The sequence below is a fragment of the Anolis sagrei genome, chromosome 2 (genome assembly GCF_037176765.1).
Source record: "Anolis sagrei isolate rAnoSag1 chromosome 2, rAnoSag1.mat, whole genome shotgun sequence".
In the NCBI taxonomy this organism is placed as follows: Eukaryota; Metazoa; Chordata; class Lepidosauria; order Squamata; family Dactyloidae; genus Anolis; species Anolis sagrei.
The window spans coordinates 132,112,442-132,219,851 of NC_090022.1; the positions used below are offsets into that span (position 1 = coordinate 132,112,442).

The window sequence follows — 107,410 nt, forward strand, 5'->3', positions numbered from 1 at the left end:
ATTAGGATTTGCCACTCATTTTCCCAGCCCTGGTCTTATTTTTTTTATATCTGCACAAGTAAGGCAATTCCCACAGTGGGCTTCTGAGTGGAAAGGGGAAGTTTCCCCTACTAAATATCTTAGTATCTGAGTGCTGGAAAAAAATAGGAGCTGGCAGGAATTAGTCGGGATACATTTGGATGCTTCAGGCCACTTCCAGTACACTGCCCTTGGATCTATCTTTGTAAATCCTGTTCAGCTATGGAAACCTGCAACCTTTTCACACAGCCCACTCAGTCACTGGTGAAAGGGAAGGCAAGTGGAGTGCCTTGTGGTGCCCCACACACCCTCCTTTCCTTCCTGCAGCACGTGTTGGCAGCCTGTCCCCATCAGATGGGAGAACGGTCAGCAACATGCAGCAATGTGTATTGCCTCGCCATTCCCTTTTCGCCATCATATGAGTTACTTTAAAGTTGCCACAAGTCCAAAATTACTTCAAGGCCCAAAACAAGAAACAACAAATTTGTTCCATCTCTGGGAATACCTCTTGTACTATGTTAGCTACATCTTGCTCACATATTCAAAGGCAATATGTATCTAAATACCAGGTCTGGGTACAAATGTCCAAAGAATGCTGTTGGTATCAGTGGATTAATGTGTGGGCCTCCAGCTGTTGATTTGCAGTTCCCAACATTCCTCACCACTAGGGTTGATGAAAGCCGCAATCCTCCAAAGGCATCTGGGATCAGGTTTATGTTTACTCCAGGAATATAAAGAGAGCCGGTGTAGCAATTTTAATATTGAACTATAACTCAGAAGGCAAAGCCTTGAATCTGCCCTCACCCATTGACAAGTCACATTCTCTCAGCCTCAGACAAAAGCAGAGCCCAAACCCCTCTGAGCAAATCACTCCATGAAAACACCATGCTAAACCCCAGGATGACAATATATTAAAAGGACTTGAAGACAAACAACTGCAACAAGTGCAGAAACTTCTGGGGGGATTCTAGCTGACCATAGTAAGAAAAGGGAGAAGTTCTAAAAGATACTGTTTAGAAGAAAAGCTGAAAAACTACAAAATAAGTAGGAAGTGGGTCTGATCTGGCATCTTTGTAGCATTGATCAAGGCTTTTTATACAATTCCTCCAACAATGTATTTGGGTTTGCAATAGACTTGAGTTTCCACTCCCTAAATGGCACCATGCCTGCTGGAAACTTTCTACTTTGGGACAGAATTGGCAAATTCTCCCAGTCCTCAAATAATTGCAAAATGCCTTCCTGCTTTCCCTGCTATTTTTTGGCATCTACAAGAAAAATGCAATTAAAAAGAAAGAAAGAAAAGTATGAAGTTACCTGCCCAGAAATTATTTCAATTGACCCCCTAAGGACTTTAGGCATGCGTTTGCATAACTACCTTGTTCTGCAAACTGTTCTGTGTTTGGTCCTAAACATTACAATGGCTCTTGGAGCTGCTGGAAATATTTAACCAGCTGGGCCATTGTTTGGCCAAACTCCACTTAATCACTATTTTCTAGCAGGTTGATGGCTTTGTTGCTTGAACAGTTGGAGCCTGAGGCAAAATGAAGGGGACTGGCCATCTTGAACAAACTGTACATATTTACTTTTTCTCCTATGTCTTCTTTTTTCTGAGCTGTTTCTACTCTAACAATTGCTCTCCTGTCCTGCATTTAGAATGTATATGCTATCATTCTTTGGGGGAATGAGATATGGGCTGCTATACATTAGATCGCCTATTTGCAGTATAGTTAATCTTAAACCTATATCTATTTTGTATGCAAAAATACACTTATATACATAGGAGATAGACTGGAACACAAAGGGTGTATTTACACTGCAGCAGTAGTGTGATTTGACACCATTTTAACTACCATAGCCCAATGCTGTGGATTCTTGGGATTTGTAGTTTGGTGAGATACTAGCACTCTGGCAGAGAAAGCTAAAGATCTTGTGAAACTTCAACTCCCAGATCTATGGTAGTTTAAAGTGAAGGTAAAGGTTTTCCCCTGACATTAAGTCTAGCCGTGTCCAACTCTGGGAGGTGGTGCTCATCTCCATTTCTAAGCGGAAGAGCCGGCATTGTCTGTACACACCTCCAAGGTAATGTGGCCAGCATGGAGCACCATTACCTTCCTGCCGGAGTGGTACCTATTGATCTACTCACATTTGCATGTTTTCAAACTGCTAGGTTGGCAGAAGCTGAGCCTAACAGCAGGAGCTCACCCTACTCCCTAGATTTGAATGTCCAACCATTTGGTCAGCAGCTCAGCGGTTTAACCTGCTGTGCCACCAGGGGTCCGTATGGTAGTTTAAGGTGTCAAACTGCATTAATTTTACAGTGTAGATGCTGCCAGCATCGTATTCTCTGGCTAGATCTACTATAATGCAGTTTCAGAATGCAGATTAACTTCATTGAACTGGATTATATTGGTCTACTATTGGCTCCAGCCTCTTTGACTCTGCAATGTACTCATAATAAAGACAAGCAAGGGAGGTTTTATATCTTATGTATGCAACTCAGAGATAATCACAAATTTCTTGAGCTCATAGACAAAAGGAAGTGGATTGGACTAGACTAGTCTCTCCACTTGAATCTCATCTTGAATAGAATAGAAAAGAATAACTTTATTGTCATTGTATATTGTACAGTGAAATTCAATGCTTTCCCCAGCACACATCACAAAAACAACACACTCATCCCTCCATACTCCAACCACCACCGCACAATCCCCAATGCCACATCAATGCAAAACCATGAAGTTCAATATAGTTATAGCTCAAGGATAAAAACTGTCTCTCATCTCTTTGTCCTTGTAAGTTAATTATAGGGAGGAGGTCTTGTAGACTCTTCCGCAAACTACCATTTTCAGACTGGAACATTAATTCAGTGGTGGTTTGCTGCTACCGGCCACTGTCATGCTGGGCCTACGTTATTCTGGATATAAGTCTTTTTCCTTCTGCTCCTCATCATTAACCTATTCCTCTGACCAGACCATTGCACATCCTTTAGCTGTTCACCTCTTTGAGATGGTTTCCCCTCATTTGCAGTGCTACTTTTGGAAGCACCTGCTCCTCCTCCTCCATTCACCCAGGTTGGGAACTGGGAGCACTGGCAGCCATTTTAAAATTTTTAAACTTCCCTTCTCTCTGGTATGTGATAGGGCACAGGAGGACCCCAATAGGACCATCAACATGAAAGACTGAAACCATGACATCACTAAGGTTGGTGCAACCCAGTGCGGGAACTCGTAGTGTCAACTTCTTGGACTTCCTTCCATACCAAACCATAACACAGTATTGTAGCTACAAAACTTGACAAAATCAACAACTGTAAAAATAAACCCTAAACAACTAGCAAGAATGTGTGCTTGTAGCATGTGCAGACAAAGCTATGCGATTTGAAACACTGTAATTGGGTAATTATGACAGCTCTGACCAGAGTGCATTTGCATTAGACAGTTCAGCAAGTAAATTAGAAAAGAGTTTTGCTCTTGTAGGTATATAGTAGATATATACTGAACATTGTGGTTATATCTAACAATAGGGATATTTTTATTTAATTTTTTGTGTGTGGAAACAATGCACAAACAGTCATTTTAATGTCACCCCCTCTGATGGGATCGACTGATATGGTCCAAATCCTCTATATCTCTCTACTTCTACCACTGGACTACAATATTTGGCTATACTCTTATGGGGTTGTATGCTCATTCATACAAATAATATAAAGGTTTCCCCTTGACATTAAGTCTAATTGTGTCCAACTCTGTGGGGTGGTGCTCATCTCCATTTCTAAACCGAAGAGCTGGAGTTGTCTGCAGTCGCCTCCAAGGTCAAGTGGCTAGAGTGGTACCTATTGATCTACTCACATTTGCATGTTTTCAAACTACTAGGTTGGCAGAAGCTGGGGCTAACAGCTGGAAGCTCACCCCGCTCCCCAGATTGGAACCGCCAAACTTTCGGTCAGCAAGTTCAGCAGCTTAGCAGTTTAAACTGCTGCACCACCGTGGGTTCCTACAAATAATATACTGTTCCTTATTCCATGGCAATCTCTTTGTCCATCTACTGCAGTATTATCTACTTTGCCTGGCTGTAGCTTTCTGAGATGTTTGGCAAAACCTTGACTTTCTCCATTATCTGCCTTGTTTGAATCTAAGATCCCAAGATATACTCTGCAATGCTCTCTGCCAATGCGCTATTGCTCTTCTCCATGCTGAGAACACATACAGACATAGCTGTACAAAATGCCTGTCCGGGTCCATTTGCCATTTGGTAACTCTCTCTATTATACTGTTTAGCTATGGAGTCCTTCTCGGTTCTGAGGTCTAACCTTGACAAGCGAACAGCACCAAGCTTGTAATACCCAGTGTAGATTTAATAAATAAATCCAGAGCTTAGAAATATTATTTCAGACTACTGGCTAGAGGGATTCTCAGAGTTGCAGTCCAAGAAAAGCACTCCTTCCAACCACTGGACAGACTCAAAATGCCAACTTATACAGACTAATTAACAGCAACTGCTGAACTGTTTTCTGTGTCTTGCAAATGTGCAGCAGTGGAAAGCATCCAAACACTAATATTGAGACAAGGAAGACCACAGTCCTTGCTTTGCACTGTCAACTGCTCCATTAAAAGAGAGCATGTCTTTCTGTTCTGCAATTGAAGAGTACTTCTTGTTGAACTGTCCTTGGAGGAGACATGTTCTGGATTGCACCCAATAGCCCCCAAAGGGAGACCTACTAACAGTCAGATTAACCTGTCAATCTGGTTGTTTTACTCAGTGGAACGGGGTGTCCTTTTCTATAGGCAGCCAAATGTCAATGAAAGTGGATTAACTGCAATGAGGCCATCTCATTTTTGTTGTTTATCGCCGTGCAAATTGTTGGGCTGCTGCTCAATGTGTGTTTCCTTGAACAAGTTCTTATCCTTTACACTCCTTTTTAGTTGAGGACCAAAGTTGCCAAACTATCTGGGAAGGAACAGTGTGCGAGCGATAGAAGAACAGTAACATTCCCTGCTAGCTAATCTACCTGGCCGACCAACAGGTAAACAAACAAAATGGTAGCAGAATCAAAGGTTGCCATGTCTTGAAAGAAAAACTTCTGTTATCCAGAAGGAGCCCAGAAGGAGCCTGCTGGTGGAGTCTTGTGATCTTGAATGGGTCCCCAGTCCCAGAGTGAAAACTGGAGAGGGCTTCTTCACCTTTATGGTTGTGAGGAAGAGAGAGGTTGCGTAAGAGTTGATTATTATCTGGTTGTGTGAAAGGCAGAGCCTTCTGAGTTTTTTGGGTGGGTGGGGGCACTTTAGATACCCCCCCCCAAAGCCAACAAAAAGCCTCATTTATATAGGGTGTGAGGTCTTGCCCTTTTCTTTTCTGCAAGTCAGTTTTAAAAGGCTGGAGAATGAGAATGGAATAGTCAGAGCACCACCTTTCAAAAGAAATCCTGACTGGTGGCAATCCTATCTCTTAGTGACAGATGGATTGTGGCAGGCTTGCTATTTGTCCTGTTTGACACTGGATTCTGGCAACGGAGGTGGCAGTCACGTGCCATTAACGGGAGAGGGTGTGAATGTTGCCCTTCATTTAGTGTTTGGCAAGGAGAGAATGTCACTCGTTCTCTGAGCTGAGAGGAATTCCTGCCCTGAGCTTATCACCTGGAGCAATCTACACCAGGTTGATGGGACCCAGGAAAGATGGAGAGCAATAGTACTGAGGGCAGGGGGGGAAAGAGAGGTTTTACAGGGAAAAATAAATTATACGGGGAGGGATATGGTATTCTTGCATTTACAAATAGCAAAGGAAGGAATTGAGAACTCTGCTGCATGATGAAAGGCCAAAGATCTTCTGCTTTCAATGGAGGATCACTCATATAGTGATCATATACATGTGTGTGTGTACAGCCCTGTGATCCTTGGTCAGAATACCAGAAGCAAAGTCAGCTGGCTAGTTTGACCAGTGAATGTTCCATAGCTGAACCTTGGAGGAAACCAATTGTATATAATCTTCTTTAATGGAGATGAGGGTAATGCATTATCTCTGTGTTCCTTAGACTACAGAGATCAGGGTGGTGTGGTGGAGGAAAGTTCCTTTCAAAAAAATGCAGCCTATTTTTGTCAGAATAAACAGAAAGGTGGACAAGAGATGACAGAATTTGCGGGGAGGGAGTGGGAATTCTGCCTACTTATTCTGCATAATACCAGTTCTTCAGGTGTTTATTTACATTTCTGCTATAAAGGTACTGGAGTATGGTTTTTGCCTCTGCTGTAAAGATAAGATCAGATGCATTGGTGGAGTATTACAACCCCCTTATCCACAGGTTCTGCCAGCCAGTTTGATGCCCACGCTCCAAAAAATATTCCCCACCATGGAAGTGTTAGTGGGCTTCTCTTGGTCCTCCATTGTGTTTCTATGGTATGCTTCCAGCCCAAATACAGTCAAAATATAGGGTTCACTATTCTCTGTGGTTTTGGGCATCCATAGTGGGTCTTGGAAGGGATCATACTGTAATATACAATATTAAACTAAAACTGCTTCCTCCCCCCTCTCTGCCTTTTATACTAGAACAGATGGACAACTCTCCTTTTGGGGCAAAAGGCAATGTCAGATGGTGGTGGGACTATGAGAAAATTCTTTATCTTTGTGGTCCAGGAAATGCCTGTGGTCCATTGTAGGAATGGGGAAGCTCTCTCCTATGGAGGAAATAAGGTTCACAAGTGTACTTCTTTCTGACTTGCAAACTTCTTCTTCTAATATCTTTAATTTTTTTCATGTCAGGAGCAACTTGAGAAACTACAAGTCACTTCTGGTGTGAGAGAATTGGCCGTCTGCAAGGACATTGTCCAGGGGATGCCCAGATGTTTTACCATTCTATGGGAGGGTTCTCTCATGTCCCTGCATGAGAAGCTGGAGCTGATAGATGGGAGCTCACTCCACTCCCTGGATTCGAACCTTTCGTGAGGCAGTCCTGCTGGCACAAGGTTTTAATCCATTGTGCCACCTGGAGCTCCATATCTCTAATTGATAACTGGGGGTAAAAGACAATAGATTAGCTGAGGCTGAGAAAGTGTTATATGGCATTGCAAGAACTTCTTCTTTATGAAAATAACATGGGAATATGCTCATAAGAAGACTTGGGGTGCATTACACTATAGAATTAATGCAATCTGACACCACTTTAACCATTCCATAGTGTTATGGAATCATAAGAGTTTTGGTTGTGGTTTGTTTTAGAAGGTCTTTAGTCTTCTCTGTCAAAGGGTGCTGGTGCCTTCCAGAGCATTAAGATATAGCAGCGAAATTGCATTCATTCTACCGTGTAGATGCACCTTTGGAATAATGTTCTCTTCTGACCAGCCCTTGTGTCACTCATTTTTCTCATAACAATAAAGGCCTAATAGAGCTGTGGTATAACCCCGTGTGAGTTTACACAGCAGCCAGCTTTATGATATGCAGTAAGGCATTCTTTCCAGTAATTATTTTAAGGATTACAGCCTGAAATAATTGAACTTGTCCCATTCCTGGATGCTATTCCTTTTGCCTGCTCCTAGCTATCCTTGTGGGTTTACTTAGAAATAACAGTGAGAGTCTGTTTCAGTGCTTGAAGAGGGAGGGGAGCAAAAGGAAGTGGTGTGGTTTCATCTCAGATTTGGCCAGATTTAATTTAGCCTGAGATATATTCACTTTGGTACTCAAGGTGAGAGAGGGAAGACCGGAGGAAAGGCAGTTTCCAGCTTAGCTGAAAGGACATGAATTGTGGTGTTCTCTGTCATTCCATCTTGTATCACTTTGACAGAGGTGTGTGTACACAACTCAAGGTCCAGTTTGGGCCTCTATGGGCCCTTGGCTATGCTCCTCATGATATGCCATGAGCATGGAATTTCAGGCGCTCTCTCACAACTCCCTTCTCCCATTAAATTTGCTCTTAGTGGCAACAGGAGAGGGGAGGGCTTAGTCCAGGGGTCCCCAAACTAAGGCTGATGGGCTGGTTGCTTCTCTCCAATGTTACTTAAGCAACTCCCATCCTAAACTTTAGACTTACGGCTGCCTTAAAGGCTTTGAAGGTTTGAGGACCCCTTGCTTACTGTCATTACCAAGAAAAACAAACAAACAAACTCAGAAGTGGTAGCCTGCCAATGAAAGAAAAAGGGTTCTAGTCCCCACCCCCGGACTTTCCCTGAAGGGGTGGCTACAGGCAAGAAGCTGATCACTAGCATAGTTTGCTGGTCTGGGTGCTCAGCTACAGCTCTGGAGAACAGGGCTCAGTTCCCTGCTCAGCCATGAAAACCCACTGGGTGACCATGAACAAATCACAACCTCTGAGCCCCAGGAACCTTGTGATGGGTTCACCTTGGGGCTTGGGCGGTGGAGTGGATGCCATCCCACTCTTCTGGGCATTTCAAGGCTTGAAGAAGGGGGATGGCTGTGGGGACTGATACCCAGGACTGCAGAAGCAGTACATGTAGTCCCCACAGGCCCAGAACCTCAACAAACTCGGGCCTTCATGTAGAGTAAACTGGGAAAGCATCTCCAGTAAAAGGGGGAAATTTGGGACTTTGAGGCAGCTTCATGCTAACCCGGTAGCATGCAGCTACCCCCTCAGGGAAAGCCCAGGATTTGGGTTGGGAGCGGAGAATAGAACCCATGCAGAAGTGGGTTATTTTAACCCCTTTCCACATGGGCTTTAGGTATGTCTGGAAGAGCCCTGAGCTGTGAGAATTTAAAACACAATTAAAGATCCATCTCTTCTGTAGGCCTGCCCAGTCAATTTTAAACTATGGATTTAATTAACGTTCTATTAGTTTTGTATTTTATGTATTTCGATATATGTATCTTATGATAATGAGTCTTAGTATATGTAGTTTATTGTATGTGTTTTCTGGTAGTATGTTTTAACTTTGTTTTACCTTACCTCAAGCCTTGGGGAGAAAGTGAGCAACAATTAAAAATTATTATTATTATTATTATTATTATTATTATTATTATTATCACTGAAGACAGGCAGAATCATAAATTGACAAGGTCTGTGTAGTACATAAGAACTACCAACTCCTATAGAGAAACCACTGTTGATAAAAGCTGTAAACAAAGAGCCAGTCCCTCCCTTTTTGCTCAGTAAAGTATCTAACTGGGCATTTCATTTGTGTGTGTGTTGGGAAGGTGGGGAGAGAAGAGATGAAACCCTCTTCACCATCACTGCCCTCAATCCCAGCAAGAGATTGCCTTAGGACACATCAACACACTAATAGGGAATCATTTGTTCAAGCAGGATAGATTAAGTCAAACTGACGCTTTGAGTGCAGGGAACAAGATCAGTGCCTTTGTTCAAGGCCTGCCCAGTGCATTCAATCAGCCACTAATGAACCATAGGCTCAAGGGAGGACTGAGAAGGGGGTGAGCTCTTAGGGACAACCATTAAAGCTGAGGTCCTTGAAAAAAACCTTACAGGGTGACCTTGTCTTCTGTCCTTCTCCCCTTCCGAAAATAAAGGAAGTGCCCCTGAAAACATTAAACCTAATGGTAGCAGCCACCAATGGGGGTGAAGACTGGGCTAGCCTCCCAAGTCTGGTCCAAGACACTTTGCTATCTGAGGCAGAACAGCAAATGGCACTTGCATCCTTCCACCAGGTATCTAAGTCAAGCTACCTGATATTCAAACAGAGGAGTGCTATCTTGGCCGAAGAGGTAGACAAATATCTGAAGTGCCTCTCGTGATTCCTGATTATAAAATTACAACAGCAACAAACTAAATCACACATAATTTGCTATCCTGTCATGACACAACTATTATCTCCTGCCTGATGGTCCCCCCTCTATCTGCCCAGTTGCAAGGCAGGCCTGGCAACCAATGTGTAGTGGAAAGAGCCGTAATTTGGTGGCAGAGGACATGCTTTGTGTGGGAATGTTTTCAGCCTTATCCTTGATGGGAAGAGAATATCAGTTGGAAAGCTATTCTGGCTAGTCAGTAGTTGATAGACCAGTGGTATGTTTCCTGGCCTGATTGAGGGATGGCAGCTGTTCCTTCAAGGAAGGTCAACGAAATTCCTCACAGTGGGGTCAAGATGGACACAGACTTTTCACAGGGTGTTTGTTGTGCTGCTTCCAACCCTACCGCATTCCTCTGCTCTCCTGACAAAGTTGCCCAGTTAAGGAAAGGAGCAGCAGTCAATCTCTGGAACAATGCCTGGAATTTCACAAATGCAGCTACATTTGGCAAGTAGGTATTGGGCACACACATACACACACTCATCTGAAACCTGCCAAAGATAAGAACAGTAGCCAGAAGAGATGAAACATGGATTTTGGGTGGAATGCAGTTTCCAAAAACAAAAAAAACAAACAAAAAAAAAAAACAAGAGTGGTGATGCCATTAAAGTAGTTATTGCAAAAGGTTGTGTTAAGCTATTGCTTGACTGAGTAATGGTAAATTTGACAGAATATCCACAAATCTGGACCAGCTGACTGTTATCTTATGTTACATGGGAATTTCCAAAAGCCTATGTTTGGTGTGCTTCTGTTAGAAATGGGAGAGAGAATGCCTGATGGCAGCTAACAACAACAACAACTTTCTTTCATGCCTGACTGCTACCGATAGATGCAAAAACTACCATAAATCACATTTTGAATTCAAATAAACACTTTCAGCGTGCAATACGTCTGCGTGCATTTTGATCAAAGCTTAGAAATTTTGCATTTTTGGATTACAATCCCGGCCAACATACCCAGAGGATTCTCGGAGTTGTAGTCGAATCCATCCCCCAACTTCGTTCAAGAAAAACACATCACTGCCCTTCAATCACCTAAAAGAGCTTGGCTCAGGAAATGACCTTTGGGCCTAGGTGTGACAGTGACTGTATGCTCCCATCAGTAAGTTTTTCTAAGTTGTGGAATCTGTTCAGTCCTTTCCATCCTGCACTACAAGTGGGCTGGACTACTGCTTTCATCCTTTTCAAGCGTTTTTGCCACCTTGTCAGAAGAGCACAAAGTTGTGGATAATAGCTCTGTGCCCTCCTGATATTTTAATTTTAATAGCTTTGCTTGTGTGTGCCTTTCCCCAGAAGGCTATAATGGTATTTCCTGTCATGGGACACATAGGTAATATAAATAAAGTGCGCCTTCAACAACACAATAAAGTGAGCATTTTCTGTTGTAGGTTTTTGCTTTGCAAAGCTAAAAGAAAAGTAATTTACTCTCCCTATGGAGGATTTCTGAAGAATTGCTCTTTAGGATTTGTACGGAGCGGCACACAAACTCAGAAATGGATAAAACAAGATCAGGTGACTCTTCTCATTGCTCACTGGTTTAGACTGCAAACTGCTGGGGCCTTGGAAAAAAGTATTTGGTTTATTCCCAGCAACGTCACAGAAAGGAGCCAATAGCTGATCCGCAGCCACACAATTTGCAAATACCATTGGCTTGTAGCCAGCAAGGCAGCAGCTTAGCCTCCATTTACCCTAGCCATTTAATATGGTTCAAAGCTAGTTTCAAATGCTGATGGTCAGGTAACAAACTCCCATGAAAATGTGCAACAGAAAGCCTTGATGTGCATCATACTCTGTGGTTTTGGGTCATCATCATCTGGGTTTCAAACTGATTCCAGGATTTCCGATGTAATCACCTACACAGCAAAACCATTTTTTCAATATTGCTTTGAATCTGCATTAAATGGTCAGTGTAGTTGTGCCCTCAATTCTATGTTTTAAACAGGCTTCAAAGAAGTTAGCCAGGGTGCTGAATTATATTCTTTACATAGCTTCAGCACTTTGGACAACTCCTTTAAACCAGAAGTGGATTCACCTTCTCACTTCCAGGGGAGCAACCAGAAGCTAGTGGCTGCAAATAGAGCACTGAAAACTACAAAACCTTTAGGATACAGCAGGGACAGGCAAGCACAGCAGGAAACATATCCAAGCAGACAGTTTTGGTAGCTGCTAAGCCATGGAAGAACACACATCTTATCCAATTCCTCTAACCTGCCATGCTGCAGGTGTGGTGAAGACAAAATGTAGAACATTAAAATTTAAAATTAACTTGAAAATGACTTGTGCAACTTTAGATAACATTTATTTAGCCTATATAATCTGTCCTTTTCTGGCCCTATCTTTTCTGCCCTCTTGAGGTGGCAGAGAAAATTTACACTGAAGACGATTTATTTCAAAGCAGGACTCAAAAAAATGCCTGACTTTAAACCTCACTTAGAGACAAATTTACTTGCTTTGAAGATATCCATCTCACCTCCAGACATGGACTATTTGGGTGTGAAGCTGTAATGCCTGACCCTGGGACAACAAAACTTTGATACCCAGTACTGCCCACTTTATGTCACTTTATGAAGGTTGTCAATCTGGCATCTGCAAGGGTGGTGATTGGAGGCACTTTGTCTGAGATCCTTTCAAAGAAGGTCCCAGGTACAATCCTTGGCATCTCCACTTGAAACATTAAGATACCAGATGGCAAGAAGAAACCCAGCATGAGATCCTGGAGAACCATTACCAGTGGCAGTAGAGATAGCACTGAGCTCTTGCAGTCTTTTGCAGTATGTAGAAAAGTGTGGCCCTTCTGTTGCTTTTGTATTTCTGTTTCCATAATCCCTAGCCAAAATAGCCAGCTATGATGATGACAGTTACTGTCCTTTAACATCTGGAGAGCCATATCTTCCTCATTCCCATGGGATGATTTGACAGTTTCCTAGAATGTCTAGGTGAGCTCCTACCTGCAGTATGACGTGTACTTCTACAGCACAAACTTAGATATCTCAGGTCAGTGAAGCTATACAGTCTGAGATATAAGGAGGGTTCTACTTCTCTTTAGTTGGCACATCAAGTAGGAATCTTCAGCTTTTGCTTTGTATGGTTATAGATGAATGCATAGGTACATATGCACATTGATACATGCTCCTGACATGGCTTTGTCTATAGAATCCTGTAAGGATGCCTATGTACATGTATACACCTATATGCTTGTATATGCTTATGTGCATATATGTGGACTTTGTCCCCCCCTCGACGGACTGTCACCTTGCCGTGGTGAGGGGGCTTGCGTGTTCCGATGAACCTGTAGGCACAGCAACTGGAGTCGTGCACTCCCAGGAGTGGCTGCGGGGGAGGTCCCAGACCAAGAACAGTCCGAAGACCCAAAGACCTCAACGGCGGAGCAGGCGGAGGATAACATGGCCCATGTTACAACGGCTGCGAAGGCGGAAGAAGGCTGCAACAGACTGAGAAGCCACGGTCATTGTGTTAAACTACATCACCAGTGGAACCTCACTCTGTGAAGACTGTGTGTTGATCAGTTGTGCACTGACCTCCACACATTAAAAAAACCCACGCACAGGCGTCCTCCAAAGAAAATAAAAACCAACCAACCAAAGTCCCATGGCGATTAGCGAGTGGCGACGGGGGCAGGACTGTGAAATCTGGAAGCCCCTAGTCACAGACTGGCACATGGGCGGTGGGTATGGACTCAGTCGTTCTACCTCAAGGACCGAGGCAGTTGAGTAGTTCGGCAGCTGTATCCGCGACTGAGCAGCCCTTTTGAGGATCCACTCTGCTCACCCCACATGGGGAGGGGGCTAGAAAAGGTGCCCTAAACATAGTCTGCCTCTCTCATCCCTGACTGGACTGCCGCGTCCAGTGGGGTCACCACCCTGCGGCCAAAAAAGAAAAATGAACTTTGGTACGTGGAACGTACGGACTCTGATGGACAACAGTGGCAGTGAACGCCCCGAACGCAGAACTGCCATCATTGCAAGGGAGCTGGGACGCTTCAACATCGACATAGCAGCCCTTCAGGAGACCCGGAGAGCAGGGGAGGGACAGCTGAAGGAAGAAAAAGGAGGCTACACCTTCTTCTGGAAGGGACTGCCTGAAGAAGACCAAAGAATGCACGGAGTCGGCTTTGCCATCAGAAATGATCTGGTGAAACATCTGTCCGAAGCACCCACTGGCATCAACGAACGTCTCTCAACCCTCCGAATCAATCTTGCCAAAAACCAACGGGCAACCATCATAAGTGCCTATGCACCAACACTAGATGCTGACGAAGACATCAAGGAGAAATTCTACTGTCAGCTGGACACCGTCCTATCGGGGATACCTAAGGAGGACAAAATCATCCTCCTGGGGGACTTCAATGCAAGAGTCGGGCGAGACTTCGACCTGTGGCCAGGAACCATAGGAAAAGACGGGGTTGGAAACAGCAACCCGAATGGCATCCTGCTTCTCACCAAATGTGCGGAACACAACCTTGTCATCACCAACACGCTCTTCCGCCAGAAAAACAAGTTCAAGACATCATGGAAGCACCCCCGGTCAAAGCATTGGCACCTCTTAGACTATGTAATCACACGTGCCAGAGACCGCCGTGACGTGCTCCTCACAAGAGCCATGACAGGTGCTGACGACTGCTGGACTGACCACAGGCTAATCCGATCCTCGATGGCCATCAAGATCGCTCCCAAGCGCAGACTCCAAGGCAGAAAGACAAGGCGCAAAATGAACACCCAAGCCCTTCAGGAGCCCTCCAGACGAGCCCATCTCCAAACAGCACTCAAGAACCATCTACCCACAGAACACCCCGAAAATGTTGAGGAACATTGGAACAAACTGAAGACCTCCATCATCCAAGCCTGCGAAGAAACTATTGGATACCAAGCCAAGAAACATCAAGACTGGTTTGATGAAAATGACATCGAGATCCAACAGCTAATTGACAAGAAAAGGAAAGCCTTCCAAACATGGCAGAGAAACATCAACTGTGCTGCTAAGAAAAAGATCTACGCTAGTGCAAAAGCCGAGGTCCAAAGAAGGACAAGAGAACTCAAGAACATCTGGTGGACAAAGAAGGCTGAAGAAATCCAACACCTGGCAGATACCCATAATGCTCAAGGATTTTTCAAAGCCACAAAGGTCATCTACGGACCAAGAAACCATGGCATACAGCCTCTACGCTCATCAGATGGAACCAAACTCCTGAAGGACCAAAACTCAATTGCACTACGTTGGAAAGAACACTACCAAAGCCTCCTGAACCGCAGCTCCAATGTGGCCGAAGAGGTCCTCTCACAAATCCCGCAACAACAAACCAGGGATGAGCTTGCAGCACCGCCTAGTTTGGAAGAAGTCAGCAATGCCATCAGCCAGCAGAAGAATAACAAAGCCAGCGGACCGGATGGGATCCCTGCTGAAATCTTCAAAGAGGGAGGACCTGAGCTGACACACCAACTCCACCAGCTCATAGAAAAAGTGTGGGTGACCGAGAAAATCCCAGCAGACTTCAAGGATGCCACCATCATCACCCTCTTCAAAAAAGGGGAAAGAACAGACTGCGGAAACTATCGAGGTATCTCCCTTCTAACCTCCGCTGGGAAAATCCTCGCAAGAATCCTTGCAAACCGCCTCCTGCCCCTCTCAGAAGACACCCTCCCAGAATCCCAGAACGGCTTCCGCCCCTCCAGAGGAACCGTGGACATGATCTTCACTGCACGACAGCTCCAAGAAAAATGCAGGGAACAAAACCAACCTCTGTACATGGCATTCATCGACCTTGCAAAGGCATTCGACATAGTGAATCGCAGCGCTCTCTGGACCATCCTCCACAAAATCGGATGCCCTAACAAATTTGTGAACATCCTGCGGCTCCTCCACGATGACATGATGGCAACAGTCTTGGACAGCAATGGCTCCCAAAGTGACCCATTTAAGGTGGAATCGGGTGTCAAACAGGGATGTGTTATTGCCCCAACTCTATTCTCCATCTTCATCGCAATGATACTTCACCTTGTTGATGGGAAGCTTCCCACCGGAGTGGAAATCATCTATCGGACAGATGGCAAGCTGTTTAACCTCAGCAGACTGAAAGCCAAAACCAAAGTTACAACAACATTGTTATAGAACTCCAGTATGCTGATGACAATGTCGTCTGTGCGCATACAGAAGAAGATCTACAAGCCACTCTAAACACCTTCGCAGAAGCATACACGAAGCTTGGCCTGTCACTGAACATTGAGAAAACCAAAGTGCTCTTCCAGCAGTCACCAGCCAACTCCTCCCCAATGCCAGAGATACAGCTTAATGGTGTAACATTAGAAAATGTTGACCATTTCCGCTACCTTGGCAGCCACCTCTCCACCAAAGTCAACATCGACGCTGAAATACAACACCGCCTGAGCTCCGCAAGTGCAGCATTTTCCCGAATGAAGCAGAGAGTGTTTGAGGACCGGGACATCCGTAGGGAGACCAAGGTGCTTGTCTATAAAGCTATTGTCCTCCCAACCCTGCTATACGCCTGTGAGACGTGGACTGTCTACAGACGTCACATGCAACTCCTGGAACGATTCCATCAGCGCTGCCTCCGGAAAATCCTGCAAATCTCCTGGGAAGACAAGCGGACAAACGTCAGTGTGCTGGAAGAAGCAAAGACCACCAGCATTGAAGCGATGGTCCTCCAACATCAACTCCGCTGGGCTGGCCACGTTGTCCGGATGCCTGACCACCGTCTCCCAAAGCAGTTGCTCTATTCCGAACTTATCAACGGAAAACGGAATGTCGGTGGACAGGAAAAGAGATTTAAAGATGGGCTCAAAGCCAACCTTAAAAACTCTGGCATAGACACTGAGAACTGGGAAGCCCTGGCCCTTGAGCGCTCCAGCTGGAGGTCGGCTGTGACCAGCAGTGCTGCAGAATTCGAGGAGGCACGAGTGGAGGGTGAAAGAGAGAAACGTGCTAGGAGGAAGGCGCGTCAAGCCAACCCCGACCGGGACCGCCTTCCACCTGGAAACCAATGCCCTCACTGCGGAAGAAGGTGCAGAGCAAGAATAGGGCTCCACAGCCACTTACGGACCCACAAGAACATTGGAGGACCATCATACTCGGAAAACGAGGGATCGCCTAAGTAAGTAAGGACTTTGTCCAAAATCCCCCCCTTCCCAAAAAAGAGTTTTAGGTGGCAGCACATTGTTAGCTAGGAGTAGAATATTATGTGCAGATAGTTTTTTTCGATTCCTGTAAAAAAAAATTAGTTTGGTACCTTTTAGAAACAAATACATACAGAAATACATGCGCACACACATGTATCCAAAGAGATCCAAAGAGATTACTCTATACATGTATGTTCCTGAGAATATACCGATGATCCTTAAGCGAGTAGAGCAAATTGGTGAGGATAGAGCAAACCTTTCTCCTAAGCTATGGTGCTTGGAGCTGCTGCTTCAGATGGAGCCAGATTAGACAGGCCCTCTGAATGGGTGTGAAAGGAGCTTTTCAGCGAGACTGAGAAAGAAACCCAGAGAAACCCACCCAAAGGCAAATATTATGGGAGTAAAAGCAAGGGGTGGGGTGTGATGAGGAAAAGAGTGCTTGTAGTCTCAAAAGTCTGGAACGGATCGTTCTGTCTCGGGGATTTATTGAACAAACTCATGCCTTGGTGCACTTGAATCTGTGTTGTCAGGTCGTCTGTATCCCCCAGCAGTCCTCTTCAGTGCTACTACTTGGTCTGCTTGTGCTCTACTGATACCCTTTAGCAGTTCAGCTCCCTGCCTTCTCCTCCCTCCTGGGCAGATGCTGAGCACACCACACATTCCTGAAGTTCATCATCCAAATACATAACAGGGTATTTTGATTCCTTCCCATTCTGATTTCCAATGTCATCTCCTATATACTTGTGTTTTTATTTAAGGAGAACTTGCAGAATGTGGGAAGGCTCTGGCTAGTTTGCAAACCTCTTGTGTTAAATGATATAAATGACCTTGCACAGTGAAATAATTTCTTTGTAGTGGATCTATTTCTGAGTTCTGGGTAGAGTCTAATTTTGTGACGATCACAATATTCTTGGTTTCTTGTTATTTTTAAAAGAATCATATTTAGAGAAGTGGGAAACTGTGGCACTGTAGATGTTTTTGATCTAAATCTCCAGCAGCCCTCGCTGTTAGTGAGGAATGATGGGAGCTGCAACCCAAAAACATCGCACCCCACCCCGGTCCTGAGGTGCTTTTCAAGACTCCTCATAGGGTATGTTTTCCATGAATGATAACAGCAGCAATACGTACCGTGGATAGCTTTTTAAAAGTTCAGAGTGGATTCATTGCACTACCAACATGGGAAACAGCCCTTATCGCCTCTTTTCTGAGTATTTCACTTCTTCAAGATTTCCTAGTACCTTCACTTTCAGTGATATAGAAACTATGCTTCTGTTCATCAGGAACACAACTGTGGGGCATTCTGTTTAATCTCTACAGCCCCCCCCCCCCCCATCCCATGCCAATAGGCTGCCCTGTTCATTTCAGAAACATACACCCAAGGATATTTGATCACAAACTCATAGTTTATTTGTGAAGTTTTGCTTTTGTACCACATACCAAAGAGTGCCATGTGTGATCAGTGCAAAGAACACCAGCACCTCCCGTTGTTAGGGCTTGGTTGCTCTTGATGGAGGGCGCAGGGTGAGTCTGACAGGGCCTCTGAAGGATGGCTCAACTCAATCATGTCCGCTATGATATTTTCAAGATTCAAAGCAAGAGGGGGATGACCCACTCCTCCTCAAAAGAGACAGAAGGATGAGCATTTGGGTGTTTTCCAGGATGAAGATACATTCTTATTTAATTTACATGGTATCTATTATTTATTTTCTGTCATCCAAAGAGCTCCGGACAACAAGGATCTTACTTAATGCACTTCATGCCATATATATCAGCCCTTTGAGGTAGGTTAAACCAGAAGTTTGGCCAGAGGTAATCTGGGGTGGGAATATGAACCCAGGTTCATGATTGACAGCTTATTTGCACAAATGGGCTCACAGGGTGGCCACTTGAAAGATTCCCATGTGAGATCACTGATTCAGTGAAGAAGCAATCATTTGTAGACTCCTGTCACATTGGCAGAGTGAATGTTACCTTTCTTGCCTCCTCCCTTGGACTCTGGTTGTGGGAGGATGTTGGCTAGTAGTGGCAGTGGCCAGCATTTTCTTTTCCATTGCAGATACAAGCACTTTGTGGACTACTTCCACTTTGCAAATAGTAACCTATTCAATAGTAACCCTAAGTTAATTTTTCTCTCTCTCATACACTTCCTACACATAAGAGACTGAAAATAAAGTGGGAAATGGAATTGTGTTTTCAAAATCCTACAACTTGATTTTCTAGGAGATTCTGGGAGCTGTGGTCAAAAATAACTTTCCCAATCTTTGCCATGTACATGCATACAGATACACACATAAACAAACACACACAGATAACTATCCATGATTACACACAGACAAAACCATGAAATTATCCAGTGCTGCTGCATCATGCAGCTGACTATGATGCCAAGCCAATCTTTTCCAGAAAGTCAATAACTTATTGGTCAGTGAGATCTTCTCATAAAGTTGAATACAGTTGCAGAAGATTGACAAGTCTCCCTAGACTGAAGTTCTACCCAACAGTCCCAATGGCTTCAAGGATGGATCCAAGAAACTATTCTTCCTTGGTGATAGGGTGCATTGTAGCCTATAGGATAGCAGCACCTCTCGAACAGTGCGCCTGAAGGTTTTGCTAACAAAACAGTACAGAAAGAAGTTGAGGGAGGTGTTGAGCATGGCCACCATATTGGCCACATCTAGGGCCAGATGTACTCTCCAATCTTGATTGACTGAGGTGATGTAGAGGTGGTAGATAATGACAAATGTTCTTGGAGCCCAGAGGACAATGAAGACAGTGGTGATGGCCAAAAGAATTGCTGTGGTTTTGCTGAGACGTCGATTGGGCCTCCCTGAGTGCTTGAGCCTGCAAATGATCACTGAATTGGTAACCAGGAAGACACTACAAGGAATGAAGTAGATGATAAAGCAGTGGAGCCACTTCAGGACTTTGTTCATGGTGGTTGGTGGGTGGACATCATGCCAGACATCTAGCCACCAGTAGAAGGGAATTCCAGTAGCCAAAGACACTGCAAACGTGGCACCAATGATCTTCCGAGTGCGCTCTGGGTAGGAGACAGCTCTGTACTGCAGAGGGTGACAGAGGGCCACATAACGGTCCACGGTCAGCAATACAGTCACCCAGATGGAGGCATGGTTGGCTGTGAATTGCAGCACGTTGGCAGCATGGGTGAAGGTACCAGAGACCGCACGGCCCAAGACAGCTGCTTGGATGATGAAACCCGCAAAGACAACAAAGACTTGTGTCAGGATATCGGATGCTGTGAGGGCCAGGAGGTACCAGTAGGAGGATTTGTGAGTGCGAGCAGCAAGGCGCGAGAGTGCAATGGCAGCCAAAATGTTAACTAGAGCAAGGAAGAGAGGAGCACATAGTCATTAAAATATACAAATATGTTATTTGAATCTGAGGCAGAGAAAATTGTAAGTAAGTCATAATTAATATTTTGCATTTGCAAAGTTGGGTTTAGTTCCAGGTAGCTTTCCAGGGCAACTAGGTTGAGCCCCTACTTGCTCTCCCACTAATAGACAGATACATTTTATTCAGACCTTTGACACTACTGCTGGGTTGCATAAAAATACATTTCATTTAAGTATCTGCAGCTTTTCTTTCCAACGCCTCGAGAATAGATTTAACATTTAGGATGTTTTAGCCTGTTTTGTAGTGTTTGCTTTTTACCTTTCCAGTCACCTTGGGTCCAGTTTTCTGAAAGTAATGAGGGATGAACTCACATAAAATCAATCCAACAAATAATAAATAAAATCTCATTTATGATCAAGACCCCTACACTCTTGGCTGTTGCCAGATTATGTACCCTCACCCCAGCTCTTCTTTCTGAAGCTGATCTGCTCCTCTTTTGCACTTTTTCTCAGAGCCATTTACCAAATTTCACACCTGTCCTTCCTCATAGGTGCATAGAGTTGCACCTGCCAAACTGTCCAGCCAGAGGCACAGAGTTCTTCATATCTTCATGAGTCCATGGCTCCCTCTAGTGCCCAGCACTGTAATTAATGCCTTAGATGCTATTGTGCCAGTCACAATCCTTCTTGGTATAATGAACCCTGGGTGAAATCTACAGTTCTGTTGTAGGAACCTTCTGTGCAAACCTTAATATAATAGGGACTTTCCCTTCAAATCAGGACAATGTATCACCTTTTTTGTTCCTGGGTTCCATAGGATGGAACTATGGCAGTTTATTATAGTGCTATAATTGTGTTGTGTAAAAAGACCCTGGATTTTTGTATCCATGGTCTTATTTTAAAGCAGAAGCATAAAAAACCCCCATCTGCTTCCATACTGCATATGGGATTGGAGGTGCAACTCCCATGAATGGAGTGTGGCATTGGTTCCTGGACTCCTGGACCTTCTCTGATTTAAGGAGAGACTACATTGCCAATTGTCAGGGATAATGTGGCTGCATTCTGCCTTTCAGATCCTGCCATCCCAGAAGCATCCGTGTTAAAATAACACGGATGTTTCTGAGCCAGCCAAGGCTTCAAATGGAATGCGTGCTTTCTGGGGTGGGTTGTCCAGACGTTTCCTTGGGATCAGTCCGAGAGAACATCCAGAGGCCGTACTCCCCTCCCCCCAAGTCCCCAGACCCTTTAGAAAAGTAAAAAAAACTTACCAGGCCTGCAGTATACCCTCAGAGTGCCTCTCCCAGCACATACAAATGACCTGCCAGGAGGTTGGGGGGGGGGGGAGAGATTTTCCTCTCCCCCCCCCCCCCCACCCGGCTCTCCTGGTGCGTCATTTGCAGTATACTCTCGGAGAGCTGTTCTGAGGATATACTGCAGGCTTAGTAAGTTTTTTTTATTTTTCAAAAGGGTCTGGGGGCTTGGGGGGAGGGGTAGGTATTCCCACAGTTTACCAGGATTATTTAGACCGATAAACTGTGGTGTATGGACTGTAGTCTGGGCTATAGCCCAGACACCGGAAATAGTGCATTTGTCCCACACCTTCCAAGAAGGTGTGGTTTGTAGGGAATTAATTCGGGACTATCCAGAATGTTGTATGGACAGGCCCTGTCTGGATGGGCCCGGAGTTGCAATGCAATATATCTGGAAAGCAGCTCAATTTCTACCTCTAGGGGCCCGTAAATTGTGGGAATACTCACCCCTCCCCTCAAGCCACCAGACCCCTTAGAAAACTAATAAAATCACTCATTCCCCACCCACCCCCCACCCCGCTCTCCTGGCACATCATTTTTACACGCTGGGAGAGCCAGCCAAGGCTTCAAATGGAGAGCACATACATTTTTATTAGTTTTGTAAGGAGTCTGGAGGCATTGGGAGGAGGGAGATAGGGCCTCCACACGTTCTCTCAGGCTGCTCACGAGAGAACGTGTGGACACCCACCCCAGAAAGCGTGCATTTTCTGGGGTGGGTGTGGACAGGCTCCCAGAATCATCCGCTTCTGGGATAAAGGCCTGTTTGGATCCAGCCTAGGTAAAATATAATAAACAGCGACTGGATGGTCTTCTGCTTTGAATGGATGTTTCTGCCTGGCAGGGGTTGGACTGAATGGCCCTTGTGGTCTCTTCCAACTCTATGATTCTATAAAAATGACCCTGTCATGAGGTTTTGATCTTCCTTTCTGCTGTGTCCCACTCAGAGATTTCTTGTGACACAACAAAGGAGACAGTGCTTACTTCTCTGCATTTCCTTACCTGGCAGACCAACAGCAAACAAGATACAATAATAGACGGGAGCCGCCATGTCAACGATGCAAATTGATCCTTCCTCCCCATCTGGGTCTTTGGCATTGTTTTTCCAGACTGGGTCACTCACATTCATCTTCTCCCAGTACCTTCCAGCTATGGGGATGGTTGCAAAGGAAAAGGAGAATCAGGAATTCAATATAATTACTTCCTATAATACTGTCAACACTGGACCCCTTGCATTAAATTTTCCCCTTCACTGAGCAAGAGCAGGATCAATATGGCAATTTCTGCAGCAGCTTCAGGCAATGGTTGATTACATTTTAGCCTCCCCCTCCACTCTAGCCTGTGTCACTCCGCTCTCCCTAGACAGCTCCTGCTCGCTTTCATCAATGGGTAAACACAATGTTTAGACAAAACGGAGTGCCATTTCTTTGCCAGAAGACTGTATTTTTCAAGGTGAAATTCCTGGTGGAAAAGCAGATTTCTATTTCTTGTTGCCCCCATGAGTCCTTACTAATGCCTGTTCCCATTTCCATCACGATACACAGTTATACTCTATAAGAACGATCTGTCAGCATATGTTGCCCATTCTCAGAAAAGAACAGAGATCTCCACACACCATCTATGGGGGCCACCATTAGGCGGCATCATCAGTGAGTCAATGGGACAACAAGCCAGTGGTGGCTGATGACCTTCATGTTAGTTAAGTGACAAAGGCATTCTGGGGTCTAGCCCAACTTTACAGACACCCTCCATTCTAATGGATCTATTTAGCCTCTTTAAATTTGGATCCACCATCCTGCTGGTATGGAAGAAGTCAACAATTACCACTGCTAAAGTTCCCAGTCAGGGCACAGGTACTAGCAAGTGATCACAGAATAAATACCAGTTGGAAATTTAGGGTGCATTTACACTCTAATACAGTTTGACACCACTTTAACTGTCCTGGCTCAATACTACCATAATCCCAGGATTTGTAATTTTGTGAGGCACCAGCTCTCTTTGGCAGAGAAGGCCAAAGAACTTGTAAAATACATCTTCCATTGAGCCAAAGTGTCAAAGTGAAGTTATTCTACAGTGTAGATGCACCCTTAACCAAGCCAGCGGGAAAGGTACCACCTAGATGGCACATATGGTTGAGAGATTGGGTATAATCTAATCTGGTGGTCTATGTCTCTTTCTGTCATACTGAGATGCCACCTACCTATTAGTAATGTTATATCCATAGAGCCTGTATCCATGGATTCAACCATCCTCTACTTGAAATTATTTTTAAAAATCTAAAAAAACAAACCTCAAATTTGCCATTTTACTACACCACTGTACATAATCAGATTTGAGCATCCACAGATTTTAGTATCCACGTGGATCCTGGAAACATCCCATGCACCTTCCAGCTCTATGATCTGAAATCATTACAAACATCAAATGAGTACTGCAGTTCCACATTGCAATTACACATATAGGATTGCCCTTATAAAAGATCTTGAAGTCCTATTGTTTATACAATGTCAAAGTAAAAAGGGAACCCCTTATATAAAAGGACAAAATCAAGATTTGGGTTTTAGAAAAAAATCTTTTCAAGCCATGTATGGTTGAATCTATAAATATGGAGGGCAGATGATACATGTAAGAATGCAACATTCAGATTGTCCAGCCTGCCAGCCTTGAACAGTTCTAGGTGCCCTGTTCACATTGTCAGACAGATTCTTACCAGTCTCCCAGTAGGCGAGTCTTGGTGGATTCTTACCTTGATGACTCTCACAGAAAAACCTGTTCTGTATTCCCAGATGTAATCTTTATTGATTCTCCTGGATCAGTTTGTGAAGGAGTGCATGTCTTCCTTCTCTGTGCACCAACTCTGCAAAGCCGGACTTGACAGCTGGAGGTGAGTGAGAATGGAAAAGAGGAGGCAGTAGTGTGAAGTGGGCTGTCTGAGCTGCTGAGCAGAGACCTGGAATGAGAGAGGAGGGGCGACAGGTATTGCGATACAGATATTGAGATATCTGAGATAAGGCAAGAAGTGTGAGTTGGCTGGCTCAGCACTGATGGAGAAACAGGCCATGGGGGGACTCTTGCCACTTATAAACCCACACTTCTGTTTGCATGACCCACATTGAAGAAAGGCAAAATGTTATTTAATTGGGAAACTGGCCTACAAAGAAGGGGCAAATGTAAATTGTGTTCCCTTCTCTAGTGTGTGAGAGGGCCAAGGGCTGTTATTATACTAGTTGCAAAGTTTCTGAAGGGAAATCCTTTCCATGCTATGCATAAAAACTAGCTACTATTTCTGATTTTGTTTATGTTCAGACAAATAATCTGTTAGTGTCAATATTTTGATTCCTATTTTTGGCTGTTGGAGCCACTAAACAGCAAAGTTGGGTGAACTCATTTCCATTTGAACAATCAGCGAATGGTGACAGAGCCTGGCAAAATCCTTTTTTGGACCATGACACCTAGAATTCCGCAACCAGTACAGCCAGTAATGTAGCCAACTCAAGAGTGATGATGATGGTGGAAGATGTAGTTTCTTCCCAAAGGTGACTGTTTCAATCTCTATTCAGGGATGGACTATGACTGTTTGTCCTATGGCAACATCATCTTCGTTTAGGAGAAAACCTTTGCAACTGGTACTATTATAAAAAAATTGACCCCATACCTGATTAAACATAAACAACCAGAGATGACTTAAATATTAATTTATGTTATTTTTTCCTTTTCTCCAATTGCAATTCCAAAATGCTGCTCCATCTTAACTGCAGAAAAGTCTGGCCAACTGTATCTCCTCCAGCCAGTGATGTCAGGAAGATTCCCCAGACACCAGGAGCCCAGATCGAAACCAGGCCGGAGAGGGTGAGGGTATTTTGAATGGCTGTCAAAGTGGATAAAATGCTCTGTACTTGTCCCATGTCTGCACTTGGGAGGACGGGATTACACTTCTCTCCTACTAGTAGTTTTCCAGCCCTCACTATCTAAATATCAGAACATCTTGTTTGCTTTGACATGGGGTGAGTGCACAGCTGCCATATCAGCTCATCAAATCAGCACTGAGCACCTAGTGCTATTTATTTTGGCCAAAAATCTCTTAGCAAGATCCAGCTCATAGAGCTACTATAGAGGGCAGATGTGTCTAGATTACTGGCTCTCAACCTGTGGGTCCCCAGGTGTTTTGGCCTACAACTCCCAGAAATCCTGTTTTTTTGGGCTCCAAGAACCTGAAGGAGCGGGATGAGTTCCTCACCCCCCCCCCCCTTTGCCTCTCTGGAAGAAGCTCCTAGTGTGTGAAAATGATGTGTCAGGAGGTGAAGGGGGAGGGATTTCATTATTTCGATGTGACAGGGTAAATGGGTGGCCGGGGGCTGGCTCCATGGCTGGGGGTTGGCATTGAGCCTCCCTCCCCCCAGAAAGCACAGGGGTTGGGGTAGGTGTGGGACTGAGGCCATGTAGGTGGGCTCTTAGGCTGGACATACACTACCCTATATCCCAGGATCTGATCCCAGATTATCTGCTTATCCCAGATTATCTGGCGGTGCAGACTTCTACAATCCAATTCAAAGCAGATAATCTGGGGTCAGAACCTGGGATATAGCACAGTGTAGAGCCAGCCTTATTATCCTGTCTTGAGCCTCTTCCACCCGAAAAGGCTATGGCTGACTAGGTGAGAAGAGTATAGATGGAAATGGGAAAACAGATGGACTTTTGACTGGGAGGACTGAACCATTTGCAAAATCCTAAAACTAGATTTTGAAGTGCAGCTCTTGGTCTTCTGAGCTCTGCCCTTGATGCAGTACTTTGGCTTAGCAGAAAACACTTAACTATTCAACATCTCCTTGGGCTTGTTTTCCAATGTGTGTGTGTGTGTGTGTGTGTGTGTGTGTATGTTGTCAGTTTATATCTAGAGTTAAAGCAACAACAGTAACAAAAATGAAAGGCAGTGAAGGAAAAACCATTGCCTGTTATGCAATGTTCATTTAAAATAAACTGTCTGTATTCACTTTACAGTCTTCACACTTATACTGTATTAGCTTTTAACAATTTGACATTTACCAGAAAACACTCTGGCATGGTCTGGAATAACTGACACGTTATTAAAATCATACTCACTGAGCTCTTTCTTTCTTTGGATGGGCTGTACTTCCTGTTCCAAACATTTTATTTTCACACATACTTGGAAGAGTAATATGTATACTAAATTCCATACTTCGTTGTTGCCCTTAGCTTACTCAAACCTGGACTCAACATGCATTTGCGTTCCATTTCTTAACATTTTTTGCATGCATTTATACCCATCTTAACTGTACCTAACCTGTTGAATGGTAGAGTCCTTTCTCACTACAGAATTATAGTGATATTATTCAACTTTACCTGCCATGATTCCACCCTATGGAATTCTGGGACCGATGGTTGACGTAGGGAAGGCTTAGAGTTTTCAGCCAGAGAGGTCTAGTGCCTCTCCAAATTACATTGAGCTCCTGGTGGCGCAATGGTTTAAACCCTTGTGTTGGCAGGACTGCTGATAGAAAGGTTGGCAGTTCAAATCCGGGGAATGGGGTGAGCTCCCATCTGTCAGCTCCAGCTTCTCATACAGGGACATGAGAAAAACCTCCCACAGGATGGTAAAACATCCGGGTGTCCCCTGGGCAACGTCCTTGCAGACGGATAGTTCTCTCACACCAGCAGTGACTTGCAGTTTCGCAAGTTGCTCCTGACATGGAAAAAAAAATCCAAATCACAAAGCTCAAGACTCCATAGGATGCAGCCATAGCAGAGAAGTGGAACTATAGATGTGTCATGTGAATGGAGTTTGAAGAATGATTCAACATTTGCTCACATAATTATGTGCCACTGGGGGCAACAGAGGTAGGGATTACTAAATTAGGGTATTCTGCAATATTCCCTGTTTAGGTGATCTGCTGTATGGCTTCCTTTCTTCTAGATTAATATTTTCAACCTTGGTGTCTTTTACACCTGTTCCTTCCTCCCTCTTTTTCTGGTCTGTAACCAGAAGTGGTGTTCTGTCAGTTTTTTCTCCCGCTTTCCCAAATATGTATCTCTGGCCCCTTCTACATTGCCCTATATCCCAGGATCTAATCCCAGAGTCATATAATCCAGTTCAAAGCAGATAGCCTGGGACCAGATCCTGGGATATAAGAACAGTACAGAAGGGGCCTCTCTTCAGTTCAATTGTCTTTTCCTTTGAAGACATTCATTAGAGAAAATTCCAACTTTCATTTCGGATAATAGAAACCACAGTTAAAGACTCCTGTTTCAGAGCAGGGGCAGGAATCACGCAGTCCTCGAGATATTCTTTGACTGCATTGCCAGTGGTGGCAAATGTTAACACTGCAGGAACATCCATGTTTTAGATGGCACCCCGTTTTCACAATGCACATCTGCTCCTAGTCTTCAGGAATGGCCTAGGCCCAGGGTGCTTTTCCCCATCCACTGCCACCTCCCGTTCCTACTTTTCCCTATATGGGTTGAGTAAACTGTTGTTTTTCAAGCCAGCCAGCAGCTAAATGAGCCCTCGACAGATGGAACGTCTAGCAATTAACCTCCAAATGGCAGGCAATGCTGAGCGCTGTTGCCACTAGTAATACAAGAATCCATATTTACCCAATTTGGCACTCTCACTGAGCAGCAGATAGTGGAGTGTGCAAGATGACACCAAAGTCCTATTTTACATCTGAAAAAGGCCAAGGGCTAACTTTGCTCATGGTCGTTGTGTAAATTCCCCAACCAGAGAACTGCAGCTTCCATTTGAAGCACCCTGTATATTTCAAGACTTATTTTTACTCGTTGAAAAACTTGACGAGTTTCTGGGTTGTTGTAGGTTTTTCAGGCTGTATGGCCATGTTCTAGAAGCATTTTCTCCTGACTTTTCACCTGCATCTATGGCAGGCATCCTCAGAGGTTGTGATCACAACCTACAGCTTCTGGTAACTGCTGTCCAGCCAGGAATGTATCCCCTGTTGATACAGAGGTTTTACTGTATGTGAAGAAAGAAAGACAGAAAGACAGATGTATAATATTTGCTTCTGTATTGATATTGTCAAGTCAATAAATATGGACAAATCAAATGATTAATTGAATAGCCCTATTTTGTTCATCCAATGGATTACAAATCTGACTTCTATACTTACTGTATGTATACATTTTAAGCTGTGACTTATATTGCAAAAACTCTTTAGAACCCATAACATTTATTTAACCACAGTCGGAGAACATTAGTTAAATGCTGATCCGGTTACTCTCCTCATACATCTCTGGAATACATAATCTTGATATGATCATTGGTCCCTCTTATGGGGAGGAATTAGCTGAACTCATTTGTATTGGAGCAGTCTTTGAATTTTGTTAGGCCTCTTCCACACAGCTGTATAAAATCCACATTGAACTGAATTATATGGCTGTGTGGACTCAGAAAATCTGTCTTGATACTCCGAGTTATATGGTTGTGTGGAAGAGCCCCCAATGTCTTGGAAAGCAAATTTTACCAAGTGAAAAGGGATTCTCTGTGCCCTTTTAGGGCCCTTCCACATGGCTATATAATCCAGAATAACAAAGCAGAAAATCCCACAATATCTGCTTTGCACTGGGTTATCTGAGTCCACACTGCCATATATTCCAGTTCAAAACAGATAATGTGGGATTTTATTCAGCTGTGTAGAAGGGGGCCTTAGGCCCCTTCAATGCTGCCACATAATCCAGATTATCAAAACAGCTATATAATCCAGTTCAATGCAGATAATCTGGATTTTACATGCCAGTGTAGAAGGGACCTTAGGCTCTTTCCACACAGCTGAATAAAATCCCACATTTTTGCTTTGAACTGGATTATATGGCAGTGTGGACTCAAATAACCCAGTTCAAATATTCTGTGTTATATGACTGTGTGGAAGGGCCCCTCACTGGCCAAAAATCTTATATTGTAACAAATGAAAAGGTATATTGTAGGCATCACATAGATGTGTGATTCAACACTAACCTGTGGTCTTATCTAGCACAGCTTCCCTTGTGTTCCTATGAGTTCAATAAACCAGATTAAAATCAATAATCTAATTTTGAATGATAATGTAAGAGTGAAGAGCACCTTAAACAACAATCTGGTGTTTGTTGTTATACCATATGTGTGCATTTCTTCCATCACAGAAACAATATCTGCCTAGGAAAATTTTAGTTGTTTAAATATTTTTGACAGTCAATGCACAAGGAGATAGCTGGTTCTTCCTAAATTATTTCATTTGACATACTTTATTTGTGAAATGAATACAGTTCATAATGTGATTGTGCATTGTTAACATGAGCCTTTTGTGACAGAAGGAACTTGTTTATGTTCACAGGTGTTTCACTTGCTGATTGAATTTTAATGGACTGAAATACAAAATGAATAAAATCTATGATTAGCAAACTAATGAAATTTAGCTGTTCGCTCTATTACAAATCAAGACAAATTGAGCATGGAAATTTGCAGTCAAACAGATTTGGTAAAACTGAGTCTAAGGATACAGTAAGTGGCTGGAAATACATTTTTGAACTTATTCAGTGAACCAGAAAAAGCCCAGCTGGTGTTTGCCATACTTAAGACCACTTAATGCAGCTTGGCTACCCTTTTATGCTTTTTAAACACCCAGCCACATTAACAATGAGGCTAGGACAGAAGTAGATGTGTTCTTTTATGCATGCTTGCTGATGAAATCGGAATACTAATTCCCAATAATAGCTAGCTGTAGCTAATGGTGTGTGGGGGAGTTTTTTGGGTGTTCACTGCCGTCAACTGTAACCCTATGAATGAAAAACCTACCTTCAACAGCTCTGCTGAGGTCTTGCAGAATTAGGGGCATAGCTTCCTTTACTGGATCCACTGATGGGGAGTGTCTTATTTTCCTCCTGCCTTCTGCCTTACCAAGCATCATTGACTTTTCTTGTGGTTCATCTCTTCTCATGATAGAACCAAACTGGGATAGCTTCAGTTTAGTTACCTTGGCTTCTAGGAAGAGTTCAGGACTGATTTACTCTAGGACCCATTTATTTATCTTTTTAGGGGTCCATGGCATCTGCAGAACTCTCCTCCAGCATCATATTTCTATTTTCTTTTTATCAGCTTTCATTATGCACAAGCATACACAGAATGGGAAATACAATGGCATGGGCAACCCTAGCCTTAATATTCAATTATATATTTTGATACGTCAGGATCTTGTCTAGTTCCCTTATAGCTGCCCTTCCAAGTGTTAGTCTTCTTCTGACTTCTTGACTGCTATCTAGGCTTGTGCATTTTGGCTGAGACCTTGATCTGTTACTGCTGGCCAAATTTCAGGAGACTCCTGAATCCATTTTTATGCACCTACTGAAAATGGGTGGGTAGTCGAATAGCCATTTTCAGTCCACAGCCAAAAAATATGGCTAGATCCAGCCCATTGGCAGCAGTTTTTGGGGGGGGGGTTCCCAGGCTCCCCTTCCCATCGATTTTAGGGCTATCAGGATGAAAATGGCCACACTTGGGGGATACATCAACCACTGTTAGCTCACCAACTTTCATAATGTTTGGGCAATCCCCTGATTTTTAGGAATTTCTTTCTTTTTTAGAGCACAGAGAGAATTTATTTGCAAAGGAATAAAATTATAGATAGGTAGGTAACTAGTAATAGTATTCTGAGAATGAGGCTTTTCTGTTTGTTTACAGGGATTATTATTATTATTATTATTATTAATTGTCTTTTAAAAATATTTTTGAAGGAGAGGAGGAGAAAAAGAAGCTAAAGGGTGACTCAAGATTCTCAGAGCCACCCAAATATTTTTAAAGAAAAGCACACCAGGTGCAAAGAGAGGCTCTTTCTTTTTCCCAAGTCTCCAAACGCAGTCATGCCTTCCATCCACCCATCCCGTACTTTCCCAACTCTCAGTCCCACTAAATAAAAAGAATCAATAAAATTAAGGAATATAAAGGAAAATCAAAAAGATTCAATGCTAGCGAGAGGCCAAGCCAAAAAATAAAGCTGAGAGTGAGCAGCAAGGCAATCGGGCTGAAGCACCTCTCCAGAGCAAGGATGCAACTGAGAGCAATGGAGGCACTTGCCCCATCAAATAGACAGAGCCATTCTTCTATTCTGATTGGCTCAACAGGCATGGCTCACAGAGAAACTCCATGCACAGCAGCCTCCTTGCATGCCACGTGATGCCGAATAGAAGAGGAGGAGCTGTGATCAGTTGCCACGTGGCCTGTTTTGGTCGAAAAAAACCAAGGTGGCTGAGCCCTTACCGTTAGGTCTAGCCAAACAAACCAGATTGCCCAAAAGGAACCGACCAAACTGAATCCATGCACAAGCCTACTGCTATCTCCATTCTGATACATTAGCATGCACACTGATCCAGCTCTAATCATGGTTCCAAAAAGTACTTACACATGACCCATTGTACTGGAATGAAGACAGAAATTTGGGGAGCTGTCTTAGACTAATTATTGGACCATTTAGCTCAGTATTGTCAATTCGGATTTACAGGTCTAATGGGAACTGGAATCTAATGGAATTGAAAGGATCATGGGTTCTGCAGCTTTGCTTTAAATGCAATGCACTGGGATGTGTGTCGTGATGCATATTTCCCAGCACACCCAATTCATTTACCAGAAGTTCTTGATCCAACAGGTTAAGCAATTGCATGGAGTAACAGACTCTCAGGGTGATATTGGGCAAATAAAGGCATTTAAAAAAAACATGTTGCCAGTCCAAAACTGTTAATATCTTGCTTCCATGTACAGCCATTTAGGTGGATGTTGCCAAGATGGGATATATCCTTGTACTGAGAAAGTGTGCTTTATTATATCACCACACAATTTGATTGTTAACCACCCAGGCGAAGGATGATGTAGAAAGATGCACAACTAAGTGGCACCGATTTCTGTTTGCACTGTCTTGGATATTAGGATTTTGTGGAATACTTTTTTAAAAAGAGAACTACACAGAAAAAAATTGTTTGGACATACCCCATACCAGCTTTTGTAATGGTTATATCTCATGTACAAAGTGCACCAGAAGAAGGTATTTCGCCAATTTATCTGTGTACTCATGACAAAATAAACTGCCATTGCATTTCACACATGATACCAACCACACCTGGAAATAAAGGGATCACAGAGAATATCCCTTTATTTAAAAATTGCCACTTATGAACCACCAGGTAAAGTAGGGTAGGGAGAGCTTCCTGAGAGACTTTAATTCCACTCTCTGGGAATTGCTTTCTCACCAATGGCTGCCCTGCTCCTATCAGCACATTAATTTGCCATTTAACCATGCATCTGCTCTCACTCCTTTATCACCAGTATTTAGATCCCATTAGTGTGTTCCAGAACACAATCTGATCTGTGCTTCTCCTCACACTAGGGAGAAATAATAGACCTGAATCAATCAGCCAGTGATGCTAATGTTAAGCAAATATAAATTTTATGGGAAATGGTGCTCAGTGAAGGCACCAGCACTCCCCCTGAAGGTTGCAACAGGTTTAGGATTCTACTCAGCAGTTGTCAAATTAGTCATGTCATTCGTTGTTCAACTGCCATAGGATTTTCTATTGTTGTTTTATTATAGTACAAATCAGTGGTGAAGTACAGTCTACTTTATCAGATGCATGGTACATTGTCCAGAATTTCAAGTACATACCTGATTGGTGGGATTGCAAAAAGTGAACTCAGGCAGAAAGACGATGATGATTTCTTACCCGACTCTCCTTATGGATCAAGGCAGGGAACAACAGCATATTAAAATACAACATATATAATCTGTTTAAAAGCATAAACTGTTAAAACATATGTTTAACAAAGATATACACTTAATACATATTCAAACCGCTACAAACCCAGAGGCTAACTCTGTCCTCAATCCATTATGGCAGCAACATTGTAGCAATAATAAGGTCACCCACAACCTCAGAGGTGCTTTTACTTTCTCACCCTCCAATGTGGTGCATACCAAACTCTGTCAGCAATCCCTGGACAAACAGGACAGTCTTTGCCAAGTCCATACACAGAATTTTTTTTCAGGTTTAAAAAAAACTGGTTTACTCATTATTTTTAACTGATTAACCAAATCCCCATGTTTTGTCTATGAGAAGAAACATTTCTCCAGAACTGCAAGCACTATCTCAAGCAAATTTTGATAATTTAGTCACATCGTCATTACTGACATTTCTGCCTACTTACACTGCAATAGCTGACATAGTGGAAGTGACCAAGTTTTGATATCATGGATGTTTAATCAACATTTTTGACATGAAGACAACTTAATCCACTGAAACTGATATCAGAATCAGACCCTTCAGCTTAAACTTCATAAGAAAAATGTAAGTTTAAGTATAACTTACAATGTGTCTAGGTATATAACGACTATAATAATGTGTGCTTTTAAAAAATGTTTATACTATGAAGTATGTCTTGAATAACCAGGTACCATATTAAAGTTATTTTTATGTAGTTTCTAAATATGTAATAATATGTGTGGGTCAGAGATCTTGATTTTTTGATTTCCAATTTAAAGTGAAATTATATGTCTAAGAGATTTTTCAAAATGCAGTGGCTCTGATTCTAATCAACATTTTTTTCATGAAATTTGAACACAATTATAAATTTTATTATGTAGTTTCATTTGTTTTTTACCCCATTTAATTATCTTTATTGGTTTTTGAAATATTATTTTAAAAACCACCTGGAAGTAGTAGATGTTGGGGGTAAAGGTGGTCATCAGAAGCTTGGTGCATTGGTTGCTAAACCATTTACATGATGGAAAGATGCAATACAAGTCCTCAATGGACACCAAAAAACAGAGTACCATACCATCAGAACAACTTGTGCTTGGCTGAAAACTTCTTGCTAATTCACAGTGGAAAATATCTTGATGTGACCCATCATCATAATAAAGGAAATAAGAAGAAAGCGGAAAAACCCCAGAAAGAAACTCCTGCCGATTGTGGAAATCATTGTCCTTTGTAACTGGCAAGAACTGGCTTGAGGGAGCAATGATTCATGAATTATTACCTGTGAAGAACCTTTGCATAAAGATGGTAATTTCAGTGTCTTGTTGAGACCTCATGCTAGATCAGGCAACAATGATCTGAAAAGTTGAAATTGCAGCCGTGGATGCCCAGTATAGTAGCCCTTAAATACAGAATGAACTAACAGACATTTGTGATTATAAGATAGTTAAAATGTGTTGAATGATGCAATGCATTATAGTGTTTCTCTTTTGGTAGATGAAGCTTTGAATGTGAGTATCTCAAAATAGTTATTGCTTTTGGTAAGGTATGTTGATGTTGAAGCTGCAGAAATAAGAGAAGATTTTATAGGCTTTGTGAAGATAAGAGCTATGACAGGTGGAGGACTTGCTGGCATTACTTTGAAAACACTGAAAAAATTCGGCTGAACTTGCAATACTTGTGTGGACAGAGTTATGATGGATCTGCTAATATGAGTGGTCATATTAGTGGTGCACAAGCAATTATATTGCAGAACTATCCAGTGGCTGTGTACATCCACTGCAGTGCTCACTCACTAAGTCTAGCCTTAGCAAAGATTTGCAGAATTCCACCTGTTAGAAACTGCCAAGGAACAATATCATCTGTGTGCAAATTCTTCAGAGCATCATCCATCAGACTGAAACTGTTGAAGAAAAATAACAAACAACCGCTTTGTTGCCACTTTGTGAAACTTGCTGGGTTGAGCAACATGATTCAGCTTTAAATTTTCTTGAACTATACAGTGTGGTGGTGAAAACACTTGAAGAACTAAAAGAGAGTCCTCTGTACAACAGTGAGACTTCTTCCCAAGCTGGACATCTCCTTTTAACTGTTCTGAATGTTGAATTTGTAGTAACCATACACTTTCTGGCTATGGACCTGTCTCTACACAAGAGGATACAAAGACACAAATCTGACATTAGCAAAGGGAATATAAAAAATGGCACCAGAGCATTTTAGTATTCTTGGACATTCAATTTCTAATTTACAAACAACTGTTCTGGAATAAAACAAAACAAAAATTCAAAGGAAAATTGGGAAGTGAAACAGTTGAATTGAAATATAGTTGCAAATTCTGATTCGCTAGAAGAGATACGAAATAATGGCGCACTCCAATATTAATATACAACTTTATATTGCTTGTTAAATGTAATGAGTGAATTCACTTCTGAACATTGTCCTACTTCAGGGAAACAGATTTTCAAGTAAGCAGATCTTATTGATTTTATAACCCAGGGCAACACTAACCTCTTGACAAACCTGTCTCCTTTTATACAACTCTGAAGATTTACAGTCATGAACACATTCTGCGTCTTTCTATACTGTGGGCCCTCAGTATCTCCTGAGATTTGGTTCCAAGATACTAAAATCCATGGATGCTGAAGTCCCATTATATACAATGGTTGAATCTGTACTGCAGAATCCTCGGATATGGAGGGCTAACTCTATCCTATTACATCATATCCCACCCCCACAATTATGTAACTGTGCCAAAACACTTTTAATTTTAATAGTACTTGAAGAAATGGACTGAAACCCACAAAAGCTCATGCTGAAATGAACCTCTCCCAAAGGTCCAGCTAGAATGCTTCCCTTCCCTTTTCCTTTTTATGGTGTATCAGCTTTTTCTTTGAATCCTAGAGCATGTTTACTCTTTTGGAGAATCATTGATCTTGCTGATTCAAGACTATTATTCTTTACTGAGTAAAGAAGAGAAGGGCAGAATGGGGCACTTGTATCCATGGCACTGAGGTAAGGCAGATTTTCCTCCTAACAGGAACAGACACAATGCATATGTTATAACACCCAGCATTCTGGAGAATGTATGTGTGCTTCTGGAAATCTGCCCTAATAGCATTTTGTCTTTATCATTTCTGATATGAACAAGAATAGATATTAGCTATCAGTGAAGGAGGCATGTTTTTGCACATATTTTGACATGTGCCCTCTTTATTGTCACTTCTCATGTTCATGGGTTATGGACGTAAGCGAGAATGATGCAACCTAATCTAGATGTTGTTAGACAGCAATTCCTGGCATCCCTGGCCACTGGCTATAATGGGTAAAACTGCTTCACCCTACAGTCCAATATGATCTGGAAGATGGTATGGACTAAACCACAATGTCCTTAGTTCTTTGAGAATTCAGCCTCGGTGAACTTCTTCTCAAATTAAAGTCCTACATTGAAAATTGCCATATTTATAAGAAAAGAAAGTAGTGATTTTGACAAATGCAGGTATGAAATTTAGACTGGTGACATGAAGAAAACTGGAGATCTCTTTCTTCAGTACTACAGAAACATAGGCAGCTTCGGGCATTGACTGTCACTTTTAAGATACATATTTGCTCCTGCCATATGGAAAGGATTGAAGAGGAATCAACAGCTATGATGAATGTGTCAGTAAATAAACATCCGGAGGCATCGTTTCTAAATCCATGCTCAAAATAGCAGTCCACACCCCAAAAGGGATTTAAACCTACATGTGAAAATTTTCTGCACTATTTATAGTGTTGCTCATTTTGTCCCAGAAGAGACATACTTGATAACTCCCCCCGTCCTCTGCCTTAGGTCCCATAATGCAGAGTTGTTTGACAACAGCAATGTTATTAAATGGATGTCCTGGGAACATGACTTGAGTCCAAAGCCTCTGGTGAGATACCAGGACACACATCCTAAAACAGGGTTTGCTCTGGCAACTAGTTCACATTTTAAATAGGGCTTTTCGGAGATTGGGGCTAGGGCAATCTGGGAACTGTTGTCCAAATGGTTATGTTTTTGACATCTGATTTTAACTGACTGAGGGAACTCGTGTTTTCAGGAGAATTGCCTCAACTAGGCTACCTCATTGTAGGACCACCTCATCAAACTGTTTTCAGCTTTCATTGTAATTCCTCAGCTCTTTGACATGTGGCAATATAGGGGACACATCATTTATTTATTTACTACACTTGTACCCCACCCTTCTCACCCCAAAGGGTACTCAGGGTGGGCTCCCAAAGGAAAAAATCAATGCTGTATACGTATCGGTAAATAAACAACTGCATTAAAACCAACCCAATTAAAAACATAAACAATAAAATATTAAAGCATCAGTTAAAATCACAAAATCCAAATCATCTCCCAGGGCCAATCTGAGTCATCATTCCGTTATTTGTAGTCTCTTACTGTGCTGCTTACTGATCAAAAGCTTGTTCCCACAGCCATGGCTTTATCATTGCCATACCTGCAAAGTGTGTAGTCAGTTGGCTTGGAGATGACTGAGAAAGAGCTCTTGTCCTTGAGATAAAGTAAAGGAAGGTCTCTCCATCATTTAACTAAGGCAAACGTCTTTGTGGATTCACTACTTCCAGACTCTCATAAAGTACTTTGGCCACAAAATGAGAAGACAGGAAAGCTTGGAGAAGACAACAATGCTGGGGAAAATTGAAGGAAAAAGGAAGAAGGGCAGACCAAGGGCAAGGTGGATGGATGGTATCCTTGAAGTGACTGGCTTGACTTTGAAGGAGCTAAGGTCACGAAGGGTCGGAAACAACTGATCGAATAAACAACAACAGTCCCATTAAAACCTGAACTTGGGCCCTATTATCCTTTGGCACATTGTTTCATCCTTTGGATGTTTAGGACCTAAGATTGTACAATGCACTAGCTGTAGGTCAAAACTGCAAGGTATTTACATGTCAAAAAGATGGTCTATACATATATTGTTTTTCTAGCCATTGAGCAATATTAAATCTAGTTTTTCTGGCTACGCCAATGGCATTGAAGATTTGGAGAGGGAAATGTAATGATGCTTGAAAAAGGGAGAGGTGGCAAATGACCTTGACAGCATTGTATGTGGAACAATGGGCATGAGAGAGAGATTGTTGATTTTCTGTGAAGGCTGCAGAGCTTGGGGCAAATAGCTGTGCTACTGAGTGTGCAGTCATGTAATGATGGGAAGGCTGAGCAGAGGGCACTGGTGAACTGTGACTTTGTTGAATGGGCCTGGAAAAAGTCATAGCCTCTCTCGTTTCCTTTCAAGGTGCCCTCTCGGCAGCAGGAGTCACATTGAGGCTTTTGCTCCACATGCGTGTTCATTGGCTCATTCTTCCCGCCCAGTGGCACCTCTGCCCCAGGGCCAGGCTCCAGCAGGCTCTTCATCCATGCTGGGTGACCTTCATCCCAGCTGCAATCTCCTGTTTGGTCACAGCTGGGGAAATATTAGCCTGTTCCCATTTATTGAGTAGCTGTCTGGATTGATGGGATTTGTGCTGGCATCTGCTTTTGTATTAAGCGGGCAAGTGAAGTGTAAACTCCCCCCATCCGCTTCTCTAGAAGCCTTTCACGTATGGCTTTGAAGCTTGATTTCCACCTCCTCTCCAAAGTTTTTGTTGTGGCCTTTCCTCCAAGGTCTGTTAACCAAACTATTTTCATAAAACAACAGACCGACCCTCTTGTGGCTGCTTTTCTGTTGCATACTATGTGATAGAGTTGAGATTATATTCATTTCTACAGGCCACAAGTATGTTTAAATACACTTGTATTGAAAAAATGAACATAAAACGCACAGGTATAAAGTTGTATTTTACTTATCCAGTGTGAAAGTAAATGGCAATCCTAATTGGAGAAGACCCCTGGAAGCAATTGAAGCAAGCCAAAAGGGGAAAGTGGGAGGAGATAAAAACTGGGACATTTAAAAGCAGTTGAAGAGCTGGGGCAGCAGAGAATAAACTGGGACAATCCCTGCCTAATTGGGACACTTGGAGGGTATACAATTTTCATGCCTCTTGTATTATATGCACCCAGGGGTGGCCCTGGAGACTGCCAATGTCACAACACCAGTGGGGTAGCCTCTGTAGCCACCTTACCCATAATTCCTACCCTAGGATTCAATTGCACTAGATAAGAAAAGTGGCATTGCAGCTGGACCATCATAGTTTGCATCTTGCTGCCAGGCGTCCTCCTTCCTGTGAATCTTCCCTTCTTAGATACTGACGAGTAAAATCCATAAATATCTCCCAATCTCACACAATTCCCATCAATTACCTTGGTACAATGGGTCCCTTCTGTTTCTGTGCCAGCTTGTCAGCAGTAAAGGGACTTCTGGGCATGGGGTTTTTCCTTCTCACCCCCCCCCCCTCCCAACTATTCCAAAGTTGTCTATTTTCAGGGCTAAAATGGTATGTGAAGGGACCATAATGGGACCATGAATTCTCATGTCAGCACAATTGCATGAAAGAAGAGAGGTATTATACTGAAGGTGTTGAACCTAATATGTATCCACTAATAATATTAGCACAAGTGTAGTGGAATAGTGAGTTTATATGATAAAGTTCTTAGAGAGAAACAAAGAGTGGATGGGGAGGTGGAGGTGTGTGGAAAAGAGAGGTGGCATGTGTTGTCCTTCTTCAGGCGTTGGAACAGTCTGTATTGACTTTGGTCCTACAGCCAGAAACAAAGAAGAGATTCGTCTCAGCACATTCTGACTCATTTTCACTATCTGAACTGAACTGAGCTGAACTCACAGTCCTTTCACACAAACATCCATGCTTGCAATCAATTAAGATACTTTATCCTACTACTAATTTAGATATTTCACCATACCAGAAATCAGTCAGAGATCTACAAGCTGATTTCAGTCTACTTCCAGACTGCCCAGGAATATTCAATAATAGTTACTCGAACTGATGATTTGACTTAAAGCAGCTAATATAAGGTGGTTTAATATACACTAGTTTGTCCAACAACAACAATTTCAGTGGATGTCCCTTGATGATATTTCTCTTGGCCAATTTATAAACTAAATAAAATGCACAGAGGCAACCTAGGTTGGTATTTGCCTCACCATAATCTTGGTGGGAGCACTTGCAAAATTTATTCTTTAGTCCTAAGCACATACACCCAGATTGCACACAATTACGCTTATTTCCAAGTAAACACATAAATAACTGGATCATCAAGTATTTAAATGCTCTGGTTGCATAACGACTGTATTGCCAGTTCAAAAAATATTTTTAAAAACTGACTTTTAAAAAGAAATCTTTAGGATACGTAACCATGCATTGGACAAACCTTTCTAATATAAAATTATACTACAATACCTGAATGCTCAAGTCCTATCATGTACAATAGCATAGTAAGAATGTGTCCCTTACATAAAATGGCAAAATCAGGGTTGGATACAGAATCTGTATTATGATCTGGGTTATAAAAACTGGACTGACACCAATCAGTGGTCTGATCTCTTTACCTGTGATTTTTGTTCTTAGTTGTGTTCACACAATGCCTTTATGGAAGCAGGGGCAATCGTTTGCATCTTCCTAATGATATTAGCTCCCTGCCAGGAGTTGCTGATGGAATGGAGAAGATTCATGCAACCAGATCTGCCCCTGTTTTCATATTGCATAGTACACTGAAGTGGAAGGGAAAAGCATATTAGCAAATTCTGCTGAAAGTCTTAAATCCATTGGTGATACTTTTATTAGGCTGGCTCCACATGCTTTTGGAGGTCTGCATCTTTGGTTTTGGGTGTTAGAGGAAGTGTTGTCCTGCAGGCTCCATCTACTGTGCCATATAATGCAGTTCAATGCAGTTAATGGCAGTGTAGATGAGGCCCCAGTCTTAAAAGAGAGAACCTGAAAACTTTGTTAATGCTGTGAAAGAAAAACTGTACTCAAAAGACCTTTTAGATCACCTTTCAGAAGACAGAGAAAATGAACATGCTCCTGCATCCTACACAATAGCAATCGTTCAAGAATGTTGAGGGAATTTTAATGAATAATTAGAACTGAAATTGGATAATTATGTGGATTGATCAACTAAGGCTTGCAACTCTAATGTTTAGTTATCTCTGTGAGCAACATTCTAAAGCATGGCTTTTCTGTGTTGCAGGATTTCAGCTTGTTCGCAGTCCATACAGCAGTGTCCACTGCCATTCCTGGTTATTAGTCTACTGTCAGACAGTGGTTAAAGGAAGAAAGAAGACACCCCCATGCAGGCCCGTAGCCAGGATTTCGTCTGAGTGAAAGAGGGTCTAGCCTAGCAAACCTTTTGTATCATTACCCCAATACCCCCATGCATATGGGATATATTGAGTATGGTGATCAGATCATGATATGAATAAACATCACAGTTTAAATAATGCACCAGTAAGGCCCTTTTCGCGAACCACCATGAGAATTTCGGGGGGAGGGGGCTGAAGCCCCTCAAGCCCCCCCCCCCCGGCTACATGCCTGCCCCCATGGGCTTAATAGTGGCAATGCCATAGGTGGAGATACAACCTAGGTTTGGTACAGGTGTGGTGAGATTGAGCTTACAGTGCCCTCTTCTGACATGGATATAACCTCCTGTCTGCGATATCAAACATTCCAGTCCATTTTAAAACTTTTCTCAAAGCTTTGATGATAACTAATAACTTTATCACACAACCTGTTGTTTTGTGGCGATAATGGTTTTTTTGTATGTTTTTTTAGCAAACAGAAACATACTATTATTAGAATGCTCACTTTTACACTTTACTGTACTTGTGTTATGTTGGCACTTTTTGATTGCAATTTTTTTTCAATCAGTCTTCTGTATATCTTTGCTTCTTACCCATGTTGGTCCCAATCGGTGCATGAGTGCTATGGGCCCCCCGTCCTATTTTTATCCCTCCCCGTCCTCATTTTGTTGCAACTGAGCAGAGTAACAGCTACATTGAATTCATTGATAGGTTTCTCCTGTCAATGAAAAAGACAATCCAACCACGAGTACAATGCAACAACAGGAAACACAATGCCATGTGGTAAGCTATATACAAAGGCACTTTAATCTGCACTTTATCAGCCTCATGTGATAAAATCCCGAGTCTCATATCTCTTGAAGTACAGAAATCAAAGTGGCAGTGACATGATGTGCTCTCTTGGTGCTGTTTATTGAGCTATGGCTGGCCTAAAGTGGTGACCTCTGCTCTCTCCTAAAGGCAACTCTTGGAAAGGGGACAGGCTTAAGTGGGTCAATCTAGACTTCTTACTTGAAAGATATTCCATTTTATGTGATCTGACAACATTTGCTCCTGCCTCCAGTAGTCAACTGGACCTTCGTTAATAAGCAGGTGAGCTTTGGAGACGTTGGTGCATCTACACTGTAGACTTAATGCAGTTTAACATCATTTTAATTACCATGGCGCAAAGTTATGGGATCCTGGGATTTGTACATCGGTGAGGCACCAGCATACTTTGGCAGAAAAGGATAAAGGCATGGAATGACAACTCCCATGAATCCATAGCATTGATTAATGACACTTTTTTGGAAAGCCTGGAATCACACCTGCTTTCAGCATGGAAAGCCTTCCCTCGTGGACTCTAGATTTTTTGATGGATTCTGGCTGCTAAGAGGCTTGAAGACCCAACATGTACTGTTTCTTCAGATCAAATGTTACAGCACAGAGTGCCCTGTACTAGAACAAATGAAGTAGACCAGATGTATCCAGCCAGTTTGTCCTCCTGCCCTAACTCTAACTGTAACTCTAACCGTAACTCTAACTCTAACCCTAACCTTACTGCATCTTAATAAACACCAAATTTTGAGCATATACTACAAAATGAGGATAATGGAGCATTCAAACAGAGGGAAAGGTGCATTATTCTGCCAGTCACCCTGGTTGGAAGTACAAACTGAGCATCCCTTATGTGGAATTCCAAAATCCAAAAATGCCCAAATGGGTGCCTGAGATAGGACCTCATCAGATGCAAGTTCTCCTCAGTTTCCACACACTTCTAAGACATTTCAGGGACAAAGTGCCACGGAGCCTTTCACATGACATAAGACTACTTTCTGTTATAATCTGTTGCACTTTGTCCTTGAAATGTAGTAGAAGTGTAGAGAAAGGGGGATGGACAGGAGATGGGAAAAAACTATCTTCAGAGCTCCCGATGTGTCTGGAAACAAGATAAAGTAATTAAAAACACACGGAATAGGATGTGTCAGATTTGCCCATGTTGAATAGTTTCAGTTACATGGAGGAATGGGCGTTCCTATGGGTGGTCTCCTATGCTCCACTTTTAAAACAAAATCCTTCAGCAGGAGTATTTTTTAAAATGAATGTAATCCTAAGGAATAGCACTATGGTAAGGTATCACCACTTATGTGTTGTCAAAGGCTTTTGTGGCCAGAATCACTGGGTTATTGTGAGTTTTCCAGGCTGTCTGACCATGTTCCAGAAGCATTCTCTCCTGACGTTTCACCCACATTTATGGCAGGCATCCTCGGAGGTAGTGAAGTCAGTTGGAAACCAGGCAAGTGGGGTTGATATATCTGTGGAATGTCCAGGGTGGGAGAAAGAACTCTTATCACCACTTAGCTTTCACTGCATTCTTCCTTCATAGTAATCTAGGCTTTCAAAATTGTGCTATTGCTAGCTTTTTAACTTTTTTGTTTCCTTTTCTAAAGCCGCTATAGGAAGTTCTAGTGCCTGTGAAAGTTCAGGAACAATTTATAGTAAGTAACCTTATAATTTTCTCCTAAATTTGAACATACCTTTATTAGTACTCATATTGCATTGATGTAGAATGTTAAAAGGCATGAGAAGAAGGGATCATGGTAAAGGGGTTTACAACAACATTGGTATAATGGAGGGAAGGGAGGCATGGAAGGAAGGGATCGTAGCAGAGTGGTTTACAGGGCCGTAGCCAGAAAAAAAATTCGGTGGGTGGGGGGGTTGAAACTTTTTTTAGCAAATCATGAAGAGTAGTTCGATAACACAACAACAACATTTTTAATACAGTCCAAAGACCCTTATTGCTCCATAAAAGGTATAAGATACAAGGTATGCAAGGTTAATAAGGCCAAAAATAGCCAAGAAATAGTTATTTTTTAACCTGAAAAATTTCGAGGAGGAGGGCGGTTTGAACCCTTAACACCCCCCCCCCCCCCCCGGCTACAGGCCTGGTGGTTTATAATAACACTGGTATGAGGGAGGGCAGGAAGGCATGGGAAAGACAGATCATTTAAAAAAACAATGTGGAGCGAGCAGGGAGTGCACTCACTTTTGTGATGGTTCAGAACATGGGGCAGAATGGGAGAAGGCCAGGGAGCATAAAGCACCTGATGGGATTTGTAAAATGAAACAATGTCTTTAAAAATGGAAGTGGATGATACCCTTTGCTAAGAAGATAACACCCGCCGCCCCCCCACCCCCGGGCCTGGCTTTTTGCAATACGTCTGATGAAGTCCATAGTGATGACTTTCCAGTAATTAAGTGTACAGATACTGTTTCATGCAAAAAAAAAAAAGTGTATATAAGTACTTTTGGGCCCCCTGGTGGTGCAGCAGGCTAAACCACTGAGCTGCTGAACTTGCTGACCGGAAGGTTGACGGTTCGAATCCGGGGAGCGGGGTGAGCTTCCACTGTTAACCCCAGCTTCTGCCAACCTAGTCGTTTGAAAAGATGCAAGTTTGAGTAGATCAATAGGTACCGCTTTGGCCGGAAGATAACAGCGTTCCATGCAGTAATGCTAGCCACATGACCTTGGAGGTGGTTCATGCCGGCTCTTTGGCTTAGAAATGGAGATGGGCACCACCCTCCAGAGTCAGACTTGACTAGACTTAATGTCAGGGAAAGCCTTTACCTTTTTTATAATTACTTTCAGGCTATATGAATAAGCTGTATATGAAACATAAATGAATTTCATGTTTAAACTTGAGTCCAATCTCCAAATATGTCATTTTGTACATAGATGCAAAGACAGACATCCCAAAATCCTCCCCAAAATCTGAAATCCAAAGCACTTTTGGTTCCAAGCATTTCAGACAGGGCATACACCATCTATATTTCCAAAAAACCTGCTGCCTGCAGCACATGTAAATTGCAAATTATTTCTGCAGAAGTTTGGAAGTTTAGAAACTCCAAGTGCAGAGATGGGACTTCCTCCTTGTTTCCTTGTACAGCTTCCTGCTGGCTGAGGGCTCAAGGTAGCCGCATTGTCCCAAAGGAGGCTCAGCTTGCGGCCCAGGGACTCCGCACTGCCCAACAGGCATCAATTCCCCATCTTAAGTGGTTTCCTTGGTAACAGCTGTTACCAGTTTTCCACCAATCAATGGCAAGCGGGGCTGGGAGAGTCAGTGTCCTACATAAAGAGTCAGGCACATTAGCAGGCTCAGTTGAGGGCTGATTCCCTCTGCTGCGCACACGCTGCCCAAAGGAGAAGCCATGGCGAAAGGGATAGGGGTCCGGCCGGCCACCCCCAGGCGATGGACTTACTCCTTTGCGGCCGTCTCACTGCTATGCCTGGCTGTCCAAGCAGGTAAGGGGAAGGAGGGCTGGCAGGAAGGAGCCTGGCCAGGTGAGTGGGCAGGGCAGGAACTCAGGTATGGCAGAGCCACAAATGTCACTAAGGAATGGAACTTGGTCTTGCAGAACTTAGGAAGTGTAAAGAATCCCTTGAAACACACTTTAGAGCCAAGGACAATGCAATTTTGAAGGAACCACTGAGAATGGCAAAGGAAGCTAGTGATTAAGTCCAGTAGCAGCTCCAACAATCATGTAATTGGGTCCCTGGCTTCAGCATCCCAGTGCCATAGGGACTGGTGCTGTGTTTTGTTCCTAAGAAAAATATTCAACCTAGAAGGGTGAAGGATTTCCCAAAGATTATACAAAGAGTCTGCCTGAGAAACGGAAGCTAGCTTTCAGGCGTGTTTCTTAATTCCTAGACTTTTTTGTGTGACACAAGTGACTTGAGAAACTGCAAGTTCCTTCTAGTGTGAGAGAATTGGTCATCTGCAAGGACGTTGCCCAGGGGACGCCCAGATTTTTTTTGATGTTTTACCATCCTTGTGGGAGACCTCTCTCATGTCCTCGCATGGGGAGCTGGAGCTAACAGAGGGAGCTTATCTACGTACTCCCCGGATTTGAACCTGTGACCTGTCAGTCTTCAGTCCTGCTGGCACAAGGGCTTAACCCACTGCACCACCGGGGGCTCAAATTACTAGACTATTCTGCTAGAAGAATACAATAGCTTCAAAAGTCATGTTATTTATTTATTTATTTATTGTGTCAGGAGTGAACCAAAACAGTTGTATTGCATGTATTGTATTGCAAAGTTATGTTAATATGTGTGTATACTCAAAAGGCAGCATTATCAACACCTTGACCTTGAAGGTCTGCCTGTTGTGTTCTTTGCCCCTTGACTGAAAAACCCAATAACAGGAATTGACTATGCCTTACAAAGAGTTTACAGACAACCATTCTGCCAGAAGTAGTTTGAGTATCACTATAATAGAAACTTAGATCATAAATAGATTATAGAATAATTTACTTTTAGGGTGGAAACTAAGTACCAAAGTTCACGTTGCCCTTCTGAATAGGCAAACTGCTTCTCCCATTTCCAATCTCCAATTCAGATTGGTTTAACTGTGCTACATATGTGAGAAAGCTTATCCCTTTGATAGAAAAAGGATTTCAATGATGTAATATAAGGTCCAGATTCACTGTGGGCAATGTGGATGCAAATGAACCCAAAGGTAAAACTGGGGCTGGATATTTTCCAACTCAATGAATGGGACTATTGATAAGGACACATTCTTCACCAGAGAATATGAGTGAGTTGTATCTTCCCACTGACACACTGTGTTCCTATCTTCGCCTTTTTGTTTTGGTAGTGGGGTTACTGAAAACTAGATCTCATAACTGTGCTCAGGTAAATGTTGGAAATCTGAACCTTATTTAAGAGGGCCAAACTTTAATGCTTCTAATGGAGTTTTTGTGAGCTTGTAAAAGGAATTGATATTTTGAAGGATCTATTACAACTTTACTTGGGCAGAGGCAAAGGAGAGGGTGATTTCATTCACTTTCCAGGCACGCCAATTGTCTTCTGTCATCTGCTGGGAATTATGGGTCGACTGCTCATGCAAAAAGCAGATCAAACTGGAACAAAGGTAGGCAGGGAGCCATGGAAAAAGGAAGACGGAGAAACGGACAATTTGAAGGTGAAAGAGAACATTTTGCAATTGCGAATTCCCTTCAACCCTATTCCCTGGAGCCAAGAGTCACAAATGCTTTCCCTTTTGTGGAAAGCAGCTTCAACAAAAGTGATGTTTTCATGAAAACAGCCGCACTTGGTGCCCGTCCCCTTGAAGTTGCTCTTTCCCACCCCACTGTGCCTCTTTGTCCTTATTAGAAGGGCTAGGATTTGTTTGCCTTTGGATTTTAACCTTTTATCCCCGCTCAAGTTGGATCGGGCAGGAGAAGGAAGCCAAGAAACGGGGAGAGTATGAACAGGCCAAGCTTTCTTTCCCAAGGGAGAATGAGAAGTGTAATTTGGCACAGGGCAAGCATTTATTTCATCCGGTGGCAGTGATTTCATTGAGTTAATGATGGCTGTGAAACTGCTGGCTCAGATCCAGCTCCCAAGAACAGTATAGAAAAGGTTGTGATACCCACAAGCGCTAGCCAGGCTTAGATAGAGCATGGGTTTGTGTGTGTGTTTGGGAAGATAGGCTGGTTTTAATTGCCACCTTCAATGTCAGACACTCAGATGGGGCCACCAGGCAGTACTAGCTTGAATGATTTCATTGCAACTCTTACAGCTAGGAGGCTCAGAAATGGAGGCATACTGAAATCTTGAAAATGTCAATGTATTAAAAAGTTGGGTTGTTGTAGGTTTTTTCAGGCTATATGGCCATGTTCTAGAGGCATTCTCTCCTGACGTTTTGCCTGCATCTATGGCAAGCATCCTCAGAGGTAGTGAGATACTTCTGAGGATGCTTCCCATAGATGCAGGTGAAACGTCAGGAGAGAATGCCTCTAGAACATGGCCATATAGCCTGAAAAAAACCTACAACAACCCAGTGATTCCGGCCATGAAAGCCTTCGACGATATATTAAAAAGTTATCAGTTTTAAATAGTTTGAAGTTCATCAGAGAGCAAAAACATAGGCCACATGAATAAGCATAAATAAGAGCATGTCCCATTGGTTTCCATGAGGGAGTTGAGTACAAGCTTTGGTTGGAGCATGTTCATCTGCTTCCCCAACTGGCCTGCATTATATTCTTCCCTATGTCCCTTGCAATGGGAGAAATGGCAAGAGGCAGTTTCTTCTGTGTGAAAGATCACTTGAGACTTCATTGTTAATGGGGTGTAAGGGGCACAATCAACCAGCATGCCTATGAGGATTCACTCAAACCTCATCAGATCCCCAAAGATTTTGCACACACACATCCCTCCAAGGGCCCTTCTACGCAGACCATATAACTGAAGCCAGCTCAAGGGTGTCGTGTCGACAAAACTCACATCCCCAATGCACGTTGCAGTACACATCAAGCCAGGAGCAGGACAATTAAAAAACTCACCAGAAAGTCTAGAATAAGATAAATAATGCACTGCAGCCCATCAGAGCATATCCCATGCAGGGCCTGAAACTGGGACCAAAATATGATCAATGCTTTTTAGGGCACCCCTAGTGCTGGAGCACTTTGAAAAACATGGAAAAACACCTGGCTGGAAGGTAAACCATTATTCTGCTGGAGATGAAACGACATCATTCCCATGAGAACTCTCTCTTTCTACGCTTTTGTTCTTATTTCCTGTGCCCTGCTACAGTCCAGCACTGGTCCTGAATGGAAATGGATAGGTTCAGCAGTGCTTCTCAGTGGACTTGTTAAATCCGCCCCCCCCCCCCCAAATTTTCCCAGTGGCTGTCCTGCCATCGATATTGTGGGTTCAGTTCTGATCTGCATTTAGCGGATAGTGTAGCCACTGTCCCAGGACTGAATTGGTTCCTGGGTGATTGTGTAGGCATTGTGTAGCCAAATCAAATAGTTTTTATCTACTTCCAACTGGATTATAGTGTCTGTGTAGAAGCTTCCCCAGTATCTTATACATCTCCTCTCTCCCCCTCTCACTCCCAATCTCTCTCCCTTCTTCCCTCCCTCTCCCGAACAGTAAACTGCATGTGTTTATGGTTTCACTCACATACACCCACATCATGATGGATGGGCCTCTGACATCAGTGTGATGACAAATCTACTCTGTTTTAGTCCTAATTCTAAAATATACATCAAAGCAATGAACCTATTTGGAGGAAGGCTTTAGTACTTTGGCTAGTTCCTTCACACTAGCTCCTGGCCATGCTTGACTGAAGAATACTGGGAGCTGTGCTCCACAAATATAACTTTCCAAGGCCTAAAATTGCCACAATAATGGAAATCCCCTTAAATTTACTTGTGTGGGTTTATTTTCATTTAGCCTTCCACTGAAATCACCGATAGCTGTCCCTTAAGGTGCATTGTACTCTACCCCTATCCTCTGCTCACAAGCTCACTTGTTTCTTCTGTGTCCTGTTCCCTGCAGTCCAGAAGGCCGACCTCACTGGGGACTCTACGGTGGCGACCATCAACCACTCCCTGTCATTGCTGCAGCGGCTACAGGAGCTCCTACACAATGGGAATGCCAGTGACACCACCTTGCGAGTGCGCACTTCTGGTTCCGATGAAATCAAAGTCTTTCACACCCACCAGTTGATGCTCAGCTTGCAAAGTGAGATCTTTGAGAGCCTCTTGCACAACCAAACAATTCTCACCTTGCATGAGCCTCCGGACAGTGCGGCCCTTTTTGAAAAGTTCATCAGGTAAGAGTTTGGTTGCATGCTCTCTGCACTCAGAATCAGCAAGAACTAACAGATATATTAAACTTAGGTCTGAAGGAGAATGGGGTGATTTTGTTTGATGCTTCTCCACCGTCAGCCTCTAAATGTTATTTAAGCAGCCTGGTGGTGGGGTACTTTTCTCCCTTTATTGCAATCCTTCCATTTATCCCATGTTATTGCTGTATCTTGTTGAAACTATAACAATGTGGTTATGTGCTGGTTAGCTTTGACCTGTAGTGACCGTCTGAATAAGAGATCTCCAAGAGCCTTTGTCATTAACGATGCATGTCTTGCGCACTCAGGGATGTGGCTTCCTTGGTTGAATCAACCCACCTTCCTCTTTTCCTACTTCTTCAGCATCTTTTCTAATAAGACATGATTTTTTTTATCATGTCAGAGCCAACTTCAAAAATTGCAAGTTGCTTCTGGTGTGAGAGAATTGGTCGTCTACAGAGACGTTGCCCAGGGGACACCCGGATGTGTTACCATCCTGTGGGAGGCTTCTCTCATGTCACTGCATGGGTAGCTGGGGCTGACAGTTGGGAGCTCATACCATCTCGTGGATTCGAACCCCTGACCTTCCGGTCAGAAGTTCAGCAGTCACAAAGGTTTAACCCATTGCTCCATTGTGGTTCCCAATAATAAGACATTTTACTTCATCACACTAGAGAAAAAATCAACTTAAAATCCGGTTTCTGCCGCCTGCAGAATTCTGGGGTTTGTAGTTTAGTGAGGCTGTTAAAGGCTCCTCCCTAAACAACAAACCACAGAATTCTGCAGGGGGCAAAACTAGATTTTAAGTGGATTTTCTCTCTCTAGTGTGATGATGTTGATGATGTTTAATAATGTGTTCAAACTATGATAACCACAATATAGTCATTCCATTTTCTTTTGAGATTTTAGGCTTAGTTTTCCCTAGGACACAATTATTTGTTATTTTGGCAAATCAAATATCTGTAGTACTTACTTCCAGCACTACATTTCAATGAGTTGAATTCTTCCCACTCCACTGTGGGCTTTCCTTGCTGCCCAGTGTGTTGAGATACTAACCTAAAACGCTATTAGCATCACAGCATGAGCAGAAACATTGAATCAGTTGTTGAATGGTGAATAAAAAATCCCCAGAAACTCAATGGGTTTGAAACTCTAGGTGGGACTGCCAATAAGATCTGATCACTGCATTTGCAACTGGCAGCGTTGGAAGCACTGCTTGATGCCAGATATAGTATGAAAAGATAGGAAATGGAGGAGGAATTCCTTGGCATAGAGATACGTATTACTCATTGTACACGTTTTTGTTTTCGTGATCTGTGCTACTCAAAGGGGTGGTCTTTGGACTGCTGCTGGCCGTTGAACTATTGGCTGCCATTCCCTGCTGTCTTTCCAGGAAAGAAAGAAACGATTGTAGTCAATAGGCACAAATGAGGTGATGGTCCCTGGCACGTTGGAGAGAGAGAGAGAGAGAGAGAGAGAGAGAGAGAGAGAAATGCTGGCCCCACATTTAGAAACATTATTCTAAATGAAACTTGGAGTTTAGTCTCTCCCTCACTCTGCTCAGCCAGGAATGGCCAGAATGGGGTTGTTTTGGCTGAGAATAAAGGAAGCTTAGCTGAGCATCAAAAGGTTACATTGGCAATACACTGGCAATCCATGACTGGATCTTCCATCTTTTGTTTTCATTTTTAAACAATGTTTTGATCCAAAATATCTGGTTTTGAAAAAAAAATTGTTGTGTCAGGAGTGACTTGAGAAACTCCAAGTCGCTTCTGGTGTGAGAGAATCAGCTGTCTGCAAGGATGTTGCCCAGAGGATGCCCAGTTGTTTTGATGCTTTATCATCCTTGTGGGAGGCTTCTCTCATGTCCCCGCATGAGGAGCTGAAACTGATAGAGGGAGCCCATCCGCGGTCTCCCCGGATTCAAACCTGTGACCTATCGGTCTTCAGTCCTGCCAGCACAGGGGTTTAACCCACTGCACCATTGGCGGCTCCATAAATGTGAAAATGAGATCATGAGAGTGAGATGAGGTAGATGCACCCACTGATGTCCCTGATTTTTTTTAAACCTGGTGTTGGATGGAGGGAATAAGAGAAGCTCATTGCATCCAACATTGGAATAGAGTCTGCCCACCCCCTGGGTATTTAACTGCTGACTACTCCTTCTAAACTGCAGGATCTCCTCCAAATCAATCTTGCCAGGCTGAGATTTACTAACAGATTTCAGTGTTATCTGTCATAGCAAGTGTTTCTGATTCTGTATGAACATGAAATAGCTAAAGAAATTTAGTTCATCAGAACTGGCACATTAAGAAAAATATGCCAAATTAATCCGACACTTTTCAGAATGCAATATAGAACAGCTGTACATTACTATTAATGAATTAAAACAACACACACACCACCAAGCATTCCTAAAAATGCCCTTAACATAATGGCCAAAAAGTTTAACAAACTCAGGGATAACAGATTATTTGTAAAAAAATATTTCCAAGTTTTGTACCCCAGTTTAGGATTCCTAAACCAGGCTTTTAAAAATTCAAGAGGTGAGAAAAGGAGAAGACTTTTATGCGATGCTCAAAAGACTGTAATGCGATGCTCAATTCTGGGTTAAGGTTTTTTATTCTCACAAATTTTAAGTATACATTTGCTCCAAGCCATTCCCACACCACTAGTTTTCACTTGGCTTTGGCTATACTGTGATATTCCTGTTAAAAAGCCAGCAACATAGTAAATTCTAGAAGCCTAAAATCTGCTCACCTATGTCCTAGATCGACTGATCTACATACCTAAACCTTCTAAGCTGTTTTTGTAACTTTATGGCAACACATTTGGAACACTGACCTCCTGCTAAAACATTTTTGAGTACTAGGAAAAAGTTGACCCCCTCTTGAATTACATGAAGCCCCTATTTAAAATACCAACTATTTTTTTGTGAATTTAAAATTGACCCAAAAATACCCAAATTCTTCTGTGGCTCACCTGGGATTGAAACTTCGATCTCCAGTAATCCCTAAACCAGGGGTGTCCAAACTTTTAAAGCCGAGGGCCTGTTCATGGTCCTTCAACCTATTGGTTGGCCAGACTATAGTTTGAAAAAAATCTGAACACATTCCTATGTACTCTGCATATGTCTTATTTGCTGTGCAAAAAGAAAATGAAAGAACAATTCAGTTTATAAAATGAAGAACAATGTTAACCTGTCTTTCAGTGGGAAGTGTGGGCCCGCTTTTGGCTGATGAGAGTGAAGTAAATTAGGATTGTTGTTGTGTGCCTTCAAGTCATTTCAGACAGTGGCATATGCTGTCTCAGAGTCTGGTGGACTCTCCTTCTCTGAAGGTTTTTCCAGCAGAGACGGCATGGCCACCAGTCGGGAGGGCTTTGATTGTAACAGAAGGGAGTTATAGTTGCTCTCCCCTTTTTTTCCCAATGGAGGAGATGCAGTGAACGGCAGCCTTTTTGGAAAATGCAAAGTAGCAATGTAGGACGTAGGCAAGGTGGAGAAGGAAGGGAGGGAGAGAAGGAGGGAAGCCAGGCAGGTGCTCGGCCTCGGACATGCAGCAGCAGCAGCAGGAAGTGCTTGGGGCAAGTAGGGCAATTGGGGAGCCTTCTTTGCAAAGCAATAAAGAAAAAAGTTGTGGAGGAAGAGGGAGACTGAGACCTGAGCCATCCAAGGAGAAGGCGATGCTCAATCAGGGTGAAGCGATGCAAGAGGCTGCCATCTCTCTTTCCCTCCTCCCAAGGAGCCTGCCTTTTCCAGAGCCCTGATCCCAAGAAGGACAAATGAACAAGAAGAGGAAGGAAGTCAAGGAAGGTAGGGAAGAAGGGAAGAAACAAAGGAAGGCAGCCTGGCAAGAGAGAGCCGGTGGAAACTTGAACAGGGCTGCAATGTTCTAAGCCAACACTTAAAGTACTACACCACAATGGTTCCCTTTTTCCCCCTTTCCTTTTTTCTTTTTGTGTTGCAGCACACTGTCTTTGAAAACATTGAGGATGATACTTACTGAACAAAGTGTGATACTCAATATGAACGTTTCCTCCACTCCACCCCCCTTTTCTAGGTATCTATACTGCGGTGAGATCTCCATACTCCTCCATCAAGCCATTCCGCTTCATCGACTAGCCAGCAAATACCGTGTCTCCAGCTTGCAGCGAGGAGTGGCCGAGTACATGAAAAGCCGCCTGGCCAGTGACTCCAACCAAGGCCATGTGGTGGGCTGGTACCACTATGCAGTGAGGATTGGTGATGAAGCTCTGCAGGAAAGCTGCCTCCAGTTCCTGGCCTGGAATCTCTCAGCTGTGATGGGCAGTGCAGAGTGGTCCTCCGTCAGCATAGATTTGCTGCTCCTCTTGCTAGAACGGTCCGACTTGGTTCTGCAGAGTGAGCTGGAGCTCTACACAGCTGTGGAGGAGTGGGTTGCTACCCACAAGCCTGAGGACCCTGTAGTAGAGAAGATGCTGAGATCCCTGCGTTATCCCATGATCTCCCCTAGCCACCTCTTCCACTTGCAGAAGCAGTCTCTAGTGATGGTGAAGCACTACAATGCCGTCCAAGACCTCCTCTTCCAAGCCTTCCAGTTCCACTCTGCTTCCCCAATCCACTTTGCCAAATACTTTGATGTCAACTGCAGCATGTTCCTGCCCCGCAACTACCTCTCCACTGCCTGGGGCTCCCCTTGGGTCATCAACAACCCGGCCCGAGATGACCGAAGTACCAGTTTCCAGACCCAGTTGGGACCCAGCAACCATGACTCTGCCAAGCGGGTGACTTGGAATGTCCTATTTTCTCCACGCTGGCTCCCTGTCAGCCTGCGTCCTGTTTACTCAGACTCCGTCTCTGGGGCCATCCAGACCATCAGGATTGAAGATGGCCGCCCCCGCCTGGTGATCACTCCAGCCACAACGAGCTCTGACTTTGCTGGTGTCAGTTTCCAGAAGACCATTTTGGTGGGTGTCAGGCAGCAGGGAAAAGTCTTTATCAAACACGCCTACAGCTTCCACCAGAGCACCGACGAAGTTGCTGATTTCCTAATACATGCCGATCTGCAGAAGCGCACTTCTGAATACCTCATTGACAACTCTCTGCATCTGCATATCATCGTTAAGCCAGTTTACCATTCACTCATCAAGATCAAAAAGTAGGAGAGCTGTGGGGGGCAAGGGGAACAGCAGAACAAAATGGGGAGGGGGTGGGATTAGTGTTTTGTACTGAAGGACAGCAATGGCTTCACCACACAGTTCCAAAACCAACTGACACTGGTTCTCTCAATTTGACATCTGTGTATACCAGAGCAGCCTCTTTGGAAAAACCTGGGTGTTTTTTGCACCAAAACAACTTTTTCACTTGCAAATGTGGTGATTATTTTTAATAGATGGGGGATTAGAACTCTTAAGATCGTGGAGTATGGTGGAGACTTTTCACTGTTTCTACTTATGTATAGCTCCTCACTGTCTTATTTAAAGGATTTAGGGCCCTTCCACACAGCCATAGAACCCAGAATATCAGAAAATCCCACAATATCTGCTTTGAACTTGGTTATCTGAGTCTGCACTGCCATATATTCCAGTTCAAAGTGGAAAATGTGGGATTTTATTCAGCTGTGTAGAAGGGGCCTCAGGAAGGATGAAGGAACTTCGGTGGTGCCTGAGCTCAAGTTATTCGCAAAAAATAACTCATTAGAAAGACCTTAGTGTCCTTGACATCTTTAGAATCTGCTTTAAGCATTCCGTGTACTGTAGTCCCATAGGATTATCGGAAACTGATAGATGTGGGCAAAGAAACAGTGACAAGTTTGAGGATGCCTGCCATAGATGCAGGCGCAATGTCAGGCGAGAATGCTTCTAGAACATGGCCATACAGCCCAAAAATCCTACAACAACCCAGTATGAAAGATAATTTTGTATAATTACTCCTATTAGTTGATACATCCAGATCTTTCAGCCTTTTCCAAGACAACTCTAGGACATTACATACCAACTGGAGGAATCTTCAAAGGAAATAACCTGCAGTACGTGAATGGAATAGCTTCTCTTTATCAGTGAAATCTGTTTTTTCCTACAAAAATTTCAAATGGGCCCAACAGTTCTTAAGTGCTAAAAATGACATTACTGCCTTTGGTCTATGCCCACTCTTGTATGTTGCCATGCCGGTTCTGCCAACTTTTGAAAGTTTAAAAAATGAAATTAATGAAAGTTTTTAAATATCTGCAGAACCTTTTGATCAGGGATAAAAATAGAGCAAACAGATGTAGCATAGGTTATGCCCATCAGATTTAATATTATAAAAATATTGTCTTCTTCGAAAGGTTGTCTCTCAACATTAGAAATCTTGTAGATTTTGTTTGTATTCTAGCTATACTTCCCAATGGATCGACAAAGTCTTTATATCAAGGTTAACTTAATAAGAGGGAGACAAAAATGAATCCAGGCTCTATAGCAGTGGTTGCAACCTCAGTTGAGATTGGAGGAGAGGATGACCACCATCTACATAGTAGGGTTTTTTTGTAGGGGGCTCCTACCGGGTAGGTAGAAATATGGGATTTGTGCTGTTCCCTGCAAGTACTGTCCTCAGGCTCTTGAACGGAACCTCAGCAAATACAGATTTCTGAATAAAAACAAGGAAATACATTGCAATGACCATGTGGTGTTATTCTGAGATACAAATGGATTTCCAGCATTGATTGCAACATGCTATTCTTGAAAGCTTCTCAGATTTCATGATCTTTGGCTTAAACTTCACTTCTGCTTCTATCCTAACATTAACATTGCCTATAACACCACCCCCGTCTGCTTCTTTTCTCCAAATATTCTCCATTCCCCACACTATGCATTCATTTTCAGTGTATTTATTTTAATGCTTCAAATTTTCTCCACTCACAAGGTATGTTGCAAATTCTGTGAAACATCTCTTTGTCCCTGAAAATTATTTTGCGTCACAAAAAGTTGTAGGGGTACAGGAATAATATTATCCTGCATGCAATTTGAGTGAGATGTAATGCAATAATGCACACACTGGTGTTTGTTTCTAATGGTGGAGGAAGAGAGAGTGTGCCATAATGAAACTGCACCAGAGGGAACATTTGTAATTTAATGACAATTGTCTTGCAGAAGTCTGCAAACAGATAGGTAATGATTCAGGGGAATATTATTTGGACAAATCAGCAGTTAAAAGTAAATAGGTATATTGATAGATCTTAATTAAAGCAGTGAAGGCATGACATCTTAGCTACCAAACCTCTCTAATCTTGCAAGAAAGAGTCAGGTGGAGCATTCAGTTACTAGCCTTTGCTATTGTTTTGACACATCTGACACAGCTTAGAAGTAAGGGATCTGTCTAGAAACACTATCAGCCAAACAAAGAGTTACCTAACCAAACTTTTGTACCACAGGTACACATTTCTTTGACCATAGCAGGAGTCTGAAACACTTTCCATAAAGAGTTCGATAAGCAAACCCCAATAAAACTCAGAGTTTCTCAACCATGCCTTTGGAGCAGAAATGACATTTTGATTGTTTATTATTCAAATTTGGAGTATATACTGTTTGAAAAGTAGTGCACACTTTTCTCATATCAACACATCGCTGTTAGCTGTCTTCATTTCCAGGACAGAGTTCCTGTATCCTAAGGGGAGCCCCTTGAGCAGTCTCCATATTATGGAATTGATGTGCAGGCTTATTCACAACTCACACATTCTATGAAGACCTAATACATGTGAACAAGCATCATTAACTAATGTGGAATGTGCATATGCATGGCAACTTTTGCTGGCAAGATATGTATAGTTGGGAGTCTAGTAGGGATCCAGATTACTCAAGTTCAAGTCTGCACAGGGAATAAGAGCCTGCGATGGAATCCCGATTTCAAACCTCATCTGAACCATAAATTTGCCAAGTTATTATCCTCTCTGCCATAACCCCCCTTGTGATATTACTTGCCTAATTAGAGCACTACAAGCTAGGAATGGCTGTCCCAATTTTTGGTTTTGTATCACATACACACAAATAAAATATGGTGGGGGAAGGAAGCTGGGGAAGGGTCATCAATCTTTTCTTTTGGCAGCCCAAGTATCTTTTGGGGGTGGTCCTTGTATTTTAGCCTATAGGGCATTCACAAAGACATTTCAGCTGGAAAAATGGCACAGGAGGTGTGTGGGGAAATGTTGACACTCTTCCCCCACCTAGAAGCAAATTGCTACTCTTCATTTACTTACATTTGCCATTTCTGGCATTTTACTCAATACAAGGCTAAGGCCCCATTAAGTCCAAAGAGAACGGCTAACAGATGTTTGCAAGTCTAATTTCAGTTTATCTTCAAGTTTGGCTGGTTAAAAATATTTTACCTTTGTTATACTCCTGAAATATTGGTGTGAAAAATCCTGCTTCAGAACTGAAAAATAATGTAACACTTTCTGGAAAAGAAATGAGTAGGAGGAAGTGATTCTAGGGCAGTTATATTGTTCTATTAAGATTCACAGTTGAGCCAGCCCTGCAATATGAGCGGTGAGAGTGGAGGTGTCTCTAAATCTGTCAAATTATCCCAAGCTCATGACACAAATGGCTGTTGCATCTTCTTTTCACCTCCCTCTTTTAGGTATAGCAGTGGTTACACGGAAGGAGGAGAGGAAAGAGGTCTAATTAGAAGGAATACAAGGAGAGGATTAATGAATGTCTTGAGATGGGAGGGATGACTCTTGTATGGAAAACTATGATAGAATTGGTTAGGAAGAGGATGTGGGGCATATTGGGAATAGCTATTTGATTAAGTTAGGAACCTAAAAATATACACAGACCCATGTGATCCTACTGTAAGCCAATTTCTGAGGGGTGAGGCTGAATCTGGAGCAGGATGGAGTCCCTGCAACCTAGAGTAAGAAGGTAATAATACAAGAAGCTGAAGAAAATTCTCAGAATACTTTAGAAAGTGCTAGTGGTTCTGTTTTGTGTTGTAAATAATCAGAGAAACAAAAATCCACCACACACACTTTTCTGAACCATTTGCCAGCTCTCCTGGTGACTTCATGGCAGCCAACACACTGGCGAGCTCATACAAACTTCTATACAATCTCAAAGAACTGTACAATCCTTTTATTTAACTGGGGCTGGCCAATGATTAGCATGCAGCCCCATGATCCCAACTTGAAATTGTGAACTCTTTCTATTCTAAGAGAAGTTCTGGTCAGTTGTTGGTTTAAAAGATTCCAGTTCACTAGAAATGTATTTCACTCCCAAGAGTGAGGCAAAGAAATATTGCAAGCACACAGCACATGTGGCATTTCTCACATTTCTCTCAAAGCAGGGGTCCACACAGATGTTGTGGCACTCTTGCCTCCCCCCCTCCCCCTCCAAATACAGCTTCAAGGTGTTTCCGCTGAAAATAGACATGTGCCTTCAGCGCAAGGGATCCTTCAATTCCATCCTGGTGACAGCATCCGATATTGACATGGACATATTTATTTCTGTCCAGCCATCCAGAGAATTACTTATTTCTGTCTTGAGGATCCAGTCCTGGGGCCGACATGATTCTTGTACCAAGATGAAACCCTGACAGTCATACCTACAACCGATCAGGCAATCCTTTGGGAGCTTGCCCTGATTGACTGCAGCCATTTCTGCATCTTCCTACAATGCCTTTGTCCACTTTGCCTCCTCACTTTGCGCCAAAAGGAGCTTCCAAACCTGCCTGTTAGTCCTCTGCATTTAGCATCGCCGGGTCCTGCCATCCTTGCCATGAAGGTTGGTTCCATGCACTGCGACACAGTTCAGGCGTAGTGGGCGCTGACCGGGTTGGGAGGTTTTCTTGGTTATGCCAGCTTGGCTGGAGGTGACAGAGAGAAAGGAGGCCTCTGCGGGATCTGAAGAGCAAGAACAAAAAGTTTAAGAAGTGAGAGAGTTCACATCATAACCAATGGCCAAGATTATGAGTGGTGGGCAAATGAATGCTAGGTCATAGGTACTTCCAAACCTTTTTTTTGCAGCACTCAAGTTCTCCTACCTCCCAAAATTTCAGGAATTACATACCCTATTTAAAGAAATTCAGCATTATTACAAGATGTCTATGGCCCACACCACTGGAGAAATTATACTGCTTAGCCGGTATTGCACCACCTGACATCCACTGGGAAGTAGCAGCCAATAATGAAAGGACCAAAGCAGTGACATCTCTGGCCCATCCTCTGTTTGGATATCAGCCAGCACGCCAATGCCTTCAATCAAAAAATAGTTTTCTAAGGTCTACAGTGATATCCGCAGGAACACCTCAGCAAGCAAGAGTCCAAAAGTGGCAGGCTAAAACCCGGAACCTCAATCAGTGGCTGAGACTGGATGAGAGACTCCCTCCTGGGCATACAGAAGACTGGGCAACTTGGAAAGCACTGAACAGACTGCGCTCTGGCAACCTTAGGAAATGGAGCCATGAAGTGGAGTCCACAACAATGCAGCCTGAGCCCTCCCACATGCACAATGGAGGACCTTCTTATAGTAACACCAGAGGCACTCCAAGTGGCCAGCTACTGGTCTAAGGACATTTGAAATAAAGCCAAGTTTTTAAAAACTTTGTGTTTTTTAAAAATACATTACAACTGTACCCTCAGTTCACTTCTGATACGATAAATAAATTTAAAGAAATACATATGGGAAAATTGCTGGCGGTAACCTAAAATGCCACAAAGATGGCCAAAACTGGGCAGGTTACTTTCCCATCCTGCCCAAGATCCATATATTCCTCCATGACATGTTCTTATTGTAGTTGCCCTGCCTTATTCTCATGGTTTTACAGGCTTGCAGACACTGTCATCTTTCATTTATAACTTTCCTAAATTTTTCTGCCATTTCCTCCATCTTTGCCCCTAATCAGCAGGGCCAAATCCAGTCTGCCAAGTCATTTTATGCAGCCCTCCAGATGCTGGGCTACGACTTCTATATTCTTCATCAATAGACATTATGACCAGAGCGGATGGAAGCTGTGACACAGTAACATCTGGAAGACTGAAGTTTATTTTGTTTAGTGGGGTATGAATTTAGATACAAAGCTGTGGATAGGATGCCTGACTTTAAAATGTCCTTTAACCTTTTACCAACCTCAGAGCCATAAGTGTTCTTGGGCTACAATTCCCACAATCCCCAGTCTGCATGGCGGATAATCAAAACTATGCGAGTTGTAGTTCAATAACATCTGTGGATCCAAACTGGGTAAAAACTAAAGAACACTAACTATAATGTAAAAAATACACTTGGACCAGTATATCCACGGATTCCCCATCCATTTATTCCACAGCCTTTTGAAGGCAACCATAAGGCTGATGCAGCCCTCAATGAAAATGAGTTTGACATCCCTGCCCTAATCCATAAAGGAGGGAAAATCATAATAACTACATAATAACTTGCTTTAAGCTCAGCAATAAATAGGAAACTACCTGAAGGTTTTTTTTCTCAGAACCTTCTAAACAACTGCACTATCTCTGCTACTTTCCAGCTTTCCAGTGTGTGTTCATGACAGATGAATTAAAGTGAGATATTATATGTACAGCTGGAGCACATATGCTTTCTGTTAACCGGTGACAACCAACTGTTCTGCTGTGACCCACAGCAAGTTTGCTATAATGGGAAACAAGAGCAATTAACAGTGGTCCCATGGCTTAGCCTCACTCACCCAATGATGGCTGGGCTGGAAGAAGCTTCGCTTTAGATGACTGTCCTGCAGCTTTTCCAATGCCGCGAGTGTTGTGCATCCCTCCTGCTGCCATAATCTTGTGCTCAGAACTGCTCTCTAGTGGACGCCAGCGACCACCATTGGTTTTTGGACATGGAAGCTGTACATAAGATGAAAGGATGGAGGACACAGATTGGGAATATGCTTTGTGAGTAGGAGATTTATTTTACCACACTTTATTAAAGCCCACTTTTGAGGAAAATTTGGAAATGGGGATTTTAAGGGAGTTAATGGCAATCTGCAGCAAACAGAGATCTTTTTTAAAAAATTTGAAACACAAACCATCCCCCATTCAATGAACGCTGCTAGTCTTTAAAGTGTTATAGAGATCCTTGCAATTGCAAGTGGAGGGACTGTTCCTGTACACCACAGATGGGTGAACTATTACAGAACGGGTCACTCCATAGAGTAGTAAACAGTAATTGGAGAGGTGCACAGGCAGGCATATACACTAGGGTTGTGCATGCATCTGTTTTTAAAAGTGGTCTTTGGCTGGTTTGGCTGATTCAGATGCCCATAACAACAAGGGCTCTGCTGCCATCTTTTCTTCGTCCAAAACAACAACTGCTGATCACGCTTACTTTCTATTTCTATTCAGTAACATGTGGAGCATAGAGAGGGTTTCTCTGTGGGCTCTGCCTGTTGAGCCAAACAGAGTGCCTCCATTTCTTACTGGTGCCCTTGCTCTAGAGAGCAGCAGATCAATCGTGTTTCAGTCTGATTGTTACTTGCAGCTTTAGCTTTTGGCTTGGCTTGGCCTTCTACTAGCATTTTCCATGGTCCAAAAAAAGTAGAAAGCTTTCAAACTATGTCCAGAACTAAAAAAGGAATAAACCAGCAGATGATAATCCATTTGCCTCCAACTGATTATAAAAACCCAATTCCACACAGTTGTAGCTCTGGGACCTTGAAGACCTACCCTGTGGCCAGTGACCTCAAAGGACCGTGACCGCCGCTTTCTCCTCTTGGCCTCTAGTGATTCCTCTCTCTTCTCAAGCTTCTTGCTTCCCTTTTTGCTAACTCGAATCCAGGGCCCAGGGGAGTGCCTGGGGGCATTCCTCCTTGGGATGGTCTCACCAGTGCTGGTGGACAAGTTGTCCTCGCTGATGGCATGCTGCATGCTGGGGCTAGCCGGCTGGCCAAGATTCGGGGTCTCCCGGCACAGAGGGTCCTCACTCTCGCTCAGAGACTGGAGGGATAGGCTGCTGTGCTCCTTAGTTGGCTCCAGCAGGTTTAGTCGGTCAGACTCCAGCACTCGGGAGCGACGCCGGGCAGCCTTCACTGCAATGCTTTTGGTGCCAGTCACTATTGCCTTACGCTCTGCCAAACAAACCCAAATACATTGGCATCCATATTTAACAAATGCAGCCATCATTTTATCCTTCTTTAGTCCAGATTTTGGGTTTGAATTAAGATTAAAGATTTGAAGGGACAGATTACAACAGTAACAGAGTTTTTTTGGGGGAGGGGGCAATACACAGTAGTAGTAAAGGGTCCTCTCCACACAACCCACAAAATTGAATTGTGCTGACTTGAGTACATTTTGGCAAACAAGTGAACTTAAATGAAAATTGCCACACACACAGCTTCATTATGGCAGATAGGTGAACAGCACTATCCCTCTAGGACAATTACAACATCTTCTCTCACTCTGTGACACGAATGAGAAAAGACAGAGGAGGCTGCTAGAGAACGGTTCCTGTTTATATCTCTAGTTACCTCCATGCGTCAGGATGCCATCTGAATAGTGATCGCTGTTGTCAGGAGAGGAGTTTCGCTGACTACCCAGGCTAACCAAACTCTCCCGGGCTGCATACTGTGGAGATTGACAAGGAAGTCAAGTCAAGTCAAGGTAGTACAACTTACTATTATAGGGCTAGCCCTGCCACCAGGAAGTATTAAACAACCTCATCAAGCAGCAGAAGCTGGGGGCAGTAACCCCACCCCCCAATATTTACTCCCTATTCTCCTGTGGTGGATGTCCCATGGCCTCTCCCCCCCAAGCATGGTATCACCACTGCAGTTTTCAAATATGCATATCCCAACATAATCACACTTCTTAATGCTCAGTGAACCTCCTCATATGTAAACTTGGTATGCTCTTCTATAAACATGGCTGTACTAAGCTATTAGAGGTATAAGCAGATCCTCACACCCTCTGAAATAACCTCCCTTCAGAGACAGGAATTTCCATGCATCTCAAGGTAATCCACTCTATTGTTCATACCTCTTGACTGATCATGCCATTGACATGGATAGGAGGTGGTGTCACTACTGCTGAGTTCTTGATTTGCCGGGCCCGAGGACTGGTCTTGAACACTTGATTTGTTTCATTACTGAGAAAAGAGACAGAAAGGCAGCCTGTTAGAATGTGATCCCCAAACCAGGGCTGAACAACATCTTCAGAAGCAGGCACTCACTACTTCTGCAAAGAAAAAAATAGAAATATAGACTTGGAAGAGACCGAAAGGCCCATCCAATGTAACCCCATTCTGCCTGTGACCCAGTGGGAGGAATGTCAAACTTGAGGCACAATTTCATAAAGTTCTGAAGAGCCATTATTCAGGTGTCCCAAATAAGCATTTTTTCAAGTGCTGAAGGGAGTGTCAAATAGTCCAAGTTAGACACTTGTGAGAGGTACCAAACTAAATCTTACCTGTCTATCTCTGGAACAAGGGGTGGGAGAGTGCCTCTCCGTGAATCCGGCCACAACTGGTGCTGATACTCAGAGCCCAGTGTCCTTACACTCTCTTGGTCAGAGTCTATGATACTTTCTGCTGGGAGTGGGGGGAGCTTTGGCACAGATGTGTCCTGGAGGACAAACAGCACATCTGTTGTGATAACCATACACCTGTAGGCAAAATCAATGTAGCAAAGCATTCCTCTTTTAAAATGCTTAATGATTTAAAGAGAGTCTGAAGAAAATGGCAACAGCAGCTGTAGCTCAAAATTTAGGAGACACATGCTTAGCTTTGCTCTCTAACTAGATTTAGTTTATCTGGCATTGAAAGTCTATTTTTTCTCTGATCACTTATAATTATTATTATTACCCCGCTTAATCTCTCCTGAAGGAGATCCAACATAGAAAATACATTTTACTGGAGTACAATAAAGTGCCCAAAAATAAAAGTAGGGTGATGTTGTTATGCTTGCAAGGGTTGCCTCATATTTGAATTCTACTGAAATTGAACAGACTAGACCAGCGGTTCTCAAAGTGTGCTTCCTGGAGCCCTTAGGGCTTTGCAAAGCATAGTCAAGGGCTACGTGATTGCCTCCTTCTCCACTGCTCCAAATGTGCAGTGGTGGGGAAGGAGGCACCGATTGGCTAGTTGCTCCCCCTCCCCCCACCTTTTCCTGCATAGCAGAAGGGGGTTGTACTGGATGGCCCTTGGAGTTTCTGCTATTCTTATTCTTACAAAGGCTGGATGGCCATCTGTTGGGAGTGCTCTGATTTGTGTTTTTAGTGCATGGTAGAAGGGGGTTGGACTGGATGGCCACTGGTGTCTTCCATTGAAATACTGTTAAGGATAAAATGTCAATATTTTAATTTTAAATATTGTATTGTTCTTCCTTCCTTCCTTCCTTCCTTTTTTACACTACAAATCACCTATGTGCAACGTGCATAGGAATTTGTTCATTTCACCCCCATTTAGTTCACACAAACATTCTCCATCCATCTGCCACTGGCCCAGCTAATCTGTAAAATTTTGAAACACAATGTGGTCCCTGTGTGTAAAAGTTTCCTCATGCCAATTATATTATATTATATTATATTATATTATATTATATTATATTATATTATATTATATTATATTATATATTTCTTGGGGCCTCGAGAAATCTTTCCTTCAAAAAGAGTTCAGTGGCTGAAATAGCTTGAGAACCCCTGGACTAAACAAACCTTCTGCCAAGTAGCTTAGTCTCATTTCTTATTAATGTGACCAAGTGGGTCACAGCCACCAAGAAGAATGACTGAACAGTCACTAAAACCAGGAATATCTATCAAGAACATTATGTTAACACATTATCCTAACTGGCTTGGGAGAACCAATTTTGAGTAAAATAAAGGATCCCTTTGAAAGCGTCACTTCATTGAATAGTCTACAAAAATTTGGATTGGAAATTTGTTTGCAGTAATGTGAAAGAGAAATGCACGAGCAGTAATAAAATGAGTTGCTTATCTATAACTGTTTCTTCAAGAGGTGATCTGTGAAATTCGCACATACATGTCTCTGCGCATGCGTGAAGCTACCGTCCTGCCCTTCCTAAATAAGGATGTCTGGTTTGCAACTGTTGATTTATAAGACACTAACTTTCATGTCTTGATTAGGCAGCAATATTGCAGGTTCCTTAATTTTGCCATTGGACACCACTCGTTTCAACATTTTCCCCTTTGGTTGATCTACTGCCCCCCGGGTGTTCACCAACTGTATGTCTGTTGTTGCGGCATACCTCCGACAGCTTGGAGCAAGTGTATCCTTATACTGATTATTAGCTTCTAGTTGCCGTCTCTGAATTCTAGCTGACATTACATCAACCTTGTCTTGCCTTCAGATGCTGGGTCTTGCTGTCAACCAGGAGAAATCCTGTCCGTCACCAACCCAAACTCTATGGCAGAGAAGGCCTACCTTCTGGAAGACTGATTGCAGGTGCTGAGATCAGGTGTCCTACAAATGTTCTGACAGCACTTCACGCATGCCCAAGACATTCATTCCATCAAGGTCAGTTCATAGAGGTGCACCTCTATGAACTTTTTTGGCATGCTTGGGGGTGAATGCCTAGCAAACATGGCAGGAACGTAATAACTGCCCTTTGCCATCAGTATCTGGGAGTTTGCCTGTGCAAGCTGAGCACTTCTTAAAGAAGGTAGTGGGGAACATTTTAACTTCAATCAACAGGAGGTGGGTAGTCAACTGGCCTGCTGGTTGGAGAGGATGGTTAGTGGTTTGGAGAGCAATAGAGTAGTCAGGAACATAGTCGAGTTAAAACCAATCAGTACAGTCCGCGTGATATAAAGCTACTCAGGCCGAAGAGAATAAGTCAAACTAGGTTCCTAAGATGCTGCTAGCAGGTGACAAAAGGAACTGAAGCTCAGGTTCTGAACTACTTCGTGCATGCATAGAAGATCCATATGTGCGATTTCACAGACACCATAAAGAAGAACAGCTAGAAGGAAAAACAGACTCTGAGCAGGTAGAATACAATGCAAATTCTGATGGGAGGCAGAGTCTTGGGATGGAAAAAAGATTGTGCAAGACTTTTAATAAGAAGTTGCTCATGGCCTAAGATTCTTGTCTTATAAGGTAAAGCCCAGGGAGGTATTTCTGCGTATTAGGCTTAGCCTCCTGCTATATTCAGATATTGTGAACTATGTAATACATAGGCAGTGAATTTTGTTCTAGATTAGGAACAAGGGACTTCAGACATAGTGGCAATACAGTACCTTGAGAGCCCTAACAGCTACGTGGTCAAGAGCAGCAACTCGATCTAAGCTGCCTTCTTCCAAGTCTTGCAGGTAAGCCTGATACAGTTCTTCAAGGTGGGATGGTACCAACATCTGAGACTCTGGCATGATTAGAGGAGACAAGAAAGAGATACAGATTGGAAAAGGAAACATCTCATACAGGTTTCAATTCTGGTCTGTAACTGCACCCACTTAAGACTTTAAGTATGTGTATGTGTATTGCAGCAGAGCAGTGTATCCAACAGCATCATCCAGTGGCAGGGCATCAAATTGCAAAATAACAGCACTGTATTACACCACAGAATTAGGATGCAAAATGTCTTGTCTGCAAAAAAGAGTAGTTTGTGCTCAATTGAAAAGGAAAGAGAAAGGGGGCTCCATGCTGTGCTTTAAAATGCTTCAGAGATTCTATGAGAGGAGGTTTCCACACTGACATCACTCTTTCTCTCCTCTGAGACACATCCTACATTGGCATTAAACACAAGAGGTGGAAAATGCAGCTTCCTTCTGTACTGTCATGAGTCGGAGTGTGGATGTAGCCTATAAATGCACTGGCCCAGTGTGCCTACACTGAGTAACAGTGGAACCATACCTTGAATTATCTGTCGCTGTTCATGGATAATGCGATGACAAAGGCTGCGGTGGCGCTCAAAGCGGCGCACGGTTCGTTCTTGGTGGCGGATGAGGTTGTCCTTGAGCAAGGAACCAGACTGAATTGCTGTGTTCTCCACCTCAAGTTCATGCACTTTACACAGCAGACTCAGGACCTCTCGTTGCTCTTCTGAGCTGATGCGCCATGGCAAGGCCTCTTCCAGCCGGTGACCACGCTGCCGAACCTCCCAGAAGCGCTTCTCTAGCTCTGCCTGTCAGAGGAGAGAGTCACAAAAGTTCACAGGGACAGCAGAGCAGCAGAAGTTGTCCTAGAGGACTGCTCCTGACTTGAAAACTGCTACACACCATGGATATTGCTCTTTCCTTGTAACTAAAATCCCAGTACAGTTATCTCCCCACTTTCTACTGTAGCTAATACCCCGCAATCCCTGGATTTAAGAACCTTCTGCTTCTGTAGTTTATCCTGCTCTCCCAGGAGGGTGGTGATGTGCTCCCGAGCTAACATCACTTCCTGTGGCTCCGGCGCATCGGACAGGTCATCCCCAGTGTCAGAATCCTTTTCACTTTCGTCTTTGGTGTCGCTCTCTTTCCTCTGTTCCTCTCGCCACTTCTGGGCCCGGCGGGCCTTCTCCTGCTCCCAGCTATAGTTTGTGAATGAAGGAGAAGAGAAGAAAGATAAAAAGAATGTATTAGGATCATGATCTGGAAAAAGTCAAGCAGCAAATGGATGCCCAGCAATATTTATCTGGCACCTTTGCAGAGACATGGCAGCCTAAACTCCCAGTGCTGGTGGACATTGAACAGGGCATCCCAGAGGCCTGGTGAATGCACCCTGTCCACTCTTGCTTCCTGCTTACTCAGCAATGATGAGTAGGTGGCGGGAGCTCTCAATCTGGATCTCCATGTAATTATTCTCCAGCTCCATGAGGTGTCGCCGCACATCCATTTGCTCTCGGAAGGTGCTGATAAGCTGTTCCCGCAGCTGGTCCATCTCCTGCCTCTCAGAGGAGTTTCCATGGAGCTGCACTTCCGCTGTGATAGAATACATGGTGAAGAAGTTTTGAGCTTATGCAAAAAGTCCAGTCAAAATCCTGAGAGAGAAAAAGCTACAGAACTCAGCACAGAATTTGCAAAGCTCTATTGCAAGGTTCCCACATCACCTGTGTCCAGTCTCTCTCTCTATAACAACTATATGTTAGTAGAGACTCGGAAAACTGCAGCCTGATTACTATACAAAGCTCCAAGGTTATTTTTGAAGTAAAAGGATCCCAATTCTTGGCCCTCTCAAGTTTGTGGAAAAAATATTTTAAAATTCAAAATGTCTTCCTAAATGGTTGTGGAGGCCATCTAGCAAATTCCCTCTCACAAGTCTCATTTAAGCCTCATTTATAAAGCAAGAAGTAAAGTAGAAGGTATTTCCAATCTCTGCCTGGTTCAAATATGGCTTTTCCCGGGAGTAAAACACCCCAGTCGGGCACTCAAAACATAGCAAACTTACAAGTGCTTAGTCCATCCTGAGCAAGCCTAAAAGAAGCACCAAACCCCCTCTACTCTTTCCTTGCTGGCTTTTTTGAGTGCTGGAGTGAGTCTCCTTAGGGGGTGAAAAATCTGGCTATAAACAAACATATAGTAGACTCTCGCTTATCCAACATAAATGGGCAGGCAGAACATTGGATAAGCAAAAATGTTGAATAATGAAGACTGAATAAGGAAAAGCCTATTAAACATCAAATTACATTATGATTTTACAAATTAAGCACCAAAACATCATATTTTACAACAAACCGACATAAAAATCAGTTCAATACATGGTAACGTTATGTAGTAATTACTGTATTTACGAATTTAGCACCCAAACATCACAATGTATTGAAACAGTTGTGGATCCGGGAGAGAGACTGTGTTGGATTATACAGAAAAGTTGGATGAGCAAAGGTTGGATAAGCAATACTCACTCTACTGTAATAAAAATCTTTTTTTTCAGTGTCAGGAGCTACTTGAGAAACTGTAAGTCGCTTCTGGTGTGAGAGAATTGGCTGTCTGCAAGGATGTTGTCTGGATGTTTTGATGTTTTACCATCCTTGTGGGAGGCTTCTCTCATGTCCCCAAATGGGGAGCTAGAGCTGACAGAGGAAGCTCATCCACACTCTCCATGGGATTTGAACCCCCAACCTGTCAGTCTTTAGTTGTGCTGGCACAAGGGTTTAACCCATCGCACGACGGGGGGCTCCATAAAAATCATTAAGCTATCAACATCATAGGAAAGGTGACAATGGTTTTCCCCCCTCTCTGCAGAATAACCTTCAACTTACCCATGGGTTCACAATTTTGCTTCCAAACCTTGTCTCAACGTATGTATGATGTCAGCTGATATAAGAGTATATATGGTAACTTTTGTTATACGCTACCTGTTCCCCGGTTTGGGGACTTTTATCCTCCTTGCCCTGCCCAGCCTGCAGGAGGACTCCCTAACTGCATTTGGCCCCAGGGCTGAAGATGGCTTGCTAGCCCTCATTTAAGACCTGAAGCCTCCAAAGGCCAATTGCAAGGATGCTGGACAGGAGAACAACATAACATAGAAATGGAAGTCTGATGGCGCAAACCCAGGGCCTAGCTGGTCTATTCATCTGCTTTTATCCAGCTATCTTTGGGGAATCTACAAGAAAGACATGTGCGCTGTAGCAAGCCCCCACCCCTCTTTGCAAATGGCATGCATAGAAGAATACTGTCTCTGAAACATAATGATGCAGTCATTATTTTTCTTGGTTTGTTTAATCTCCTAAATACTTTTGCCTATGACTTGACAGGAACACCCTTCATACCATGCAGGGGTTTTTCTACCTTGAATGCTGCGGATATCATGCCTTGCTGGCCGTGGCTCTTGTTGTTCAATCTTGCGCTGGAGTCGATGAATCTCATTCCGCAGATCAGCAATGATACTTGTGTACTGGGCAATGTGGTAAGAGACATTAAGAAGGTTGCGCTTTACCTACCAAGAAAGAAGGGGAAAGTGGGTGTGGATACTAATGTTAGAAGGACACACAGAGTGCAACTTCCAGTATTATTTCTTGTAGTATTTGCAAGTCACCTTTCAAGAATTTGTGGGCCACTCATGGTTGTTTACAACTGTTAAATAAAAAAATCCTTTCCATATATATTTTTTTCATGTCAAGAGATGATGATCAGGGCTAGAGGAAGGATTGGTTTGAGTCAGAATGAGTAAGCTGCCCACCTAATATAAGGTGTAAAGGAGAAGAGAAGGAGTAAGAATATGCAGAGCAAAGTGCAGAGGCTGCAGGACAATACCGTTGTGCGGATACTCTTGGCACGCTCAGCATAGGTCAAGGTGCTGCGAGACTCCTCAAAGGCACTGCTGGCGGGACTGATGTGAGCGATCATCACTGTTCGGCTGTTCCCTCCCAGTGAATCCTAAGTTAAGACAACAAGACCCGAGGGCTCAATGGAGGTGTCCTGAAACTGACTCAGCAGATGACACAGAGAAAGTAGGAACCAGCTGGATCAGGAACAACACAGGGTGTATCTGCACTGCAGAATAAATGCAGTTTGACATTACTTTAACTGCCATGGCTCAATGACACAGAATCCTGGGAGTTGATGAGGCATTAGCCCTCTTTGACAAAGAAGGCAGAAGACTTTGCAAAACTACAACTCCCATGGTTCTATGGCACTGAGCCATTGCACTTAAAGTGGTATCAAACTACCTTAATTCTACACTGTACATGTACAGTTCAGGCTTTGATACCAAGCCTAAATAGGGCAGGTAGGAATCCCGTAAGGCAAAGCTTATTAAATTGGAGATGGGCATTCCCTGCCCCCACCCTCCCACCCTTTTACTTCAAGATTGTTGTCCCTCCTGCATCCATTCATTAGTGCAGTCAATATATAATGTGGGAGCTTAGTAAGTGGTGACAGAGTCCCAAGCTCCAACTGAGATTTAAAGAATTGTTTAAGTTTCTTCAGCAAGAGTGCAAGGCCTTACAGGAGGGTGGTCACCTGGAAAAGGCAGGGATTTAAGAGGGAAAAAAAGAGTTTAAGGAAAAGTTTAAGATGGTTGCCGTCCATGTTGTGAGCCGTGGGGAGATGGGATGGGATACAAATAAAGTTGATTGATTGAAGTTTAAGCCCTACTAGTGACATGCCATAGGGTTGATCCTTATCAAGTTTGCATGTGCTTACTTGAAAGATAGAAAGCAATGAGGAGTCAACAGCACACTACATATTCAGTGCAGTGGAAAGTTTAGTCCTTGTGCTTATATCAGTTGTATGCTTGGAGCTATCCATGGTTCTGCGGCTATAACTCGAGTCTCAAGGGTAGCTACGCTTAAGCCTCTATCAAGTTTCAAAGGCTCCTGGTCAGTTTCCGCACAAGATAAGGGTGACATGGTCCTTGGTCCACATTAGGGACAGGGAGCATATTCTACCAAATGTGTGTAGGAGGAGGATGGTGGGCAGACAAGAATGTCCTTTATATTTATCAATATGCAGATGATACTACTCTTTTTCACAAGTTCAAGGAGCATTTAAAGCAGTGTTTGTAATCAGTAATGGACTGGATGAGGCTGAACAAATTGAAACGTAATCCTGACAAGACAATGGTGCTCCTGGTCAGTCAAAAGGCAGATCAGGGAATAGGGATTCAGCAGCCTGTGTTACACTAAAGTCAGTCTTGAACTTGGAGGTGTGGTCAGGAGTGCTACTGCACTTGAACAATAGTAACTAAAAACATTAAAAAATCAATCAAAGAAAAATTAACAGTTCACTAATAAAAAACAAATGGAGAGCACTTTACTAGTTAAACCTTCTTCCTTCAGTTACAATCAGTTTTTACTAATGCTAGCCTCAATAAAAATGTCGGTGTAAAGGAAGTGGTGGAGCATTAGAGATTCAACTAAGAAGGATTTCTCTTGCCTCTCTTCCAGATATTCATCTGAAAATGGTGTGACTAACAGAGCCTTTCCTAAAAATCTTAAAATCCAATAAACTATTGCAAGAAAACATATTCTTCCAAATAGCCTAACCCCAAGTACATACTATAGGACTTTATGGATCATGATCAGAACTTTGAATGTGCCTGGAAACATATCCGTGAACAAGTTGTAGTAACAAGGGGTCCCCTACTCCCTGTAATTGGCCCTAGACAACAGTCTGGCCAGCCCCCTGACATTTCTAGACACTTTTCAAAGATAAGTCCACAGTTAACATGTTACACCACATCAGAAAGGATGTAACTGAGAAAAGTGTCACCATGTCCAAATAAAATTTAGTTATACAGGCTGAGTATCCCTTATATGAAATGCTTAGAACCAGATTTTTCGATATATTTGCATATATATCATGAGATATCTTGGAGAAGGGACCACCGTCTAAACACGAAATTCATTTATTGTCAAGTTTTGCAGTTGATGGTAGTTGGGAACGGAATGCCTAGCAGTTGGGGGTGGCTATTGTAGTGGCATGTTTAGCAGTTGATGGTGGTTAGTATAAAGAATGCTTGGCAGTTTGGTGATAGGTAATATAGGATCATGACTAGCAGGGTGGTGAGGCTGCAAAATGTATGGAAAGGGTTAATCTCCCGCCTGGTTGTAAAGGTCAGAGTGATCTGTCTGTAAGAACTCACAGACGGCAGTAATCAAGGGGGAGGCCTGCAGAGATAGGATGAAGCTGTGGTCAGCTGCATAAAAAGAACCTAGCTAGACACTGCTCTTTGGGAGAAAAGGATCTGTTATACTTGGCTGTGAATGCTGGTGGTTTTTCCCCTGGGTTGGTGGACTGTGGTATCCTGACCTATATCATGAACTCTTGTGAATCTTGAACTGTGATGATAATTTTGTTGGTGAACTCAGTTGCTTTTGTATCCTGTTGTGGATCTTGATGTACCTTGAATCCCTGGACTGACTCTTGACTATGGATTTTGGATTACCCTTGAATTCTGGTTTATCTGGCTTGACCTTTGAAACTACAGCTATGCTTTGTACTCTTGAACCTTGGAACATTAATCAGTGAACTCTCAGCGTTTGACTCTTGGACTGCAACCTTGACTACTGTGTACTCTTGATCCTGAACTGGGTTTGTAGTACACTTCTTGTTCATGAGACTTTGCTTTATATCTTCAGCTGTGTGCTATCTTTATGTTTGAACTCAGACACTGAAACAGCCAAGTGATTAAGTTACTGCTTTAAGTAAAATAGTTTTGACATAAACCAGGTGTAGTCTTGGTTAATCTCTGCCTGCATACTGGCAGAGCCCTGGATCTTAACATTTATGTTCATATACAACTCATACACATAACTTAAAGGTAATTTTATGAATAATAATTTAATAACTTTGGGCATGAAACAAAGCTTGTGTATATTAAGCTATAAGAAAAAAAGGATAACATGCCATCCATGCCCCCCCCCCCCCCAAACACACACACACCAATTTCACCTATTGGCATACTTACCTTTAGGAGGCGTGTGAGTTTGCTATCTCGGTAATTGACATATTTGACACCTGCCCTATCACTGAGTGCATTGATGCAGTTGCCAAGAGCCAACAGGGAGCGGTTGATGTGAGCTCCCTCCTTCATTCGCTGCCCACGGTTCTGCGTCTGTGGGAGAAGGAAAATAGGTTGGACAAGAGAATGAAGTAGTTGTTCTGGCAAAGAACAGGCACAGAGCATGCTGTGCCATTTTTCTGGCCTGCAATTTTCAGAGTGGGTTGGAATCTGTTCCTCACATCCAACGTTTCAGTTGCCTTCAAAAGGAACGTTTGCAGAAAAAAAGGGTAGCAGAAAAGTCACGTGGCTTGAATTAAGCCAGGACGACAAGAATAGTCTTCCAACTAGAAAAAAATGGGACAAGGAAGCTGGGAAAGGATAGGAGTATAATAGGTTCAGGAAGAAGATGGAGTTGCTGGGAGAAAATGGCAATTGTGCTAGTGAAATGGGGCAGAGTTGTTAAGACATCCCTTCAATGTTTGAATTAAAAACCCACCGAGGCTGTTTTCATGAGAACAAAGCTGAAAACTTTATGGCCTCACCCAATTTCATTGACAAGGGCAGGAGTATTACGTCTTTTAGTGTAAGTATTTTAATGGTCTCATGTTTGAGCCATGAATTTTAACTGTGTAGTAAGCTGCCTCGCACTATGATGGTAGCCAGGGGGCGGGGGATAACAAATAAATGATGATGATGATGATGATAATAATAATAATAATAATAATCTGCTACTTTTTTCTTCTGGGCTTGTTTTTTCTTGGGGTGTGTTTGTAGGCATTCACTGTAGAGAAGGATTTCCCCTTTACCTCCTACCTGAGAGGCTCGCTCTGAGCCGGCTAAGTCGATCATGAAGAGTCTGCCCACGCGCACCTCCTGCATAATATTCTTGATGCGGCTCTTCTGGCGCACAGTGACCTGCAGTATAGCATGGGAGCGTGAGGAAGTCCGGTTGGCTGCCGTGGGCTCCTGTGTGCGTTGCTTATTGCCCTTCATGAGCAGCTGCATTATCTGCAAGGAAAAGAAGGAGCTGAAAACAACCCTGCAGAACCACCCAGAACTCATGAACATAATACAGTGTACATGGAGGCTTAACTAAGTTCTGGCCGTTTTGTGCTAGCATCAAAAAAACAAAAAACAAAACAAAAAAAACAGGCAAGAGACACAGAAAAAGGGAGAAAGATTAATCTGAGCTCTAAACCTCTTGATCTCTGAAACTTCTGGTCTGGACATGGTGGCAAGACAGCTGGAGTTTTTGTAGGCAAGCAACCAACTTTGTGGCTTACAAGAACCCTGTAATGGGTCTGGAAAGCTATCTAGGCTAGATAAATCAAAGAGCCAGATAACGGTGTAAACTTCTTGCATTGCAGCTGTCAAAAAGGGGCTGCCTGAATAGCGGAATCCCCTAAAAGGATTCCATGGAGACAGCCTTCCCAAGACAGCAGGGCTGAGAGAAGAAAAGAAGACACCAAAACACACACACACACACACACACAAGTCAGACTACTGTAAACTATCATCGCTGTTCCAATCCAGCAAGTTTTTGAAAATTGATTAATTTGTTTTACATCCCAACACCCCTAAAGATTCCTAGAAGTTAAAAGAAAGAAGCAAAGAAAAACAATATGCTTTAAGTCCTAATTGTGGAAGGTGGTAAAAAATATTCTGTTGGGTGCGTCACTGAATTATGGGAATGATGACGTTTGAATTTGGCATTGTGTTTATTGTTTTTATACTGTTTTTATTATATTATGTATATTTATGCTTTTCTTATTGTAGGCATTGTGCTGTGCCAGTTGTTAGCCGCCCTGAGTCCCTCTGCGGAGGTGAGATAGGAAGGGATATAAATGCCCTAAATAAATGAACAGTACATTTTTCATTGGTAGTTATACTTCTGTAGAGCCAGCATGGTTTAAGTGTTGGACTAAGACTCTGGAGACAAAGGTTTGAATCCTGGTTTGGCCAAGGAAATCCCCTGGATGACTCTGGGCAAGTCATACTCTTTCAGCCTCACAAGAAGGCAAAGGCAACCCCCATCATTAAGACAGCATCTCCTTGGGGTCACAAATAACCACAATGAGTTGAAGGTACACAACAGCAACAATCATGCTTCTATTAATGGAATGTTGAAAAATACATCTCTATTTTAACGTTTCTCTCAGTCAATACAGTGCAAACATTTAAGCTTTTATGTTACTTTTATGTTACTAGAACTTCACCCATCACAGATTCCTTCCCATATCAAAAAACTTGAAACCGACTAACTTCCAACAGTAGTGATGGAAAGCTAATCCAAGCGGAGTGAATCCCAGACCAGAATAATCAGGATATCCATGAGTGGTGTAAATCTTTGGGAATTTTTATGGGATTTTAGGGAAAGATATATTGATCCAAAATAGCTAAGGAATGCAAAGCACCATGCCTCAATGCATACATTTCTAAGTTTTTAACTTAACTTTTAAGTTTTTAACTTAAAATCCATTTTAACTCTGTTTAAGATGTTGCAATTTTTGAAATGTTTAGGTGATTGTGATGAGGCACGATGTTGTGCCACTGTAAGCCGCCTTGAGTCTCCCTGTCAGGGTAGAGAAGGGTGGGGTACAAGTATGGCAAATAAATAAATAAATCCCTTTACCCCTTGTAAGTTATATTATTAGAGCAACTCAGAGGTACCAATTCTATGCAAGGGGTATGCAACTGTGACTGGAACTTCTGTGATTCCTTATAATTGGTTGGTCTGCTGCTAGCTAGGTTGCTGTTATTCTGGGGTTGCTGAAAGTTGAAGTCCAAAAAACAACAACAAAACATTGCTAGGCCATAACTGTCCATTCCTGTTCTATGTAACATTTTCCTCAAGTAGGAATGTCTCTGCTAGTAAAAGTCTGCCACAAGAGCCTACGCTCACTTATTTGAAAGGAAGCTGCCGTGAACACCACAATGCTTACTTCTAAGTACATATAGATTGGATTTGGCTGTCCACGGCTCAACATCCTCCTACTAACAGTTGCCAAGAAGAACTGCGTTGATTCTTTCCCCTCTTACACAAGAAGATAAAATAAGATACATGAAACAAGAAAATGAAATTCAATATCATTTTTTCTTTTCCACCTCAAAAAACAAGAATATGAAATTCAATATCAGTTTTTCTCTTCCACCTCAAAAAACAAATCCAAATGCAAACAAAAACCACCTTTATAAACTTGCCCTTATCCCCAGCTTAATGGCTTACTAGGAGCTTATGGAAAGCCATGTCACCTTTCAATAAACAAGAGAACAAACAACAGTTGAAACTGCTCAAATCTCTAGCAACCAAAAAGAACAAATATACGACTAGAAAAAAGAGGAGCAGTCAATGATGCTGGGATGACAGCATTTTAACAAGGGTAATCTATACCATCCCAGCCATAGGAAGTTGTGCTAGATGCACCCTAAGTTTGACCAAAGCTGGATCAAACTGACTGAATCTGAATTTTCCTTTGAAACAGTCCAAGATACTCACAGTGATGGGTACAAAGGCTTCTGCATGGAATTTAGAAAAGGTATCTGTTTACATTAAAATTTCCAAAATCTTTGGTTGCAGAGTAAGATTATAGGAGTTATAACCCAAAAGATTTGTGTTTCTTTGGAGTTCCACTCTCACGGAACATGAAACTAGTACAGGTATAATTGTTCTGCAGAATCCCATTTAGCAGAAGTGAAACAGATGGCCTTCCAGTCCTCTCCATTGCCACAATTGGTTTATATCCATTCACCTCCTTGGCATTGATGGTGGACACTTCAGTGATCCCAGCCACTTGGATTACACCTTTGGAGTCTTCACGCAGGTCCAAGTAGCCCAGGGATGGGTTAAGCAGGTCCCGGATCATCTCATTGTAAATCTAATTCAGAGAAAGAACAAAGACCCATGACCAGATCTGAAATAAAGGGCCACATGTCATTGAACTCTAGTTTTCTGCAGCCTCAGACCACCCATCTCAGGGTGTACCATGATGGGAATAGTAGCACATAGATTGCCAAGCTTTCCCCAGGCCTTGAGTGGCCAATAGGCTGAGAAAGGCGGTATACAAGTATAGTAAATAAATAAATAAATATTTTATCTAGTTTTGAAAAGAATGGATATTAAGCAGATCAGTCCAACCCTAACATTAGGCAGCGATGCAGCCACCCCAGGCAACATATTTCGGTTGCCATGAAAAGGCTGAAAATTGTTATTAAATCTTGTAGTATTTTTTTCCTACTGTGCATGGGAAGAAGCATTTGGGGGATCTGGCAGGCTTTGGGCAAAATGCATTTGACCAGGATGGGTAATAGTGTTTGCTGCTAAGCCTCAAATAGCAAGATGCCACTGGAATGCTTCTGTGTTCCACCTGAGTAGCAAGATGTATGCTTATGACACCTCCTCAGTGACAAAGAAATTGGCCTTCACAAAGGTCCTAATATAGCCTTCCTAAAAGCAATGTGACCAGATCCCTAGAAGTCAAAGTGGGATTTGGGAGTTACTTTTTCTGATGCTAATGGGATTTGAATTATTTTGCCTAGACTTTATAACTTTTTGTCACCCAAGATCAAATGGCCTAATAGAGGAATGACCACTATCTTCAAGGCTATCTCGACAGATCACCTTAACTAACAACAACAAAAGAAACATCTTGACAAAATGTAGGCCTGGGACTCTAACATAGTAATTTCTCCTGTAACATTTTAACATCTTTGCTGATGAAGAAGCCAGAGAAGCTTTGAAAACTTTCATCATGTATTTTATATGGTTTTGGTTAGCCCCAAAAGGGTATCACAGTTTTTTGGATTTTGGGTGTTACTACATTTTGTTGCATGGACAACATGGCTACCTCAATACGTTTTCTATTAGTGTAATAGCTATAATTACAGAACCTGCAATTATAATTGTTGCTTAGGCATAAATGCTAGGTATGGTCTACTTTTAGATTGTATTAATTTCCTACTCTACCCAGGACATTTGGCAACGTCACCCCAATGCCATCTCCTCCCTAGAATGCACAACTTAACAATACATTGGCAACAGAACATTTTAAAATATTTTTGCCAATATCTGAATAAGACTTGAGAATGAAAATTGATCTCAGAGAAGACTAGTGGAAGTTGGAAAATTGGTTTCAGCATAGAGTAGATGCCAAAAGCAAAGCTGGCTGGATGATGGAATAAGTACCCAACCGTAATATGGAAAGACACAGAAAGGTACTTTAGTTCTTTTGGCATGTTCTTACACAGTGGTGCTCATCTCACTCCCTGTTTGTTGCCAGGTGGCTGTTTGCTCCAAGCTACCAACATATGTCAATATTATACTAGCTTGAGGCCTGATGTGTTACCAAGGTGATTATCTGTGCACACTAGCATGTGTACAGCAGCCATAAAGGCTGAAAGGATGGAAAGGGTGTCAGAGCAGAGCACTAGGTTAAGGCGAGGCACAGATTTAAGGTGAGAATGCATCTCTGCTGGAAAAACTGCTTCCCATTCAGGTTTTGTCTATTCAGGTTTTGAAGATGAACATAGCTGAAGAAGTACAGTGATGTAATGCATAAATGGTACAAATTTGTATTCACCAGCTTTCAGGAAAGGGTTTCCTTTGTGTGTTTCAGACTTATACTTTGGTATCTACATTACAAACACATGACTGAGTCTTCTGTTTACATTGAATACCAGGTGCTGTAAAACTGTATTTCAGAGAAAGGAACTCGCAAAATCATCTTGGTGACTGGAAGGCACATACCATAAAACACTACATCTAGCCAGGAAAAAAATGAAGTGCACAAATCAAGGATAGAAAACCCCTGGCTATTACTTCCTTTGATCTAGATCAGTGGTTTTTGTTCATTTTTTTTCCAATTAGTTCACACAAACACTCTCCATCCATCTGCCACTGGCCTGGCCTGTCTGTCAATTTTGAAAACACAATGCATCAAAACGTTTGCCCATGCCTGATACATATACATTATATATAATGTAATGTATAATGCAACATATAATGTCATATATAAACGTTTAAACTTTTTCTTCAAAAAGGGCTCTGCAGCTGAAAAAGTTTGAGAACCTCTGATCTAGATAATACACTGCTTTTGATGCAGCCTAGAATATCATTGGCTTTTTAGTTGCCGCATCATGTAGGATGTAGATACTACGTAGAAGGTGAAGACAGCTTGTTTCCTGCAGACCCAGAGACTAGAACACCAACCAAAAGGTTCAAATTATAAGAAAAGAGATTCTACCTAAACATTAGAACTTTTCTACTATGAGAGATAACTGAGAATGAAGTAGCGGGCTTCAGAGAGTAGTAGGGTCTTCGTCTTTGGAAGTCTCTAAATAGCCTAGAAGGCGATATTTAGCATGGCAGGGGGTTGGACTAGATAGTCATTGTTGTTCCTTCCAACTTTAAGATTCTATCATCCTAAATCCTCCTCCTCTGCTCTCATAGTAACCCACCTCCAAGTAGGACATAGACACTTCATAATCCATGTCATTGCTGGTTTCCTCAATAGCATGGAAGAGATCATTGAGCATGCGTACATAAATGCCAGGTTCACTGTCTGTGCCAAGCATGGTGTAGGTCTTTCCACAACCTGAGAAGAAGAATTGGAACATGTTCAGTTAACAGATGATATAGTTTCATTTAGGAGGCACCCAAATTGGAACTCCAGCTGAACAAATTGCTCTTTAAAAGGAACTCTTTCCTCCTACAAACTCTTCACTTTTCAACAGAGGCCATGGTGAGGTGAGATGTGTTGACTACCAAACTCTTTAGAGTAGACAAAGGTAATGGCTCCTTGGGAGCCCAATTTCTTTGCCTTTATGCTCATAAATGAAAAAAAATGTGACTTAGTAACAAATTATGGCATTATTATTATTGTCATTATTATATTTTATACCCTGCTTTTTTCTCCACAAAGGGGACTCAAAGCAGCTTAACTTGGTTTCCCTGGGACAGGATGATTTCCTACATGCTTGTGATGGAATGGTTACGTTCAACAGGTTTTCTGGAATAAGACACTGAAATGGTATAAATATGGAACAAGTGATTTTGGACAAGTTTTGTGCTTCAGATTTACTGTACTAAAGAACAGGTAATTTCATTGGGTAAAAATTGGGCACTGTGTTTCAAAAAGACCAAGGCATTCAGTCAAAAGATCTCAATTGATCCTACTCTGCTTAATGGCAGAGAATGCTGCTAGGAACCCATCCTAAAGGATGCCATCTTGAAGTTTGTCATACTGATTCCTGACACACACCTTATGCTTCAAGTTGCCAGAACCCATTGTTAAAATCAGAGCAAGAAGAGACAAGTTTGTCCTCTTACCAGTGGGGCCATAAGCAAAAATAGTAGCATTGTAGCCCGAGATGACACCTTCAATGAGCCCTTTTGTGGTAGTGCGGTAGACTATGTCCTGCAAAGGAAGATGAGCACATGAGAATATCAATAAAACAATTTGTTCCTCGGGAAGCAAATACACTGAATAAGAGCAAACAGATGTCAACAAACTGTTTTTATGCCAGTTGTTTCCACTCTTTGCTCTTCTCCTTAACTACAGCCCTGCAAACAGGCAGACAGAGGAACTGAGTTTTTTTTAAAAAAAATACTGTCACAATAATTGCTTTTAGGGCTGAAAGAAACTGAACACTCCTCAAGGTAAAAATGTTAGCCATGAATTTGAGCTAGTTTTATGTTGCATCATCCCCTGTTGTTGTTGTTGTTGTTATTTATTGATGTTTATTCACTATTTTTCCTCTTACAATAATGGTGTTTATATTTAATGTAATATTATGTGAAGCCCTAGATGTGTCAGAGGCCTGTGTCAAAATTATTAAGAAAAACAATCTCTATGTATCAAACCTCTCTACACCATATAGCTTATTGCAAAACTGGACACAAAGTAGACCAAAAGGAATAGTTTCATAGAACTGTTGCAAGGAAAAGGGGGGACATCTTCAAAGCAAATACTAATATCACCAATTTTTGCAGACAACTGCTCTTCAGGCAGACTGGCAGGCTCTTTCTGTAGGATGAATCAAGTCACCTAAAGTCTTGGCCAAGGGACCTGCTTCTCCCTGCATATTTGTTCTCATTTGCTTCAGCCAATGCTCAAACTTCCTTATTAAGCACACTTCATTTTGTGGGAGCTGCTATGAAGGCCAAGAGGACTTGCAACCTTAAGGAGATTTCAGTGTCATTTCTTCCACATCATGCCTGGCCAATGCCTATTAAGGGCTGTAAGGGAGTGACCACAGTAGGGCACCCGTGTGATTGCACACTTTCCCTAACTACCTTTTTACAACAATTCATCTTCCCAACCCCCTTCCCAGTTCTCACTTGAGGAGAGACAATGAGCAGAGGGGGAAGACAGCTCCAGTTTCAGTCTAGTGTGCAAATTAGTTTGAAATAGAGCTGATGAAACAGGAGCTTATGGTTTGGCCCAGCTGTCCCACATGCCACCTGGTACTACCTTCAAGACAAAGAAGGGAGAGGCTGGGATTACAGAAGAAGTGCCTTCAAGATGAACTAAGAGATGTAACACAAAAGATGTGTATAACACTCTCCTGATTATCTTTTTTGAACAAATGAAAAGCAGGTGGGGGAATTGAAAATGCGAATGAAGACGAAAGGGAATTGTTTAACCGCTCACTTTCCCTATGCTTCTGCAATGCATGTGGGGAACTATAAGGCCATGTATAATATTCTCCCTGCAAGCTGCAAAACAGATGGGAGATCTGGAATAGAAGAAATAATTTTTGGGGTAAGGCATAATAATCTCTCTAAAACCTCCCTTCCTCTAGCCATTCCTCTGACTAAGTACTATCACACTAGGCTAACAATGCAAAATCACAGCTGGATAAAAGCACATTTGGTGAGGTTTGATTATTTATGTCTGTCTCGTGGTGGCATTCTGCTAGAATAGTAATTGGATTATCTCTTTTCAACGATGAAAAAATCCATTATTGAATTCATTATCACTGTTGCCCCACATGATTTCTTGTGCAGTGCTTTCCTTACAGGGTTGCTGTGAGTTTTTCGGGCTGTATGGCCATGTTCCAGCAGCATTCTCTCCTAACCTTTCACCTGCATCTGTGGCTAGCATTTTCAGAGTTTCTGTGGCAGTGAGGCAAGTGGAATGTATATATACCTGTGGAATGTCCAGGGTGGGAAAAATAAGCCTTGTCTGTTTAAAGCAAGTGTGATTGTTGCAAAGAGCAAACTTGAATTATCTGGAAGGTTTTAACTGGCCCTTTATTGCTTGTTGTCTGGACTTCTCCTGTTTCTGAGTGGTGTTCATTGTTTATTGTTTTGACTCTGGTGTTTCTTTTAAATCCTGGTGATCAGATTTTGTTCATTTTCATAGTTTCCCTTTTATGTTGAAATTGCCCACATGCTTGCGGATTTCAGTGGCTTCTCTGTGTAGTTTGCCATAATGGTTGTCGAAGTGGTCCAGAATTTCTGTATTCTCAAATACTAATCTGTGTCCAGGTTGGTTTATCATGCGTTCTGCTACAGCTGATTTCTCTGGTTGAATGCAGTGCCTTTCACGTTGTTTGAAATGTCTACAATGATTTGTCCATAGCTGCACAGTATATGCTAGACTCCTGCAGCAGTTAGAGAATCCCTCTTATTCTTTTCTGAACGTAGCATTTGTTGAATTTTCTTAGTGGGTCTGTAGATTGTTTGTAGGTTATGTTTCTTCATCAGCTTCCCTATGCAGTCAGTAGTTCCCTCGATATAGGGCAAAGAACACTTTTCCTCTAGGTAGATCTTTGGCTTTACTCCTGTAGATTGCCTTTGGTCTTGCAGCTCTTCTGATGTTTGTAAGTATCAATTGGCCCGTAGAGTCCAGTCTAGGAGGTTCAGTTCACCTTGGAAGAGATGGGGTTCACAGATCCTGTTTGCAGGGTCTACCAGGACTTTAATTGTGCTTCTTGTTTGACTTGGACAATAGTTGGAGTGTTTATGTAGGCATCTATCAGTATGCGTAGGTTTTCTGTAAACCGTGTGGCCCAATTGTTGATTTGGTTTGTGGATACCTAGGACATCTAGAAATTGAAGTTTCATTTGTTTTCTTTTTCCATGGTGAATTGGATGTTTGGGTGGACGCTGTTAAAGTGGTCCAGGAACTTGTGTAGTTCTCCTCCTCCATGGCTCCAAATGGTGAAGGTGTCATCCACATATCTGAACCATATAGTGGGCTTTTTCGGTGCTGTTTCCAGGTTCAAAGAGTTCCATATAGAAATTTGCTATGGCTGGGATGAGAGGGCTTCCCATGGCTACTCCATCTTTATGTTCACAGAATTCATTGTCCCACTGGAAGTAGCTTGTAGTGAGGCAATGTTTAAACAGGGCTGTGATATCTCCTGGGAAATTCTAGTTAATGAGTGCAATGGTGTCTGCTATGGGGATCTTAGTGAATAGAGACACCACATCACAGCTGATCAGTTTGTTATTGGCGTTGAGTTTGAGATTGCTGATTTTTTTCTATGAAGTTGCCTCACTGTCAGAGAACCTCTGAAGATGGCAGCCACAGATGCAGGCTAAGCGTTAGGAGAATGCTGCTGGAACATGGCCATACAGCCTGAAAAAGTCACAGCAACCCAGTGATTCTGACCATGAAAGCCTTCGATAATACAGTTTCCTTACACTTGCAGTCCTGATATTACCAAGGGAGGGAAGGTCTTGTGAGAATGGAAAACTGCATGACTGCACAATTGTAGTGGGAAAAAAACTGTGCACATGCTGGGTAAGATATATATACAGGTAGAAAGCAAGGTTGTGTGGAAGACTGATCATGGGAATTCACATCACCACAACTACAGCATAGCACAATTGCAGAGAGGTGTGAAAGTAGTATTTTCAATGATGGTATGTAACAATTTGCTTAAAAATGCCACAAGACTACAGGCTGGTGTGATAATATACTAAATTCTGAGGACACGGCTACATCCATTTCCCACATCATATCTTTTTTCCATATGGCCCCACTTGAGTGTTTGTGGATACCTGGCCCATTACCTGAGTAGCAGCAAAATCAAAGGCTACATCAAACATATAGGATTTTTCTCGTGAGCGGTTAGCACGGAGGACGTCATCAGGATCCCCCAGTGGATCCATCAGGACAACCATCTGAAAAGAACAGTGTCAAAATTTTGATGGTGTTTATGCTGGAGAAGTGAGAACAAACCAGGAGAAAGCAACCAAGGCTAGAAAGATAACATGTACACCATTCCTCCTTGTAAACCATTTTCTGAACCCTTCTAAGAAACCAAATCGCTTGTAATTTGCAACTATTGTTCCTCCTTCCTCAGATGACACTGATCTTAAGATGAGATAGTATCGATTGTAACATAAAGATTTTATTTAGGAAATTGCTGGACTTTGGTCTTAGAAATTTTGCAATCTGATGACATCTTGTCTAAGGCAGCTGTAATATCTAAAGTTTTCCCAACATCTATCTATGATTTCCCCCTGAAACCATCTCCCATAAGATATAATAACCTTTAATAACATAGATACCCTTGGGTGTTAAGCCTGAAGCTGTGAACTGGCTTCTGACTAATTAAGTTGCCCTGGTGTAATACATACAGATATGCTAGGAAACACCCAGAGGGACATAAATTAAGCAGCAGGATGTTAGGTTCTTCTGGGGTACCTGCAGAATTGTAGGATAGAGAGCCCAACAGTTTACATATTTCTAGCCAAGCCCACTGCTGTGTTTTCAAGCCTATTGTCAGTAAGAATGTGGATACGTTCCAATGGCTTCTTGGTTTCAAGTATTGACTTAAAACCAAAGTGGCAACATGGTTTACGTGAAACCAGTGTACTAGTCTACTGGATGATCTTGGGCAAATTATTCTCTCCACCTCAGGGGATGGCTATGGCAAACCCCCTCTGAACAATCTTGCCAAGAAATCAATGTGATAGTTTCTCTTAGGGACACCATTATTTGGAAAGGACTTCGAGAGCACACAACAATCAGAATTTGGCTTGAAAAGAAGGTAGATTTGTCATGGGATTCAACAATTCAACCTTTACAAAAAGGGCACTCTCAAGGGATAGATTTTTGCATGATAACAGGGCCACAGAAAGCTGTTTTTATACCAGGTGAGCCTATTCATCCATCAAACCTAGTATTATCGACTTGGGCTGGTGATTGTTTTCCAGAGTTCTCAAACAGAGATGCTTCTGATACCTTGCCTTTTGGGCATTTGAACCAGAGTTCCAAGTATCTGTCATGTGATTCCCAAGCTCTACGTGTAAGCACACTTCTTCCCTCTGGGAAGTTCAGTTTGAATAGTACCCCTGGGAGTTACATGGTGTGACAGAAGAATGCCATACAGTAATATAATACAACAGAAATGAAGTTGCAGAACACCCAGATTGGCAACTACAGCTTCTGTGCTGACTGCTTCCCTTAATCAGGTGTCCACCCACCTGCGTGAGGACCATTAATCTTCCTTTGTGCTTCTATGATCCCTGCTAACCTTAATCTGGGTTGACAAAGGGGACAGGTCTGTACTAGCCATAGGGATACCATATGTAGGCTTAAATGTGGTAACTATTTGTTGGGTTTAATCACTGAAAGATTAGCAACTGGAGGAGAGAAGGGGAAAAGAACATTTTGTGTATCTGCTAGGGGTCAACAGTGTTGGAAGAGGATGCAACTCTAGTATCACCCATGTATCTGTACAATTGTCAAAGACTGTGCAGAACTCAGGGACTCTTTTGAGGCAATAAAAAGTTAAAAAGTGGAGGGATTCATATTTTTAATATTAATTTCATTTTTTGTGCTGAAATAAATCTGATTCTTTGTGGAACATAAGTATCTCTTATTTGAAATGCTCGGGTCCAGAAGCATTTGGGATTTCAGACCCCCCCCCCTCCCCCCAGTTTTTGGAATACCTGTATTTGCATATATGGGCAAAATGGGATATCTTGGAAATGGGATCCAAGTCTAAACATGAATTCATTTATCATATACACCTTATGGAATATTATTTAATAATGAACCAACAGAAAGCAAGAGTGTTACAAGTCACATCTACACTGAAGACTTAGGCCTATGTAGAGCTGGACGACAAATGGCACATGGGGCTGATCTGGGGTAACTTGGGGCAAAACCACCCTAGTGCGGCCTCATGTTATTTAAAGTTATGGGAAAGTCTGAATTCTTGCCCAGAATTTGGACTCCCCCCTGACTTCGGGCCTGTGGGAACAGTTGGACTAGTTCTAAAACAGAACTATCCCCACTGCCATCCTGTTTGTCCCAGGTGTGGATCTGGAGACATGAGATGGCAATTGCCTCCCCCAATCCATATTGTAGTGGACTCCAGCTGCCATGTGGGTACTTCCTGACATCTGTCGCATACAGTGATGTCAGAAAGAGTGCTCTGGGAAGGGAGAGGGGAGAGAAGGGGTTATTCCTCTTCTACCCCTCCCCTCTCTTCCAGTGCCCCATCATTCAATATCACTGTATGCAACAGCAGACAGGTAGGACCTGTTTCATAGCTGGAGACTACTGCAACAGGAAGGATAGTTGCCCAGTAGTGCTGAACTCTGTTTGGCCCTTACCCAGGGCTGATCTGGTGTAGTACATGCCAGATTAGTCCCACAGTATTTATTACTCAGTATAGATTTGCCATCAATGCGGAGAACGTCAGATTCTGATGTGGTTTTGAATTCTGGGTAAGGGAAACTCCACTAGATTCAAAGGTTCTGCTGTGCTATAGATAGTCTCCGGGAAATACAGTAGTTCTTCCCTCTGGAAAAAAAATGTATCTATCTGCTTGGGGTGGTTCTATCATGGACTTAGTTGAAAGTGCCTGTATCCCTGTGACCAGTACTGCTGACATACATCAAAGACATGTGAAAACACTGATAGAGGTGAGGCAAATCCCTCCCCCTTTCAGTAGGAGAACTGGACACCTACTACGTAGAAGGAGCTACTGATGGTAAAGGAGATGTCAGCATCTGTCCCCTGTGACCACAGTTTGTTGTCCTTGAGTGTGCAGGTATCACATTGCCCTGAACAGCAACATTAGGTTGGGTTTCATTATATCCAGGAGGCCTTAACAGGGGCTCTGTGAAAGGTGATCACCATTCTCAGCAACAGATAAAAAAAAGGTGGCTTGAAAAGATGTGGGGAGCAATTAACTGGTACTGTGCAAAGCAGTATAGCTACTAGCTAGACTAGGACAGGGAAGACACAAGTTCACCTTCCTGCATTAACCCAGCGCACCCACGAGAGCTTGAGCCTCCAACAGCTTTTCAATGTCTCCTGCGTCATATGAAACAGAAAGGGATAAGGAACATGTACTGAGTTTGGAAGAACGTATGCCTAGTAAACAAAGTAAACACGGGCTTCCTTTGAGAGAAAAGTTTCTTAAAAATGGAATTAAATCTCCACATGTAATTACAACAAGTCATAGAAAAGGATCTGAATGCACTGCATTAGCACTAAAGTATCATTATTAGAACCCCTAGCATAAATAAAGAATGAGTTGTACAGGGAGTATAATGGCTGCTCAACATTTGTACCAAATAAGGGTAAAAGGAGGGAAGAAATAGTTCATTTTCAAAGGCTTGAGTAACTCTTGCTTTATGTTCATTCTACCAAGATAAGTAGCTTGCTTATTAGTTGCCTCTGAAACAGGCTGGGGATAAGTGTCACTCCACATCGCCCAGAGTCCGAGTTCCATCACCCGCTGCCAGCAAAGCAACTGTGAAGTATTGCAGGGAAGTGTAGTCCAACAACAACTGAAGGACATACATTCTCCATCCCTGTTCTAAAATTTTCAGTGGCCCGTGATTCCTTTAGCATTCATTAAATCACAAAGACAATTTTAGTTATAAAGGTCATTTCAGTTTGTGCTCTCATTTGTGCCAAAGAGAGATTTTTAGAAGCAACACTGCAATTTAAAGGAAAACTTTTAAATTAAAAAAAATTAAATCTGTAATGAATAAAAGGATCTAGAGCCAGAGCTCTTTCCTATCATATGCTATTTCATGACAAGGATTGAACCTCTTACTATGCAAAGCATGTACTCTACAACGAAGGCCCCTTCCACACAGCTGAATAAAATCCCACATTATCTGCTTTGAACTGTAATATATAGCAGTGTGGACCCAGTTCAAAACAGATATTGTGATATGACATCCAAGAACTAGATTGCAAACCAAAGAAAGAGCAGGACCAGGAGTGATACAGATGGCTTAAGTGCACTAAAATCTCAATGGAGCAGTACAATTCTCTCAAGACACAAAAACAATGTGCCTTCTCCTATCCCTCCCCCAAGTGGTGGATCTGAACAGTTATCTTGTTTCAGGTGAAGCTGCAGGTAGCTCTCAGCAACAAGAACAGCCTGTGCTACTGGCAGCTCTTTGGGCCATTGTGCCCAGAGAAACAGGACATTGTTTCAGTGGGCATTAATGGGAGCTTTGTGAACAACGCCAAAAACTTTGCTGGCCAGCCCTGCAACTCCACTTGGACAATCAGACCTCTGTGAGATGCTGTCATGAGTGCTGAGTCTGAGATCGGGAGAAAAGAGAAGGAGAGAAGGTGACCTACTATGGGCAGGGGTGGGGGGTAATGTGGCCTCCATGATTCACACCTTTAAGAGATGCAAACGGAGGTGCAATTCAACCGCCTAGGCTTTACGGGACCATTGCATATCTATGCTAGGGAACAATTTGACCAAATGGTTTACATCTTTATAACACATCAGAAAATGATTTTTAAGGGGCTGGATCTTTATGGGAGGAAGGAGATTTTGAAAAGTTAACAAAGCTGTACATGCATTCATATCTGTGCATTCTTTCAAATAATTGTTCTATTATGAGAAATGGTCTGCTGGGGGGGGGATCATAATATTGCTATTTGTTTAAGCTCTTTATGGTCCTATTTACAAAGAAGATTGTCTGAATGATTCAATCTAGTTTCCACCCAGTCAGCTATTGACAGAAACAGCGAATTCTGTAGCATCTTTGTGTGAGGTCACTCAGCCTGTATCTACACTGTGGAATTAACACAGTTTGACACCACTTTAACAGACACAGTTCTATGTAATACAATCATGGGAATTCTAGTTTTACTAGCTTTTTGGCCTATGGGGGAAAAAGTGCTCGTGCTTCACCAAACTGCAGATCCCAGGATTCTGTTACACTGAGCCATATTAGTTAGAGCCCTTCTACACTGCCCAAAACCCAGGAGGAACTGGGTTATTTTAACCCATTTCCTCCCGGGATGCTGATCACACCCTCAACCCAAACTCGGGCTTTCCCTCAAAGGGTGGCTAGATGCACTTCTAGGTCAACCAAAGGTTTACCTCAGAGAGCATTCAGCCACACCCCCCCCCCCCAGCTCTCAATTTCCCCCTCAAAAACTTACCCTTCCGGTGAGCTCTCCTGATGCATGACACCTCAGAAAGGGGGGGGGGGAATCCTTTCGATTTGAAAGCTCTTTAGATTTCTATGCAAAAAAGTGCTGGTGCCTTACCAAACTACAAATCCCAGGATTCTGTTGCACAACTAAAATCTCTAAGAATGGCACAATAGCCTTTTTGAGCAGTGCACATATGGAGACGCATGCCAAAAACAAAAATGGCTTTAGGGTCACATATAATCCCCCAACTGCACTCCTGCATCCAAATTAATGGGAAAATGAAATACACCAGGCATAAATACAACAGGCATTCAGTAAATAGTCATAACATTATAGTTACAAAAAGGGAAGAAACAAAGAATGCCCCTCATACAAAATTATAGGGCGTGCTCCTCCTAAGCTACTGTTTCAGTTGAATTCAAGAATTAAATGAATGCAAACAGTCAATCAAATTGATTTAATGATTTCATTCACAAAACAAATTATTTTTAAGGTTAATATTCTTAAACGCTAAGATCAGCAATTAAGTGACTGGAAAAAATCCAGGAAATTGAGATGGAAGAGTCCTTGGGGAGAAGGAAACTGGTTTGCCATGAAGCAGTATAGAAACTTGCTTAGCTTTGGGTTTTCTCTTCCATCCACACTTCTAATAGGTTATCAGGCAGCAAACAAATATCTGTATCAGCCTACAAGCAAACTGAATTGTGCATATATTTACTTTAATAAAACACAAACAAGGCCTGGAATAAATTGTTCTCCCCTTTCTGGAAATGATGCCAAACCAAACACGGATGTCTGGCCTCAAAGGTTTCTTCTTGGGTAATAAGAGAGGAATGAAAACCACCTATTCAGCCCAGGAAGGCCTACTGCCAACCACAATTTAATGAAAACGAAGGTGCCAGGATTCAGGCTGGGCCTGCCACATACACTTGACCTGGAAATATAGCTTGTCCTACATATTGGCAGGCTTTACGTTTGTTGATTTGATTATTCGCAGATTTGATTAATATGTTTTCTCAAAGAATATTCAGGTCATCCAGGGCAAATCTATGGTCCACGTCTATCCCTTTTCACCTTAATGCACACTGTAATATTATTTATTATTATTTTTGTATTCCAATTCTTTAAAATATGACCAAGGTGTGGGATTATTAGCTGCTTTGATTCCTCACAGGGAGGAAGATGGGATGTACAATGCAGTTTAACTAATCTACACTAACCATATAATTTAGTTCAATCTGCATTGTAATGACAGTGTAGATGGGGTCTTAGAATAAAAAAATACAGTATTATTCCCTGTAGCCACAGCAAGAGCCACTGTGCAAATCATGGCCAGCCTTATACGTGGCTAGAGGATGTGCATATTTTAAAAAGACTTAATCCATTCAGCAGTTGCATACCACCTTCCAGCAATAACCCTGGCGTCGTTCCTCCTTGCTGCTCAACCCACGCCCTGAATCCAGCACATTATTGTCAGGGCGACAAGTCACTCCCATAAACAATGTGCTGGCCTGACGGTTAAAGCATTGTCCTCAGCTGGATAGGGCAGAGAGAGGGTGGGGGTGAGGAATATCTCCAAGGAAACCTTGGTTCCAGGAGAAAGGGAGGGCATCCTCCATCTCAGGAGAAAGAAGATTGCAGTGAATCGCAGACATTTGCAACTCGGAAGAGTCTGCAGCGGACGGCTTCTGTTTTCCAGTGAACTTTCCACCTGCACAGCTTCTGCACCAACTCGTGCCTCAGACAGAATAAACAGTTGAAGGTCAATGCACAAGAAAGCAGCCAAAACACTATAACTGAATATGTCAGTAGAACCCTTTAGGACAGTGGTACCCAACCTGTGGTCCATGGACCACAAGAACGAAAATATTGTCCACGGCCTCACCATTACTACACCGTTGCCTCAAAACCATATGGCAACGAGAGTGACTGGTCTCGTGAAACCCTCTTATAATGCTGAGGAAGCAGGGATGTCGGGAGGGGAGAGGCTGACTACCCACGAAAGATTACAACTACCACATCAGCGCTAGATTATTAAATATAATTTTCTGTGGGTGAGCAGATGGCGACTACTGGATAGCATATGTTCTGTATCAGAAACTAGAGCTGATGTGGTCTATCCAATGCAATTTTCTGAATCACCACTCCAAATAACCAAACCAAATCTAAAGTTGACCAAAACCTGATTTGTAACCCTTTGGTACTTATGTTGGAGACTGGTCCATGTTCAAGTGGCCCCTGGTCAAAAAAAGGTTGAGAACCACTACCTTAGGAGGTGTCCATATAGCTTCAAGACCACTCTCCTCATCAACACTTCTGAGTATTTTAACTCATCACATGCAATGATTTCCTACATGAATATCATGTCAATTTTGGAAACTATTCTTACCCTCCACAATATTATTCTTTTCCTATTGCATGGCTATGATTGCCAGATACACATCCTGCTAACACGCAGTTGGCAATCATAGCCATTCTTACCCTCCACCTATAAGAAACAATAATGTTCTTTTCCTATTGCATGACTATGGCGCCAGATACACATGGTGCTGACACTCAGTTGGCAATCATAGCCATGCAATAGGAAAAGAACAATATTGTTTCTTATAGGTGGAGGGTAAGAATAGTTTGGATGTAAAGACCTCCAGTGCATCATGTTTGCATTGGTTCCCAAATCCTGAATAAGCTGCATATTTGTATTTTTTCATTGTGAGCTGCTTTGTGTCCCAATCCTGAGGAAAAGTGGGGTATAAATAAATTTAGTAATAAAATAAAATAAGCCCTCTTTTCTCAAAACTGTATAAAACCTTTCCCAGGGTGCTCCTGCACTGTGCTCTCAGAGGTAAAACCTCAGTTTCCATATTAATTCCGAAATTACATTTTCGACACTGTGGTTGGAACATATTAGCACTCTTGTACCAAGTCCCCAACCACGTTTCCAACCACCCTTTTCTATTTTTTTTTTTAAAAACACACAATATTCAGATTAAAGAAAAGTGAATCATTTTTGGACCTTGTTGGTTGGATCAATAGCCTATGTAAACATTCTTTAAATTGTTTGCTCCACACATAAACAGAAGAGTGTGCTTGTCCTACCCATCCACTGTCAGTTTCTCCATAATATGAATAAAAGCAATGTTTCTGAAGGAGAGTGATTACTTTTATTTATAGAGTCCCTCCATGTGGGTCTGAAGGTGGACAATAAAGAGTGTTGTGATTCACATGGATATCCTCCACAGAGGTGACAGGCTTCCTCTTCAGACATGATGGAATAGGGCAACCAAATTCCTGTCATCCCTTGGGATTCAATAAAGGCATTATTCTGTCAACTTTATTAAATGAATGTGATTGTAAACATTTTATGAACAGCCTAATTCATTTTAAGCTTTATTTTTCTATGTCTTTTTTGTTGCAAAACCATGAAAACATTTCAAAGGCAGTTTGTCTTGCATGTTCACACTCAAAAAACAAAAAGTAGACAGGTGGACTCTTTTATCCCATGATTATTTTTTTTAATGAGGGCTAACTCTGTTATAAGTGTGGACCTTTGAAGAGGCAAGGATATTAATGAGGTAGAGTACTGCTACTCTTTTCTGATTTTCATAAATCTCTCTCTGACTATAGACGTACCACTGGTGTTATCTAACTACTCTTTTTCAAAAGCATTACACTGGGGGCACAAAGCATATTTGGGCTCCATTCATACTAGAGAATCATAGTGCTGTGATTGCACTTTTATTTATTTATTTATATAAACGTTTTGTATGCCTTCTCACCTCTCTTGAAGGACTCAGACCGGTTTCCAACCATAATATCACATACAGTCAATAAAACATCATAATACATATTACAATAAAACATTAAAACAGCAATTACAATCAATAACTATAATGGTCAGTCGTCACACTTAAATCGTTGCTCATCATCCTCCATCCATATCTCAGGGTGTTGGCTCACCCGTCGAATGCCTGTCTCCATAACAAAGTCTTCACCTGTTTCCTAAATGTCAGGATAGACGGGGCGGTTCTGATCTCCAGTGGGGAGATCAGAACCATGTTTCTTTTTTGTATCAAAATAATACTTATATAAATATATTTTAATGCTTTGTTTTAATGTTTATATGATTTTTATGTCTCATGTTTAATGGTTTTAATGATTTTAATTTAGATTTATATGTTAGTGTTTAGTTATTATGATTTTTCTTTTTTCACATATGTTGGCATTTAATTTTTCCCGTAAGTATATTGTAAAACACCTTTAGAATTCTAATAGCACAAAAATGGAAAAATAAGGAAACTCCAACCAACGAAGACTGGATTCAGAAGATAATGGAATTTAAGGATTTGGATAAACTGTCACAAATACTAGAAGAACAAAGTAAAGGAAAACAAGTAAACTGGAAACAATTTGAAGAATATATTAAAAAGCAATCTAAGCTGGACATTTAGGATGCTACATATAAGATGAAATACAAATTAATAGGAACACAAAAAGAGCTGTCAAACCAACGACCTTCTCCCTGCGGACTGAACGGGAGTCACACTTTCATCCCCCCCCCTTTTTTTCCTTTTTTTTTCTTTCTCTCTCACATACCCCTAGATTCACAGGACCCCACCCCTACCTACCCCATCCCCATTCCTTCCCCTCTCCTCCTACACAAACCTCTAAATTTTCCTACCTTTCCTATCCAGAAATATGTTCCCCCTCTTTCACTGTATATGCAAAAAACTCAATAAAAACTTATTAAAAAAAACACCTTTAGTCCCCCCAGAGTTAAGAAAGGTCGTATATAAATATAGTACATAAATAAATAAATTTCTGCCCTATGGAATCTAGGCAGTTTAAAGAATGGCGTCTAGCGGTCATGCAGTTCCTTTGCTGACTCTGACCAAACTACAAATCCCAGGACTCCATAGGATGTTTCCATGGCATTTAAAATGGAACCATAACACTATAATTGAGTAGCATGGATCACTATTTCTTAAAGAACTGTTAATGTCACATCAAATATTAATTATGCCAGTGTGGTGTGGTTTGAGTGTTGGACTGGGACACTGGGAGACCAGGGTTTGACGCTCCAATTGACCATGGAAACCCACTCGGTGATTCTGGGAAAGTGACACTCTCCAAGCTTCAGAGCAAGGCAAAGGAAATTCCTAACTGAAAAAGTTCTGCCAAGAAAAACCTTACAGTAAATCATAGGAGCCCCCAGTGGTGCAATGGGTTAAACCCTAGTGCCGGCAGGACTGCTGACCAACAGGTCAGCAGTTCGAATCTGGGGAGAGCAGGTTGTGCTCCCTCTGTCAGCTCCAGTTCTCCATGCGGGGACATGAGAGAAGCCTCCCACAAGGATGGTAAACTATCAAACATCCCCTGTGCAACGACCTTGCAGACAGCCAATTCTCACACACCTAAAGCAACTTGCAGTTTTTTTCCGCTCCTGACACAAAAAACCCCATAGAAATAACTTGAAAGCACACAACAACAGAATTTATTTTGAACTAGTAACATGTTGGTACCAGAAGCTGTAGGCTATATTTCAGAGGAAGGAATTGGTAAAACCACCTCCGAGTAATCCTTATCTAAGAAAACCTATGAAATGTATGATGTCACCCTAAGTTGACAGTTAACATGAAGGAACATAAGCATGCACATACATATCACTTTGATGCAATAAAACAGTCAAAACCTTGTTAGACCTATCTACCACAGATACAAAATATACCCACCATGAGCACTGTTTTTCCCCTTCAGTTTTTTTTAAAAAACACAGTTACACAGTTATTTAGCTCTAGCACTCAAAAGAGAACAAATCCAGTTGCATTTTCTAGACATTATGCAATTCTCCAAATCTAGCACATAGGCACAAGAGTTAAGCTCCCACCGGAGATTGTCTGGATCTCATGAGTGAAGAGAGCACTTTCCAGCAACTTCCAAAGGGACTGGAAAAATATTCTACTCATCAAGGTGTCTAATTTCCCTGCTGACTCCAGTAAATGGGAATCAAGCGGGGCTGCTTAGCAGTTGCTAATGAAACACATTTCTGAAAGCGATCAGTGATGAAGAGGAACCATGAATCGCAGATTTCAGAGACAATTTTGTTGGGACTGGGAACCCTAGCTTATCTTTTGTGCTCTGAGCAATCTTAGGTCGAAATCACTGGCATGACACACATCTCAGGATAAATTAAGAGCACTCATATTTGGTAATGGACCACTCAATGCCATTTCTGTACCCGAGATAGAAAAGCAAATGGCATCTCTATGACTCATCCAAATCAATGTGCATTGTACCCAAACCCATCTGAATAGCCCTCAAAGGAAAAATAAAGTTGAAATTACTGCAATAGCAAATTAAATACCCAACAGCTTATTGACCTTTCATGAAAACCAACATTTGCTGCCTAAGGCCCCTTCAACACAGCTGAATGAAATCTCACATTATCTGCTTTGAACTGGAATATATGGCGGTGTGGACTCAGATAACCCAATTCAAAACAGATATTGTGGGATTTTCTGCCTTGATATTCTCGGATATAGGGCTGTGTGGAAGGGCCCTCAGCCAGCCCTCACTTTGGGAACACTGAGCAGGCAATTAGAGGTGAGTATTAACTTTTACTTCTGATTTCACCAAACACTGCCATTTCACTATGGGAATATTTGCTTGTGTGGAACAAAAATTATTTTGCCTTTGGAACCATAAAGGGATTTTCAACAGCCAAAGCCTTAAATGACACCTGAATGAAGAAACCCATTTTAAATCCTAATTGCTGCAGATAAAGTTTTAGAGAACACCAGGGAAGAAAAAGGATTATTAGGGAGGAGATAAGGGGATGAAGGAAGGAAGGCAGAGCAAGTGATAGGGTGAAAAACAAGGATAGAAGAAAGAATAAATGGAAAGTCCAAAAGGTCAATAGGGATAGATGCGTCTGCATTAAAGAAATAGCAGCCTAGGAAGGGCTGTGGCAAAGCTCACAAAGCACCTCAGCACAAAAGACATGTGCTCTTGGTGGTCAGGCAGTATACCCAGGAGGAAAGGAAAGCAAGTATGACCTTTTCCTTACAACCATATCATTTTAACATCAAATTTTCACATAGTAAGCTATTCAAAATAATGTGGTTGATTTTTTTTAAAAAAGATTCCAGAATTTTAATGCTTCTTACTGTGAAATGCTGCTCCACAACGTGCAAACATATAAACAACCTGCATTTGAGAAGAATGCTCTGGACAACTATTTCAGACGGCTTTTGGGAGAGAAAGGGGCACTCCAAATTCTGGAACAATCTGCATTGTCCCTTGACTGCTGATCATCCTGGAATGTTCAGAAACCCAGGCTGGATCTTTCAACAATGAATATAATCATGGGAGGGCTATTTGATTTCCAGGCCTAGGGCACGGGGTTGGAAAACAAAAAGTGAGTTTGGTTCCTCTATGGGAAATGCTGAGAGGAAAGCTGGGGAATGTAGTGGATTTTCTGAGACCTTCCCCCCCCCCCCCAAATAAAATAACAGAAATGGTTGGAAATCCATTTACAGTTCTGATAAACAGTTTTGAAAACTTGATTAAAAGTGACCTATCTTTCCTTTAGGCTTTAAAAGAGGAAAATTACTCATTTCCAATAAAATGGTTTTTCTGGCGACTCTGAAGAAGTCGTAGGCCATAAGAACATCCTATCTGAGAATAAAGCCTTGCTTCTCTTAGAAAGGATCAAAGCTGGGCAGCATGTGCCCTGCACACATATCTCAAAGCATATGCTTCACATAGAAAATATCCTATGTTCAATGCTGGCAAGCCCAGTCCAAAGAACCAGGCCACGAGTGATAGGAAAGACTTTTGCCTAGGACCTTGGAGGTCTTCAGCTAGCTGGAGGAGAAAATATCTAGACACATAAGTACTGAACTGTTGCAAAGCAACTCCAGATGTTCCCACATGAATGCCTTTTCCATGCCCCTCATGCATAGCCAGACTTCATTCTGATGTCAGACATCGTAGGAAACCATAACCAGCATGGACTGCTTTTATCACCTGCCAATCCTTAAACCAAGCATCTCACTTTACACTGTCTTGCAAGCATTGGGAGCATTTAAAGTAGTGAAACCCAACTGCCATCTCAAATCTCATTCTAGTCCTCAGTTTCAAAATCCAGCCCCTTACCCCGCCACCCACTCCTTCACCAAAAGTGAGGAAAGAATCCAATGATACCTGGTCATCCACTTTGTGGGCTATGAGTGTGGCTCCTTCTTCCAATTCTGCCATGCTGATTGGCCGTATGCGAAGTGCCACCTGCAATGTAAGGAAGAGATGGGTGACTTACAGAGTATCCTGCAGTAAAGGATGCAAGAGGGGAGAGACCAAGAGTAGTTAAGTACACACTTGCATAGGAGCCATGGCCATCCAGAGGTACAGCACACAGAGAATGTTCCTTCCGTGCACTTCTAAACTTAACTGAAGACACTGCATTGACGCTTCTGGCTAATACCTTCCATCTCCTCCCTGCCTAGTGAGTGCCTCACCTGTCTATTAAAGACAATCATCAGTGGCTCTGAGGCCCTGATGGGTAGCAGAACACAGACAATTGCAGTATTTTTCCTGGAAGAAAGGAAACACCGCTCAGAGAACTCATCTTTGGCTTTGCACACCGGCCCAGCCACTGATCGGCAGGGGCCGCTTTAGAACACAAGCCAAACAATGTTAATTTCTCTTGAATTTGGAAGATGTTCAAATGTTTGTGCCATTTGCTGATTTTTTTTAAAAAAAACATACAACCCAATCTTTGCCACTAAAAAGGAAAAGAAGCTTGTGGTACCTTGAAGATGAAAAGGTTTCATTTGGGACAAGATTTCTTCGTACAAAAGAAGTCCACAAAACTTTATGCTAACTAAGGGCCCTTGCAGACAGGCCCTATATCCCAGGATCTGATCCCAGGTTTCAATTTAAACTGGATTATACGAGTCCACACTGCCAGATAATCTGGGATAAGCAGAAAACCTGGGATCAGATCCTGGGATACTGGGCCTGTCTGGAAGGACCCTCAAACTTTAAGGACTGCAAGATTCTGTAGCTTTTGCAGCAATAGTCTAAAATTGCTAATGCCTCCCACACATTTCGGCTCATAGGTGCTAGCATAGTTATTAATGGCTGAAATTCATTTCCAGGGCTTCATCTGAGGAGGAAGCAACCTGGGGCCCTTCCACACAGCCATATAACCCAGAATATCAAGGCAGAAAATCCCACAATATCTTCTTTGAACTGGCTTATCTGAATCCACCCTGCCATATATTCCAGTCCAAAGCAAATAATGTGACATTTTACTCAGCTGGGCGAAAGGAGCCCTGGTGAATTCTCGAAGAAACTGCCTATAAGCATAGGCAGAGTGCTGTTTCTTCTGCTGACACTTGCAAGCAAGTTTTCTAAGATAAGACCTAGAAAATAGATGTTCGAGGCAGACCACATTCTGGCATTTTAAAACGACTAATTTCAGCAGAAGTTAACACCAACTGGAGAAACAGGATCTTTTGCTATGTTCTGCCTGTGTTTGGCTCTTTTTCTTTCCCCTACTGCTCTGAAAATGTTCCTTAAAGGTCCTCTCACCTTCAAAACCCAGTTTTCTTAGCATTACACAGCTGCTTACAAGAAACTGTAGGTAATGCTATACATTCCTTGTTGTGTATAATAGCATTTGAATTGTCTTAAAGTTGAGCATTATTCAAAACCAATCCTAAAATCTAAAGCATGTATAATTGAAAAAGAATGTGATTGGTGAATGTAATATCTAGATTGTATGGCTAGGACCTGGTTTACAGATGTATATTCAAATGTAATGCTATTCAAAGGGCCTTTCTTCTACCAATTATAATCTCAGTTAACAAGATTTGATTTACAAAAAAAAATCTGTTTTACAGTATGTGTAATTATATTTATTAATCTAGAACATTTATGGATTCTAATTATGTCCTGTTTCCAAAAAGATTTTCTCAAAATCATTAATACAGTACAGCAAAGAATAAACACTTGCTGTATTTTACTTTTTTTAATAGAGCAGTTCCATATGAAGTTCTTTCATCCTATGCTCACATACCTTCCCCAGCTTTTAGTTTCCTACATTATTCTAATTTGCTGTATTTCACCACTGCTTAATTTTATATTGTATATCTCTTGGTGAGAAACTCAGCCTTTTAGCTCATAGGAACGACTGTGTTTTTAATCTAATGTTCATAATTTTATTGTTAATTTTGTTACTTGATTGTGCTGTATTTTGTGTTGCACATTGATAGGATTATTATGAATTGTTTATTCCATTTTATATATTTTATTGTATTGCACTTATTGTATTATTTTAGTTGTAAGCTGCCTTGAGTCCCCTGGGGAGAGAGGGTGAGATATCAATAAACTTATTATTATTATTATTATTATTATTATTATTATTATTATTATTGCTACTTTTGTTTCTTAGCGATGGGTGTTAATGGATCTATACATATAATAAGACTTAAAGTGTGTTGTAAATGGGAACTTTAATGTTGTGAATATTTAGTAGACCACAAGATAAACATGAGTCAAAAGTTTGACGAGGCAGCCAGAAAGCCAATGTAATGCCGGGCCGCATCAAAAGGAGTAGGATGTCCTATTATTGATTAAGCAGGGCACTCCATTTCTTGTCTCAATATCCATTCATACATACAAAATGCAATTGTACTAAGTGCAAAAATGCAACTGATGACCAGAATGGCTCCTGGAATAAGCCTTTGGATTGTGTCATTTTAATTAATTGTTTTAAGATTGGTATGTTTTAATTATATGGTTTTAAAGTATATGTGTTTTATACTATGTATGTATATATGGCATCGAATTGTGCCTTCTAGTAAGCCACCCAAAGTTTCCAGCAGGGTGAGAAGAGCAGGATATAAATGCAATAAATAATAAATATATAATAGAGCTACTATTGTCACTTGTTTACCAGCTAAAACCGGATGAATCTCTCTACCAAGACACACTCCAAAAGTTATTGGCTACCATTTCCTTTAACAGGACTTGACAGGCAATGGCTAGTACTTGGTTAAATGGTTATTCTAAGGCAGTGGTTCCAAACCTTTTTTTGCCCAGGGACCACTTTGACCAGGGTCCACTCTCCAACATTAGTACCAAAAGCGTTGCGAATCGTTTTTTGGTCAACTTTAGGTTCAGTTTGGTTATTTGGGGTACTGATTCAGAAAATTGCATTGGATACACCACATTTTGCTCTAGTTTCTGATACAGAACATATGTCATCCAGTAGTTGCCATCTGTTCGCTCACAGAAAAACATATTTAATAAGTCTTGCCACTATAAGAGGGTTTCGTGAGACCAGTGGGACGCTTTTGTACTAGCGGTGATGCCATAGACCATAGTTTAGTTCTTGTGGACCACTGGTGGTCCGTGGACCACAGGTTGGGAACCACTGTTCTAAGGGCATCGTGGCAACACAGTAGGCAGAACACAGGCAGCCGGCCACCTCCTATGCCTGGTTATTATTTGCAGCTAAAGGCATTTACACAAGATTGACCTCTTAGGTCTGGGTCAAGAAAGGATTAAACAGAGTCTAATACCTTTGCTCCTCTAACCTGCCAGATGGAGCATGCTCAAGGAACTGGTTAGTTAAACTCTGTATATCACATTTCGATAACGGAAACAGATTTATTAGGACCAGAGGGCACTCTTCAGACAAGATGTTTTGTCTGGAACAAGTAGCCTAATCTTTCTATTATTCCTTTTTTTAAAAAATGAAAACGACTAAAGGGACCATCAAGTACAGGTCGAGCACACCTTATATGTAAAGGTAAAGGTCTCCTCTTGACATCAATAGGACCTCATCACACTAGAGAATGAATCCACTTTACATTCACTTGCTGGCTGTTGAAGAATTCTGGGGTTTATTGTTTAGAGATGAGCCTTTAACAGTCTCATTAAACTACAAACCCCAGTATTCTGCAGGACGCAGGAACCAGATTTAAAGTGGATTCACGCTCTAGTTTGATGAAATAGTAAGTCTAGTTGTGTCCAGCTTTGCGGACACACCTCCATTTCTAAGCTTTCTTAGTGCTCACCTCCATTTCTAAGCTGAAGAGCCAGCGTTGTCCATAGACACCTCCAAGGTCATGTGGCTGGCATGACTGCATGGAGCGCCATTACCTTCCCACTGAAGCGGTACCTATTGATCTACTCACATTTGCATGTTTTCGAACTGCTAGGTTGGCAGAAATTATATGTAATTCCAAAATAATAATAATAATTTAAAAAGTCCACATGAATGATCAGAAACCTTTGCTTTCTTATGGTCTAATGCAGGGGTCCTCAAACTTTTTAAACAGAGGTCCAGGTCACAGTCCCTCAAACTGCTGGAGGGCCAGATTATAACTTGAAATAATTAAAATGAAGAACAATTTTAAGAAATATAAACTTATTAGTTTTTCAATGGGAAGTGTGGGCCTGCTTTTGGCTGATGAGATAGGATTGTTGTTGCTGTTGTGTGCTTTCAAGTCATTTCAGACTTAGGTTGACCCTGAGTGAGGGCCGGGTAAATCACCTTGGAGGGCCGTATTTGGCCCTCGGGCCTTAGTTTGAGGACCCCTGGTCTAATGGACCATGCTTTGCTTCATGCAATAAATTACTAAAATATTATTTATTTACGACATTTTTATCCCCCCCATTTCAGCCCAAAGGCGACAATTCAATGCCATATAGAAATACATTTATTTATTTATTTATTTATTTATGACATCTATATGCCGCCCTTCTCACCCCGATGGGGACTCAGAGCGGCTTACACACACATACAATACATTATATTATTACCATAGCACAATATCAGTATTATATATTACTATATTGTGCTATACTATTATATTGCAATATTATTAGTAATATTACAAGTAATATAAATATATAATTATAATATCATGTTATTATTAGTATTATATATCAATAAAACAATTTAAAAACATCACATATATATATATAAAATTCATAAAAAACTATAAAACTATAAAAATCAATCAATACAATACAATACAAATATTGTGTAAATCTATATAATTAAAAATGTAATGTTCGTTTGTGGGATTATCAGAACTCAAAAAACCACTGGATGAATTGACACCAAATTTGGACACAAGACACCTAAGAGCCCAATGTATGTCCTTCAATCCAAAAATTGATTTTGTCATTTGGGAGTTGTAGTTGCTGGGATTTATAGTTCACCTACAATCAAAGAGCATTCTGAACCCCACCAACGATGGAATTGAACCAATCTTGGCACACAGAAAATAGTGGAAGGGTTTGGTGGGCAGCAGGCCTGTAGCCAGGATTTCGTTTCGGGGGGGGGGGGGGGCGGGGTGTAATTTTTTTTCAGGGGGGATTTCGGGGGGGCTGAGTTTCGGGGGGGGGGGGCTAAGTCTGAGTGAAAGAGGGTCTAGCCTAGCAAACCTTTTGTATCATTACCCCAATACCCCCATGCATATGGGATATATTGTGTATGGTGATCAGATCATGATATGAATAAACATAACAGTTTAAATAATGCACCAGTAAGGCCTTTTCGCGAACCACCATGAGAATTTCGGGGGGGGGGGTGAAGCCCCTCAAGCCCCCCCCCCCCCCGGCTACATGCCTGGTGGGCAGTGTCCTTTGGTTTTGGAGTTGTAGTTCACCTACATCCAGAGATCACTGTGGACTCAAGCAATGATGGATGTGGACCAAACTTGGCACGGATACTCAGTATGCCCAAATGTGAACACTGGTGGAGTTCGGGGAAAATAGAATCTTGACATTTGGGAGTTGTAGTTGCTGGGATTTATAGTTCATATACAATCACAGAGCATTCTGAACCCCACGAACGAGAGAATTGGGCCAAACCTCCCACACAGAACCGCTATGTGGGCCACAGGAACGCGTAGAAGGGAACGGCTAGTAGGTGTGGGCCAACTTGGGCCCTCCAGGTGTTTTGGACTTCAACTCCCACCATTCCTCAGTTAGGAATGGTGGGAGTTGAAGTCCAAAACACCTGGAGGGCCCAAGCTGGCCCATGTCTGGGCTACAGAGTTCAGGCCTGGGCAAACTTGGGCCTTCCAGGTGTTTTGGACTCCAACTCCCACCATTCCTAACAGCCTACCGGCTGTTAGGAATGGTGGGAGTTGGAGTCCAAAACACCTGGAAGGCCCAAGTTTGCTCAGGCCTGCCACAGACCCTCTCCTTCTAGTATCCACTTATTTGGGGGTGTGTGGGTCGATGGGCTCCTTATCACCCACCGTGAGCTGGTGGTCCTTGGCGTCGCCGGCCTCCTTGGTGATCATGGCAGCAGTGGCAGCAGCGGGGCAGCGGCGCCTTCCTCCTCCTCCTCCTCCTCCTGCTGCTGCTTTCCTCTCCGGGGCGACCCCCACCGGCCGCCCTCTCCGCCCCTTCTCCTCCTTCGGCCCCGTCGGCGCACTCTGGGGCTCCTTCCCGTCCAGGCAGAGCCCTCTCGGTGGGGGACTCAGCCTGCCATGAAGGTGGGATGCTCAGCGCTCCCTCTCTCGCCCTTTCCCCGCCTCCCTTCCCGGGCTCTTCACTACTACTTCTTCTTCTCCTTCTCCTTCTTCCCAGCCTCCGGGTGTTTCTCCTGGAGATCTTTGGCAAACTGTACACAAACAGCCCGGCAAACGCTGGAGAGGCTGCTCCCTCCCTCCCTCCCTCCCTGGCTGGAGCGGGCTCTCTCTCGCCCCCTGCAGGCCAAAGGGCGAAGAACAGGCCTGGGCCAACTTGGGCCCTCCGGGTGTTTTGGACTTCAACTCCCACAATTCCTAACAGCCGGTAGGCTGTTAGGAATTGTGGGAGTTGAAGTCCAAAACACCCGGAGGGCCCAAGTTGGCCCAGGACTGCGAGGGAGAGGAAAGGGGGCATGTTTACTCTCCTTAAACCAGTGGTTCCCAACATTTTTTTGGCCAGACACAACTTTGACCAGGGACCACTCTCCAACATTAGTATCAAAAGGGTTACGAATCAGTTTTTGGTCAACTTTAGATTCGGTTTGGGTTTTAAAAAATATTTTTTTTATTGTTTTCTTCATATTTACAACAAAAAGGATAGGCACATAGGTGTTAGGGTAGAAAGGGGGAAAGAAGGGATGGGGAAGGGTATTGCGAAAAGGGGAGGGAAGTATTGTGGATTGGGAATGGTACAGTCCTTCCAGGATTACCCAGGTTGCCTCAATTAATTGTACTTTTAAGCATGTTTGTGCTTACATAAACATATACACGTATTTGCGCATCTTTATCTATCAAATCATATACACTCGTACACAAACATATTTTTTGTCTTCGCTTATTTTTGTTATTATCTTCTTATTTATATTTCCCTTGAGTTTCAGTTACAAGTCCATAATATATATCTCTTTGTTTTCTTCTTTTACAAAGTCTAGAACTGCTTTCCAATTAGTATTTTGAGGTTTTGCATAATTATATGAAATTCTTTGGGTCAATATGTCCATATTTATTATATCCATTATTTTTGCTATCCATTCACCCATTGTTGGGATTTCCTTTGTTTTCCATACTTTCGCTAGGGTCATCCTAGCGGCTGCTATTAAGTAAAAGAATATTTTGTCTTTATTCTTTTCTATTTTAGAGTCTAATATTCCCAATAATAGTGTTTCTGGCTTTGGATTAAATTTTATATTTGGAATCTCTTCCATTCTTTGTGTATTTGTAGCCAGTAATTTTTTACTTTTCTGCAACCCCACCACATATGGAAAAAGTTGCCTTTTTCTTTTTCACATTTCCAGCATAGGTCTGCAAGTAGCTTCTGGTGTGAGAGAATTGGCCGGCTGCAAGGACATTGCCCAGGGGATGCCCGGATGATTTGATGTTTTTACCATCCTTGTGGGAGGCTATGTCCCTGCAAGAGGAGCTAGAGCTGATAGAGGGAACTCATCCGCACTGTCCCCAGATTCGAACTTGCAACCTGTCAGTCTTCAGTCCTGCTGGCACAGGGCTTTAACCCACTGCGCCACTGGGGGCTCCTTTCGGTTTGGGGTGCCGATTCAGAAAATTGTATTGGAAGGATCAGGCGAACAACTGAAAAGCACATATTAAAAAGGTGCACTTAAAACCCGATTCTGCCTGTATATTCCTGCAGTTATGCAAAACACATGCTTTCCTTCCCTCCCCCCTGTGTAGACTGCTCCAGTGCATATGCGCTTTTTAAAAGCCCAAAACAACTGATCGGCTCATCCAGCTGTCTAATGGACACACAGGTAGCTCAAGGGAAGCCCAAGTGGAAAGCAATTAGAACTCTCTGAAACTTCTTATTTTATACTTTATAATCTCAAACAGAGCTTGGATTAAGAATTGGGGGAAGAAAGTGATCCGATTAAAGTTTTTTTAAAACTCACTCCATTATTCACTGGACCTCATACGCATACATACCAATCTGCTTGTGTTTATATTAAGATATCCACATGTGCACATATACTGTCTAGCACACATCAGAGGATATTTTTTTAAAAAAACTTCCAGCACATGTCCCCCATTTGAGCCCTCTCTTGTTCCCCTACATAGGAAGGCTGT

The 107,410-nt window shown here is 42.4% G+C and overlaps 3 protein-coding genes across 4 annotated transcripts; 1 reads left to right on the plus strand and 2 right to left on the minus strand.

Moving 5' to 3' along the window:
* Positions 1–18,370: 18,370 nt before the first annotated feature.
* Positions 18,371–22,699, minus strand: GPR142 (G protein-coupled receptor 142). Its single transcript, XM_060764258.2, has 2 exons — positions 22,572–22,699; positions 18,371–20,249 (listed from the first exon to the last, which is right to left on the minus strand). The coding sequence occupies exons 1-2, from the start codon at positions 22,696–22,698 to the stop codon at positions 19,387–19,389; spliced, it is 990 nt and encodes a 329-aa protein (XP_060620241.2). The 5' UTR covers position 22,699; the 3' UTR covers positions 18,371–19,386.
* Positions 22,700–45,669: 22,970 nt separating this feature from the next.
* BTBD17 (BTB domain containing 17) lies at positions 45,670–56,793 on the plus strand. The gene is made up of 3 exons (XM_060764256.2): positions 45,670–45,833; positions 49,878–50,154; positions 54,228–56,793. Exons 1-3 carry the CDS (start codon positions 45,740–45,742, stop codon positions 55,306–55,308), a joined length of 1,452 nt encoding a protein of 483 aa, XP_060620239.2. The 5' UTR covers positions 45,670–45,739; the 3' UTR covers positions 55,309–56,793.
* KIF19 (kinesin family member 19) lies at positions 52,770–105,526 on the minus strand. Of its 2 annotated transcripts, XM_060764254.2 has the most exons (20): positions 105,116–105,526; positions 99,036–99,116; positions 85,469–85,579; positions 81,773–81,860; positions 80,902–81,038; positions 78,198–78,323; positions 75,262–75,456; positions 74,413–74,559; positions 71,256–71,378; positions 70,791–70,938; positions 68,807–68,981; positions 68,392–68,590; positions 67,930–68,200; positions 67,317–67,438; positions 64,530–64,684; positions 64,101–64,209; positions 63,593–63,689; positions 62,793–63,193; positions 61,814–61,973; positions 52,770–60,017 (listed from the first exon to the last, which is right to left on the minus strand). In XM_060764254.2, exons 1-20 carry the CDS (start codon positions 105,158–105,160, stop codon positions 59,863–59,865), a joined length of 3,045 nt encoding a protein of 1,014 aa, XP_060620237.2. In that variant the 5' UTR covers positions 105,161–105,526; the 3' UTR covers positions 52,770–59,862. The 2 variants fall into 2 exon arrangements, with proteins under 2 accessions (XP_060620237.2, XP_060620238.2); XM_060764255.2 differs by lacking the exon at positions 85,469–85,579.
* Positions 105,527–107,410: the final 1,884 nt, after the last annotated feature.

What these genes read in the sequence shown, in the direction of transcription:
- GPR142 (XM_060764258.2), bottom strand. Translation starts at nt 22,698, where the DNA reads ATGAATGTGAGTGACCCAGTCTGGAAAAACAATGCCAAAGACCCAGAT. An exon ending in GTTTGCTGTTGGTCTGCCAG is followed by an intron (nt 20,250 to 22,571) that starts GTAAGGAAATGC and finishes TCCTTGCTCTAG; the next exon opens with TTAACATTTTGGCTGCCATT.
- BTBD17 (XM_060764256.2), top strand. Translation starts at nt 45,740, where the DNA reads ATGGCGAAAGGGATAGGGGTCCGGCCGGCCACCCCCAGGCGATGGACT. An exon ending in ATGCCTGGCTGTCCAAGCAG is followed by an intron (nt 45,834 to 49,877) that starts GTAAGGGGAAGG and finishes TGTTCCCTGCAG; the next exon opens with TCCAGAAGGCCGACCTCACT. An exon ending in CTTTTTGAAAAGTTCATCAG is followed by an intron (nt 50,155 to 54,227) that starts GTAAGAGTTTGG and finishes CCCCTTTTCTAG; the next exon opens with GTATCTATACTGCGGTGAGA.
- KIF19 (XM_060764254.2), bottom strand. Translation starts at nt 105,160, where the DNA reads ATGATCACCAAGGAGGCCGGCGACGCCAAGGACCACCAGCTCACG. An exon ending in CCAAGAGTATCCGCACAACG is followed by an intron (nt 70,939 to 71,255) that starts GTATTGTCCTGC and finishes CTTTCTTGGTAG; the next exon opens with GTAAAGCGCAACCTTCTTAA. An exon ending in CACCTACTCATCATTGCTGA is followed by an intron (nt 68,591 to 68,806) that starts GTAAGCAGGAAG and finishes CACAAACTATAG; the next exon opens with CTGGGAGCAGGAGAAGGCCC.